At 40.3% G+C, this 144,179-nt stretch overlaps 7 protein-coding genes across 10 annotated transcripts; 4 read left to right on the top strand and 3 right to left on the bottom strand.

Annotated features, from left to right (window-relative positions):
- Window positions 1–8,051: 8,051 nt before the first annotated feature.
- Window positions 8,052–10,569, top strand: irx5b (iroquois homeobox 5b). The gene is made up of 3 exons (XM_072673662.1): window positions 8,052–8,309; window positions 9,154–9,562; window positions 10,019–10,569. The coding sequence occupies exons 1-3, from the start codon at window positions 8,052–8,054 to the stop codon at window positions 10,567–10,569; spliced, it is 1,218 nt and encodes a 405-aa protein (XP_072529763.1).
- Window positions 10,570–37,188: 26,619 nt separating this feature from the next.
- amfra (autocrine motility factor receptor a) lies at window positions 37,189–46,649 on the bottom strand. Its single transcript, XM_072670221.1, has 13 exons — window positions 45,568–46,649; window positions 45,389–45,481; window positions 45,008–45,172; window positions 44,646–44,798; window positions 44,504–44,544; window positions 44,239–44,371; window positions 43,484–43,617; window positions 43,245–43,355; window positions 42,089–42,279; window positions 41,810–41,913; window positions 41,598–41,732; window positions 40,418–40,608; window positions 37,189–39,695 (listed from the first exon to the last, which is right to left on the bottom strand). Exons 1-13 carry the CDS (start codon window positions 45,817–45,819, stop codon window positions 39,500–39,502), a joined length of 1,899 nt encoding a protein of 632 aa, XP_072526322.1. The 5' UTR covers window positions 45,820–46,649; the 3' UTR covers window positions 37,189–39,499.
- Window positions 46,650–48,028: 1,379 nt separating this feature from the next.
- On the bottom strand, window positions 48,029–63,985 carry nfatc3b (nuclear factor of activated T cells 3b). Of its 2 annotated transcripts, none has more exons than XM_072670200.1 (10): window positions 63,697–63,985; window positions 57,946–59,155; window positions 57,052–57,214; window positions 55,737–55,936; window positions 55,260–55,432; window positions 54,635–54,775; window positions 54,467–54,522; window positions 54,016–54,142; window positions 52,426–53,265; window positions 48,029–49,283 (listed from the first exon to the last, which is right to left on the bottom strand). In XM_072670200.1, exons 1-10 carry the CDS (start codon window positions 63,785–63,787, stop codon window positions 49,213–49,215), a joined length of 3,072 nt encoding a protein of 1,023 aa, XP_072526301.1. In that variant the 5' UTR covers window positions 63,788–63,985; the 3' UTR covers window positions 48,029–49,212. The 2 variants fall into 2 exon arrangements, with proteins under 2 accessions (XP_072526301.1, XP_072526310.1); XM_072670209.1 differs by having other exon boundaries at window positions 52,426–53,262.
- A 1,590-nt stretch (window positions 63,986–65,575) lies between these two features.
- dus2 (dihydrouridine synthase 2) lies at window positions 65,576–87,822 on the bottom strand. 2 transcript variants are annotated; one of them, XM_072673660.1, is made up of 16 exons: window positions 87,724–87,822; window positions 73,363–73,507; window positions 72,437–72,482; window positions 72,253–72,344; window positions 71,672–71,715; window positions 71,414–71,474; window positions 71,171–71,218; window positions 71,024–71,089; window positions 70,763–70,833; window positions 70,554–70,640; window positions 70,163–70,331; window positions 69,878–69,999; window positions 67,436–67,585; window positions 67,203–67,290; window positions 66,697–66,770; window positions 65,576–66,597 (listed from the first exon to the last, which is right to left on the bottom strand). In XM_072673660.1, the coding sequence occupies exons 2-16, from the start codon at window positions 73,486–73,488 to the stop codon at window positions 66,327–66,329; spliced, it is 1,515 nt and encodes a 504-aa protein (XP_072529761.1). In that variant the 5' UTR covers window positions 73,489–73,507; window positions 87,724–87,822; the 3' UTR covers window positions 65,576–66,326. The 2 variants fall into 2 exon arrangements, with proteins under 2 accessions (XP_072529761.1, XP_072529760.1); XM_072673659.1 differs by lacking the exon at window positions 87,724–87,822 and adding an exon at window positions 74,242–74,311.
- On the top strand, window positions 74,222–83,748 carry LOC140549634 (cadherin-related family member 3-like). Its single transcript, XM_072673384.1, has 13 exons — window positions 74,222–74,395; window positions 75,789–75,971; window positions 76,176–76,332; window positions 76,416–76,505; window positions 78,524–78,716; window positions 78,909–79,009; window positions 80,611–80,709; window positions 80,826–81,064; window positions 81,527–81,695; window positions 81,840–82,075; window positions 82,490–82,674; window positions 83,266–83,297; window positions 83,513–83,748. Exons 1-13 carry the CDS (start codon window positions 74,222–74,224, stop codon window positions 83,746–83,748), a joined length of 2,094 nt encoding a protein of 697 aa, XP_072529485.1.
- Window positions 87,823–88,061: 239 nt separating the features above from the next.
- LOC140546786 (cAMP-dependent protein kinase type II-beta regulatory subunit) lies at window positions 88,062–104,308 on the top strand. The gene is made up of 11 exons (XM_072670189.1): window positions 88,062–88,608; window positions 89,697–89,732; window positions 98,222–98,274; window positions 98,447–98,530; window positions 99,946–100,052; window positions 100,186–100,339; window positions 101,312–101,413; window positions 101,513–101,587; window positions 101,728–101,796; window positions 101,931–102,066; window positions 102,538–104,308. Exons 1-11 carry the CDS (start codon window positions 88,347–88,349, stop codon window positions 102,669–102,671), a joined length of 1,212 nt encoding a protein of 403 aa, XP_072526290.1. The 5' UTR covers window positions 88,062–88,346; the 3' UTR covers window positions 102,672–104,308.
- Window positions 104,309–104,681: 373 nt separating this feature from the next.
- hbp1 (HMG-box transcription factor 1) lies at window positions 104,682–112,978 on the top strand. Of its 2 annotated transcripts, XM_072670178.1 has the most exons (11): window positions 104,682–104,729; window positions 106,337–106,517; window positions 106,805–107,015; window positions 107,306–107,429; window positions 107,617–107,728; window positions 108,255–108,370; window positions 109,766–109,922; window positions 110,096–110,240; window positions 110,394–110,681; window positions 111,050–111,191; window positions 111,722–112,978. In XM_072670178.1, exons 1-11 carry the CDS (start codon window positions 104,715–104,717, stop codon window positions 111,737–111,739), a joined length of 1,509 nt encoding a protein of 502 aa, XP_072526279.1. In that variant the 5' UTR covers window positions 104,682–104,714; the 3' UTR covers window positions 111,740–112,978. The 2 variants fall into 2 exon arrangements, with proteins under 2 accessions (XP_072526279.1, XP_072526272.1); XM_072670171.1 differs by lacking the exon at window positions 104,682–104,729 and having other exon boundaries at window positions 106,305–106,517.
- The last annotated feature ends 31,201 nt before the right edge of the window (window positions 112,979–144,179 follow it).

The raw sequence follows: 144,179 nt of genomic DNA, 5'->3' as shown, positions 1-144,179 counted from the left end.
CTATAAACTTCTCAATCACGTTATGGTTTGGTGCTATCACCTTAGCGCGAGTGTAAAAGACGCTCTAATAGCCGGAACTACATTACCGGATCCTCCACCCTCTCCTCTCTTCTCACCAACACTCAACACAAAGAAGTTCTTCTCAAGGAATGAATGCATAATTAGTTTACAGCATCTGAAAAATACAGACAATCTCATATTCAGAGGATGAACGGTTTCATTTGCTGGAGAAGGAAATGTTTGATGAAACAGATCCAGAATAGAAAAAGACTGTCAGGCGAGCTTTGCACCGCATATGATCAGAGATAACATTTAGACGAAGAACAAAGACTGCAAATATGCATGAGAGTGGGGGTCTGCTGAAGAGTTAGAGAAACAAAGAGTTCTGAGGTGAAAAAAGAAGAAAGAAAACAGTCAGATTTGAGAAGTACGGCATAGAACCAGATGAATACTAATCACAGGAACGCAAGATTTAAAGGAATTTTCCATGAACCGTGGCTGAATCAGGTGTTAACTTCTCTACTGAGAAACAAAATCTTACAGCCATCTTTAGACACATGATATTTCCAGGCATCACAAGGCCACTTATTTACCTGCATTAATTTCATGTATTTTCTTTGTAAGTTGTGCACCACATTCTCCTTTTTAAGGTTTAATCATACAATATCAAGCCATCCAGCCTAGAATTCCAAACAAAAGCATGGCTAAGGAATATTTACATGTAGGTACACAAAAATGATATATATTTAGAATCCATACTGAACTGTTAAATCATACGGATGTTTAAATTGTTCCTTGTCCGAGTAAAGGTGTTTCTTGCATTGGTGGAAAACCTTTTATAGATGGTACTCATATAAAATGTAATGTAATACAAAAAGCATTTTAGCTAAAAGAGTACATCATAAAACTGTAGGATAATTTCTACATAACTTTAGCATAACTGACATATTCTATTTTCTAACAACTTCCAATAGGCGTATACAGATATTTAAGGTAAATAATTTGAATAAAAATGAACACATGGAAAGAAAGCAAAACTTTACTCACCGCTTCTAAGTTTGTGACCATGACAGTTGGGACAGCTCCCTCTTGGTCATGTTGCTCCAACACCTGAACCTCTTGGTTCCCTATGTTCTCTGGGTCTGATATGTTTTTTGGGTTCTCTTGGTTCTCTTGCTCGTATGCTGGCTCTTGGTCCCTCCCCACAGTCTCAAGGTCATTTTGTTTCTGTTCTTGTTCCTGATTATGTCCAACAAATCTGTCGTCTTCTCCCCCATGTCCAAGGACATTTGTGGTGCCATCTTGAACTCCTTCTGAGGTTGCTTGACCAGGAGAAGAATGCCGCATGCAGTCCAGAGCTTGTGTTGGGGTAGAGGGCTCCACAATTGGCGTTGCTTTTTGGTCTGTTTGAGAATATATGTGAGTATGTTCTCTTTATTTGTTTATTTAACATAAAAATAAGTAACTTATGGTTATTAGGTCATGAAGTTTGAACTTCCTGGGATGGAGGGGTCAACTCGCCTGAAAGTTGCTGAAGGTCTGAGGTTTCGATAGGGGCTGATGAGGACGGACAGTTGAGACACTCCTGTCAATGAAGAAAGTAGCTCATGTGTTTTTTTTTGTACATTTTCACAAAGTACAATTTTTGTTTTTCTTGTCTGTTAGAGGGTATATGTGTGTGACTACATTTGAAACTTTTGTGAACATTTGAAACTTTCACATAGAAATAGTTAAACGTCTGCCATTACCTTCTAACCTATTTTAAACTGGTTAGGTTATTATGTCAAGTTAAAGTTCTGGCCATGTAGCCGAGGGAGACGTTTATGTTACCACAACAGCTTCTCACTGATATAACCATAAATGCATAATCTCCTCTTACTGGGCCCTAATCTAAAACAGGCTGACAAGCACAAATTCCCTTTAGCCAAGAATAACATTTCACTCAATAGCAGCATGATTACTCTTCATTAGGCAGTAATGGGACAGTTTGACAAGTGGAGCTGCTCCTTTAGTCACCTGCTGATGTGCATGCATGGCCCAGTGGAGATGAGACCTCTCTGTAAGTGGCCATTAACCACAGTTCATCTGTCACACTTCAGTCCAGGCTCAACCTCCGCTGCACTTCATTTGGGCAGTGAAATCCCACAGGAGCTTATGCCATTTATAGTGCTGGTCATGTTCATTAATACCACAGCAGCAACAGGGGATATTTCTAATAGTGGGACAGTCACTAAGCACTTAAAAATTCGTGCTTATAGAAAAACAAAAAAAGGTTTTATGTAACAACCACCCACAGACAGAGAAAGGAATGGGCAAGTTGTGAAGGCGTTTATTTATTGATCCGTTCATTCAGATCGTTTCCATCTAATCTAATTAGAAAACTCACCAAAGATTAAACCAAATAAGGTCCTCTTGGAAGGCAGGGAAAACCTGAAACTGGACCTGGAGCATGAGTCCAGCATGAGTGGTACATTCAGCTCCCACCAACTAGACGTCACATTAAAATGTCACACAGTGCTTTGCTCATGTCACAGCTGTTCTCTCCTCCATTTCCACTGACATGTCATCTCTTTCATTAGAAAAGAATGTCTCAGGGAAAAAAAAGAAAAACGTTTGTCCATTGAAACTTACTCTAAACATCTACGTATGAAGGGTATTCGTTACACAAGGACTTGTAACAGGAGAGGAATTGTTTTGCTGGCCATAATGACTGTAAGTGTAATTCAAGCTTTTATAATTAATTAGGAATGCTGCCCGCCTGTGGCCACTGATCATCCCCCCCTTTAAACTATGGTTAATTAGGGTGTGAATGGATGCAAGCACTTAGGCTTTCTAAATGTTACTTGGGAAGGAGTTATTTGAGACTTGAGGTATTGCAATAACATGTAGTAGTGCTGCATCATCTTGGTCATACATATGAAATGCAACTCAAATCTGACGCATTGTCTACTTTTACTTGTGTTAGGTGTGTTGCTTGCAAGATTGGAAATATACATATTAAAGCTGTCACGCAAAAAACCTGTATCTTCATTTCTACCAATTTTCAGTTTTTGGAATATTATGAATGTGACAGTTGTTATTTACATTGTGATGAAATTCATGAATTGACCAATTGAAATGCTCCAAAATGACCTGGACTAAAATCATACTATACTGACCTCCACTGAAAGTTAATCAGTTTTTTTCAATCTCCTGTTAAGTTGCCATTTTGGAGATTTCTTGCGTGACAGCAACAACATGCACTTTTTGAGATAGTTTGATCAAATCTACAAAATAGTCATCCTTTACCTTAGCTATTTCAGATGATGTAAACTTACAGTTTCATGACGAATGATCAAAAGAAATGCTCGAAAATGACTTTACATTATTTCTACACTGACTTTCATTGAAGATTTTTGCAGAAACTTCCCATTTTAAAGTTTTGAAAGTTTTTGCCTTAGCATGATTAAATTCAGGGGTACAAATCTATGACAGGCAATGACATCATCTTGTTCTCACACCTAAAATATAACTCTTAAATTTGAGTTTCAATTGAGTACCAGCAGAAACCAGTTGCTGTTCTGAGCACTGGCTTTTAATATACAGCTAATTTAAATGTAAGGCCTTTCAAACATGACTTCCTAACACTGTACAAGTGTCTGCAATGGCCTGTTACGAAGCACACAGGCCTTCATAAATGCTTATTTCTCATCCCTTATCATTGATTGAACTGAGGGTTTAGAAACTCAAAAAAGCCCAACAATTTCCACTCCACAGCTGCTTCAGACACTTTACTTAATCCATGCTGATTAGTCGGGGCAGCTTTTTTAGAGTTCATTTCCATCTAGCGACATGCGATACCAACAACAGTTCGGACTATACTAAGGAGTGCAAAGCCACAAGATCCACCTGGGGTCAAAACACACCACGGGAAAATCTCTCTTTGAGCACAGGGACTCCGTTAGCAGACAACACTCTGGCTTTTCTTGGCTCTTCATTTCACTGCCTTAAAGGGGGCACAGCATAGAAGGGTCTCTAGCCAGGAAATACCAAGCAGGATTTAGGAGACTTGAGCAAATATAAACAAACAGGAAGTAAACTGGCTGATGCAAATCTCTAATCTTTGCCTACAGTTAATGCTCGGTTAAGATGGGGATTCCTTGAAGGCCTCAAAGAGAAAACAGCATAAACCCATTACCTGTTATTTAAAGAATCCCGTTGATCCTCATCAGTACCAGTTTAATAGTTTTAAAAGTAAGGAACAAATGTCTCGGAGGTCATTAGTGATTCGTTGACTTAACAGACGTGTCTCCGAACAGCTTCGTAATCTTTAACTAAATGAAAAACACATGTTCAGACAAGAGAGGCGTCATTTTACTGACAGAATGCTCACAGTTGTACTGTGTGACGTATGTTTAATCCCAGCCATGCTGTACTTTATGAGCAATGCAGCTTCGCCGAAGCTTCTAATGAGGTTACAACAGCCTGCATCATTTCATCTTTGAACTAGAAGCCATGCATCAGTGCGTGCTCTGAGAAGAGAGACGGAAGGGTGTTCTTGAGCGCTGTGCATTTCCCCATTATTCAAGCTTCATTATATTCAATCAATATTCATTTAGCCACTGGGGTTATTGACTCATTCTCAAATAAAAGTATACTCTACAGCAGCTAAGCACGTTATGAATCATTTGTCTTGTCACAGAGAGGAGACTACCATTCCACGGAGTGCTAACAGTTTGATGCCACCCTGCGGTTATGGCTGTAAATTATGTGTTTTATGAGTCTTCAGAAAGATCAATGCTACCTGCGGCCTGTCAGTGATAAATCAATCGTGGTTAATGTGTTTGGAAATAAGCTGGGCTTTTTTTCTGTTTGCTTGTTTTTGTTATTGTTGTTGCTGCTGTTCGTTTCATTGCTTGGTTTGTTTGGGAGGAGAGTTTTTAACACATTCATTAATTAGGGATTCTCTAAACCTTTAGGAGAGCTGGGCAATAACACTGTGATACACAATATGCTTTTTGAGGATATTGTAAGTGCTTAAGAAACCCTGATCAACTGCATGTAATTAGACTGGTTAAAGTCTGGTTAAAGTGCAGCAGATGTTGAATGATCACTGTACTTACTATGGGAGAGTATCTGAATTTTTAATAATGTGTTGTTACTTATGTATTTAGTCTGTGATTAAATGCATCCGGATAAATATTGTATATCATGAAAAATGTCTTTATGGTATTTTACCATATCGCTCAGCCCTACCCTATAGTATATTATAGTGTATATATATATATATATATATATATATATATATATATATATATATATATATATATATATATATATATATATTACTTGTGTAACTTAACACAACTAGAGGGCGCTATCCTGTTAAAATAAGTTCTTATTACACAGTGTAATTACAAATATGTATTTGCACATTTTTCACATAATTTGAGTTGTCCTGTAGCCTTGTCTTGAAATTATATCATGAATGGACCAATAGAAATAATCCAAAATTACTTAAAAATGAATTGAAATGTTTTTACCCTGACTTCCTTTGAAAGTTAAGTTTTTTTTTTCTTCTATTTCCTATAAATTTACCATTTTGGAGATTCTATGTATTTGTGTGACATTGGACACTAAAATGAGAAGATCCACATGTCAGCATGGGTTGGCCTCTCATTGGATGACTTACCTTCTAGAAATGAACTATTCACAACCATATCAAAACTATATCATTAATTATCTCCATTATTTAACTTAAAGTGTGAAGTTACCTCGTCCTGGTCAGCACAGACATGCTCTTGCTGGTGTGAGAAACTGGTCTCTAAAAAAAAATAATAATAAAAAAATTTTAAACATGCAAGCATTGAAAGACTGATATCAATATCAGTTAATTAATATGATTAGCAAGAAGCCAAGTATCAGAAACCTGACAGAAATGGTTTTCTTCTCTACAAGATCTGCTCTGAGTGATTAAGCCTCACGACATTGGTCTTGCTCCAGTTTACTGCAAGTGTGTCCCAGCTCTCACTGACAGTGTGTGACCTTACTCTGCTCTCAGCATGGCTGCTAAGCACTGGCACCTATTCATAGAAGTCACTAATTAGATTAGTTGCCGCCAAGCAGCTACACTTAAATAGCTCCGGAGTGCAGGAGAGAACCAAAACCCTCCACAGATGGCTAGTACGTTCACAGCATACTGAACACCAAACAGAAACAAACACACACTCCGTTTCACTCCAAAATATGCACTAGCATACCAATAGCACCACAACAGGGTCTGTGAACAGTGCTGAGTATCTGTGAGGGCGCGAGGGTCACATTCAGTGTGGTGAAGGAGTTTGGAGCCTCTTTTGGTAAACCGCTGTAGGCTGGTTCCATGAGAACAGGCTCAGCCAGGCTGAATGAGCAGTGCTGATGTGTGGGCCTACCTGAAAGCGGGTGTGTTCCCTCAGCTTCAGCTCCAGTAGCGCTACACACCTCCCGAGCCTCTTCCTCCACTGTCTTCTGGCCTCGCTGCTTCTCCTCGTCTTCTGTCCAAACCACCTCCACCTCCAGCCCCGTCGTGGAGGAAGCCATGCTCACCACACACACACACACACACACACACACACACAGACTCTCTCGCGCGCCTGTCCTGCTTCAGCTCTCTCCACAGCAGGACCAACTCTCCTGCGTCCTCTGCTGCTCCGGCCGATCTCCTTAATCACACACGCGCTGACACGGTCAGGAAGAGCCCCCCTGTCTACAGTAGCCTCGGTGAGAGCGAGGGGCTTTCTGCGCTCTAATTCTAATAAATACACGGTGTTTTAACGTCGTTCTGTTTTATAGCCCGTTAGAACCAAGAGAGGCAATAAAAAACATTAAAATGCTGAAATAATAATAATAGTGTAATAACATATAGATATATATACAGGACAAATATAAAAAATGACGAATGACACAGTTAATGTTAAAATTACACTTGGCTCCAAAAGACAAGAACAATAAGTTCAAAGAAATTAGCTGAGAGAATATGACAAACCTAACAAGCATAATAATAATAATAATAATAATAATAATAATAATAATAACAATACGATTATGATAACAATAGGTTTATCATAATTATTAGTAGTCAGATTATTGTTTTGTTACTGTTTCCTCGACGTTTTAAAATGAATAATATAAACACACACATACATATGTATATATATATATATATATATGTGTGTGTGTGTGTGAGAAAAATAATAAAACAAACGTGTAAATTTGTACTTTCAACTTGGCTTACTGATGGCCTGTTTAGAAGAGTGAGCGTGTGAACTGTGTGTGTGTGTATGAGAGTGAGAGTGAGAGAGAGAGAGAGAGAGAACTGAGTTTGTGTGTGAGAGACAGAGTGAGAGAGAGAGAGGTGTGTGTGAGAGACAAAAAGTGTGTGTGCGTGAGAGAGAGAGAGAGAGAGAGAGAGAGAGAGAGAGAGAGAGAGAGAGAGAACTGGGTTTGTGTGTGTGTAAGAGAGAGAGAAGGAGAGACAGAGAGTGTGTGTGTGTGTGTGTGTGAGAGAGAGAGAGAGAGAGAGAGAGAGAGAGAGAGAGAGAGAGCGAGAGAGAGAGAGAGAGAGAAACAGAGAGTGAGAGAGAGAGAGAGAGAGAGAGAAACAGAGAGTGAGAGAGAGAGGTGTATGTGAGAGACAGAAAGTGTGTGTGAGAGAAAGAGAGAGAACTGGGTTTGTGTGTGTGTGAGAGTGAGTGAGAGAGAGAGAGAGAGAGAGAGAGAGAGAGAGAGAATGAATGTGCAAGGAATCATTGAGGAAACTCTTTGCTTCCTCCTGGTCGCTCTCTCTCTCTCTCTCTCTCTCTCTCTCTCTCTCTCTCTTTTCCCTCTCTCTCTCCTCGGGACGATGATGAGTGTAGAACGGAGCGCGAAGCGGACCTGAAGGAAACCCAGAGAGGAGCCGAGCCCCTCTCGCGCGCTGATCGATCGCTCTCCGTTTCCGCACCAGATCTGCGCGCGTGGAGCTCCGTGCCGAACGAAAGCTGATGTGAGCGTGCTGCGTCCAAGCGGACCTGAGGGAGAACATTCTTCCAGCAATGGCGTACCCTCAGGGCTTTCTGTACCAGCCCGCCGCCCCCCTTGCCCTCTACTCGTGCCACCCGCCGTACGGAGCGCGCGCCGAGGAGCTCAGCAGGTCCTCCTCGTCCTCTTCATCATCTTCTTCTTCCTCTTCCTCCTCGTGCTCCTCTGGATCCGCCTTCGCTCCGTACGCGGGCTCAGCAGCGTTCACGAGCCCTGCGCCCTTCAGCGCGCTCCAGTACGGAGCCGAACCGGCATCTCTCTCCGCGTTCGTGGTGAGTCCTCACAGCTCCATCAGCGAGAGGGACTGAGATCCTCTTCAGCATGCTTCACTCCTTTACTCACGCAGGACCTGCAGTCCAGTCCTAACTGCTGTGCACTTTATCAGAACGTGTAGACCATCAGGGCAGAGGAGCAGTTCAGTGTTCAGGAGAAGCGGGGTAATGGTGGTCAGTTGCGCTCAGGGCGCGTTCAAACCCCCTCCCGCTACTCTCAACTTGCTTCAACACTTCTACAGAGCTGCTGTATGTAAACAGGACCGTCAGCTCGTTTATTTTATAGGCCTGAGTGAAATAACAGCGGAGCTGAGTGTCATCTCAGAGCCCTTATTAAATGAGATTCCACCAGACTGCCTTATAAACAGACTAATGCGCAGACACGCACTTTATTAAAGCCAAACGCGGAGCAGACTGATGTAATAACACTGAGGTACAGCTGCAGTTCACTGAGAACTGATGAACTGGTGATTTATGTTTAAGAGTTTATGTTATCTGCAATGAGTTTTCTGATATTTGCTAAAAAGGAAAGAGAAAAGAAGGAAACAGGGTGTAAATAAAGAAAATACAGGACTGAACATACTAGAAAAATGAAATAAAAAAGAAATAAGAGAAATATTACAGTATTATAAAGAATAAAGAAAAAAATTACAAAGAAAAAAATGATGGACATAAACAAAGACAGAAGGAAAGAAAGTAATTAAGGCAAAGAGAGAAAATGCTGTGTTGGTGTGTGTGTGTGTGTGTGTGTGTGTCTCGGTTGCAGAGCAGTTTTACAGTCTTGCTGTGTGTGATTTGTGGTTGTGTGTTTACTGAATGTCTTCTGTACCGTGTGTGACCTCAGGGCTCTCCGTATGACCCCGGTCCAGGTGTGGGGGGCTCCATGGGTTTCCCCCCGTACGGCGGCGCTCTGGGCCCCTTCTCTGCCCTGGACCCCGCTTACCGCAAGAACGCCACGCGGGACGCCACTGCCACCCTGAAGGCCTGGCTGAGCGAGCACAGGAAGAACCCGTACCCCACCAAGGGGGAGAAGATCATGCTGGCCATCATCACCAAGATGACCCTCACGCAGGTGTCCACCTGGTTCGCCAACGCCAGGAGGAGGCTGAAGAAGGAGAACAAGATGACGTGGTGCTCCCGGAACAGGAGCGAGGACGAGGAGGAGGAGGAGAACATTGACCTGGAGAAACACGAGGATGACGAGGAGCCCATTAAAGCCACTGAGACGACCCCCGAATCCAGCAAGGACTTCAGTGAGCGACGATTAACATTATTATTAATGTGTTATTATTATATTACAAATGTAATATATACTATTGTTAGGTAACACTATATTCATATTAATAATAACAGTATTAACGACGACAACAACAATAATGATAATAATAATAATAATAATAATAATAATATTATTATTAACAACAATAATAACTAATAATAATGATAATAATAATTAATAGTTAATAGTTAATAATAGTTAGCTTTATTATTAAAGCTATATTTGTGGGGGTCAACCTTTTAAAATAAAAATGTGTACGACACTTATTTATTACGAATAGTGCTGTCGTCATTGTTATTATCATTATTATTATTATTATTATTATTATTATTATTATTATTATTATTATTATTGTTATTATTATTATTATTTTTTTTTTTTTTTACTATTTGACAAAGCGCATTTATGTATGCCTCTCTTTCTCTTTCAGGTGGTCTTCCCGTCAGCCCCGTGTCCATCACGTGTGAGAGTCTCACTGACAGCCCCTCTGCTGAAGCGGACCGTATTACAGAGCCTGCGAAACAACGATCCGCGTGCCCGTCCCCGCTGCCCACCGCCCCCTCCCCTGAGCCTCCGGCTCCCACACAGCCCCCCGGACGCGGAGAGCCAGTGCAGCCCCAAAACCCGCCCCCTAAACCTAAACTGTGGTCTCTGGCCGAGATGGCCACGTCGGACAAGGGGAGCAGCGAGCGCGCGCAGCCGTGTGTCCGCGCGCCCAGCCCCGCTCCCTTATCGCCTCCCCGCGCGCACCACTGCCCCTTCCCCCGAGTGCAACACCTGTACTGCGCCCCCGCGGCCTTTTACCCCGCCTTCACGAACTACAGCGCGCTGAGCCACCTGAGCGCGAGCCCAACACCCAGCCAGCCCCGCGCGCACGGATTAAGAGCAGGGGCATTGCTGAGGGAGAGCGCGCTCAGAGCCCCCACGACCACGGACACGCGCAGAGAATCGGCCTTCGAGCACAGGAGGGGCGTTAAATAGCCCCAGTCCGCTGCTGTATCCCCTCTACGAGAGGAACCGGGCTTCTCTTCACACCAGACTATAAAGCGAAAGGGGGGCTGTGCTGGGGACGAGCAACAGCAGGAGGGGCTGGTGCAGCCTGCTCCTGTGACTGCACGACTGTGTGCACGAGGCCTTTTTGTATTCAGAGGGGAATTTTATGAGATTATAGGAAGTTATAATGTTGCTTCTTCGCTAATCAGTGAGCAGTCAGTGTAAATGAGGAGCTGTGCAAGAGGCCAAAGTGAACTGACTGGTGTACAAACTCCACATTCAAGCCGTTGGACTGTTGGATATTCACATGTTGAATGCCTGCCATTCACAGAATCTATTCTTTAGTATAAGAACAGAAAATGTCCCCGTTTACCTTATTGAGTCTGTCAGATCATTTTATATTCCAGCATTTTTCAACCTAGTATCTATTCTCAGCATCTGTGCACTGATGTGTGTTTTCAGCCTATGAGTATTGTGTTTTTTTATTAATAATAGGTGCACAGGTGAAATTATTGTTTACAGTAATCTACTGTATGCTACAGATGAGGCAGACAGAGATTAGGTTGAACAATGCCGGAGCATGCCTTTATTTTCTGCCAACACCTACAGTGAAATGACAGGTTAATTAAGTCTTTATTTCATTTAACTAATTGATAAAACCTCAGATTATTTGTGTGGCCAATAAATACACTAGATACACTGTTTGGTTTGACCCGACCGGTTGGAGTGACAACAAATCCCACAATAAACAGTAACTTTGCTGTTTCTCAAAATCTCAGTGTAGTTAAACGGTTAGTGTAAACACAGCCAATCAGAGCGGCATGATGTGGAATGAGCTGTTTTACAGAAATGGACTGAATCAGAACTGTTTACGAGAGTGATGATAGGAATCAGACGTCCCAAACGTTAAAACATTGAGACATTGTTTAATGAAGGTTTTGCTATTGTTTGTAAGCCTAGTTTTGGCCGGTGTGTCTGGTTAATACAGACGTGGTACTGTAAGGTACAGCAGAACCCAAGGAAAACATATCTTTTTAATTTTTTTCCAAAACTGTTCTTTGAATTGCGTCAGGTGGTTACAAGTGAATCATATTTGTGTTTATTTGTGTGCAACCACCTCACACACATCTAAAACCCGAATCTTGCGCTCAGGCATTGAGGTTCCTACCTGGTTCCTATCTGAGTGCTCCTCAGTGACTGAACTATACAGAGACTTTGAAAACTGTGGAATTCCCTGTGAAAGAAGCTGCTTTCTTGTAAGCAGCAATTATAATTGACTACACTCCCTAAAATAAAGGTGCTTCAAATGGTTCTGCAGGTGATGCCGCAGGAGAACCACTTTTGGTTCCATAAAGATGTGTCGGTGTGAAAAATCTCTAAATAGATACAGAACTTTTAGACATCAAGTGAAGTTTTTTAGACCTTCTTTACCCTAGTTCTTTACCCTCAATCTCATTAAAAACATGTGGTTCGTCTATGGCATCTCTCAGAGAACCCTTTGAAGCGTAGTTTTAAGAGTGTAGGAGATGTTTTGGATTCTGGATTACTAAAACTCCTTGTAGATCTGACCTTTGGTCCAATATAGCCTGCCGTCCTGAACCCAGACTATATTCACCCTTACTGTGTCTGGATCTTCAGCCATTCTCCATATTCAAGCTCGCTAAGGATTAGGTTCTCATCACCTTCTTCAAAGACTGGTGCTCTGTATATTCCTGATTTGCTTTTTGAAGTGCGGTATGTGTACCCTCAAAGAAGGCCTTAGATACCTTGCACATGCTGTCCATAATTTCATGCCTAAAAGCAGCGGGAGTTTTAATACTGGGAGCGCACATTTATAATGGAGAGATTACAGCACACAGTGGACGGGATATTAAATTTATGCTTCATAAAGCATCTCCTTGCGAAGTGTGTGTTGCAGTATTCCGTCAATGCAGCAATAGTGAGGGGCTAAAAATGTTCAAAGACCATTTTAAAAGGGATTAAACGTGTAAATTCAAAATTTAGTAAACTCTATGCAAGAAAGATGGGATTAGCTCAGATTCCCTATTAGCACTGGAACTGCAGGGTCCAACAGCAACAAACATCAGAGAATCGTCTCAGGCCTGGTGGCTTACAGAAGTAATGCTGCTTTTCTGCTCACAAAGCCATGAAAAGAAGCAGCATTGACTTAGAAAAGAGACGTAATCCCTTCGGTAAAATCAAAGTTAGAGTGTGGTATACACACACGGCGAGGAGCTGTTTTTCAGTTAAATGGTTTCAAAAGTGTGTAATGGAGGAAACCCAAGCCTATATGCTCGTACTTGTATATCACACTCCAAATTCTCGAAACCTTTTTTTTGCTTCAAAGGAGACCTCCAAGACCAGTTCAGTCAAAATCTCTGCATTCCAGAAACGTCACTGCAACAGTCAAGAGTGTTTCATTGTATGTAACAACTGTCTGATTATTAATATTCAACTGCTTACAATTCCTTCATTTTCAAATGAGCATAATAACTTGGAATAATTGGAGACCGCTGACAGATATTTACCAGAATATTATATATAAATGAAGTTATTAAACAACTGACTTTTGGGAGGAGGAACATGCCTGAAGCTAATCTAACATTTCTTAAATTCCTAAATCTGTACTTTCTATGTTCATAAGGAAGTTTTCACCAACCCTCTACCACCCCGTCACCTCCCTTCAACTCCCTTCAAGTCCAGCTTCATTTATCAGAGGGGGGTCAGGCCTTCTAGCTCAAAGCAGAAGCCTGAACTCCAGCCCAAAGTTCCCAGAGTTCTCCACCCTTCTCTTATAACTCCACCCACAATATCAAACCTGCAAAGTCTATATTTCACAGAGTATAGATTTCTAGTGATGTATCATATCCATTACCATCAGGTCAGACTGTACGAGGTGTTAAATGAACGGCTGCAGTGTCATGTCTAAAACGGCTTTTATACATTTAGACTTTTTTTCTGAATGTCTCATAAAGATGATGTCATGAAGGTGTAGAAGATCCGATGACCGAACAGCAAGACCAGACAGAGGACAAAGCACTCATAACACCTCAGTGAGAGAACTGTAGGCAGTGTAGTACCGTCATTTATCCATTTATCCGTCTCGTTCACCTCTACGGTTTATTTTCCGTAAAGGAAAGTCAATGTGATGTTGACCAATTATGAGGCATTTTACATTTTACAACAGAGAAAATATGCGGTTAATGGAAACGGCTCTTCCAGCCAGTGAAAAATAAAAAGGAGAGTGGACAGGGAAAGGCAGAGTGACTGTGTGAGAAAAGCACACACTGTCCATCTCTCTTTTTCTCTCTCTCTCCTCTCATCACCTCCTCCTTCTAATCAATACGGCCAGGTCAGAGCACAACATGCACGCTTTTGCTCGTACCAAAAGAGTGTGTAAGGCTTTTAAAAGCATTGATTCTTCGCCGATCGATGGAGACTAAGGAGAGTTTTCCTGCATAGTGAGAAGGCACTAACGGCCAGATGACGGGCAGGGGGGCTGCTTTGCAAAGGTGTTGTTTATATTAACGCTTTGGATTCATCAGCTGGAGGTCAAGGCGAAAGGGAAGAGGCTTTCTGTGATTCCTCTAAAATCGATCTCCCTTTGATCTAATCTGCTACTAAAAGTGTAGTGAACGATTAGAAGTTTGTACAGCTTGCTATATATTATCTTTTAAAAGCCTGACATCCAGTCAGCTGACGCGTCGGGGCCTTCGGGGCCTTCATTCCTGTCGTTATTTAAAAGATTTTTTTTTTCAACTGCACTAATAACAAGCCCTCCCGTGTACGCTCCGTAATCAGCCACACCGCATCAAACGCATCGCGCCTCCTCCAGGCATTAGCAAATAGATTTCATTTAAGGCCCAAAATGTCCAGAGACACTGATGGCTCAATTTACTCAATAATAGATGGGAGGCAGTCTGTAAAATAATATTGACTTAAATGCCGCAGCACAGCGCGCGCGGCCCAGACAGGCGTTGAGAGAAGGAGGTGTTTTAAACAGGCAGCTGGGCGAGCGCCTCAGGGCTCCTCTCTAATTGAAAGGATCATTAGAAGCAGGAGTTGCTTCAGTCTCCCTCAGCAGTGCTGCTCTTCAGCGCACGAAATATGCTGTGCGCCGCCAAGCCACTCCAACTAAATATGAGGCGGCCGTTGTCACACGCCACGTTCGATAAGGCCGTGTGGTGCAGGCATAATGCTGCAGCCAAGGATGATTGGCTAATTAAGAGCTGCCATCTTAGGACTGTCTTTTGGAGCCTTGGTGCCAGATCTTGTTATTTTTTGTTGTTTTTTTTAAGTCCTTTGCAGAAAAACAAAAATAAATGCTTGGACTAAATGAACAGCTTCACTAGGAGGTAGGACATAATCAGGCTCACTTCCACAATGCGAGGGGAAAATAAAAATGATAAACGTGTCCAGAAGATCTGTCACATCAGCCTGAAGATCTGTCAGCCGAGCATCATGGAGATTAGTGCTTACACTAAGATGTATATGAAGAATAATAGAGGCCTAATCACCGTGCTACAGCTCGGCCTGTCACTGGCTCGTATTGTCTTTTTGTTTTCTGCTGAAGCAGAGGAACGTAATTCTAACATTCCCTTCTCCGATCCGACATGGGCTCTAATTCCACAGTTACTGTGTTACTGCCTTGTTGGAATATATGAGAAATTTCCTAGGGATGACGATGTGTTGTGCAATGACATAGTAGAATGTCATTTAATCGCTTAGGCACTTGGTTAGGGTCAAGGATAAAGAATGTACACGAGACACTGGATCCAGATCTTCTTGAACTAGAAGAGGAAGCGGTGCTGAGAGGCTTAATTGTTGCGTATCACAGAGTGCTCCTAATCTTCAGTGTACTGCACCCTCTGAAAACAATTGACAAAGAGCACCTCTGTATTCACTAGGGCAGCCTTGAGTTATCATATTAAAAATACATTTATTCTAAGTCAATTTTCAGGATTGTTTGGCAGCACTGGAAACAATAACATCACAGAGGACTGCCTATTCCTGCCAACACCCTGGGGTGGCACTATATTTCTTTTTGATGTGATTAAAAGACAATGATGAATATGTTTTGTTTCGCACTTGAATAATGTCTAGGAAACCTGGAGCACGGCAAATAGCGCATTTGTGAGTGGATCCCCTCATCTGAAATGGAAAGGCACAAATAAACAGAATTACAGTTTTTTTTCTACTTTGTGTATTTTACAGTAAGATTACTGTAAATCCTATATGGGGACATCCAATTTATTTATATTCATCTTGTTTCTAAGACGAAGGCAACCAAAGGTACAATATATGTCCAAATGTTTGTGGACACCCCTTCTAATGAATGCATTCAGCTACTTTTAGTGGCACCCATTGCTGACACAGATGTGCAAATACACACACACACACACTTTTTGCAATAGATTAGGATAAAACCTACTGGCACCATGCTCAATACCATGCGTCGGTTAGAGGGGTGTAAAGCACGGCCAGATTTGAGCTGTGGAACAGTGGAACTGTGTTCTCTGGAATGATGGTGCTCCATCTAATACTTCTGGCATGGTGATCCTCCAACATCCTTTAATTGCAATCAAATCCTCACAGCAATGCTCCAAAAGCTAGTAGAAAGCCTTTCTGAGACAGTAGAGACAGTTACTCCAACAAAAGCAGGATTAACTCTTTCCTATTACCCTTGATTTCAGAAGAAACAATGAATGAGCAGGTGTCCCAATACTTTTGTCCACATAGTGCATCACCACAATGTCTGAAATGTATTGCATAATAAACGATGGTCTTTATTTCCGGCGCGTGTGCTAAATACATGAATCACTGGATGGTCTTCCCTCTGCCTGCACGTCCCTGCATACGCCGGGTGTTCGTGTGTACTGTGCAGAGGTGACAAGGAGAGCCTACTTAGCAAACAAACCTGGCAAGAACCCACAATGAATAAATAATCAAAAGCTATTGTAAGCAGTCAGAGTGATGTTGCCACACTAGTGACAGCTTTGCCATTTACTTTGAAAATGCTTCCTACATAAAAAGCGAGGAAGTGCAGAAGGAAGGCATGTCACCTCTACCCCAGTGAACTTGGATGGAAAGCAGGCATGTGGCACCCTCAAAGGCTGGTTTTGCCTGAGGAGCTCGAGTGGGACCCACTTCTTCTACAGAAACCTGAACAAAGGAAGCAGAAAGTCAAGGTTCAGTCACACAAAAAAAGTCTGTGAGTGTATATGTGTGTGTGCCATGCTTTATTCGATACGCACTGAAGACTATAATAGATGACATGATTCGGAGACACGCTTAAAATTGTAAGGGGTTTTTCAAATGCAGAGTAGTCCACCAGGGCAGTTTCTCAAATGCATAATATAGCAAGAATATGCTGGGTAAATATTGTCACTGTCAGAAGAAAACCTCAGAACGGCATTTTATCACATTTTTTCTTCACACATTCCTAAAAATATGGGTGCTACAAAGGGTTCTTTGAGCAATGCCATAGAAGAACCATTTCGGTTCCATAAAGAACCATTTTTGTAAAAGAGCTGTGGATTAGGAACCTTTCACTCTGCAAAGAACATTTACGTTGGCTTCTTTATACCTTTAAAGGGTTCTTCACATTTATCTCTTTAACAAAAAAGGTTCTAACAAAAAATGGAACTAAAAGTGGTCGTCAAAGAACCTTCGCTTTGTAGGACCTTTATTTTTAAGTGTGCACTATTTGAAGACCAGCTGCCTTTTATGTTGTGTGAATATTTTAAATGCTGCACATTTCTATTAGTCTGGTTTGTTAAGCTTAATCTTAAAAGGTAGGTTTGTTTGCTGTTTTGGAGATATATGGGGGTCATATAAAGTCATACGACACTGACCATATCTAAAAACACCCAAAAAACATGAATTCAATCCAATCTAATAAAGACAGAACTCACATTTCTATTGCATTCAATTTTAGTCCTTGGTTTAAAAAAAAGGATGGCCTCATGTTACCAAACGACAACTGTAACTGAAATAATTGAAATGCTGGTTGGTGTGGCGCAACAGATAACACCACTACCGGCCAGTGAGCTACCACACCACATTGGAGAGACTGGGGTTCGATTTCTGGTCTGTGTGGCTGTGCTGCGCTGCACCAATAAGAGTTCTTGGGCAAGACTCCTAACGCTACATTAGCCCACCTCTGTAATACCAGTTACCTTGTAAGTCGCTCTGGATAAGAGCGTCAGCTAAATGCAGCAGATATAAATAAATTGGAAAAAAAAATTTCATTCATATGAAAATGTTCATTTCAGATCATTGATCATTTCATATCATATCACAGATCATTTCAGCACTTTAATGGGATATAAAAATGGATATATTGTGTGAGTTGCTTTCAAAAGCATGGTAGGCCAATGAGACAGTTCCAGAAATTCATCATAAAACAAGAAAATACTACATAACAATCTATCTCTTTGCTGTCACACAAAAAAGCTCTTCACAGGAGAAGAACTTTCAATGGTCAAAAGTCAAAGTACAAATATTTGATTCCCAGTCATTTTGAAGCATTTCTATTGATCCATTCATCATGAAATTTTGCAACACAATAAAGAACACCGCCCAAATTTAAATGATGCCAAAAAGCTAAAAACACAACTTGGAGCTTGAAATTGATTTTTCATTTCATGTAATAGTTTCTTTCTCCTTTATTATTATCAAATGATGCCAGTGAGGGAATGTTCCTCCATCAACAGTGGATGTGGTGCCTGCTGGCTGTTAGCACTACCTGCCTCATGTCTGTGTTGTAGCTCCTGCTGAGGAGAGCCTGAGGTCCTCCAGCTGTCAGGATCAGCACTCTGGCACCCAACCCTTCCTCTTCACTTCCTCTCTGACTCCTTATTGTCCCTTTAATCCTCCTGAACTACACTGTCTACACCCCTGTGGCCGGCTTCACCTCCTCCAGCAATCATCAGACATGCCTGAAAAACACATACACTCACACTCAACAAACACACAACACACACACCTGATAAACCCCTGAGAACTCCTGCCACTCAGGTGGTTAAATATAAGCATACACAACCACTCTCTCCAAGTACACTGTCGTGCCAGCTTGTGCACGCACTCTGAAAACACACACACATGCCATAACACCCTCTCTCTCACACACACACACACACCTCCATGCCTCCTGCCATGCCACCCCATGCCTCCATCCAGCTCTCTCCAGGTGTCTCATAGTGGCATATGTTCTCTTTTCACTGTTTCTCCAACAACACAAACTAACCCCAATACACACACACACAAACACACCCAAACAAATATTAACATAATCACAAATCAGATGCCAATAATGATAAGCAATAACCATACAAAAATAATAAGTGGTGTGAAAAACAAGAGATACTGTCCATTCAAACATGATTAATGTAGCAGGTCTGAACATTTTGTTGGAAAAAATGAAAAATCCTGTCGTCACTGTTACGCCAAAACCTTGTATCTCCTTTTTTTCCACTTTTTGACATAATGTGAATCTGACTGATCTGATTTTTTATATTGTGTAAAAGGGTCAAATGATGAATGGGCCAATAGAAATGCTCCAAAACTACATGGACTTTCTTTTACCAATTTAATTTATTTATATATTTCTATTGAAAGTTAAGGTTCCTTCTCCTTCTCCAGTAAAGTTACTTTTGGAAGTACAAGGTTTTGTACAAGTACATGGCAGCAAGCTGGGGTGCTGCCAGGGATTTTGGGCCCCATAAAATACTCAATTAACACATCTTAGGGTCTCATGTCAGTCACAGGCCCTTAGAGTAGTCCTGATGTCCCCCCATGATATTCTGGACTCATTGAACTACCATGCATTTGAAAAAAAAAAAAAAAATCACATATTTGGTCACATATGATACACAGCACAGCTGTTTTTTTATGCACAGCTATAAATATCAACTGATAATTCACTTTTATCTAAAGAGTCTTGAGGGGAAATTGGGAGTTTTACTTCAAAGGATTAAGCTACATGCATTTCCAACATGAGGATAAAGCCCCGGCAGACTTATTTAGTCCTTGTTGTAAAAAAAAAAAAAAAAAAAAATCCACACATATGCAGCACCTTTCTAGAAGAAGAAGAGTAAAGAAACAGTAATGTGCACAAATATCAGTAGCATTTCTGGAGCATTATTGATTTATACATCATGAAATGTTCACACAGCTGCTGTAGCATCTTCCGCTGGTCAGGTCACCAGAACTTGGCCAAGGAAGCATCAGTTTTGCAGCCTTTTACTTTCGCTCTCTTTTTCCTCCCAGCCATCGGGTTTAAAGCATTCAAAGTGACAGAGCGAGAGTGTGGGTGTTACCCTGTAACAGCTCCCTTGACTCCTCATATTTACATCTAAAAAGTGAATCCTTAATAAGGAATATCAAAGAAGTGCGGATCAAAAGGATTTTAATAATGTACTACCTGCACCGGGGATGGGAGTCTTCATGTCATCAGGCTCATAAATTCCCAATGAAGAGAGGTAGACATCTATCAGCACACATTCGCCGCAACAGTGTAAAAATTCTCATATGCTTTGATATAAGCAGGAAGTATTTTAGGAAATCAAGCATTTTTAGCTGTACCCATACAGCCAGTGACACTCACTTGTGGCGTCTTTGAAGAACAGACTTTTGGGAAATAAAGGTAGGTCATGGTTTATGTTCGTTCCTCCAGTAAATTCTACCCCTCGGAGTCTTTTCAGTCGGAAGCGTTATGTTGAGCATTGCGTTGATGTGTCTCCAAACTCCTGCTAGCTGGTGTGTTTGCAGGTACAGACACTGAGCCATCCGTCTCTACTGAAGATCACACAGAGCCATGGGCGTCAGAGGGGTAGCATGCTGTGGCGCTGATACCTCCGTCCCTGCAGATCTCACACGTTCATCGTCGGGAAAGTAACATGGCGGTTTTACAGAAGGCCTCATAGATGTAGGAACATCAACAGAAAAACAGAGGTCAAGAGAGGCAGACAGAGAGGTTCACGAGGAGATGCTGATCTGAAATTCCAAAGTGTGAGATGCCAATCAGACATGGCTGAAAATCATGATTACTAGGATATGAATGCTTCATGGAAGCAAAATTATCTGCCAGTAGTGGGAGATTCTTGATAAGATTGCGTAAAATTACCAAAAATATCTTAAAATAAGATAATAAGAATAATCTTTGGAAGTGCTTGGTAAGATAAGTGATCTCTTGGGAAGACAATACACTTAACTCAATTAAACGGCCCATATCGCAGGAAAACTGGAGCGTTTACTAAGTAAAGTAAAGTACATTATTAAACATTGCTAAAAAGCATTTTTGTTACTCAGCATTTATAAATAAAGAATAAAAATAAAAATACTACTACTACCACTACTACTACTAATAATAATAATAATAATAGCCCTTTTTGTCACAAAAAAACAATGCATTTACATACTGTCATTTGGCCATTCAGCATACTCCACCCATTCACTAGAGGGAGTGTTTCGGTCCAAATAAGAGAACGTTCAGGTCATCCAACCAAAACCAGAAGGGATAACAGGAGGTTTGGAAAATGTTCATGTAAAATTGGACTGTTTTTGCTATATGGCGCCACACATATGTCATGAGCGGCCTTCGTAGAAAACTGAAATGCAAAATAAATGTAGGATAAATTATGCAAGAGGTAGTATTTTTTTGCTCCTGGGCTCCCCCTACAGTTCTGGAGCGTAATTTAGTTTTACACCTCTGCTGTAGCTAGAAATCACGCTTTGAGAGACCCATCATTGACAGCTCTACACGTGCATTTGTTGATAAGCTGAGAGACACAGAACCAGCGTCTGAAGTGTAACAAACTTGTGGACTGACGCTATAGAGTAATATGACCTGCCGCTCCAACAAAGCTACACAGTGCAGTTAGCAGCATTCCAGACTGCCATTCTCCCCATTTCAAATCAGTGGAGCATCAAAAGGATTTTAAAAGCTGCTATTTTAATAACTTGGTTACAACTGCTACATAATGCTGCTTTAAGAGGATTTAGCCTCTGTAGTATTGTTCAAAATATGACAACCTATATAAAGATTAGGCCTACCTGTTACTCCTGCCTGTCTCCACTGTGTGTGAGCAAATACACAGACACTGCATTATTTAGTGTATAATGAAAATGTGCACCAAGTTAATTGAAAATAAATCACACGTTAATGTTTAATCACCATTGTAAGAAGTGTCATCTAGAGCGGAAACACAACCAATATTGTCCCTCTCTGGGCTCAATTAGTATTGTCTGATGGGCTGATCTGTCCAAAGGTTCAGATGCAAATAGACCAGAGCAGACGAGCCCAGACTGGGCACAGGTGTTACTTAGCATGGGGTCTGTCATGCACATCAAAAGGACACCCCTGACACTCCACATAACTTACAGATCCTTATGCTGCCACCAGAAAGGGAGAACAAAAGAACAGGCTTGAAAGAGAAATCAATAAGCATATGGCAATTAATAAAACATTTTCCAACCGAATCAACTACAAAGGCTTTTTCTTTGTTCTTCGACTTTTCTGAAAGCCACGGGCTGTAGAATGGGAGACGGGACCGGAAGGATCAATTCGACGTTGGTTAAAAATGTCACTTTTCTGTTCAATCAAATTCCTTTTCATGACTATCAAAAGAAAGGTCCGCAAGGGGCAATGCTGTGGGTTTGGTAGACCGTCACTTACAACATTTAAATGCTACCAAGACCATAAGAGACCATTTGAATAGCAATGATGAGTGAGTAGCAATGATGTCGAGAGACTAAAGCCACAAATGGTGGTCACAAATATTTCAATCCACTGTGCAATAACTAACTAACTAACTAACTAACTAACTAACTGCTCCATGAAGCCTTCTTTGAGTGACCGTCCATGCAAAGGTCCCTGCAACCTCATCAACCACATGTGTTCACTCTCTCCCTTATAAACACACGCATACTCTCATGCCTGTCTCTTATCCAGCATGAGTCTCTGCTGTGGGGAAAGAGCTTAGGATAAAGCTAATCATGCATATAATTGAGTTTTGACTCTCGTGTCCATGGGGGCCTGACCCATGGTTATCAGGATGACTGGGCCATCACCTGTGTGATTAATGCATGTAAATGAACGCAGCCCGTAATTATTGGGGACCTTCATTCCTTCCATCCTGAGATGTTGAATTTGGACTCTTGATGGACAGACGCTCCTCCCTGATAAACATCAGAGCTGGGAGCAAGAGGAAGGCCTAGAGATGTATTCATAGGAGGTTACCCAAGCTCACTCTAAGCTGAGGGAAAGTACCCGAGGAAGTACTAGAACAATAGGTGTGTATCGGGCAACAGCTGGAAAACGTCAAGGCCAAGTAACACTCAAAAGGGGGGAAATCAATGCGGCGTGTGTTTGGGTTTTGGACAAGGGCACACTGTCGCAGCTTTCATATTCGAGCAAAGGCTTCACAAGCAGTTTAATTATGAATCACAAGCTTGGGCCATACAGGAGCACGACAGCTTCAGCAGCACAGCAGCCTGAGTACCTCCTGCATAATTTAGCACTTAAACAATGCATGGCTTGAGCCTCCCCTCAACCAAAGTCTGCAGTGTCAGATGGGTTATGGGGTTACAGCGAGGTTCTCGTGACTGCTTTCAATGATTATATTTCCTTTCCGTTCTTCAATGGGATAATGATGTCTAAGATGTACAGCAGGGGTTCAAAACTGCTTTTACAGAGAGCCCTTTTAGTGGCTGCACACACACACACACACACACACACACACACACACACACACACACACACACACACATATATGAAAGGACAGACATGTAAACAAATGACCAAGAATGTGGATGGCATGTACAATATCATTTTACTAGCAACCGTCCCCAATGTCATGGTGTCCAAATACAAGGTGTGTTATGAACTATAATATCAGTCATTTAAAATGACCTAAACATATTTGGTTATCATGACAACAATTCTGTGCATTGGCCACAATCATACATTTAAATTTCAGAGTTATCAGGCCGCCTAAAAACATACTAATGTGGCAAGTAATTAAAAACACTGTTGCTGCTGTTTAAGGAATAACCTTTGACTTGCATGCTTTGCAGCTATAGCCGACCAGTATTTTTGACTATTTTGCCCCTGATCCAATTCAAGTCTCTTAATGCTAAGTATTGGCCAATACTGATCTGATCTTTGTGACTGTAGAAATATTACAGCCTCACAGTTTAGATATGATGTGATGCTGATTAATACTGGAGTATTCTGCTATTTGTAGAAGCAGAATGTTTTATAATGAGACATTCAGGACTGATTGATTTAGTTCAGTACTAAACTTTTCATAAACTGACTGTTTTATAGTGTGTTTAATATCTTATATTGTAGTCTGACTCACCTTCCTGACCAATCAATTCCTAGTTCCTTTAAAACACTGCAGTCAAGTCACTGTGTGTGTGTCTGGAGTGGTACACACTCTGGACTGATATCTGTTGTTTGTCGACTACTTATGTGAAAAAACTGTTTTATAGTAGGTGAATCTGCTATGATTGGGGTTCTATAGTTTGTGTGTGTATTAGCATTAGCATTAGCCTCCACTCAGTTCTGAACACACTCTTCAGTGCTTGTTTTCAAAAACAAAAGAAAGGCGTGCGGTTCACTGATAGTTATAAACCATAACGCTATGTTATATTGTTCCACTGTAAAATAGCTCCATGCTGCAGACATCAGGCATATCTTGTGGGTTTAGTTCTGGTATGCAGTGGTCGGTACTTACCAAAAGTGCTCCAAAAAGGTCAACCGGTGAACCGGCGAAAGGGTCATTGACACCTAAGGCTCACTGATGCGATTCATGGAGGCCTCAGCTCACAACTTACAGGACTTAAAGGATCTGCTGCTAAAGTCTTGGCCCCAGATACCACAGGATACCTTCAGAAGTCTTGTGGAGTCCATTCCTCGAATGGTCAGATCTGTTGTGGCAGCACAAGGGGGACCTACTCGACATTAGGCAGGCGGTGGAAATGTTACAACTGATCAGTTTAGGAATCATTTCACACACCATTCGAGGTGTGCTGAAAACGTCTTAAGCATGCTCAGATGTTTGAAGGCTATAAACTTGGACATATGGAAAGCTTCATAAGTAGCTTGTTAATTTGTCAAGCGTGGTGGGCTTTAAAGGCACTGCACAGTGTTACAATAATAGCCAAGCATGCACATTAATTAACACAAATGAAAAGGCTATATGCCCACAACACTGCTTCATCATAATGGGTGTTCTGGCTAAAAACTCAGCTAAGATAAATTTTATCATTAGTTCTTCTCCCAGGGCAGGACGAAAGCAAATTGTACATGATAACATAAATTAGATTTGAACTGCAGCCCACCCAACACCTCTCTGCGGCCCACAGTTTGGGAATCGCTGATGTAGACTGACACTACTGAAGGGGGAGCTACTTTAGCTCTCTATTGAAATCTTTTTGCATACATAAATAAAACATGTCTCTAATCAACCCAAGATTTAGACTTGAACATATGGCAAACACAAAACACCCAGTACAAAAAAAAAGAGAAAAAAAAAAAGGTTGTGACTGATTGCCACACCGTGAACAAACCAAAACCGAATCCTCGATTACACTGAACAAGCTCTGAAATCTTTCATCGCCTCATAATTGCCGGCAGCATAGCCGCATCCTTTATGAGATGTAAATCCTGCCACCCTCTTGTCATGGAGAGAGTTAAAGGAGCAGCACAATCTGTTTGTTGTCCTGTTCCCGTCTGGCGAGCTTGACATTTCCCCCTTCTGCTTTTGTCCCCCGCGCTCTCGGAGGGCCCAGCTCCCCTGGCCCTGCTCAGGGCCTGTATTAACTATGCATCTCTCCCAGCACTCCCCAGCTAATCTCATCAGAGCACAGGATGCTGGAAATGTATGTAAATCTACATCTGTTGTGTCCTCAGCAGGGAGAGGCTGCTGGAGCACCCACTGAGTACAATCTCCCTGCCCACTGCCAGCAAGCAAGCAGAGACCGTGACCTCGCTCGGTGTGTAAACATGCATGCGTCCACACACACATACACACTCCTACCCACCTCTGTCTCTTGTGCCCCTTTCCCCAATTAATTAGTCAACATCTTTGGTAACCCAGTGGAGTTCTCTGACACAAATCACAAAGCAGTTGGATACTTCTTTCTCTCACACACACGAGGACGCCAGGAGATCGAGGGCGAGAAGAAACACCAAGTATCTTTAGCTTTTCCACACAAGATTCTTTGCAATCGTCACTTTATACTGGTATTAACACCATATTACCAGCAGTACAACTAGTGTTGAGCATCATATTGTCAATACTAGTACACAGGTACTGGTGTAAAACTGGGATTTTGAACTTTAGCAGTGTTGATAGATATAACCATGATGACAGTCTAATTCATGTCATTGTAATATCTTTAGATAATCAGAAGAAACACCCTCACGTCTTCAGTAATGCCGATTTATGCTATGCCCCTATGGGATTCTTTTAGAATGGTAGTGGTAAAATACTAATAAACACATGAGCATTTTTGGCTGTTCTAGATTTGAAGGTTGTAAAAGACATCAGCATTAATTTTACCTTTGGTGTGGCAGTTTTACAGTGACTCGAGTCAAGAGGCTTTTATTGTTGTTCCAGTACAAGTACATAGTGACGCAAACTCTTTCAGTAAAGAGAAGATGTGTCTTACAGATCCCACTATTTTCTATTGAACAGCTGACAGAAACCCACTTGGCTAGGCTACAGCCTGTATTCTCAGTCAGTGTCATATCCAGAAGGCCCAGGTTGGCAGTTTCCACACAAAAACATAATGAATAATGTGAATAAACCAACAGAAAAGCTCACATGGTTTTATTTACCACTACCAAGGTACCATGGAAAAATCCTGATAATTTTTCCCTAACCCTTTCGTTTAGAACCAGAACTTAACAATAGGAGTGATACTGCAAAACTGTAGAATTAAGCATGATTTTATAAAAAGAAAACGACCCAAAAAAATAAGCACTACGCTATATTGACAAAAGTATTGGGACACTTGCTCATTCATTGTTACTTCTGATATCAAAGCATTTAAAAAAATAATAAAAGTTTGTCCTGCTCTAGCAACTGTTTCTACTGTTTAGGAAAGGTTAACTACTACATTTTGGAACATTGCTATGGGTATTTGACTGCATTCAATGACAAGAGCATTAGTGAGGTAACCTCATCCCCAATTTCCCCCGACTCATCCCAAAAATATTGAATGGAACACTCTAATTTTACCGAACACAGTTCCACTTCTCCACAGCTCAATGCTGGAGGGCTTTCTACCTCTCTGGCCCAAGCCTGGTATTGGGCATGGTGCCAGTAGGTTCATGTTTGTCTGCTCCAGAGAGTCCTAATCTATTGTCAATACTGTTCTACAGAGACTAGAGAAGCTGTGTATATGTGCATTTGCACATCTGGGTCAGCAACTTAAAGGAGTTGAATGCATTCATTAGGGGGTGTCTACAAACATTTGGACATTTTTAGGTGTTTATGTTTTGCTGATCTCTTGTCCTGATTTTGTGAAAATGGCAGTCAAAAAAAAGTATTTGAATTGATAGAGTATTTTGACTTCCCTGAAGCCTGAGGGTTCTACACTGGTGTAAAGCTCCCTTTGGTGTCATTTTAAGGACCAAAAACAGAACAAAGCAGTCTATCCAAAACAAGCAAGTGTTTTAGAGCCCAGGAATCTGGAAGAATGAGTCCATACATTTTATTAACGTGAACTGATATCATAACACAGAATCTTATCAGCATTTTCCAGCACTGCCTACAACGAACGAATCATTTGCTTTTGTTGACATCTCAGACCCAGGAGCTGCAAAATGGCCAGCGAATTGATCTTTCTGTGTTTTCAAATGCGACCTGTCTGTCACTTCCAAGTAAACTGAACTCATCAAACTTATTGTAGCCATCGTCCCACACCGTTAACCAAACACTCAACCCAGATTAAACCATTAGAGCACATTTTACACTTCAGAGAGGAGAGTCGGGGATTACCTCTCTATCGACTTCATTCTGCTCTCGAACATGAAATAATGATTTTCTGCCAGTCTAATTACAAAGCCAACATCTGATCTCTGCAGCATCCGATGGGGATTAGCTCCAGCACAGGCATTAGAGCTCATTACCAGCTTGAGTGCAGAATTATTACATCTTGTAATTGGATGGGGTTTGGACGTGGTTTCTCAAATAATGTTGTGACTGCAAGCTTGGACAGAGAGTTTATCGGTCAGTACATGAGATAGAGGGAGAAGTCAAGAGGAGGAGGAGGATTTCATTAACATTTGACCTACAGAGAAATAAATTGCGGGAGCCACTGCCTGCTGCTGTGCTGGAGGGAAGAAAATGATTAAGATAACAGATGCAATCACAGACAGATTCAGTCTTCAGTAAAAGGGAGTTAACTAGGAGTGTTAGGACTCATTCACTGAACACATCAGTTTGAATTCCCAACCATTTAGCCACATCAGCTCTCAACTCCTTGTCTGTCCAGTCAGTCTCTCATATTGATTCTCAACTTGGATCAAATCGACCTCATGACATTCTCATGACTTCCTATCAAAGTTATATTTTGTGTTTATTTTCAGAATCTACTGGCACACAAAAGGGTGGAAAAATAATTAAGCCAGCAGGAAGATGCCTTTCTTATTGTCTTACGCACCTACCTAACTGACCAAAATCTTTTTAATGTGACCCTTTATCCAACATTCATATGAACAGTTCACAATCCTAAACTGGCACACATGCGCAATAGACAAGATGGGACAACCGTATTCCCCATTTGTGTTGGAATTTGGCCTCCGCCTTTAACCCATGCGTGCAGTAAACACAGTAAATACATACACACTAGTGATCAAGCACACACAGTGACCGTGAGCACACAGGAGCACACCTGGAGCGGCGGGCAGCCACAGAGCTGAGAGGTTGAAGGGCCATGCTCAAGGGCCCAACAGTGGCAGCTTAGTAATGCTTCGGCCATTTCTTTAGAAATTTCCTTAAACACGGAGCGGTTGTGATGTGTGCCTTCTAATTTAGTTCATCACACCAAACATCACACCAAACATTTATGAAGCCTGTTACCTCGCTATCCCGCCACTGAAAACCTCCCTCACTGCAGTCTTTTACTTTCCCTTCTCCTCAGCACATATTTATGACAAACGTTGAGCTGGACTGAAATGAATTTTGCATGAAATCCGATCTGACAACATAGAATATTTAGAACATCAATTACATATGTAAATATATTTCACATATATTTACAAATATTACATAATTACATACATATTTTTTTATTCAGTCTAAACATCAGAATGTGGTGAAACATCTTCCCAGTACTTTGAAAACTGCTTAGTCTTCACTGCTCAGGCGAAATAGTCCATATATGAAAACTTAAACAGCCCCAGTTTTCAATTCACTATTTTATTCTGTGGAATTTTGTGGATTATCATGCATATATAATTTAGAGACTTCAGCAGTTCAACCCGCCCATTTACACTGGAGTGATATGGAGCCTAAAATGTTTTTAAAGAAAGTATTGGCTGCCCTGTATTGGGGCAATCAGAAGAGAGTTAATTTACATAAATCAGTAGTTTTATTCTAAGTGCTAAAGAAAGGTTGTGTGATGTAATGAATGGTAAAAAAATAATTTACACATTTAACCTTAATACAATAAAAAGAAGGTTTGCTAGATCACCCCTTGTCTTCTGTCTGACAGATGAACAGACATGTTACTGACCTAAGCTTCAGCTTGTCCTGATGAGCCTATCCATTATAAGAACTGCACTGACGTCTGGACTCACTACTAGTTGCGGGTGCTAGTGAAATGACAGAGCGATTAAAAATGACTATAAAAAGTAATATTGCTCCGGCCTACTCAGGGACTACTTTCACCCTTGCTTCTATAGGCTAGCATACAGCTAGCCCACACGAGGCGGCACTATAACAGCAGATCATATGTTGATATTTCACTCCACTTACACTCAGTTTGTGTCACAGTGTGATGCTAAAGTAAGGCTTTCAGCTGAAACATGCAGGTTTTATGGTATAGAATGGCAACTTTCTCGTGTACACAGCAAATTTACCAGCGCTAGACTGTTGGCTTCAGTACTGCAGCGCTAGTTAGAGTCTGTTCCAAGACGTTAGTGTTCAGTCACCTTATGCTCGTAGCTTATGCTCCAGTAAGGAGAGAGAAATCAGGGAGATGGAGGGGAAAATGTGATTTAGTGAGATGAGAGAGAGAGAGAGAGAGAGAGAGAGAGAGAGAGAGAGAGAGAGACTTGGGCTGGTTGAAGTGGTGTGTGTTGGTATTGATTTCCTCTGTGTAAAAGCCCTCCTGGGAGCCGTTTTAAGAGTCGTCGAGCGCAGCCCGAATATCTCTAATCGACGGGACAGAAGCAGCTCACGCCACATAAACATGAATTTTTCAGCAGTCTGTCTGTTTTAAACTGGGGGAAATCATGATGGTGGATTACAATGAAGTTAAACACACTGAATCACGCTTTTCCACACTGGAGCATCAGAATAAATCTGCTGTAATTCTGAATCAGACCTCATCAAGCTCATTAACAGGACTAACTGCAGGACTAACTTATTAGGATTTTAAAACCTTACACATTGGTTCCAAATGGTTTCTTGAACGATGCCATAGAAGAACCACTTTTAGGTTCACAAACAACCATGATTGGAATCAAGACAGACATGTGAGTGTGAAGAACCAAACAGTCTAAAGACTCTTCACTTGATATGAAACTTTACCAATCTATAGGTCATCTAAACTTCACACATCTGTCTAACAAATAGTTCTTTATGGAATCAAAAGGGGTTCTTTTTTAAGCTCGCTTCATGACATCACATTTACAGGTTAAGAGTTTTCCATAATCAATGATGAAACTCAGACTTTTGCTTCTTGTATTACATCTGCTGGTTTTTTGATGATGTCACTGTGCACCAGTGGGTGTGTTTAACCTCTGCCTCCCAACATCCCCACCCCGGGGACGTTGTATAGTTTGGGGGGGCGGGCGATTGTAAGGGCCTGTGACTGACAGGGGTCTTGAATTGTTAAAGTTGTTGGGTTCAGTGTAATAAGTTTTCATGGGACTCAAAATCCCTGGCAGCGCCCCTGTCCTCACCTATCACTGAGTACAAACATTCAGCTGGCTCAGAGAGAATATTAGGGAAACAAAATTATATTATATAATTATATTATATTATATAATTACAATACACATTAAAAGTCCTGGTTTATGTTGACCTAAAAAATCAAAGCATTCAATAAAATAATAAAACCATGAATGAACAAGCAGACTAAGAGGACCACAGCTTATGTCCTGGGACAGGTCAGCCTCACCCTGTCTTCTCTGTTGCCCTGTTGCCTATATTGTAATTTACTGTAGCTTGTCTTTTTCAAGCACAGAAAGCTGGATAACATGACTATTGATTAAACAATTAAACTACTCTCCTGATCTTCAAGGGAAACGGATAAAACCATTATCTCCAACATGCAGATGAGAGTAAAACACTTAACCTTGCAGAAATCTATCTTTCGTCCTTGGCCAGCCCCTATTTGCACTAAAGGTGGACAGTCTACAATTTGGATTTTAAATGATTATTACAAAAACGGCCGCACCTAGAGGTAACGCTGGATTATTAGAGCTGCATTACGCAAAAGAAAGACGAGATGAGGCGTGTGCTGATAAAGGTATGGGATTTCCACAGTGATTTTATCAAGCTTGTTTGCCTTTGTGCTTCACCACCACCCAAAGTCATATTTGCCGTGACACATTTCAGCACTTTAAACCTTTTAACGTGTCGCTGTGGATGTGTAAGTAATAGGAAATCGATGGATGTGGCAGATATAATACATGCATATGAAAAACAGTGACTAAATGATATAGATTTCCAATGCATCCAGATGATGTCCACTTTCATTTGAATTGCAAATGCTAGTGACTGCACATCAGTCCTTTCAACAGTATGTCCATATTGATTGGCTTAAACAAGCAACAAGATTGTTAACTTGATTTTTCACCCCTCCCTTAAATTTACAGATTGAAAGTCCAGATGTCACAGATGTATACAGTATGTACTCACCATCAGGCCCTCAATTTCATACTAAGTAGTTAGGAAAAAAGAAAAAACTAGCATTGAGCACCAGCCTCACCAGAGTCAACAGAGACTAGAGAACTGTATAATATATATAGTATAATTCTTATATTCCAAAACACTTTATAAGTTTATAAATATAAGTATATAAGTATATATAAAGTATAGTAAAGTATATAAAGTATAAGTTTTTTTACTGTATATTGTATTCAAATCATGAATGCTTTTCCAGTATAATTAGCAAATCCATAATTATGCTTCATATTTACTCTGTATTGGCAGCCCTCCACAGAACTACTGTGGAGATTATCTACTGTGTATTCATTTTCTTAATCAGCCATAACATTAGTACCAAGTGACAAGTGAGTCGAAACAACACTGATTATCTACTGTGGCATCTGTTAAGGAATGGGATATATATAAGGCAGCAAGTGAACAGTCAGCTCTTGAAGGTGATGTGTAAGAAGTGGGAAAATTGGCAAGTATAAGGACAAGGACCAAATTGTGAGGTCTACTTGACTGGGGTAAGAACATCACCAAAACATCAGGTAGGTCTTGTGAGGTTATGGGGACATGCAGTGGTCAGTACCATCCAAAAGTACTCCAAGAAAGGACAACCGATGAACCGGCGACAGGGTCATGGGCAACTATGGCACATTGATGTGATCCATGGAGGCCTCACCTCACAACTTACAGGCCTTAAAGAATCTGTTGCTAACATCTTGGTGCCAGATACCACAGGAGACCTTCAGAGGTCTTGTGGAGTCCATGCCAAATGTTCAGATTGGTTGTGGTGGCACAAGTGGAAACTACACAATATTAGGCAGGTGGAGTAAACACAGAACGATTCAGAATAGTTGAAATACGTATGTGTGTACAATACACTGCTAAGCATTAGGGTTCTTACCCGTTCCTGGATCGGATATGAGGCTTTAAGAGAAAACCGTGCAACAGAACCTGTGAATAAATTATGCTATGTAAAGGCTCTTTAAACTCTTAAGGAGTTACTCTTAGTTACACATCTCATGTCCCAAAATGAACTAACTATTACTGCAGCTAACTATTACAGCTAAAAGGCACCTTTATTTTGAAAGGTGTACATATACAGAACACAGCCAGTGTGCGTTTGCCTGATTGTGCTCAGTTAGATATCTGAACAGAAAATGCCAAACTGGATGCATGTCTGAATGAACTGACCAGTACATTACAATATACCCCAAATTTCATTCATAATGCAAATGATAAAAACTATTACATGACATACCTATAAATGTAAGGATACAACAATAAAATGAACTTTGGCCTCATTCTACACACACAAATGTCGCCATGGACGTTTGCCATCCTTAGACTGGATAAGGAGGGCGGTGTGACTTCCTCTGCCTGTGTTTACACCCTCTGTCTCAGAAAATCCATCCCCAGCACTTTTACATCAGTTCACCCCCACACCACCGCTCTACTCTGTTCATTTGGGTGGTCAGCAGCAGAGATCACTATATATGGATCTGTATTGCCCTCTATTGGCCTTCCTCAGTAAACACAGCACAGGCTGGAGAGTTCGGCCTACACGATATACTGTCTGATGAAGCTTAGGACCTGGTTCATCATTTTCATCACTTCCATCTATGATACAGAAGTGAAAATACAAATGGTTTTACTTTCCAATAGTGTGTTTGCGGTTATTTCCTTTAGTTTGTAGAAGTTATTTTTGAGAGGCCTGAAGTTCAACAGATGTTTACTGTTGCTGGTTTCTTGAATGCGAAGTGACAGAACCCATAGTGCTCACCCTATTGTATGGGAAAATGGCCTATTTATTCCTATCTATTCATTTTTAAATTGACACTTCTTTTGCACAATATTAGAGTTTAATGAATAGCATTTCCATATATGTTTGTTCCAGGTAGATATTACAGCACCTTTTATACAGATGTCCCCACCACCAGCACTACCACTACCCATTTTGAGGCACAGCAAGATATTTATTTATTTATTTATTTAATCTTGTCAGTGATATCTTAATCATGTGAACAGGCACTGAGGGTCAATAACATACAAACAGTTCTTGGAAAAAAAAATCAGTGTCCCGTTAGAAGGAAAAAAAATGGGTCATAATGTCTGATCTTATGTATGATCTTAGCTATGAAGAATCCCTTCACCCCACACCCCCGAAAGCAATCATGCAGCTAGATTAGACCATTTCTTCTTTAAGCCTATCAGGAGAAAGACCTGTACAAACAGCATGCCTTAAAAACGGTGCTAAAGATTAATCCTAAGCATGCACATATGGTTAAGATGAGACAGTATGCTCTAGAGAACAGGATTAAGCTTGTGTTCAAGCTTGTGTAACTGACTAATCCAAACACAGTAGAATATAAACAGATAAAACAGACTAAGTGGACTGGATATTTTTCTTGGAACTGTTTTTTTAGGACATATCATGTGGGCAAATATCCTGAGGTGTTTTGATTATTTTAAATGGCCTATATACATTTATCATTACTACATAGCTATGCACACACATCCAGGGTGTTTTAAACCCATATTTTAACAGGTTGCATTCAGGCAGCACTCTTCACAACTAAAGCTGTTGTGCAGTAAACTGCACCTACCACAGAGGAGATGGATGGCAAATCTGTAATATTCCTTGGATCACATCCCTTGTTTTGGAGAGTTTTTGTGTGTTTTGTGGTCGGTCTATCGGTCTATCCAACCATATCTCTCCAGCTCTCGCCCTTCCTCACCTCTTGCTAATGGTTGTCCAGGTGTTGCTGCTGATTGCAGCGGTGACTGGCTGACCTCATGTGGGGGACTGACTTAAATGCATGCTGGAAAGTTGTGTCTTTGTCGTACATCCTTCCTTCAAATGCTTGCAGTGGCGTAGTTGGGTCTTGTCCATGTGTGTTGGAATACATAACCTTTGGGGATTGCAGGCCCTGATATAGAGGTAACCAGAGGCCACCAGCTAACCTACAAAGTCCTGGATTGGTTTTGTTTTGAGTAAATCATATTTATTATTATTATTATTATTATTATTATTATTATTATTGTTGTTGTTGTATATGTTTGGCACATACTATACTATATATATTAAATGTGTTGCAGTGTAGTCCTGTGACTGGCCACCAGGGGATGCTCTCACATGTAAAGAGGGGTGGGAATGCGTTGACAACCTGAAAGTAAAGCTGTCTACACTTCATCTTTCTGTGTGTTTCATTTTGTCCCCCCTCAAACAATAAATCCATGCTGGTTCATACAGTTAGTGTGTGGTGTCTGGTCTGCCCTGTCCCTCCTTTCTTTTTATGGTCTGATTCTTGATGGGGGGTCATAACACAAAATGCTCCACTAGAGTAAACCTAATCTTCATGTAGGTACCATGTGAAATCTTGGACAGTTAGGTCAGTTACTAAAGTCAACTTAGTGAGTTATCTGGTGAAATTATATAATTGCCTTGGCATGTAATTGTTGAAACAAGCAAAAATATGATGTATTAAACCACATTAGTAATATTCAGTCTAAATATTCTCAGAACTGGAGTGTACTGACAAGACTTTCAAACGCAAACTGCTTTGTGTTGGAAGAACACTGGATTCAGTAGCGGTCTGGTACAAAATCAACATCTGCATGTGCAAACAGCCGTTGTTCTGTAGAGTTCACAGCATAGCAGTAGTCCAGCTGATAACTTTATTTACTTAACATTTTATCCAGCATATCAACTGCCTCATTTAGAGGCCTTATCAAGCCTGTTCAGAAATAAATGTAATTCCACACTGGAACCACCAGGTGTCTAAGTGGTAATCTGTGAATATGCAGTTTAAATTGCATTTTTTGGGCTTAAAGAGAAGAACCTTTTGAAGCCACACAGAGGAGCTTTAAGAGCGCTGGCCACTTAGTATGCAGCTAAACTAGATCTGTGTGAGTTTAGAAATGGTATTTGGAGGAAGAAGCCACCCTGGAGACTCTTCCATCAATGTGAGCTGTTTTCCCCCATAACTTATGATGACATTTGTAACATTTTAATCCTTGCATTTTGTTAAGGAGTCAACTTTATTACAATAAGCTACAGCTACAGCTGGACTACAATAACCAACAGATAGGTAAAAAGGCAAAGGTATTTGTCTTTGTGGCAGTGAACACACACTAGGAGCTGAACTAGGGGCACTGAGCACACACACACACACACACACCCAGAGCAGTGGGCAGCCAACTCCAGCGCCCTGGGAGCAGAAAGGGTCAAGGACCTTGCTTAACGGCCCAACATTGGCAGCTTGCTGAGCGCGGGTGTCGAACAGACAACCCTGTCATCAATAGCCTGGAGCTCTAACTGCTGAGCCACCACTGCCCCAGTGGTAAACAGTAAAAACTAAAATTTTAAATTTAAATAAAATCTAATAAATTTAAATAAATCTAAATTATTGCACCATTCATTACTCCAAACCATCTCCTCAACACCCTATTACCCTAAAAGATGATTGAGTACATAAGTGCCTTGCATCACAGTAGACAAGAAATCACACTGTGCTGCCAAAAAACTTCCCAATAAGAAATATGCTATAAAAAATGAACATAAAATAGGGAAAATTCTTACATGCAAAGTTGATGAAGCTGGACGCAGAATTAGCACCATTTCTGCTAGGCAGAAATATGTGATACTAGCTGCAGCAATCAATGCTAACTAGCCAACACAGGTGGTGACTGATAAACTCAATCGATACTGACTGAATTAAAAGTTTTTATAGATTCAAATTACACTATTAAGAAGCTTAATTCTGTAGTGGGCAGCACCACATATCAGGGTAAAATGCTAACACTATCAGGCCCCTCAGACACAGGAGTTTGATGCATGCTCTAGCCATAAGCCGTTGCTATATGAAGAAGAACCTGTAGTTTATATGCTTAGCATAAGTAGATGATTTTGATCTTTTTTTTTTTTTATCTTGACCAATGAACCTTTAACTGGAGTATTTAGCCCGATGTCTATATGGGCTTCATGCTTATGTTTGTGTTTGGACTATACACACACACTTACAAAGGGGGTGGCTCAGCGGTTAGAGCGCCGGGTTATCGATAACAGGGTTGTGGGTTCGATTCCCATTCCCGGGGCTTGGCAAGCTGCCACTGTTGGGGCCTTGAGCAAGGTCCTTTACCCTCTCTGCTCCCCAGGCGCTGGAGTTGGCTAGTTCACTAGTGTGTGAGTGTGTGTTCACTACCACAGATGGGTTAAATGTGGAGGACACATTTCGCTGTACAGTGACAAATACATGCACCTTTATCTTTAAATGCAAAGGACCAAGCATTTAAAAAAAAAAAAAACATGTTCATGCACTAGCATATGATATGACCGTGTCAGTTCAGAGACAGTGTCATTTCATCCTGGAACTTCATGTGATCTCCATGTTATTCAGGTCTAACAAGTTTATGGATATGATTAAGAGCTGTTGATGTGGGACAGTGAATGGCTTGTGGAGACTAAATGAGACACAACAAAGGATTTGATTAAAAGCATCTATTGTGGCTCTGAAGTTTATTTTGTACAGGGTCAATTTCACATTTATTATACAGTCTTCATTACAAAATTATTTACACAATTCAAACAATCCTTGATCCACTGCTGAATTTAGGCACAATGAAAAAATCCATGTATACAAAAAAAGCATTCAGGTAGTCCATTTAGACCTGAAACAGACAGCTAGACGTGAATCACATTTTCGTTAATTTCGTGATAAAAAGTGAATCATCTCAATCAGTTAATGAAATACTGATCAAAGGTGCAGCTGTGCAACCACAGCATATAGCTCCAGAAGAAGTGACCTGGGGTCCAAGAATAAGCTGCATGATCTTGTTAGAAACACTTATCACAACCTCCAACCTCAGGTACCGACCACCTGTAGCACAGTCTTTGGGAATACTTCAAGAAATGTAAGACAGATACGTCACAAACAGTGATTTTTTTCCATGCATAGAAGAGAGGCAGCAAGAAGAAAATGACAAAGAACACAAAATGCTTAGTAGTTGTGAAATGAGAAAAACAAACAAAAACATCTGATAGAACAGGTTCACAGTGTAAAACAGTAGTGACCGCACATCACTACATCGACAAGACCAGTTTAAAAATCTCTCACTCTTGACAGAGATCGACAAAAGCGCCATAGTCAGCGTTTCTCGTTAGGTGTAGCTGGTTAATGGCTTGCTACTAGCATCCTGCACCACAAAGTAAATATGATCTTCACTCTAAAAGTCAGTTTAAAACCAGTCATTTTATTTCATAGTATTATAAAGATACTGGGGAGTTCCTACCTTGAGCTGTACTGCACAACATTAACCTGTAGAACTCCCCACATCGCGACTGTCGACATGCAACTTGACTAGAGAAAACCATCAGTCTGATGCGATTTAAGATTCGGTATTGCTTACGTTTATTATTAAGTTAAAATAATTGCTCTCAAACAAGCAAAAACAAAAGCATTATTGTGACACGTTGGGTTAGAAATTTGTATCTGTAGCAATTTTTAAACAAAATCCTAAAATAAAAACATACTTAAAGCATCACGGTTTGCATCTTAACTCACGCCGCCTCCAGCTGTGTGCATTTCATCAAATTTTCTTTTTAAACATAAATATACCACAAACAGCACTAACATGGGGCACAGCAACATTCCACCCCATCACTTGTCTACAGTATTAAGAATAGCTAAAGGAAACACAACCAAATGCAAATATGAACGCCAAAATACATTTAGGTAGTGTAACAATCGATTAGAGAAAGTAAAGCCAAAGCTGTTTGCAGAGGATTCCAAAGAAACACTGAGCAAGGCTTTAACTGCCAGTTTGCCATCTTCAGAACTCCATAAACGTCCGCCTCCATTAACGATCTCTGATTGCTTTAAACAGACACACCAAAGCCTACAGCTTTATAAATGTGCTGGGAGTTACTGTGAAGCCAAAACTATTAAGCAAATTATGTTTACATTTCTAGCCCAGAATTACTTTAAGGTTTCCACTGGGTTCTAGAAGTCCACAAGCTTTGATGTAAATAAATTTTTTTTTTTTAAAAATCACCACAATGGTGTGGATATTATATATTTTTTTCTAATTTGTACGTGGATTTGAAGGAAGCTAATCCCTGGCAGCAGCCCATGCCTATTAAAGCCCCTTTATGTTTGCAAGTGACATTTAGATTAAAATTTAAAACTGAATTTCATAAACATCTGATTCTAAACAAAACCGCATATGTTTTTAACAGGAAAAAATTGGATCATTTATTGGAACATTCTTCAACTAAAACAAATACAAAGTAATGCTTGCATTGCTATGGTCCCAAAAGGACCTACACCAAACGATGCTCGTGCTGCCTCCATTTCAGCTCACTTTAGACGCTAAGCGGACTCTGAAGAACCACCAGACTTTGGATTCTGTCCCAAGGTTCACCAAGTTCCTTTATGAACTACAGTGACACGCCCATGATCCTTTAGACAGATTATGGACTGAATGTTTGAACAGGTAAAAACGACACATGCATAGACTTTTCTGCAGAGCACAGCCAAGCTGGTGTCACATTTGAACATTGTGCAACAGATAAGGGTTAAGACTGAGTAGACACTGAGACTTATCTGAGACACAGCCGAGCTGCTAGAGCTTACCCGCCGGGCTCGGCTGGATCACGGCACAGGCAAGTGTCATGCACGATTTTACTTGTCTTGAGATGAGAGTGACTAGGAGATACTTTCCCAATCATCACAAAAAACAGCCATGGGAAGGTTGAGAGAGGCGGAGCTGGATGTGCACATATGGGTTGTCCCACTTCAGAGCAGCGTGTCTGGCTGCCTCTGCATTCGCCGCTCGGCTGCAGCTGCTAGCATCCTGCGGCGCACAGTCACAAAGTCCGAGATGAAGCCTTCATCCTCCAGGGAGGGCAAGATGTCATCACACTCTGTGTCTTCAGCAGCAGTTGAGGGAAAAGCAGCTCCTCCTTCTCCAGAGCTTTTGTTTAGATAGCGTCTGAAAAAGAAAAAGCAGGCTAGAGTTAAAAAAATAAAATAAACAAACCCTGCAATTATAGTATCATAGAGTCATCACGTACTACACTACATGACTAAATGTTTGTGGACACCCCTTCTAATGAATGCATTTAGCCACTTAAAGATGCACCCACTGCTGACGCAAAAGAAAACACACAGCTGGTGTAGTCCCTCTAGAGAAGTACTAGCAATTGAATAGGACTCTTTGGAGCAGATAAAAAACAAACCTACTGGCACCATGCCTAATGCCAGGTCTGGGTTAGAGAGGTATAAAGCCACCCAGCATGGAGCTGTGGAGAGGTGTTATTTTAGAATACTTTTAGGATGAGCTGGTGAGAAGGTGGGTTGGTGATCATCGAGCATCCTGACTTTAAAAATTATTTGTCGCAATCAAATCCTCACAGCACAGCTTAAACTTTAGTAAACTGAAAACAAGGAATTACCAGGTGTCCCAATAGTTTTGCCCATATTGTATAAGATAAAATTCATTCTTCTTGAATGCAAGATGCTGTTTAAGTAATATCCACAGTCAACACTATTCAGATTTTTACACACAAATTCCCTACCTCACTAGCTACCCAACATACTAGTACTATAGCAGTTAGTCAATAACTACTATTACATTTAATAGATTATTCAATTCAACAGATGTATAATTAGCTTAGAGAGTAGGGAAGAAGGCTGTAAAGACTAGCAAAAGACCTGCGTGCTCTCTGCAGCAGCTCCTCCTTCCTCTGCAGTAGCATCCTCTGCCTCTCATCTGCAGACTTAGAGAAGCGACTGCCCCGCACCTCAAAGTCTTCCGTCTCTGCAGCCGGGATCTCCGGACCACCGCTGGCCCCTGCGGACTCCTCTGGGGCTGGGTTTAACTGTATGGGTGTGCGCTCCACAGGCTACGAGCAACAGTGTAATAAACAGATAAATAAAAAAAAACTCTTTCAATGATCCGAATAATAACCTTGCAACTTGACTTACTTTTTATTTTATTAATGCATTTGAAAAATGAGTTTGATCATCATCTTGCTTGTCACTGATACTATTTGAAGCTGGGGGAACATGAAAGCTGTCTGTGGTATGGGGACTGGATCACAACACATGCTAGTGCTTGCAGTGCCTTGGAATAGCCTGGCAGTGTTATATCTTGGTATCACTCCAAATTCAAAGTATACTGGTGGAAAAGCTGTATGTGTTACACTGTGCCAAGGATGATTATATTCACCTGGTATCTCGCACCTCAACTAAGCTGAGGCACTGGTTTGGGGGGCTGCTCGATCAGCAATAATAAAAGCCAATAGACGCTTTCTCTTCTTGTTTTTGCTTTTACTTTTAACAATAAAGCTTTGCAAACTAGCAAACAAGGACAATAAATTCGTAAAGCTGTATCAATAGTCTTATCATAAATTAAGAAATATGCCACCTAAAGTCCAGCTAATCAAACACCATGTTTTTTTTTTTTTATATTAAGCATATTTTAAAGTAGTTTGCTGCTATGGCTTTGTCCACCATATTTGATATTTGTTGGGTTTGAAAAGAGAATTGCATCAGGTTGCAATGATTTCTGGGAAGGCTCTGCTGCTGACGTTGACACATGCTCATTTGATACCTCCCCCCCAAAGTAGCTCACAGAACCAACTTTACTTCAGCTAATTAAAGTAAAAGTAATTGAACAGTGCTTAGGGTGGCACTGGGGCTTACTTGAGGGCAAACAGAGAGGCTATAAGGATATATAGGATACGTTGCTTTGGTTAGATTAAACCAGGGTATAGCTGCAGGTATACTAAGGTTGTCTACTAAGGTTATACTTGCTACTGTAGTTTCTAAGTAAGAGGAAAAGCAAAAGTCTCATGTTGTAAACTATGCTGCAAGGGGGTGTGAAGGTTACCTGAGCAGGGAAGGGCACCTGGATTCTGCCCTCTAGAATGTTATCTGTGGTGACTTCCACAGAGCGAGTGAGCTGCAGATCCTGCAGGACCAGATGGTAAGGAACCTGGGGAAACATCTCCTGGATCTGATGCGCCTACGAAACAAATAAGAACCAGCTTAATAGGCTGAACAGTATCACAACAGGGATTACCACTATTCGCGTGTGCTCACCATGGTGTTGAGCTGAGAGTTGTTGGCCTGTGCAATGCCCAGGATGCTGGTTGTATGCATGACCTCCACAGAAAAGCTCGGGAGCCAGCTAGCAATTCGGGAGCCTAGAAGACATCAAAAACACCTTGTTAACCAGTTGGACATCAAGAACATGGCCATTACCAAAACACTGATAATTAGTCTTTCTTTAACACTCATTACTGCTAGAATTAATGAACATGCATGAAGACGCTGTGCATGTATGAGAGCACAGTGGATGTGTGCAACAACTACTCTTACCATCAAAGTGAAAGAAGTGGTTATGCTGGTTAAGGTGAGGTCTGGCATCAGCCCCAGGCCCTGCAGCCATGTTGTCATCCATTTGTGCTCTCTGGCCCTCCTCTCTCTCTCTTCCAGCCTCATTGATATTCAGTGACATACGACACGTCGGACAGGAGGTGTCCTGCTCCAGCCATGAACGCAGACATGAACTGGACACACAGGGACAAGAAGATTTATATAGAGAAACAAGTACATATAAGCAGTAAGACGAAAACACACAAGCATACCAAATGTTTCTGAATACACATTCTTTTAGTTGGATAGTTATACGCATTTAAATCATTTCATTAGGTATATCATAAGGGCTGCAAATAACAACCATTTCCATAATTCATATTAGTCTAATAATAACTACATATTTCTAATTAAGAACAGATGTATCGTCCTTTGAATCTACCAAGTAACTCAAAGTCAGGATGTTGGATGATCACCATCCTCCTCGTCTGAAAAGTATTGGATGCAACACCACCATTCCAGAGAATACAGTTCCACTGTAACTCAGCAAGGGCTGCAGCTTAAAGCAGCTGAATGCATTCATTAGAAGGGTGTCCACAAACAGTTGGACACCTTTTATATTTTACCTTTAAGGATCATATATATATATATATATATATATATATATATATATATATATATATATATATATATATATATATATATATATATATATATATAAAAAATCATACATACATATATACACACACACAAAAAGCTAAAGGAAACAGCTTGTGTGATAAGAAAAACCATGTAACAAATTATTAGCCAGATATTACTGAGCCTAAAGAAGTTCCTCACATGAGAATTAGCCACAGCTTTTCTAAAAACACATGAATACTCTTATGTTAACTTATGTAAAAAAAAAACCCTGCATTGCTTTCTCCGTCATTAGTATTTTCCCTCTTTCAGTCCGACTGTGAGATGAAAACACCTTTTCATATGTGAAGATAAGGTATAAATAACTAACCATTATCAGACTTAATAAAAAAATTTAATGTGAAAAATATGCACAAATTCTGAGTGAGCAAACACTTTTTCCATAGCACTGTACATGTATGTGTATCTTTACAAAAGTAAACACCATGTTTAAACAACTGCAGTACTGCATATGGCTTACTTGTGGAAGAGGTGTCCACAGGGCAGTTTCCGTGCTGAGGTCATTGAATCCCAGCAGATTGCACAGTCATCGTTATTGGCAACCAGCTCATCTGGGGTTGCCACTGCAAACCTATACAAGGATGAATAGGTAAACGCACACATCTCAGTTTAAGGGCTAAACATATAGCATTCAAGTCCGTGGCTTTCCGAACTGAACAAATGGCAGAGGTTACATCATCCACACTGACTGTCTCTAACCTGGACTCCATGTTGTCAATGACGCGCAAGTAGTTCTTGTGGCGGCGGATTCTCCTCTGCACCTCATGGAAGAGATAGCGCAGCTGCATGAAGATCACCAGACTGGCCATAGAGAGCCAGATATTCCCAAAGAGCTGAGACATGTGGAAAATAAACAGTGGTCACATGTCACTTTTCAATGGACTGAAACAGCCAGAAAAAGTGGAAAGAAAATAAATAAAACCAGAAGGACGAGCACGCTCTTAGTTCCCGTTAAGGTGGGGGTTTATAATCAAGCTAAAATAAAAACGCTACCATGCATGAAAACAAGACCTAGATAATTCTAAACTATGTATGAAGTTATCCAATCCAGGCCTTTAGCTCGGAGAAGCATATGAGTCCAATCTATCCAATTACATCAGTCTCCACATCTTCAAGCAAGCACAGGGGTGAAGTTGTGGCACTCAGGAGCAGTCTGTCTCAAATCATGTTCTAACACTGAGCTGAACGGTCATGATTCAACAGTCAAATTCATGCAAGTACTCAAATTTAAAGCAAAACCTTATTCCTGGTCAACACAAGCTGTGGCTGGACTCCATAATGCATTACAAGGTCATTATATAACAGTTTCACACATGGTGTTGCATTTTATTCGATTATTAGTGCTTTAGTCTTGGTCCAAAAGCTACACACTTCACACTATGAGCACGATTCAATCAAATGCTCAGCGTTCCATATAAATGAACTGCTCTAATGTCACAGAATACACCACTCACCAGCATGTGGATGTGATGCATCAGGTCAAGGCAGAGAAGAGCAAGCTCCATAACAAAATCAGTGTAGTAGACATAGGAGCCTTTGCTCTCCCAGGTCCCTTCATGATTTAGGTCCCACAAGTGAATGGAGTACCTACATAAAGAGAGTACCAGTGCCTGAGTGAAGTATTTCTCTGAGCGCTTAACAGCTCAGGTTTCTTGGCATATAAATGAAGCAGTGTCAACGGTACACTCGTAACTGATACTGCACTGACAAAATGCTTACCTTATGATGACATGTCCAGTGCGCACTGTAACAAGTAAACACTGCAAAATAGAAAAGTATTCGGTTATTCCATGCATGAAAAAAAAACTATCCATTTACTCGCTAGTGTTACAAAGTGCCTCATAAACCAAGAAGTCCTTACCTCAGCCGCCATAAATGCAACTGTATGCATGCCATGAAAATGTCCGACCAGGCCACAGAGTGCAGCTAATCCGCCACAGCACAGCAGCATGGACACTAGCAAGGCCAGTACTCGCACATGACTGCTCATGGGGGTTGTTGGGGAGAATGACAGCTAAGAAATAGACAGAATGATGGTGTGACTTTGTTTTGTAAAGCCAAAACAAACACAGTGCAAAAATGGCAAATGAACTCCTACTGAGCTATATGTTCATACGTAAAGCACTGCTTCAACATCACTGAGGAACATGGTCTCAATTCAATACAAAGAAAAATCTAAGTTTCAACCAAGCATCATTTCAAAGTGCCTCTAGAGTTACTCACATATTCAAAACGATCCTTACAGAGTTGAACCATGAGATGAAGGAAGATGAGTACTGCGAACCACAAACACCACAGCACTACCTCCTCCACTGTCTGCACATTCAGCACCCCAAAGATGAAGATGAATTTATAAAAGATAAAGTTCCAGAACTTGTCCTTCAAGTGCTGTTGGGACACACAGACACACAGATGTTCACAACAGAGCAAAAGTTATCCAAAATTGACAGCACAAAAGTGACTGTTGGAACATCCTTGTGTAGCTATAAGCAAGCTGCTTAGTGAATGAAACACCTTAGGCCTAATGCAAATGCATCAACAAAGATTAGGTAGACTGCCCCCCCCCCAAATCTTCACAAGCCCCATGCAAGCTTTTGCGCTCACCTGTTTCTCACTGACCCGCAAAGGACCAAAAACAATACACTGGATCACCTTGGCGATTAACATGAGGACACAGCAGGCTGTATTCACCATGACCTGAAGAAATGGGACAATTCAGTAGGTGTTTATTTTGTAGTCTTCACTGGCACGAAAATAAGGCAATGAAAGACCAGCACACTCACCCAAACAAATAAGCTGTCCGAGATGAGGTACAGCAACACACTAGCGGCAACATTTTCAGTGCTGTCTGCTTGGTCAGCTTTATGGTCATCGATGGGTTCAGTCCGAGCGTCCTCCGCCACTGGAGCTGAAGGCTCGGTCTGCGTTACAGCGGTGTAGGCACTGAGGATCGACCCGGCCAGCAGGACGGTGCTGAGCGCAGTGTAGGTCTGCAAACTAGGCCAGGGGAACCTCTCTAAAAACAACAGGGGCATGGCGGGACCGTCCAGTGTGCAGTTCCTCAAATAACAAGTCGGTTCAACAGACAAGCTTCTTTATTTACTTTACAAAGGTGATGAAACGGAGTACGAGGCTGGGAGCTGGGAGCTCTTCTCTCCTGCAGATAAAGCCAACCGAGCTTGAGGATTAGGGTCACGGCACACGGAATCCTACACAGCTGGACAGATGGCTAGCTAGATATCTTCATCAAATAGAAAGGACACTTAGTACATAATTAAAACATATTTACAGATTCATGTTCGTGCTGTCACGACTCCAGCGGGGTATGTATTGCTAAGGCAGAGACCTGGCCAGCCCGATAGCTAGCTAGCTAGCTACGTGTTGACTACTGCTAGCTAGATGGTTTGGCTAGTGCTAGCTACGTGTGAACGACAACGGACTCCGTGAAGACGGCTACATGTATTTTTCTGCTCTTGTCAGTTTTAAATCCCATCACTCCAGGCCTCGGACCGGGGAAACGTTTCGACAGCAGAGGTTTAGTAGTAGACAGTCAGGGCTGCTGGTCGTCAGGTGAGCTGGTTAGCTACTACCAGGCTAGGAGCGTACACGGGCTAACCGCTACCGTTGAACGGCTCGGCTCGCCTCGCTGATGTCAGTGTTTTTAAGCGGATTAGGACGAACTCGGACGGTCGGGTGGAGAAGTCGTTGGGGACACTTTCGCTCACAAATTCACGGCCAGAACCTGGAGTAGGGTCTGCTTTCAGGAATCTCCGGAGCCGCTGTTCTCGTCTCTGTGTCTGCTGCTGTCTTCCAGTTGTTTCTCGGAGTTTCTCTCTCACCCTTTCCGGCGCTGCTGACGCAATGGAACCCTCTTCCGCTGCTTACGAAAGAACATGGCGCGTGTCACTTAACTAGCGTACGACGGCTGGAGGCTGTGTTTGTATACACATATATATATATATAAAAATATAATATAAAAAAAAATATATATATATAATATTTAAAAAAAATATATATAATATTTAAAAAAAAAAAAAAAAAAAAAAAAAAATATATATATATATATATATATATATATATATATATATATATTAAATAATATATATTATATATATCACAAACTCCTCCCAGTACAACTGCAGTAAGGACGTTTTCAGTTGAATAATCAACTGCAAAACACCGCCACCAACACCAAATGTTGCTCCTCCATAAAAAAATAGAATTCCTGCATTCTGATGACTTTTATGCATTGCTGCTTTTATGTAAGACTATTGACTTCAAATGCAAATAAACATTTATTACTTTAAACAGTGAACAGAAAAATCCTAGTACTTCTGTCTAAACTGACAGTCGGGGCGTGTTCCCAGTGTTGTGAGGGGCGTGGCCTCGTCTGTCTGATGGACAGGAGTGGACAGAACAGTGAAGTTATTCTGCAGTGAAATGTGAAGTGAGAGCTTCGTCAAAATCTCCCTCAGTTTAAAGTGAAAACATGGAGTACAACATATACATATATTTATGTATATATATATATATATATATATATATATATATATATATATATATATATATATACATAAATATATGCAGTTTAAATTAAATTGTGTGGTGTTTTTGTTTTATATCCCATCACTCCAGGCCTCAAACCGGGGAAATGTACTGTAGAGATTATGATGAGCTGTGTAAGGTAGTTGACAAGTGTTATTACCTACCATAAATACAAATAAGCATAGTTGTGGGCATCTTCATTTTAAACTAATATGAATTTAGAAAAAATAAAAAAAACATTAAATTGTTTTCTTTACAGCATATGAAAAACAGTGGGATCCAATAACTGACTCTGCCAAGCAAGAATTTCTAGTTTTTAGTTTTGAAAGTATAAAAGGTAATTGCATTGGCAGTATGCTTGGGATCATAGTCTTTACATGTTCTAAGGTTATGAGGCGCATTCCTGAACTTGAGCGGTCTGAAGATGTTTCCATGTGCCATCACTAGTTCATAAGCATTAAAGATGAGTGAGACGGTCTCTGTGGCAGCCACACAGATCCAGGTCACAAATACCTCCACCACCATGGGAGCAGATGAGGTGGTATGCTTTAGACTTTGGTCATCCTGTTTTTGTGGTCAGTGGGTTGAATCTTGCAGTGTAGCCTATTTATTACTGTTCATTAAGTGATTTGTTTAAACACAGCAGTAATCACAAATACCTGTGAAGCCCTATATCTCAAACACCACAGTTCTTTGAAATGCTTTAAAATGCCCTTTATTAAAATGAAAAAAAGAAGAGAAAGAAGAATTTGCAAAATATGTCTCTGGAAGGCACTGTATGCCAATTAATGCATTTCTAATCCATTTCTGCATGGTGGTATGCGGGTGACAGCATATACACACAGTGTTTTTAGGACATAATCTTTCACCAGTAAAAATACATAAAATAAAATAAAGCTGTAACATAATGTATAATAATAATAATAATAATATAATAATACATCTGGATCTCAGACAAGGTGAGGTTTAAAAAAAATAGAGACCTGGAGAATATGGCAATATATTCTCCAGGGAATATGGGAATATATTAAAAATGTTGCTATTACAAATATAAATCACAAATGTGCTGTCTTTAAGTGTCGTCTTAGTCAAATATTGTAGCATTTTAATGCTTGCTTTGACTTTATTTTGGTATTAACAAAATCCTAAAACAGATATTAAACAATCTGAGAAGGTGATTATGTTTAATATAGTTGAAAAACAATATTTACTTCAAAGCTTTCTACAAAGGCCAGGAAAATTTCAGTGCATAGTACAAGGTCACATACCTTAAATGTTCCTTACAAACTCATAAATAGAAATATGGAATCTGAAAAAGTATCAGATAACAAGTGTCTATCAGTTAACAAGTTGTCTAACAGAAACTGTTACAAATGAATATATATTCTCAGCAAACCACAAATAAACCATGCCAAATTACAAACAATTCCAGAGACGGGATAAACAATCACACCTAGGTTACACTCAACAGTGTAAGACGTCCTATACAGCTATACCAGAATATTGCAATGAATAAAAACGATTTTGCATAGAGTCATAAACACCCTTCACAGACACTTCTGTGAAGAGCTGAACATTATACACCGAACGTCACATTCAAGGCACCTCAGCAAAAGGCACATCTAGTCTCAGGTCTCAGCTGGAACATTCACATTTCTTAAGTCCAGTTCAAAGGACAATTAAAAAGACAGTACATAGCATTCCTAACAAAGCTAGAACCCATACTATACAGCACTGCTGATAAACACATTAGTTTATAGCTAATACAAAAGTTAGAATCATTTCTATTTATGAAGCCCTTTTAAAAGGTAGACAGAGAACGCGAAACAGTATGTACAGTACAGTTTGATCGTATCAGAGATTTTGATTCAGTGACAGAGCTGCTACGGCAAGCTATAAGCATCCCCTGCAGGATCTGGACTCTGGAACAAGTCTCGGACAATGATCTCGCTCACTGAAAAGATGAGGGGGGAAAAAGACAGTTGTTAGAAGCAAACTTTTTATTCCATTTTCATGATTGTCATGATGACAAAAGTAAAGTTCATGAGATAAAAGTATATAAACACGGCACACCACTTTCAGGAACTATTGCTCACTCTTTCCTAAAATCTACACTTTAACTATTTTCGTATTGATTTTAAAATTCACAACATGGCTTTTTGACAGACTCTCTACAAAATGCTTCTGCTTTATTAACCAGAAAGGTCCCTTGGGTCCTTTGGTTGTTCTCGTTTAACAGTTCCTCAAACCAGGACAAAAATGTTTGATAATGCTTTCAGCTCCAAATCACTGGAACATCTCTAAACACAATGCAAAACATGTATTTATTCAGTATGTAGTGTTTATGTTCAATTTTAGTTGAACATATATATTATTACTCTGTAAATCTAGTTTTATTTGACATAATACTTGAATCTTAATTTGATAATTAAAGTATTCTTACTTTTCTATGATTTATTTTATTTGATCTTACTATCCATCTTTTGTGTTTTGTTAGTACAGTTTTGTTATATTTTGTTATACTATTATAATAGAATAATAATAGAAAAGTGCTATATAAAAACAGTTTGACTAACTGGGCCTGCAAATGCGGATTTAAAAACAGGCCAACATCTGCAACCTTTTTTATGGTGCTTATTTTAAAATGCTCTTAATGGCAGTCACTAAACCAAAGTCTATGGCAGCTAGGAATTTTTAGTATTTACACGCTCAGTTGAAATCTGAAAATTTAAGACTGAGCTTAAACTATGTGTGGAAAACTGGCACATAGAGTTTTGATGTTCTTTTTTTTCTATTTATTTATTTTTGTAGTATTGTAGGACCATCTGAGGGCAGTGTTGTGCCTGCAGTTGGACCCAGCTGGTTATCTCTGTAGGTCTTCCTGTAGTTCTGTGTAAGCACAAGCCTGTATATTACCATACAATCACGACTTATATATGTAGTGTAAAAACACAACCACGTTAATGTTTTTTTTTTTTAACTGCAATACAGTCATATTTACACAGTCTCCTCATTTCAATAGCTCAACTCACAAAAGTCTATTTTTAACATGAAACAAACACCTACACAGAATGGGCAAGTGTGTGTATATCTGTCTGTCCAATATCAGATTATTTTCCATCAACACGTTACTGACGTTTGTTCAACTGAAAACCTTCTCTAAAAATAAAGCATTTCAATTATATCATGAAAATTATAATACATTAATTAGTATGGTAAATACACTTCCAGCAATAGCCAGTGTGCATCTTCAGCACGGTTTGTTGCAGAGAAAAGACAACACACATGCAGGGTTACACTCCTGGCAATGAAAGGCACTATGATGAGGAACAACAGTACTCAGTCATCAGGGGGGCATAGCAGTCCACTGCACCTGTCCTCTCCAACACACAAAAGTGGAGCTGAGACATGGTGGCGAAAGGCCAGGTTGGGTGGGTGTATGCGCTCTTTCGCGAACACAAAAGCAGGGTAGGGAGTACGAGAACACATTTAAGAAAATAGTGGATACCCCAGTCCAAATGTAGTCATTTTAATCCAAGGTCACATTTCAGACGAACTGATGCCACTCCGATCTAACTTAGGTCTGAATATCTTTCACAGTAAATGTGCCGTTTCATTAAAGCACACAACTTAGGAAGGCAACAATATAAACAAAAGGTCAAACCCCCTGAATGCCATTTGTTTGTCAGACGATCCAGTAGGATGCCAAGATCCTCTGCTATGTAAGGATTTCATTTAATGCTAAGTGCAGGAACGTCTTGTATGAACCATGCATGTCTATCACTACAGTGGCTTAACAGCTGTGCACTGGTAACTACAGAAGATTAAGCTCCACAGTATATTTAGCTCGCTCACTGACTCTGATGCAATGCTACGTACAAGCCCGTATCCTCTTTCCCACCCTGCTGCAGGACTACAGACTATAATTAGGCCCAAAGCAAACAGGTTTCCAAAAACTGGGGGGTGGTAACTCCTGGTCTTTGCTTGAGCGTAAACAAAAGTCACAAGCATATGGCTTGTGTTTTTGACTGCATACAGTGAGTTAGCAATTGTGGTCTTAATGAGCTGTCACAATAAATGCATCTGCACCAGGGGTGATACGATAAAAATACACTCCTGTATATACCTGTATATACCTATATGCCTAACGGGCTCTACACATGCTAGGACCGTGACGTGTTTGCTTTAGATCTTATACTGGCAGTCCGGCTTCCGGCTTGTTCAACTTAACCCGGTGCTGCACAGACTGACTGCCTGACTGGCTTGATCCGGTGCATGCCGACTAGTTTTCTCGCCCGACCTGCATCGGAGCCATTGGCGTTATAGTAAATATGAGCTCCCGACTTGGAAGTTGCACATGAACACCCCCTCAAGTCGTAGTTTCTAGTGGGAAATTCTGAGATTACGAGTTAAGGTGACCTTCAAGCTCTTGACATGGCAGAGAGGACAGATTCATGTCTGTTAATGGTTGTTATATGGTTGCTATATGTCCTTCTATCCATAACAAATGGACTACTTTAATAGTTATCATTAGCCGTCATTTTTCATGTTGCTCTCACAACAGAACACTTGTGCTTGACGTGCTCGTAATTCCGACCTCACAAGTGGGAAGCAGGCTCTTCCAACTAGCAAGTGCACACAACATTAATATCCTCATTGGCTAGAAGCTCTGCGAAGACTAAAACATTACTTAAACTATTAAAATGTTCAACTCTCTGGTTATAATTATACATTTTATATATAAGCAGCTACAACATTAAACCAACATTACACTGATCAGCCATAACATTAGAATCACCAACTTGTTTCTTCATTTCTTGGTATCTGTTATACCGGCGAATAACACCGGAACCTGATCTGTCGGTATACAAGAACCCAGAAGACATGCCACAATATATGTGACCATTTGAGGCACCTCTGAAGGTGTCCCGTAGTATCTGTCAGCAAGATATTAACAGCAGGTCCTGTAAGCTTTAAGGTGGGTCCTCACCCACCTCAAAAAAACCCAGTCTGCCATATGGTGGGTAGTGGTGTTACCCAATTCTCTTAACAGGTCACCATTTGTTACTATAAATAAAGTTCATAAAGACTCTTACCGTCATCAAGAGTTATATCCTGTAGCCCAATGGACTGGAAAGTAAGCTCCTTCTCCTCAGGTTCCTGTTTAATGTTAGGCACCTCTCCATCCTTGTGATCTTGTGAACCTCCAGGACCTGAAGAGGTCTTGGGTCCACCTTCCCCTGATGCCAGAACGGAGAGTGTTTTGGTAGTTTTTGGATCTATAAGGGTTAAGGTGGAGGTAGAAGGCACTATGGTAGAAGCTAAAGGCTGCTGGGTGACCGGCGACTCCAGAGAGACAGATGACTTCGGCAGCCCTGGCAGGTCCACAGGGTCATTGCTAGACCTATGGTGATTGGGGCTACTTAGGTCAGGCTGGCTTGAACCTGAGGTAGGGCTTAGGTAACCTTCGTTATTTCTCGGAGAAGAAAACTGATTCACAGGACCAGCACCTCCAGAAGAGGTGTGTTGTCCAATGCTCAGTAGAGATGCTGCATGCTCAGACATTAGAGGTGACAATTTGCCTCCACTGACGACGTCTCCATGAAGATTGGGCTGCCCGTTGTAGGATATGTTCTGTTGAGGTCCCTGGTATGAGGGCTTGGAGAAATCCAAAGACGGTGAGTGGAATATGGAGTGAAGCCCAGGTCCAGTACTGTTACCATCTGGAGGGTAATGCCGGTTGAGATATGAGGAACCCAGTGGAGAGTAGCTAAGCTGGGTTGAAGATGGAACACAAACTGGGCCTCCAGAGTAGAGCCACTGCTCCAGAGGGTGGACCTGGTCGGAGGGCAGTTGGGCCTCAGTGCTGATGAACTGTGCCGGGTCAATGACAGCATCATCTCCAACACTGTCAAATTCCCGCTTTACTTGCACTGCTTGAAAGGGCAAAGTTCAGTTAGTCATCTTGCCCTTCTAAGTACAGTTTTTTTACCAAGTAGTACCATTTTAATTCTAAAGGTCCAAATGGCTTCTGTTATGAGTGTATTTTTAATAGACCAGATTTGTAAAATACATCAGCATTTATTATGATGAGGAAGAGGAAATTGTGGAACGATAACACTTTTGCTAAATAATAAATGTGGATTACCAGAGCTTACAGTTTCCACAAAATCTGCCACTACCACCCTCTTTTCATGTTAGCCAATAATAAGCCACACTGTTAAGCAACAAACTCTGCACTGACAAACCTGATGATAAATGTCTTGTTAAGAATCCAATGCAGATTTAATGTTTGAATATTTTTTTCATAATGTTGTCCAAACATGCACATTCTTACAGACGAGTTTTGGTGATCCTACACTCACACAGGCTATTCAACCTATTCAATTAATAACTCATAAATTCTCATTTGTTTGGGTTGAGCATCATAACAAACATCACAACGGCCACCATTTCCTGACAGTGTTCAGTATATAAACCCTTTGAGTATGTGGTATGGTAAAATTAAATGTATTCAGTCAACAGCCATGCTAAAAGCTATATCTGCAGCAATATGTGTTAACCAAGCCCTCTGTTGAAAACCACAAAACTACAAAGCTGACTATGAAACCGACAGCAAGTCAACCATATGCTCTCACAAGCTAAATAGGAAACCTTACTGGCTGTATCATTTAGGGGCTCTTTACCTGAGACGTAGGTGAAGCGCTGAGTAGGGCTCCGCTTTCTCTTGCCATTGCTGATGTAAAACTGTACCTGGGTGGAGGATGCCAAGATCCTCTTATGATAAGGAGGGATCTTTACCACAATGCTCATCTACAAAGATCAATAGCCATAATTAAAAATCCATAAACACTCCAATTCTTATCATCATATCTAAAAACAAAAAGTCATTACACACTATATGGACAAAAGTATTGGGAAACCTGCTTACTCAATGTTTTTTTTTTTTTTTTTAAAGTTTATCCTGCTTTTGTTGGAGTAATCTATGTCAGTAATTGGTGCAACCTAAAGTAACAGAATGTATTCATTAAAAGTAGTGTCTAAAAACATTTGGACATATAGTGTAGATAGATTGTATACACTGTATTTACTGAAAGATGAAAAGAAATCAAGGAACAAATTAAAATAGAGCCTTACATCTTTACTCTTTTCACAAACTGTTTTTGCATCCACCTCCCACTGAGTTTTGCCATCTGGAATAGGGCAAAAGCTTTAGTTTGAAACCAGCACTTGAATGAAGCAGAAATTTAAGATGCGAGTTTAAGATGTAACAGTTTAAGAAGACAATGTGTGGATGCCTCTTACCAGGGCCTTTTTCTAGGAAGATGACCTTTGACTCTGGAGTGATGTTTGGGCCTGTGATCAGCATCTCCTGTCCCCCAGTCACAGAGCCACATGTAGGGGTGAAGTGCTCTATCTGAGGGAGCTCCTGGGCTGACCGCTGGGCTGAAGCATGAAGGAAGTCAGCAACAAGTGAGTGGAAGATTACACCCACCTTCCTTACACAAGGATTGTATTATTTACATTATTACTCGTGCTATTACATAGATGTTATTTTGGACTGGGGAAGCCTTACATGTATTGTTGCTGTCACACAAAACTCTGCACCTTAATTTTTGACATAAAGTAAATCTGACAGTTGTTCTTTACATACATAATACAGTACATAATTCATGATGAACTGAGCAATAAAAATGCTCCAAATTTAATAAAATATTCTTACACTGACTTAAAGAAGTTGACATTTTGGAGACCCAGTTTTTTGTGTGACACTGACGATATAGTGACTGATAATCATCTCAATATTCGCCCAATGATGCAATATGCAAATTACAGCTAAGATCTTTAATTATCTTCAATGAGAATTCTGCCCAACATCAGATGTGCCAGAAGTCTTGGGGGATTTCCTAGGGTGTTTTGGTATACTCACAGCACTCTATCGGTACAGAGGCCGCCTGCAATGACAGCATTTTTCCATTGGCCTGAGGAATATGCACACGAAACACAATTCGCACACGCGTGTTCTTGCGCCCGATGTCTGTCTCTCCCTTCCGCAGCTCGATGTCAGAGTTTCTGAGCTTCAGGATGCCGGCACAGTCAATGCTTCAAGGCAAAAATAATATCAGTGGCCAAACATTGAATGGAGAATGATCATACTGGCCTAAGAAATAGCACAGGCTGCACACAGAGACAGTACCTCATATGGACAAGTGGTATTTTGAAGCATTTTATTTTAGGTCTGTCATAAATATGGCATATTTTCCATTCGTACATGCCATGCTATTGATCTAAGGGGGAAAAACTAGAGAAATATCTCTCCTCACTATAAATCACTTATACCAAACATCCTATTTTAGATCTTTGCAAGGCAGGCTCAATGTAAATCATTATAGTGTATGACATGTACCTGGCAGACATGCTATTTTCAGTGAGCAGGGGAATTTCGAGAATTTTGGTGCTGCCAATCAGCATCTCCTGGCTTGGAGTGGCGACCGTTTTGCCGGTAATCCTATGCACCTGATAGAATGCGTGAGGCCGCACGTGACGATCATCTGCCGTTCCTATGAACATCTGTACGTTGACTGATTTCTCACTGTAACCAATAAGCTGTGAACATAAAGGAGGAAAATAACAGAAAACATGATTCATTTTGACCATGCGAGTGCTAAAACAAATCAAAATGAGGTTAATAATCAACATTAAAACTGCCCAAATTAGAGTTGCTCTGATGCCTGAAGCTGTGGGATAGTGTTACGAATGAGCATTTGAGGGGAAAACAAACAAAAAAAAAAGCAGCTTATCTAAGGCCTCATCTGTTCCACTACTGGTAAGAATTGGTTCTTAGGTAACAAGAGTAAATAAACTGGACAACAAATGCAATATTAGCACTTCTTAGGAACAGGTTAAAAATAGCTGAACTAGAGTACACCAGAGAGTGTATGTGTGTGTGTGGTTCAGTGACTCATTATGTAGCGCCCGAGCATTGCTCAAAGGTGTGAATAAGCACAATAGGAAAAAGTAAGACAAAGCAAACGTCTATAATTGGGAACTTGCATACAGAAACTCTTCCCCACCAGTGTAACGAACTAACGCAGATCTGATATTTCTGGTGGTATTGTAAGAGGAAGTCACAGTCAACTATCTGACAGTGATAAAATGAATGCTCTTGACTGTAATTAAATTCAAGTTCCATCTTGCATGCTATGCACTAAAGTTTACTCTTCTGTGAAACTGCATCAAGTTTGTGAAAAGGTTTTCCTTTCTCTTGTAACATTTATGTACATACAATACATTTATTAAACACCCTGAAGATACATTACTCACACACTAGCAATCAAAAATATTTTGGTTTCAACGTCACCACTACACACTCAACTCAGCACACTGTAAGAGTTTTCACCATTAAACCATTTGCAGACCATTTCTTTGACCTAAAGGCAGACGTTAGTTGCCAATAGCAGCACTACTAATCTAGTGCCCTATACTGGAATACGGCCTCTTTCCACATGGCGAAGTAGGACAAGCAAGAATCATATTTGCATATATTTGCAAATATTTACGTACAGTGCTCTGCACAGTGTTTGGTCACAGGAAATAAAGACAGCCTCTGAAAGATGAATTAGTGCATTATCTGGTGTGAGGGTAGCCACTTCATGCCCTCAGGTTATGTGGAGTGAGGTTTTTGTTTTTTTTGTGGGATGTGGGGGGGGGAAGAGATATACCTTTACAACAGGATGCCTTCCACAGGCTGATTTTATTGCTCCTCGACTGCCCTCCGTTTCATAATGCGCTCTGTGGTGGGACTTGGGCTGTATTTCCAACTTTAGCTCACACTGCCCAAACTGACTAGGCAGAGGGCTGTCCAGCGGGGGTAAAGATGTGGACCTAAAAGACAGACAAACAGAAGACGACTGAGCTGCAAAACCTCATTCTTGATGTTTACCACAATGCTGCATTGCTGTTATTTGTTTGTAGGTTTTTCTAAACATTTGAAATGCTATTCTTTGTATTTTGTGATAACTCCATGATCGACCAATAGAAACCAATAGAAAAAAAAGTTTGTTTTATAAAATAATTTTCCTTCTAATGTTTTCAAATGATCGATTTAACAAGAATATCAGGAATAACAGGAATTACATTTTTACCCAGTTAAGACCATCCAATAAATTGGTCTATTCATTCCTCATAATGCTAAAGGTCAGTTTCCCAGAGCAGGACTGAACCTAGTCATGGACTATGCCTTCCATTCTGAAAGCTGTTTAGTCCAGGAGTTGGCTCAGTCCCAGTGGATTCAGCCCTAATTGTAATCGTAAAATAAATCGAACATGTAAAACCTAACTCCAATTCTGGTCTTAACCCTAAAATTATTAATAATCTACCAGACAGTTTGTTAACAATAAAAACTAAAAGGTTGTACTGCCCAATAAGATCTTCTGTCCTACATAAATTAGTTCATCCCAATTTAACACATTAACAATTCCCATATTTTCACATGCTCTCAGCTTTGTTTAGATGCATCCAGGATGTTAAATTAGGGCTGGGACTAAACTCTGCTGGGTGAATAGATTACCAGTTAAGCGGTTAATACAAGAATTTAAAAAGCTTTTGTCCTCTACCTGAATAAAGGAGTTTGTGTTTGTTTAGGTTTTCCCCATGCAAAGGCTGGAGGAACGGATAAGAAGTGTTCCATTATGTCCTCTTTCTTCAGGGTGGGCAGCGACACTTCTATGCTGGAATCCAGAGACGGAGATATAAGGCTGTGGTCTTCTAACCCTGAATCCCCCTGCCCAGGAAGCAGGCATGTAGGCTCCTGAGTGTGGTAAGTCCTTCTGGTTTTTGTGGGGATGTCCATCTCAGATGCTTGGAAGCAGGCGACCATCGCTGATGGGCTGCCCAACCAGCTATCTTCAGTGACGCTGCCCCGTGGAGAGTGAGACGGACTCGGGCAGGGAGAGAGATGAGGCGAGGATGACCCCGGCACGGCCTCGGCACTGGAATACGGCCTCTTTCCACATGGCGAAGTAGGACGAGAGGAAGGCCTGGAGGACGAGGTGGAACGTGGCTGTGGGCTCAGCCAGGTTTCTTCAGTAACGCTGGCACGTGGTGACTGGTAGGGTGACTGGTGTGGCGATAGTGAACGGGCGTAGAGACGCTGCTGTAGCTGCTGCTGCTGTTGTTGCTGCTGCTGTTGCTGCTGCTGCTGTTGCTGCTGCTGCTGTTGCTGGTATCTAAACCAAGACTCTTCACTGTACGCACAGCTTGGTGAGCCGAAGGGTGACACCATTGGAGATACCTGTGGGGATGCCTGAGGTGACGTGAGGGGAGAAGGCAGAGGAGAACCCAGAGGTGACATGAGTGGCGAACCCAAGCGGACACGGGCTGCCGCTTCATTCAGCTCCGCCTCCACATCATCATAAATGTGGGAGAAAGACTCGCAGGAGGAGGCATCTGAGAGCCAGCTGCGGGACGACAGGCTGCTGCAGGGACTCGGGCACAGCGCATCCCTGTAGGATGCGTCCAGAGGCAGATACAGCTGATCGCGGGACACCACAGGTGCAGAAGCTCCTTGCTGCTCCAGACCCACCCCATCCTGGACAGCACTCAGGGGGTCATGCTGGCAGCTGGCTGGGATGGAGGTGATCTGGATGCTAGGACAATCGAACACACGGCTGGGGGAATCCACAGCGCTGTAGCTGGAACTGGGAGCAGCACAGCTAGAGGGAAGGGGGCCAGTCTGTGAACCTGGAGGCTGCTGGACAAAAGGCTGCCCCTGGAACGCAGGCAGGGGGTAGCAAGAGGCCCCATTATCTGCTCTCACACCTACAGCTAAAAAGAAAAAAAGAGGCATAAATAGAACCATTCCATGCTTTTAAAATTAGTGCATCTGTTATGGGGTACAGGCTACATTGACAATTCATTTACATAACGCTATGGAGAGGATTTCAGTAAGGCAGTCTTAAAATAAGCAATTTACTTCATAATTTACTTCACAATTTACTTCTGCTGCATCTATAGCATCTAGTCAATTACTTGGTGAGATAATCTTACCATGTTTTAATAAGGTAACTTATTTATAACACATTTTTAATGCAAACCAACGTTTTAACAGGTTTTATTTTCATTCACCAAGTTCAAGGCAACTGATGTAATGTAAATGTAAAAAGGGTATGCTACAGATGCTGTGTTACTTTAAGGTTAGGTGTAACACATAATGTAATGTAACACGTAATGTTCTAAACATAAATAGCAGGTCAAATGGGCATTCTATCAAGAGCGTCGCTCATTAAGTCAATCGAGACAACCAAGCAAACTCAATACTGTCAACAGTGCAACAGCAGCACTATAAATAACCACACAACCAAACACAGGATGCTGGGCGAGAAGACAGAAAAACTTCATGATCAGACTGATATGCTGTAGAGGAAGGAGTAGTGAGAAAATACTCAGATCAGATCTGTTACACCAAGGAGAATCTACTTTAGAAACAGAAGTAATACTATTTATGTATAGTTATTTTTTATATGTGATTATAGATAGATAGTAATATCTTTTTTTAAACAGTGACATTTTTTGTCATTTGGCCTCTGCATCATGTTAAGTCCACTGAGCTGATGTACAATCAGGATGTAACTGAGCATACAATTCAAAGAGGTTTAACAAAAACATTGCATTAACTATTAACCATTTTCACATAATCCGTCCATTTTCACTTGCTCAAACTAACAATTTTAAAATATAAATATTATTTTTAATAATACTTAAATGTAGCGTAACATTTAAAAAAACGTATTAATAGTTTTTAAAATTAATAATATAATTAATTAATTAAATATATCCAAATACTTTCCCATTCTGAGTACTGTGATTTTTACTCAAAATATGCTTCACTATTTAATTAAAATTAAAAGACTAATTACACTCTTTGTAATAATTGCACAAAGAGTTTTTTATTACACGATTCACTAATAAAAGCATATTGTTACCATGATAACAAAATGTATCACGATACAATAAAATATTGTTATATTGCCCAGCTCTACTTAGTAGTTAATCCTCTGCAGCCAATGACTGCCTGAAGTCTGAAACCCATGGACATTACCAAATGCTGAGTCTTGTCCTTTGAGATGCTTTGCTAGGCCTTTTCTGCAGCCGCCCTCAGGTGCTGCTTGTTTGTAGGACTTCATGCCTTCAGATTTGTCTTCAGTAGGTGAAAAGCTGCTTAATTGCACTGAGGTCAGGTGACTGACTCAGCCTTTCAAGAAAATTCAATTTCTCTGCCTTAAGAAGCTATCGAGTGTCTTTACATTTGTACTGTTAAGCACCATCCTATAATTTCTGCTGCATTTCCTGATCTAAACAGATGACTGATTAATTACAGCAAAAGGTAAAGCTCTATACACTTCAGAATTCATCCTGCTACCTACTTTCTATAAGCAGTCACATCATGAGAAAACACCAGTGACTCAGTTCCACTGGCAGCCATACATGACCAAGCTGTAACAGTGCCTCCATCATGTTTAATAGATAATGTGATATGCTTCAGATCATGAACTCTTGCCTTCCTTCTGCATACTAACCAAGCTAACCTTTTGTTTTACCTCTCCGGTCTAAATTATGTTCCAGGCTCCAGGCTTTTTAAAGAGTTTTCTATCAGTCTAATATGACCTTTACGTTCTGAAGTGTTGTCAGTGGTTTGCATCTTGCAGTAAACCCTCACAAAGGCCTCTCTCAATTGTAGACTTTAACAATGATACGCCTACCTCCCAGAGTGTTTCAGAATTGACTAGATGTTTGGAAGGAGCTTTTCTTCACCAAAGAAAGAACTGCGGTCATCCATAGTTTTCTGTGGTCTTTAGAGCCTTTTGGTGTTGCTGAGCTCACCAGTGCATTCATTCTTTTTGAGAATGTACCAAATTGTTTCCGCTAGCTCTCTTAAAAGTTTATTTAAAGCCTCCTTCACTTGCATAGACATCTCCTTGGGGCGAATACTGAGAGGTGAACAGCTAATAAAGGCGAATTAAAATTAACTCCAGGCATTTTATCTCATTATTTTGTCATAAAACAATTTGAGAAGAGGCCACACCTGGACATGAAACTGCTTATTAGGCAATTGTCTGATTACTTTTTTAGCTTGTTAAAATAGAGGGATTATGTGGAAATGACTGTAATTCCTAAATGGTTAATGCAATATGAAATATAATACAATAACCCCTTTAATAAAACCTGTAATCTTACACTTCACTACTGATTGCTTCATTTCAATCCACAGGTGTCACTGTCCAAAAATGTATGGACCTGCCTATGCATGTAAGGTTTGGGAACCCCTGATCTAATTATAAGTGGCATAAGTTAAAGATTATCTTTTATCTTTTGCCATTTCAAAAAACAAACATTTGGACACCCTGCATGGTCAGTACCAGGAATTTTTGCTAACTTGCAGAAGGCCTCTAGTTCTGTGAGACTCATGAGCCATCTTGCACGCACTGCACTTTTGAGGTCTATCCACAGATCTTTGATGTTGTTTGCAGATGGTGTGAAGTTTGCTTCCAGAGTCATCTGGCTTTTAATTGAATCCATTCTTCCCTCCACCAGTAAAATGTTCCCAGTGTTCCTATTATACACCCATACTCGAGTGTGCTCAATCTTCCTGAGGGTCTTTTGCAGTCAGGTCCAACAGGGGTTTTGATTTGCCTTTCTAACAATTCTACGAGACATTCTCTCTCAATGTTTTCTTGGTCATTCCAGACATCAACTTGATCTTGGCCTGTTAACTGTGATTTCCTAAATGGTGGTGTCCACCATTGTCCACTAGACAGCTGCTTAGAGCAACAAGGTTTGAGGAGACAGGGCATCTATAAAGCTTTGAAATTTGCATCACCTGACCTTTCCTAATGATGACCGTGAATAAGCCAAAGCCCTAACAAGCTCATTAAGGTCTGAGAGCTTGGGAAAAGTTATTCCAAAGCTCAAATCTTTTGGGGTGCTAAAACATTTGCATGCTGCTGCTTTTCTTTTTTCACTCCACAATTGTATGAAACAAAAATTCTACAATAATCTTGACTGAAATGTTGGCTACTGGAATTCAGTAGGAGTTTGTCGTCTAGTCACTGTATTAGATCATACGGTTTTGACCAGGGGTGCCTAAACATACATACCATAGCCTTACAATGTACAGATGTGCACTGCACAACTGCCAGATTATGTTAAAAGTCAAAAACAGCAGCAAAAATGGACATGTTTTACAATAACTGCATTACTATCACTCTGATAGGCTGATAATGTTATTTATAACAGGATACGATATTTTATTGTATCCTGATAAATTTTGTTGTTGATACACAATATGCTTTTCTTAGAGCAGCATATTTTCAATACAAATCAAGGTATTAAATATGGGAGTATTTGAATATGGGTGTTTTTATTTTTAAGAATATGTCTCTACTGGTGCGTTTTGCCTGTGATCACATGTATTACGATATATATTGTGTATCGTGAGACTGTCTGTAAATATCATGATATAATATTTTCACCATATCGCCCACCTCTAGTGTCTGGTTTCTAACAGAGCTGGCATCAATACAGACAACCTGAATCGGAAGTACAAGTGGGCTACAAACTACAAAGCTGATTGTGAACTTGTTTGTGTACTGAGGTACAGTAAGGGTGTTGTGATTGGTCCAAAATCATTCAAAAGCGTTTATGCGTTTCTTAGGGCTGATAAAAAATATCTTTCACCTTTTTTTTTCATTCTGTAATTAAATACAATCACTTAAAATCAAATAATAAAAAGTCAGGTGAATTACAATAGAGTTTCTACTATTGGTAGGCAGTGTGTATTTCAGTAGGTCAGGAAGTCACGTTTATTCAGTACTCTGATGGTACAGCATTTTAAATAGGATAAAGGTTTCTGAAGAAATGAAATCTGACACTTTGTGTGTGTGTGTGTGTGTGTGTGTGTGTGTGTGTGTGTGTGTGTGTAATGTAATGTATGAGCCGTGGTCTCTTAAACATACACAGATGAGCAGCTATACTGGCACATAAACAGACTTCTCACGCCTTAAGACTCTGTTAGGCAGGTAACTCAAGCCCAGAGGCAAGCCTGACCAAAAGGACAAGAGCCGAGGGACATCCCTGGAGAGCCAGCCTCGGGTGTGGGATCATGTCAGGCTATCTGGTTAACAGAGAAACGCTATTTCTCCTCAGTCTCCCTCAGTCGTATGAGTCGTATGAACTCTTGGCAGGCAGGAACAAAGGAAGTCAGAAAAGTGCAGCGGCAGCAGCAGCGTTTGCAGAAAACTGCTCAGTGCGGTGTTCAGCGTGGAGCCAGACTGATAGCTAGCTAGGACTTTTACAACTATTTCACTGACCTGTGTGGCCTAACGACGTCAGCTGAGTGTCCTCCCCAAACATAAGTCTGAAATCGAGCTCCTCGCTGCCGCCGTAGTTTGCGGTGGTCATCGCATGTAGGGAGGTCAGACTCACGCAAGAAGGCTCTCTTCAAAACCAGCACCAAAACAAACCGCCTAATCGACTCTCCGTCGCATAGTTTGCTCGACGTCAACTTTTTTTCTTTTTTCTTCTTTCTAAAGTGCAGTTCAGGACTACAGGGCAGACATGGTGCCAGCGTGAAAACCCGGAACACACTCCTCCTCCTCCTCCTCCTCCCCAGCGCCTCCTCTGAGGGAGCTCAACCGCATCTGCTGGAGCCTTTCGCTTTCACACACACACACCTCCGCTGCTGTTGCTGCTGTTGCTGCAGCAGCTGTCGTCCATTTGGTCAGTCGATGTAGAAAATCTCACGCTTGCTTTCGGGAGCAGCACACTTTTCACCGTGACGTGAGCAAAACTTCAGCGACACACAACACACTTGTCGTTGAGCGCGCGACTCCAGACGTGACGTCAGCGCGCTTGACAGACAGCGCTCGGAAGGAAACGCGCGACCTCTAGCAACTTTCCTTATCGACAAGAAGACGTGGAGGCAAAGGCTGTTTCATTATGACTGTAGCATCACTTTAGTGTAGGGTGTGTTTATAGAAGAACTGCATTTTCCCTCCTCAGTTATAAATGATGGGGGGGGGGGGGGGGGGGTATGGTAACACTAGCTGATTTGACTAATTATTATAGTCCACTATTGTTATTATTAGTCATTTAGGAACAGGATTCACCCCCTTTACATCCCTGTATGATTAGTGTCAATATTTTATTTTACACACAGTGTCTATTATACAGCAGCATGCACCACAGGTAAAAAGTGAGAAGATAAGCTGATCTCATTTTGTATTATTTTTGTTTTGTAAAATGTTTGAAAACCAGAAAGGCCAATCAAAAGCCCATCAGGTAGATTTAAGAGACTCTAGAGTGATGGTGCACTGTTCTACTGTGCACAGCTTTGAGCATGGAAGAGTAAGCAGAAAAAAAAGAAACATCTAAAACATGAAGCATTTTGGAAACAGTTGTGGTCCACACTTTGCAAACATCACACTGTCTGCCTTTTTAGAAACCAGGTCATCTATTACTTGATTAGCTGTTCAAATGAACTAAGACTTTGACCGAGGGTGCACAAACACAGCCCTTAAAAACGTATTATTTAGGCTTAGAGGTGCTCAGTGGTCTAATGCAACACTTTGGCCCATGGCTTGCGAGTTCAAATCCCAAGCCATGACGCTTTGCCATCGGTGGCCGGAGTCCAAGAGAGCACAACTGGCTGTCCCTATCGCTCTTAAGCGATGCTGGCCGGCACATCCCTAATGGTAGGGAGAGCAACGAATGGGTGGGTTAATTGGCAGCACCAAATTAAGAGAAAAAGGGGGAAAACGATTGACCCAAAAAAAAAAAAGAAGAAGAAGAAGAAGAAGAAAGAAACATACAATTCCACTACCGTTTGTCGTCACCTCGACAACTTAATATCTAGAAATATTTCAGGCCGAAAACTAACCCAAAACCAATAACCAGGGGTGCTCAATCCTGCTCCTGGAGGATGTACCACCATGCAATGCTTAGCTCCAACACACCTACCTCTAATATTCAAATGCCCTTGAAAGCCTTTATTATCTGCTTCAGGTGCATTAGAGAAGGGTTGATGCTAAAGTCTGAAGATCATTTGGTCAAGGAACAGGTAACCCTGATAACGTAGGAACGCATCCAGATCTTTTGCTAATCATTTAAACAATATGGGGCTCTCAAAATAGTGTGACCTGAAAATAATGGATTTCTGGAAAAAAAAATCTTAAAGCTTGATCAGCATGCTGCTTAAAGTAAAATGTTTTAATTAAAATAACATTAAACACACCCCTCACACTGAGCATAAAACAGCAAGTCAGCTCAGAATTGCACTTAAAAGAAACTGTGCAACCTCTGAGCAAAATGTCTTCTAAGTCACACTTTGGCATTCATTACATTTTTTGGCTTTCACAACATACACACAGTGGCGGAGTAATCCAGTTAGCTGACTGCCCCCTTTTGGTCAAAGGAATAGCAGCTATATTGGTTAGAAGTGGGTTGTTTCCTATGGCCTGGTCCTGGCTGTACATTTAAGACTCTTTCCTGCTCTGACTTAATGATCCAACTCATCAGCCATTTACAAAAAACCTCCCCATAGATGTTCCTTGGTGTCAAAACAGGAAAAAAAAAAAAACAATTGTAGTACTCCAGAACCAGACGTGAGAACAAGTAGGATTATCATATAACGCCAGAGGAACCAGAATCTGATTAAAATGTAAGGCATTCCTGCCCTCTTCAGAATGTAAGGTATGCTCAAAATACTTAGTCTCTCTCTCATGTGTACATTCATTACATTCATACAAGCATACAAAAAGGATTCCCTATTAAAAGGAGGAGAAGTAGTTCAGGGACAACATGCAAGTCTTCAACCGAAATATGTCTGTGTGGTGTTCAGATATAATGTACTGCATCACTTGTGAATGGAATGCAGACACTTAGCAGCAGGTGTGGCCCTCAAAGCGAGTCCATGAGGTGAACAGTGGTTGTCTCGTCATGGTCACGGTTCAGTCTGACCACGGGAGCCATTCACCACAGTCTTCTCGTCATTTGACTCCTGTTCCTCTTTTTGCGATGGCTCAGTGATCCGTCTCTTCCTGTTTGTTGAATCTGTGATGCCACTGTCCTCTGAAATGTCGCTTCTTCTCTGCCCTCGCTTTCTTTTGTTCACCAGTCCAGAGTTTTCTTCTCCGATGCGGCCCTCGGGTAACCCAAGCGTACGCAGACATACAATAGCAGCAGCCTGTTCCGCAAACTTCTTTGATTTCTCCCTGAAAAGAAAACAAGAAGAAAAAAAAACCTTTTATACACAAAATAACCAGATTCTTATTGTGCTGCAAGCAAACCTTTGTCTGTCAAACAACACTCACCACAAGGTGGACCGATACTTCTTATTTGCCACCATTACAGTGGACTGAAAGGCTCTGTCTTGGGCACGTTGCTCCTGAGAACAGGAAAAAGTGGAGTTTGAAGCACCCAAAATGAATGTATACAGGTGTCCTGATCTATATTTTTAACAGTTCATATTTGTATTTCACAAGTAATTACTTATTCTGTGCACATCCAGAGTCACGTTAAAAATAAGTAAAATAAGTGGGTTATAGAACTCGGGGAACAATAAATGCTTCCATTGCTTTACTTTACTCTCCCTTTCCTTGAAACTAAAGCAATGGGATTTTTAGCTTAATTCCAGTCAGTAGGGCTTCATTACACATTCATTACATTCCTGCTGTGCACTTAAAAAAATAAAGCTACTAAAAAGGATTCCGTGATGCCATAGAGGAACCACTTATGGTTCCATAAGGAACCATTATTGTAAGAGAGATTTAAAACAACAAAAAAAATGGTTCTTTATGGAACCAAAAAAGGTTCTCACCGTTTCATACACTGGCTGCTCCAGCTTCTCCTTCCGACTCCATTCAAGCAAATACATCTTTGGAGTGATCTGAGGGGGATACTCCCTCCTGTCCCACACACACACACAGACACACACAGACACTCAGTTTAAAATTAATTGTGATTGTGAACCTAATTCAGACACACACACTATGTAGAACTGTGATTAAAACTGCAACAGTTTCCTTAATAAAGAAAGAATCTGAGACAAACCTTTCGAACTTCACAGCCATGGTGATGACATCGCCTTCCAGCACAGGCTTATCTGAAAGACTGCTGCTGCTGCTGCCCTGAAGGTCCTTTTTTCGGGCCTCCAGATCAGCCTGGGTCTGCTTATAGAAATCAGTCATTCCAAACACCTCACTGCAAAACACGAGGACACTATTTTTACTGTGGCAGGTGCACATTTTACAATAAAATGTTTTGGATTAAAACAAATCCAACAAAGCTAGACAGATTAACTGTCCAGGCCCCACTGGTGGAACCCAGCTGTTACTTGCCTGCTGAAATGGGCCTCAGTTTGGAAGCTCATTAAGGCACTCACACATTGCCCTCAGCAGGTGAGCACCTACATGCCTCTGACATTTATGTCAATAGCAACTACTGTTGGTGTTCTAGATGTCCAAACATTCGTGGAGACTCCTTTTAATGAATACATCCATCTACTTTAAGTTGCACCCATTGCTGACACAAATGCACACACAAACCTTGTCTATTGCTTGTAGAGACATATTGCCATCAAGCACTAGCCTTTTACCATCTCATTTCTCCATCGCCTACTCCCTCTAAAACAAACTGGACTACCTCAACTGACTACCCAACTGAATCTTAACACGCATCAAAAGGGAAAGCACCGCCTATTTTTTTTAACCAGTATAACTAGGACAAAATAGGACTCTCCAGAGCAGATAAACATTAAACTACTAACCTCACTGATGCTTGTCGCTGAATGCAATCAAACTTTTACAGCAATGCTCCAAAATTTAGTAGAAAGCCTTCCCTGGACAGTACAGACAACTACTCCAACAAAAGCAGGATATTTCTTTTTTTGGAAGAAACATTGAATGAGCAGGTGTCCCAATACTTTTGTCCAAACAGTGTAACTACCAACAGACTACCCCAGCTCTGTCCAAATGTACAGTGTGTGTGGATGGCATTCAGTGTCAGACTAAATGCTGCGGTGGCTCTATAATCTATTAATTGCGTAACACAAATTAGGACCATAGAAAATATATGTGGTCACTTTTCATAGATCAAGTAAAGCTTTTAGATTCCAGACAGCAGGATTTCAAAACACCACATACAGCAAACACTGCATTCTACATCATATTTTGTGCTATGATTGCATGTTTCATGCCTGGGGTTCAATTACCTTCAGCCTCTCTTTAACCCTTAGAGGTCTCCGTTATTGCCAGTGATAACAAAAGCATGGTGTAATCCAATGTTAATTACATCCTTACTCGTAGCTCACTGGAACAACTGGAGAAATTCTGGGCAATAGTTTAGATGCAAAACTTATGAATGCTACAGTTATGCTCATAAGCAAGTGCAAATATTGTTCATTTAAACATTGTGTTTATTGTGTTCGTTTGTTGACACTGACGGAAAGTGGGAAATTTATGTAGACCTAATTTGGTCAGTGCAGCAGTAAATGGACTGTAAATATAATTCTAGAGATTTTATCAACGTCTTTCAGTCTATGACTTTCTTTACATCCTAATGCTACACACATAATGTAATTATCGTTATTCAGCATTTACAATGCAACTTGGCCAAGTTATTTTTAGAGAGAACCCAGAAGTTTCCTAGTAATTTCTTGGGCATTGTTGAATAATAAAATTTTGGATACATGGAGGAGACATACCGCGAACCTCAAACACTGTTGCAGACCCTGGAAATAATATCCAGCAAAACCAAAACATGGCTGTAAAACATGTCAATGCCAAAACCCCAAAACTGTTTTGTTACAGACTTACATTGTTGCACCCCAAATTTAACCCCAGCTAATTTGCAAAAGCTCTAACCCAAACTAGTTTTGCTAGTTATGGGAATACGGGTTTCTAAGCGAACCAGGCCTCGTAACCGCCGCTTTTCCCGTGCCTGTGTCCACAGAAAGGAAACACAAACTTATGATGAGCATATTTTTTTGCCTCGTTTCTCTTGTGCATTCCCTCAAAACCAAACCAGACTACCTCAGCTAACTACCACATTGAATCTAAAGCACCAACTTTTTTTTTTTTTTTTTTTCGGTAACTCAAGAAAACTCAAGAAAGCCAAACCAGGGGAAGTGAAGCAAGTGACGGCAAGGCTAAAAGCTAACCCTCCTTAAAAGAAAAATCTGCTCATTTTTTTCTGAGACAAAATAATAGGGTTGTAACAGGCTTGTTAAACATCTGGGCATTTTTCGCCCAAAGCAAAGTCACATACTATCGACTTATATTTTAAAGAACATCTTAAAATATACAATCAATGAATTTCTTGGCACTATTCAGCTGAAATATATACATTTCAATGCTCCGATCTGTTGAGCTTTAATTAAATAATAAAGCAATGAGAAGTTTTTTTTAACAGTTAAACACTGTGGCATATTCCTTTCTTTCATTCAAGCTACAGTTTCAGCCATAAAACCTTTGAATCATTCTGTAAATGCTGTACCAGATTTCTGCATTGGTCTGTGCAGCATGGAGCTGTTTGCCCATTGGGGATTCCACCCTGTCCTTCAGCATCTGGCACACGCAGTATTTGGTGTTGAATGTGTTGTTGTCATAGCGAACAGCCTGCAGAACCACAAAGACAAAACAGACTGTTTTACATACTGTTCAATGTATTGTTGCGCAACCATGAGCAGCTGCAGTGGCCAAATCATGAAGAGAGAAGACAAAGAACCTTCAACTGTAAACAATGTTTATTAAGCAAGTTTCTGACAAGCACAACACTCACATATTTGATGTACTCCTCTATAGCTTCATCCACCGACAGCACCCCCTGGCTGCGGAAAACTGAAGGGTTCCACATAGCAGCCCTAGCTAACATGACTGAGGATGCTCCGGTTGCCTCTCGGAACTTCTCAATGTCCTCATAGGTCTTTACATGATCCAGAGAGCCACCACTGCAGGCATCAAAGAGAGAGGAAATGCAAAGAGCTATTTAATCATATCTAAACAGATATTAATCAGTAATCAGATATGATGCTGATCTAAATCAGTAAAAAGCCTGATTTTTACTGAAGGAGACACAGCGATGGACATTCCTACTGGACAAATATGGAACTCTGGCTTAAGTTATCAAGTTTTTTGAGACTAATAATACTACAATAACAGCTTGTACTAACTTAGCTATGACGGGTATGGAGACACTTTCCGCTACAGCTTGGATGTAGTCACAGTGGACCGGGTGTCGTGGTCTCTCCTCCTTCATCCTGAAAAGCAGAGACACAGTGACTGACCAACTGTCAAAACACCTTCCAGCATCCCCATACTTACAAACAGCGATGACTACACTGAAAATCATCAATGTAAAGAAATAGAAAAGCTGGTCTACCTGCCATGGACAGCTATTGCTGCCACCCCTGTTTTCTCAATTCTCTTCACCAAACTCAGCGTCTCTTCCAGCTAAAGAAACCAGTTTAAATGTTGATGTTTTTTGTACAGATTACTATAAATGAAATAGTTAACTAACATTTGTAATTAGTCAAGAAACATGTAGGTTTATACATACTTGTACATTTATTAAGCTATGAAAAAATAACTGAGTTAGTACTACTTCTTTTCTATTTAATCAATTTAACCTGGAGACACTTACAGTGGGCAGGATACGAATTTTACAGGTCACAGGTTTTGAAACTCCTCTCACAAGAGTGGTCAGAATCTGCACAAAACAACAAAGTGCATGTTGGACTAATACGTATGTGTTGCAAAGTACATTTGGTGTCAAAGATTGGGTACTCACAGCCTCAATTTTGTCCGGATCAGAAAGGAGAGCAGATCCCATTCCACCCTGCACACAAGAGAAAATACAAGCAATACAAACACGGGTCACACTTATTTGTAATAATTTATTTCCAAGATGCATAAAATTTGTAGGTTTTATGAATCACAATCAGATTTTAAAACTTTTCAATAAGGACAGTGAAAATGCTCTGCTGTCTAAAGTTTAGTACTAGCCAAATGATTTATTTAAAATACAGCTCACCTTGGTGGAGTACTCTTTTGGACATCCCATATTGACATCAATTGCTGCCACATCATTCTCACTGTTTAGGAATACAACATTAATGGCTCAATTCATTAGTCAGATATAAAATAATGTGATATCTTATACATCTTGAGAAAATTATCTTTATGATTAATATACTGAAAGCAAACTTTAATGAATAACAAACTGTACTGAGAACACACACTAACACAGCAGTTAAAATACTGGCCTACATAGGTCTTAATTTCAACTCACACAAGCTGGGCCACTGCCAGGGCTCTCTCTGGATCTGCAGTTCCCTAAACACAAAATAACCAAATGTCTCAAAGCTTTTTAAAAAAAGATAATCAGTTTGTCACAAGGAAGAGTATCAAATATTTATAATACACTGATCAGTCAGAACATCAGCCAAACACACACTGCCCAATAATGAGTAGGCCCCTCTTGTGCCACAGATCTGACCATTCGAGGCATGGACTTCACAAGACCTTTGAAGGTGTCCTGTGGTATCTGGCACCAAGATGTGAGCAACAAATCATTTAAATCCTGGAACTTGAAAAATAAACATCCCACAGACCTTCATTCTGTTTAGGAAATGCTCTGACCCAGTCATCTTTCCATCACAATTTGACCCTTTTGAAAGTGGCCGTGAACCTTGCCTATTTTTAGTCTTTCATCAAAACGTTACCTTCTGACTGTTCACTTGCTTCCCTGAGAGATGCCACTGTAGATGAAGATAATCAATGTCTTTCACTACACCTGTCAGTGGTACTAATGTTACGGCAGATCAGTGTATTGTGAAAGCAACAGGATTCTTGGCCTGTGCTAGTACTTACCATCTGAAACACAACCCTGTCCTTTTCTTTACTGCAGGTCCGGAACATCACCCTCTCATCTGGAGCAATGAAGTCCACTGTCTCCAAAACATCTACAGCACAGTATACAGAACCAAGCACAGTTTAAAGAGAAATATTCATTTTAATAATGCACTGAACATGTGATGCAGGAGGACACACTTACCATTCACTACCCTTTCACACTGAGCCATTTTGATGTCAATCAGTTCCTTCAACGAAACAAGACCAAATCAATGTCATTAAAAATACAACAGATTGATGCGACACACTAACTTCAAGAACTGACTGATCACTTGCTGCCTAATATATCCGCCACTTGACAGGTGCCATTGGAACCAGATCAATGTTTTAATATTATGGCTGATCTGTATATTTACATGACATGGATAGTATTCATAACTTTTGACTAAGAATGTCCAAACAATTGACTATTCTGAACTTTTGATTTTCTATGGGGGTAATGGACTTTACTCATTGTTTCTCTGAGCACTTATACCACTGCAGTACAAGTACAGTACCTCCATAACTCTGTACTTTAGTTTGGCTAGCTCACACTGTAAGCTATTCACATGCTTCAGAAAAACACTGTACTACAGCCACCAAGAGGGAGTTAAACATTATATGAGTAAATTCTGTGGCAAATGGGGTGAACCTTGAGGAATATCTGTCCATTTCAGAGTAGACCCTCCTATTAGAATATAAGACTACCAAAAGTATGTTTTACTGGAATCTGTTTAATTACTTCTGTGTTACATTTTAGCCCACTTCAGTTTGTGCCCCACTCTCCCCTATGCAAAGAAATGTCTACAAAAGTAGAGTGAAAGCATATCGCTGCTGTCCAGTGAAAACCATGTCCATCTCCATTTTTGTCTGTTTTTAGTTTGATTCATTCTGGAGGAACAGACCAATAGAAATGCTCTTAATTGACTTCTTGAATAAAAAAAAAAATTATATCAACTTTCATTTAGTTAGGATTTTTTTCCCCTCTTTTGTAAAATTGCCATTTTGGAGATACATGTTTTTTTTATCGGACAGCGACGATATACAGCACATTAACTGTTGATAGTTTACCAGTTTGTCAGCCCTCACCTCACAATAGACAATATTGGCACCATAGTCCAGTGCCAGCAGCCTCATGGGAAGGGTTCCCACCCGCACCATTGGCGCTAGAATGATCTGATTGCTGAAACTCAGCTTTCCCAGCGAGTTAGCCATGATGTTGCCTTCTTCACCCCTGAGGACGAAAACACACTCAGTTATTTACAGTAGGTATTACTGCTATCACTGTTTTCCTGTTTGCAAATCACTCTGTACCTGTTGATGAGCATATTACTACTGGACCCCTACTCAGCACTACTCCATCAGGGGTTTGATCCAGCACAGCTGATTTGAGCCAGCTCATTGTCAAAAACACCAGTTGAAGGTCCACTCCACTACAAATGACTAAACTAGGCTATGCAATGATAATCAAATCCCCTCTCTGGCATGTAAAACACAGAACCCTCAACAGAATAGATTTTACATCACATCACATAATAATCCACGTTTGAAGTGTGTCTTTAAAAAAAGAGTGGGGGGGGGGAGAGGGGGTCTTCTCTTTCTATCAGACTATGCTGTAAAATTACTGATCAAGGTACGAGGCCAAAAATACTGATTTTCCATAAACATGAAATGCCAGCAGAAACAACCATGAACGTGGTGTGCTAATACATACAAGCTTATAAACATATACATATACAGCACAGTTTACATAGTTTGTAACTCTAACAAGCGTGGTCTCTCTCTCTCTCTCTCTCTCGAGCATCTAGCAGTTAATGAAAATCAGCTAACGTTATCTCCATTAGTCAACATAAATAAACATGTTTCCTAGATGAATTCAGACACTCAGCCATGTTGTCAGTCATGAAACGCTAGTACTAACTTCAGAGGTCTTTTTAAATTACTAAACATGATCCTGGTTGAACTTACCGGCATCAAAATAAGCCCCTGTACAGCTGCAGGAAAAACGCGTGTCTACTCTAGGTTCCTGGTTTCGTCATCAGCCAGCGACAAAGCTTGCGTGGACAACTCTCAATCGGCGGCTGACTTCCAGCCACATAGTGCACACTACATACGTCACGAGGCACGTTCAAAACCGCACTACCTCTTCTTTAGGGAGAATTCGGGACTAAACCGAGTGTCTATGCAGTTCAGACTTCATTATTTCAGCTGCTGTTTATTAATAAGGTTTATGATATGCGTTACATTTTTACGTAAAAGCGTTTTTTTGTTTTTTGGCATTATTCAATATTTACATTATATAAAAATCTCAGTAATAGAAATTCTTTAACAAGACGTAGACCAAAATTTCTTTTTTTGGAAGATTTTTGTTTTTTGTTGTGCATAATAAGTAAAACAGACCGAACTGTAAAAAAAAAAGATTTGTTCCAAAACACATTAAACTCCACTTTTAAATGAATTTCCATTTTCCAAGACGTACACTCTTGTGAGTGGGCTTTACAAAGACCTGTACAAGAAACGTCAGCGCTACATGCTTTCCATTAGAAGAATATTTGATGTTGATGTTTGTCTCTTCAAACCTAATGATATCCATATTTAATGGATATGCAGCATTGTGGGACTCAATATCCACACTCCTTTTTCTTTATTTACAAAAAAAAAAGTATTTACACTAGGCCAGTTAAACTGCTGGTGATCACCTGAAGTCATTTTTAGGTTTTCTCTTTTTACAGTGTAGTACATAATGCACTACATCAAGAAAGCGATTTGGCCAAGAAGCCATTCTAGTTCACATGGAGGAATAGATTCAACTTGTTAATCTGGCGATGTAGAGCTGTTACCTAACAGTGTCAACCTCAGTCTCACCAAGTTACTTTGGTAGTCCTTGAAGATATAATTGAGGCTCCATACAAGAACTACAATGATTCATGAAATATAAGCTAATTTAATTGAATTGACTACAAATCTACAATCGACCTCTATTCCTAGAGATTAAACCGAGTAATTAATTACAATCAATCAATTACATTTTTACAGTGTAGTTTGTTATCAAGACAAATGATTCCAATAAAGTCTGGCAGACTGCATGTTCTGACATGTTTGATGGGTTTTGACCATAAAGGCCAATGAGGTCTCTACCAACAGAGACTTAGCAACAAAGTGAGGCAGAGCCATAACTTTACTGAGATCACAGAACAGAGAAGAAGTGAACAGAGAATGTGAACATACCAGCTGTGTGTTCTGCCGTATGTTTAAAGACATTCACAAGCAGTGTGGAGATGTTGGCTATGGATATCTTCCTGCATTCAATTATTGTCCTGGGGATGTGGGTGATTTCTGGTAAGACTCTATAATATAGAGTAATATAGGAATATATGTATACATTATATTTATTTAATTATTTCTTTGACTAAATTGCCTTTCAGTTAAGCCATCGGTATGTTTAACTGCTGCATCACTGGTCAGGCCTATGCCAAGTAAGGTTTTTGGTTTCAGACCCAGTCTTTTGTGTGAAGCTGGAAGGACTGCCTGCAACAGTGAGTCTGAGAGAGAACAGCCCAGCAGGAACAGAAGTCTACTGTTTTGAGATTGATCTCTCCACAGGAGCAAGCATAGCGTCCGGGTTCCCTCTGATACTCAACTCTAATCCCCTTACTCGTGATTTTATGGTGTCCATGGTGAACTCAACTCATGCCAAGGTGCTATTAATTCAGTCAATCATTTGGGGATGGGGGTAGTTTCAGCTTTAGAACAGCCAGGAGGATTCATTAGATTCTTACATTAGATCTATGGGAAACTATTCTAGGTTTAATCAGAGAATTTAGTGCTATATGATCTCACAAATATACTGTCTTGGCCGCCCTGAGGCCAAACACTGTAACATTAGATTCAATGTTTTCCAGGTAACTGTGACAGGTTCCCCAAGCCTTGACTTCGAGAGTCCATTGAATCACTATGTTCTCCAGCTTCTCGTGGTGGACAGCAGTGAGGGATTTGATCTACAGACAATGACTGTTATTCTGACAGATGTGGACGAGCCCCCGGTTTTCTTGGATGAAAGTATGATATTTGTTTTTGTTCATTGGTGTGTTAGTAATCTAGTTATGAATAAATGTCACTATAGTTTGCGCTCTCTGTTTCAGACTCGTTCCTGTACATAGTGGAGAAGTCCCCTCCAGGCCAGATCTATCAGCCAATTGTCTTTGACCCTGAAAACAAGCCCTTAACTGTATGTAAATATAGACTTTAGCTCTGTTTTAATTTACATCGATATTAAAAATTGATGCCCGTGTAAATACATTGCTCTCTCTCACTCTCTCTCTCTTTAGTGCTCTTTATCTGGCTCTACAATGAACAATGTTTCTTAACACAGTTACATCCAGATGTATAGGTTTCATGTATGTAGCAGTAATTCCATGTGTAATTTCTTACAGTTCACTCTGAACCCTCTAACTGTAGGATTCAGTATTGAGCACAGGAAGGGGGTCCTTTTTACTATCAAAGAGTTTGACCATCTAACCGATCCCAGGAGGTAAGAACATATTTGAACATAATGCACTCCAAAAGACAGTACCAATTAAGACATCTACATAGGGGTTTTCCCTCATGTGTAGCCTATGTTTTACTCATTTTAGAGACAAAAACATGTGTATGAAGGTGACATTCCAAAAAAAGATAATACTTTTTAATAATTTCCATTTTTATATTTATTAAGCTTACAACATTTACAATTTTTTCAGCCTTTAAGCATAAGCCCTGTAGATCAGAATGTCTTTATGCTTATGAAAAACATGCATTCGGTGAGGTGAGGTACATTAAATGGACAAAAGCTCTGGGACCCCTGTTCATTCTTTGTTTCTTCCGAAATCAGAGATTGCTTTTGTTGATTTGATTGCATTCAGCAACAAGAGTGTTAATGAGGTCAGGATGTTAAATGATCCCCAACACCCCAGCTCATCCCAAAAATATTGTAAAGGTGCACGTATTTGTCACTGTACAGTGTACACTGCACAGCAAAATGTGTCCTCCGCATTTAACCCACCTGTGGTAGTGAACACACACACACACTAGTAAACTAGGGGCAGTGAGAGTGGTGGGCAGCCAACTCCAGCGCCCAGGGAGCAGAGAAGGTAAAGGGCCTTGCTCAAGGGCCCAACAGTGGCAGCTTGCCAAGCCCAGGTATCGAACTTACAACCCTGTTATCGATAGCCTGACGCTCTAACCGGTGAGCTGGATGGAGCACTACTGTCATTTTAGACAACACAGTTCCACTGCTCCACAGCTCAATGCTGGGTGCTTTATACCCCTCTAGCCCACACCTGGCATTAGGCATGATGGCTAATAGGCATGGTGTGTTTACCTGCTATTAGCAAAACATCTCTACAGGGACTAGACAAGTTCTGTTTCAGCAATGATTGAAACCTACAGAAGCAGAATATATATATTAGAAGGGGTGTCCACAAACATTTGGACATATAGAGTATGTCTAAACCTTTTCACTGGTATTTTTTTTTTCTCCAATGAGTAGATATTCCTTTAACATCTCTGTAAGTGATGGGAACAACACCTCTTCCAAACCTTTCTTCATCAACATAGTGAACCTCAATGATGACAAGCCACAATTCTTAAAGTAAGTTACTAATATTTTATTGTTATTTTTCTGTCTATTATCTAAATAGATTTGACCTCATTGGTGGATTCATAAAGCATTATGACAGATCCTATATACAACACTGTGATTCTGTACTTGCTGTAATTGGCATGTCACACTTTACATTCAGATCAGCATTAGATTCTTTGGACTGTGGGAAGTGGGCTGTGACACTTGTCTTTACTGTCCCTGCAGCATAATGATTTTGTTTTACAGCACCATTACATCTTTTATTGTCCCGGAAGAGCTGAGCCCTGGCCATATACTGGCCAATATCAGTGCTTTTGTACCAAATGACTCTCTTTATAGTGGCTTTGTCTTCTACACCATCAGTGCCAACAACTACCTTGTTATACATCAATGTAAGATGCATTCTCTCACTAATCATTATCATTATTTCATCTCTTACCCAAGGAAAAGTATGCAAGCAATACCCCATTACATGATGACAAGCATGTATTACAAAATATTATAAATAAAGATGCCACAACAGTTTCTTTGAGCGATTCTACAGAAGAGCATTTTGTAGCACTTTTATTATTAAGAGTGTGTTATGCTCATGAGTGTGAGATAATCCTATTCACCTTTATTTGTGTGTAGACACTGGATTAGTCTCCATTGCAAGCAGGATGGACCGGGACTCTGCACCATTGAGAAATAACCCAACTATCACAGTGACTGTAATGGCCAGTTTTAGCCCCCCTGGACCCCCTCTGTCCAACTCCATCAACATAACTGTTACTGTTAATGACATAAATGACAACCCGCCCATTTGTTTTGCTGACAACCAGAGGTGAGTAAATTAGCATCCTCAAAACTCCATACATAAGACCCACAGTTGAAAATTTACATCATATTGCGTAGCTATACAGTTCACCTTATAGCAGAGACTGATGACAGAAGTTGCCTTAAATCTTTGAACTAATATCATGCCTGGAAGTTAAACATCCTGTTAACCTCTTTTTGCAATTCTTTCTGGGAACAGGAGAGAAGTACCTGAGACTGAGGTGAAGGGAGCTGTTATGGCGACCATCACATGCACTGATAATGATGTAGTCCCTTCATTCACACAGTTCATTTTTACTGGTCTCTCCTGTCTGGGTTGCAGCCAACTGTTTGCCCTAATATCCAATCAGATTATAGTAAGTTATGTTTGATGTACACACACACATACACACACATTTGATTTGTCTCCTCGGAACTCACCAGAAGCTCCGAACAAGCCTTGCTGTTTTGGAGATTCTGCAACACAGTCATCTGGCCATAACAATCTGGCCCTTGTAAAAGTTGCTCTGGTCCTTACACCAGCACCCAACAGGCTGACTATGAAAACAGACAGTTAACATCTATCATACTGTACTATCCAGACCCTGACATACATACATTTATTGTCTATTATTAGCAGTTCTATTCCCACGTGAAGTTCCATACCTGATCAAAGTTCTATTCCAACAGCTGAATGGTAGTTTGGACTTCGAAGATCCTGGCAATCTCTACTCTGGCAGTGAATATAGCTTGTTGATTACAGCAGAAGATAAAATTGACAAAAATCTAAAAGGTATGCTATTCTAAGGTAAGCTTTTCCAACAGTTTACTTACGTAATACTTACAAAATAGGCCAAAAAATGATTTGATGTGGAGTGATGCCACTGCAGAATTAAATTCAAATTTAATTCAAATTTATTTATATGATGCTTTTCACAACTAATATTGTCACAAAGCAGCTTACAGAGATCCGTCTCCAAGCCTCTTGGAGTCCAAGCCTCAAGGTGACAGTGGCAAGGACAAACTCCCTGACACTGAGAGGAAGAACCCTTGAGAGGAACCAAGACTCAAAAGTGGAACTCATCCTCTTCTAGTTGACACTGGATAGCACAACAGATAACAGAATAATAAGAATAACTGGACAGATATAGTGTGTTAATGAAGAGCTATGGCTAATGTGACATCAGGCCATGAGTTAGGAGAATGGGAGTGAGTGTAGAACACATGCTCAGTGTTAATGTGAACGTTTAAGCAGATTAAACCATCACATTGCACAGTTATACAGTATCTAGAGTGGTGTGAAATAAACAAATCCAAGGATCCAGAGGACAGTGGAGAGCTGGGTTGGGCAGCACCAGCACAAAACAGTAAAAACATGGGAACTACATGGGAAAGTGAGAAAACAGAAAGAAAATAAAAACACAGGAATTAGGAGGAACCTGGCAAATACTGGCAAATTAACACAGCAGGAGAGCTTGGACCAAGGGGTAGGCAGGCAGCAGCACCCAAACACAAATAGACTTGCACCAGCATCAAGAATCACTTTTGGTTCGCTAAAGAATATTTTCTAGGATGATTTTGTAAATGAGATGTGTGAGATGGGTAGAGCCTTTTAAAAGGCTAGGGCACCTCTGGCTAAGAACATTTATATTATGCAGAGGTAAAATTCTTTTGTTAGCCTTATACCTCAGCATAATATAAATATTCTAAGCCAGAGGTGTCCTAGTACTGGTGGTCTACTGTCCTAGACAGTTTAGTTCCAACAGACTCAGATCTAATATCCAGACACTCCTAAAAGCCTTCAGTATTCTGATAGCAGACCAGCAGGGCCAGATGTTACTGTCTTTTTCTATACCAATACGATATTTGTATACAAATTAGCTTGAATGTATTTTTTTCTGTCACTGTTTAATTTCATGTAGGAAATGCCTTTGTTTATGTGACTGTGACTCCAGTGAATGAGTTTGCACCTGTGTTCAATCCTGTGACTTATTCCTATACTATTTCTGAACTTCTTGGAAGTAAGTACCATTTGTCTTTCTAGTTCAGTTCAAACTTCTGTACATCAGTGAATTAAACTTAAAAAAACATTATGTCTTAATTCATCTATGTATATCTAACTTATCTTGATGTCCAGGTGGTGCTGTGATTGGCTCTGTCAATGCTACCGACAGAGACTTGCCTCCAACACCCTTGCTATACTCCATTGTTTCTGGAGGAGGTACGGGAGGACTAAAGAATATCTTCCATTTGGATCCTAAACTGGGCAAGGTATCCCTGCTCACCCGACCCGACTATGAGGACACAAAAACACACACTCTGACCATCAGAGTGGTGGATGGAGATCGCATCAGGCCCAGGTCTGCCACAGCCACAGTAAGTGTTACATCAGAGGTAATGCTGGCAGGTAATGCTAAAATGGGATTGTTTAAGACAATTCAGACAGGGTCCCTGAGTGGCGCAACCATTTCCAAGCCAGTGGTTCTCAAACCAGTCCCCCCCAACAGGCCAGATTTTTGCTCTAGCTTAACACATAAGGACACAGTGAAAACGTGGACAGTATGGGGGCCCTGAAAAACCAGCTTGAGAACCAACAGTCTAAGCGCTGGCTCCATCATTAGGAGATCCTAATACCATCCGGTGATACCAAAGCCATCTACTGCCGGGAGTCTAAGAGAGCAAAACTGATAATGATCTACACCAACGCTCTGCACAATGCTAGCTAATGTAACAGAATTTTCAGTGTTCTTACTATGTACAGTGTGTTGAGCTGCCCAGTGTTGTTGTGTCAGTGGCTTTTTCAAAAATATGTTTTATGCTTTTGTTTTCCTGTTTCAGGTCATTATTAATATCACAGACGCAAATGATGAACCTCCATTGTGTGGACCCAATAAGACAAACCTGGTCATTCCGGTAGACCTGCGTATTGGAGCTACTGTGCAAAGCTTCAGCCTCTCCTGCACAGACAGAGACTCTCCACCCTCTTCATTCATCTACACTATCTCAGGTACAGGTCAACAGTGAAGATGCTATCAGCAAAGTGATGTGATGAACCTCTGATGTACTGGTGTAAATTACATGTGGCTTCTGGGTTTGTGTGTTTGTTTGGATCTCTATGGTAATTATCTCGCTTCAATCCATCCATTAGGAGCTAGCAATGTGAACAACCATTTTGGCTTTACACCAAGGGCAGGCTCAAATGTGAGCCGTCTGATCCTGAGGGAACCGTTTGACTACAGCAGTGGGATGGACACACAGTGGAGCTACACCCTCACTGCTTTGATTTCTGATGCCAACCTGGGGTCAGCCCCAGCCCAGACTGGCACTGTCATTATTAACGTGCGAGTTGTTGACCCAGACCTGACCACTGTCATCACCACAACCACTGTAGGTTTGAATAGATTCACAGCAAGCTTTTACAGTTAAGGAGAACATAATTTCGAGCTAGACCTACAGCTATTGCTTTTGGTTCCACAGTTTTAAAACGGAGCCACTGTTCCAGATTATAGAGCACTATATAGAGAGATATTGAGCCCTATTATAGAGAGCGGAATTCAATACAGTAGTGAATGTTTTCGGACACCTCATTATGTGTGTGTAACTTCACTGCTGATTGGGTAACCGTCAGTGACCGTCAGTCTTCCTCAGTGAAGCTGTAGGTAAATAGAGCACAGTTTGAGACACCGCTCATGTTTGTAAATTGGTAAGGAACCTTCACATCAAGTAAAGGTTCCTAAGACCTTTCCTAAGGCATTACAGAACATGATCTACACCTTTACATTTCTCTGTGTTCATTTGCAGCCTAGAATCACATACATTAATGTGGAGAAGAACTCCTTTAATACTGATGATTGGTACGTGTGGTTTGTCATCGCTCTGGGAGGTTTCCTTCTTCTGGCCATGTTGGCTTATCTGCTACATAGGTGCTGGACGTACCTCTCTACTAAAAAGTGCTACTGCTGTGAAACCCCACACAAGGAGGAACTGTGAGTACACAGACCAAAGTCTCTGAAGTTGCTTTATTTAGTTTATTAGGTGAGGATTGTATCCCACTGCTGTCCATTTCTTAAACACTGTGTGAACATTTTATAAGATCATGAGAACAGAAGTGGCCTAAAACTACTTAAAAAGGTTGAGAACAATCTACCATCTCATATAAAGTTAACATATAGGACATATATCATATACCATATAGAAGATGCTTTGATTATGAGAATGATACACTAAATATTAAATTTCCACACCAAAAAACGTATGTCTTACTTAAGTGATGATCTAAATACAAGACTACAGTTAATGTCATTTATGAATACTAACCTACTGTTTCCTATTCCTCACCACATCTAAAGCACTGAATACAATGGTAAGTGCACCAAATCAAAAATACTAAGCCTTATAATCTATATAAGCTGGTAAACAATATTATTATTATGTTCTATTTAACAGATCCATGTAAGCAAGAGATATTAATGGTGAGTCCAGTTGATTTTCATTCACATATCTTCAGTATGTGCATTTCGGGTTATTTGATAGCCTATTATTCTGTTTCTCCTTTCATAGGAGGTGACAAACATCAGTGCTGTGTTCGACGGAGAGGGGGTAGATCCTGGTATGGTGGCTTTTGTCATTTTTAAATGGTATATTTTTGCAGTCTATTTACCTGAGACTGCCCTTGAATGGTCATGCTGATGACGTCTTTAAGCATCTGTCTGACATTTACAGCGCCATACTGACAAACTGACAACAAACACAACAAATTAGTACATTAGTGTTCATTTCTAGCCACATTTTATAGTCTCCTCTGTTTTTCTGTGTCCCTTCAAGTCACAAAAAGGGTGTACGAGTACAACAGCAAATCTGGTGCTCGGCGCTGGAAGGACGCCATCATTGTGTCTGAGCCTGCACTGATTCAGCCAGAGAGCAGCACTCTGGTCATCTCTGGCAAGGCGGCTAATGCTGAGTCATCGCCACGCTCTATCCAATCAGGGTGCAGCACTCAAACAAGCTCTGTCCAATCACAAACAAGCATGCAGGGCCTCTGTGGTTCTGGTCAGATGTGAAAGTAGAGAGAGCTACGAGGGATCAGTTCATTAGAGCAGCCACGCCAGGTCACAAAGCTCAAGCCTTTGCGTCAGACCAGGAAATGTCAGATGTCAGATGGAAATGATCACTTAAAAATATATTAATAAAAATACACTAAATCCAAATATCTTTTTAAAAAGGCTTTCATATAGTCATCTCTCAGATGTCATTTTGCCATATATTATGTTATATATGTTATATTATATGTTATATATTATATATTATGACATAATGTGAATCTGTCAGTTTCTCTTTATTTTAATAAAAAGGTTTTTGCTTTTTTTGTAAAATTACCATTTTGGAGATACAAGATTGTTGTGCGGCAAGGAAAATAAAAAGCTTTCTTCACAAAAACAAATATTGCAGTGCTTCTCCGAAATCATGTCCATATTTTTTTTTAAATCCAACACTATTAAATGCACATTAATTTCTAACAGTAAACTTTCCACTGCTTCTTTAACATCCTGTTAGTTACCATGATTGACTGCTACTGCTGGTATCTTCTCTATTTCCTCATAAGAAGGGTTTGTTTGTCAGCACTTGGATTGACCACGCTTGAAGCCCAAAGTATCCAAGATCATCAGTCTAAAACTTATTGGGAGGTGAAACCACTTTGCCATAGTCTGAAAGAAGACAAAAACTGTGACCATCAGCTTGGAGGAAATAGTCCACCAACCAAGGAACAGGCCTGCCATGACCTTGTATACTGCTGGAACACATGTCATTGTCACTCCCAACACTGAACATGCTGAGTTTTGCCACATCATTTATGTCAACGTGATCTTTTAATTGCAATGCTGCCAGGGATACCTATTGAGGAATATGGAGACTAGACATTCAAGAAAAAATAGTTTGGAACAATTCAACTGGTGCAGATAATAATTCCACTTTTGGGATGCACAATGAAAATGCATGAAAGCTTTGAAAATATTGTGGAAAGGCTTCTTGGGAGCTTCCAACATCCGTTCTGGTCATGCTCGTTCTAAACAGCAGATGGCAGTCCAGACGTTTGTGTTCATGTTCAGTCTTTCAACTTTCTAGGTCACCCTTGTAAAAATGTCCCTATAATTATCAAATCTGGAGCAATACTATCAGCCCATTTTTACACCGTGAGGACCCTAATGATGATAAAATAGTAGGTCACAATATATGAGCAGAATGACCACTGCCAAGGTTATGAAAGCTCAGCTGTCACAGAGATTCAGCATCACTCTCTCACCCATTCTTGCTGAGTCAGGAAGTCTGCATCAGCTGAAATAACGCATGTTTTCATTACTGCGTTCATCACACAAACAGAACTGCTCATGCATGAACTTCATGTCAGGAGTCCCAATATTTTGTACTACTGTGACTATATGACAGTGATACATTCTGCATAGGGCTAAAAGCATGACGTAATTAAGAATGTCTTTAATATGATAAACATAATGTTGTATATAATCTTGTGGCACAATTAGGAAAAAATAAAGTAGCTTGAGTATAACTGTGTTTCACAGCCTCACTGATGTTTAACTTAATTGCAATCTTTAGTTATCATTCATTAAATAAAGTTTTGTTGTGTGCATGTGTGAGTGAAACATTGTAGAAATATTAGCCACTATCTCCAGCTGTGAAATAGCAGCTTATAATGCGCTGTGTGAGGATGCTCTGGCTGCAGGGTGACTGCTGACAGATGTAGGACAGTGCAAGAAAGAGAGAAAGACCCTAAATTGCTATGTAGCCCATAATCCCCCAGGTACTAAACTGCCTTATAGTCCACATTCCTCCAGGTTTTAAACTGATATATAGTCCATAATCATCCAGGTACTAAACTGCTATAAAGTCCATATTCCCCCAGGTACTAAACTGCTATATATTCCATAATTATCCATGTATCCATGTATGAAACTGCTATATAGTCCATAATCATCCAGGTACTAAACTGCCATTTAGCTCATATTTCTTCAGGTTCTATACAGCTCATATTCATCCAGGCACTAAGCTGTTATATTGCTTATGTTCATCCAGGCACTAAGCTGTTATATTGCTCATATTCATCCAAGCACTAAGGTGTTATATAACTCATATTCATTCGGGTACTAAGCTGTTATGTAGCTCATATTTATCCAAGCACTAAGGTGTTATATAACTCATATTCATCTGGGTACTAAGCTGTTATGTAGCTCATATTCATCCAAGCACTAAGGTGTTATATAATTCATATTCATCCAGGTACTAAGCTGTTATGTAGCTCATATTCATCCAAGCACTAAGCTGTTATATAACTCATATTCATCCAGGTACTAAGCTGTTATATAACTCATATTCATCCAGGCACTAAGCTGTTATATAACTCATATTCATCCAGGTACTAAGCTGTTATGTAGCTCATATTCATCCAGGCACTAAGCTGTTATATAACTCATATTCACCCAGGCACTAAGCTGTTATATTGCTTATATTCATCCAGGTACTAAGCTGCTATATAACTCATATTCATCCAGGTACTAAGCTGTTATATAATTCATATTCATCCAGGTACTAAGCTGTTATATAACTCATATTCATCCAGATACTAAGCTGTTATATAGCTTATATTCATCCAGGTACTAAGCTGTTATATAACTCATATTCATCCAGGTACTAAGCTGTTATATAACTCATATTCATCCAGGTACTAAGCTGTTATATAGCTTATATTCATCCAGGTACTAAGCTGTTATATAGCTCATATTCATCCAGGTACTAAGCTGTTATATAACTCATATTCATCCAGGTACTAAGCTGTTTTATAGCTCATATTCATCCAAGTACTAAGCTGTTATATAACTCATATTCATCCAGGTACTAAGCTGTTATGTAGCTCATATTCATCCAGGCACTAAGCTGTTATATAACTCATATTCACCCAGGCACTAAGCTGTTATATTGCTTATATTCATCCAGGTACTAAGCTGCTATATAACTCATATTCATCCAGGTACTAAGCTGTTATATAATTCATATTCATCCAGGTACTAAGCTGTTATATAACTCATATTCATCCAGATACTAAGCTGTTATATAGCTTATATTCATCCAGGTACTAAGCTGTTATATAACTCATATTCATCCAGGTACTAAGCTGTTATATAACTCATATTCATCCAGGTACTAAGCTGTTATATAGCTTATATTCATCCAGGTACTAAGCTGTTATATAGCTCATATTCATCCAGGTACTAAGCTGTTATATAACTCATATTCATCCAGGTACTAAGCTGTTTTATAGCTCATATTCATCCAAGTACTAAGCTGTTATATAACTCATATTCATCCAGGTACTAAGCTGTTATATAGCTCATATTCATCCAGGTACTAAGCTGTTTTATAGCTCATATTCATCCAGGTACTAAGCTGTTTTATAGCTCATATTCATCCAGGTACTAAGCTGTTTTATAGCTCATATTCATCCAGGTACTAAGCTGTTTTATAGCTCATATTCATCCAGGCACTAAGCTGTTATATTGTCCATTTTCCTCCAGGTACTAAACAGAGGTTGAGATCTAAAACAGCTATGTAGTCCATATTCTTCCAGGCTCTGAACTGCTAAATAGTTCATACTCCTCCAGGCCTTTAACCTCTATATCATTCATATACTACACTGCTACATATCCCATAATCCTACATGTACTAAATTGATACATGGTCCATATTCCTCCAGGTTCTTAACTGCTATATACCCTATATGCCCTAAGGTACTTAACATCCGTACAGTCCATATTCCTCCAGGCCCTTAACCGTTATACAGTCCATATTCCTCCAGGTCCAGCAAGTGTGTTCACATTTGTACATTTTCAGGTATCCCAAGCCTTAAGCTTTTTTTTCTCTCTGAAGGACGCTGCTTCACATGACGGGTCCGTGTAAAAACCATGCATGTAGCTACATCAATAGCTCCAGCCGTTGTACCATATCATAATTAAACGAATTCATACGTTTTAAGAGCTGAATTGGATTCGCCACGTTAGTTGCCAGCCAGAGCTCCTCTTCTTCTGCTGCTGCTGCTGCTGCTGCTGCTGCATACGCAATCCATGGATGGTGGTTGCCATGGTTTCTCAGGTCACATGCGTGGGTTTGCTGTGCGTTATTCTTTTTTTCACCCACCCGTATACCGCCGAGTCCCGCCTCCTGCGCTACGATTGGTTCGGAGTTAACACTAACACCCAATCACAGCGGGCGATCGCTTTGAGGGCTAGAAGATGCTATCCAATCGTCGTGGAGCAGGCGGGGCTTATCGGAATACGGGCGGAAAACAAAATAAACAATTAAATAAATAAACAACGCGTTTCCTGTAGCCAGCAGCAAAAAGATGCGAGCTGTTGAATTTTCTGCCATTTTCATGCCTCCAAATTAGGGGACGCTGTCAGTACGAATGGGAATCTCTGCCATGGAGTTGTGAGAGAGCCACTGCCAGTCTTTTTTTTCTATTTTTTTCCGCTGTATTACGAGTTCACCCAACGCAGGTTACCGTTCATTTCAGCTGACGTTGCCAAGACGGTTTTGATCCCCGGTACTACTGCAGTTTTGCACCGCTTTCTCCGGAGCCCTGGTATCAGGAATGAGTATAGAAATCCCCGAGGGGTTGACGGAGCTTTTACAGAGCTTTACCGTGGAGGTGCTGAGGAATCAACCCCGGGATCTGTTGGAGTTCGCCTTGCAGTATTTCACCCAGCTGAAGGAGAACGAGAGCAGGGGGGCCGCGTTTGGCAATGAGCAAAACTCGGCCGTGCGAGCAGGGAAAGCCGTCAACTTTATCGAGGAGGCCATGCAGATTGATTCGGAGAACGAAGAGGATGAGGATGACGATGAGGAATTCGTAGGTAACAGATTGGGCTTGCTGAAACATTCATTTTAGTCTACCATTCATACCCAGTGTCATGTCGAAAGACCACATGTGATTTGGAAACGTGCTGTGCATGATGGCTATAAGGTGATGTGCTAGGTAATGGTGTAACGGTAGCAGTTCACAATGCAGACCGGGATGCCACGGGAACACGAGCAGGCTAGCCCGCACGAACGGCCTCGGTCAGGCCATGGTGGGCGACTACCGATTTAATAATGATATCCTGACACCAGTGAAAAGCGTGAAGAGTGCCTCTGATTCCCGGTTTGGTGATCGAGGGCGTAAATATGATGAGTGGCAAATGCAGAGCTCACTATGCTCACTCTGCAGAGGTGGTGGGGGAAGGGGAGGGGTGGGAAGAGGAGAGGAGAGGAGGGGGTGAAGGCTACTACAGGCAGCAGCAGCAGCAGCAGCAGCATCCTCCTCCACCTCCTCCTCTAACATGCTGAACGATGCTGATCTCGCCCTGCATCTGTTCTGATGCCTCAAAAGAGCTTTGGCCTTTAACGAATAAAGAGCTCGTATTCATGAATCGTGAGATGGATGAGCTCTTTCTGTGTGACTCAAACGCGCTGCTCTTCCTGGCCTGCTCTTTAGCACAGCCCTGTCTCGTCCTGTGCTCATCCTCCTCTCATTTGGCAGAGCCCTAGACCTGTCCTCAAGTAGCTCGAATAGCAAACGCTTGCCAATTCATATGATTCATTTCGGCTACGTTGTTCATGTTAGCCAGAGGAGGAGCTCAGCAGAGGTTCAGTCTCTCCAGGACAAAGGTAGCTGAATAGCATGGTGGCTAAACCTCCTCATGCAATTTTCATGAGGGTACATTGTGTCAGACCTGGGTGCTTTTGATTGCCAGGGAGGACGCTTTATTATTTCTCTGAATTTGAATGGCAATAAGAGCAGGACCAACTTCAAAGCACTCTGAATCCAGGTTAAAATATGAATACCACAAAATATAGCCCAGGCTAAATAACCTGGCTCTGTGTTTCTGTGTTGGTTTATGATATTTCTGTTGCTGCTAGTATGTCTCTAATTGCTATGGACACTCTTGCCCTCTCTTCACAGCCCCAGTGATAAACAGATTCATAAGACGAGCTTCTGGTAAGTAATGCAGGCATTTTCTGCTTAAACACTACCATTTACATACTTACTCTTAAGCATGAACCGTAGCATATATTAGAAATGCACACACACACTGTCTTCTGCAGATCACATGAAAATCTCAGGTGTTTTTGCAGCATTTTTAATAAATTCTATAAAGTGTTTGGTTAATAATGTGGAGCTCTTCTAACGCCGTGAGACACAGGCCATCTGTATCTGTTCAAGAATACGTATAAGTGGACGTGTAATTCATGAGCCTGTTGTCAGATACGTTTTCTGAAAGGAAAAAGTGTTTACTGATCTGGCTGACACGTTAAGAAGTGTTGTTTAATCAAGCCTTGATTTGTGCAGTCTGTGAGAATAGCACAGCGGATTCTCGAGTTCAAACCTCAGGGCTGATATAATCTCACATCACTGCAGCCTGAATGGGCTGCATAGTAAGTGCTTCATCTTCAGCTGCAGGATGAGATGGAGGAGATTGACTTTTATTACACACAGCAAAGGAATGAAATAAACCAGCAGGGGAAGCTTGTGTTTAAAAGATTTTCCCCTCCGAGTCATCTGTTATACACAAAGAGGGCAGTCCTGTGTCAGACTCTTGTTAAGAAAAAAAACTTTCTCCATTAGAGCAAGTTTAAAGAAAAATATGGAGAGAAATGTTCCAGGCTTAAACTATGTTCCGGCCTGGGCAAATTACATATTTTCTTGCTTCTTGAAGTGAAAAGAATAAAATGTGAACAAATGTGCAAATATTAATGCAGTTCTATGTTATATATGTTGTGGCTTGAAGAAATAGAAAAATTAGAAAATCTATATATCTATAAAATGACTTATTTTATTATTAAACACAGGCTCTGTAGAAAATCAAATATAAAACACAGCAACTTCTAATACACAGTTGCTCTGTCTTTTATAGCATAAAAAAACAATGTGACCTGTGCAAAATCACAGCACTCTAAGCTTTGCACTGGCTAAGATGTTTTTTGACAGTTGTAATTGTAATTAGGAACTATCAACTGAACGAGATGAGAATCTGGAAGACCAAGAAAACTCTGAGAATTGCTTGTATGATATTTCAAAGATGGTTGTATATTTGAAACAGGCACATCTAAACCCCCTATGACTGCCAAGAACCTGAGTCAAGAGGGTGGTGCACGTTCAAGTTTGCTGTTTTGTTGCATAAACATAGTCATCATGAAGAAGAGTCATAAAAGGAAACCTTACCTGTGACCTCAGTTAATGTTTGAGGTATGCTACAAAGCATTTAGAGAAGCCATGGTGCAAGTGCTGTGGACTGATGAACTCAAAGTAGAACTCTTTGGCCAAAATCTGCCAAGGAACTGGACTTCATGACAAGAACATCTTGCCAACTGTGAAGCAAAATTGCAAGTTGTGATTTCTTTGTTGTTTTAAGTTTGATAATGTTTGAATGACAGAAGCTGTGTTTCTCAGTTTCTGAAAATTGCTCCTGTTCATTTCACAACATTTCAATTGGGTTGAGTTCTGGACTGGGCCATTGCAACACCTTTTTCAGCCATTCTGCTGTAGATTTGCTGCTGTGCTTGGGATCATGGTCCTGTTGCCCAATTTCAGCCAAGCCTTAGCTGTTGGATAGATAGCTTCACATTTAACACACACACATTAGTGATCAAACACACAGTGACAGTGAGCACACATGCTCAGAGCCATGGACAGCAATTGCTGCGGCGCCCAGGGAGCAAGGAGGGTGAAGGGCCTTGCTTAAGGTGATATGCAGAGGAGTGCATGGTTGATTCTGTGACTGCAAGGTGCACAGGTCCTGTGGCTGCTAAACAAGCCTAAAACATCATCCCTACACAACCGTGCTTGGTATGAGGTGTTTGTGCTGATATGCAGTGTTTGGTTTTTGCTGATGTCTTTCCTCCTTGGCTTTGCATTAACACAAACCTGAATGTTCCAGACCTGCAAACTGCCAAAACTTTTTTTTCTGCTTTTATAGAGGTGCTCACACTTACTAATGATCAATTACTCAGGGGCATTTCATTAACAGCACCTGGCTGCTATTTACTCTCTTAACTCATATGGAAGCAGTAAGGACGTACTTATAAATACTTAAGAATGTGTTTTCTACAAACTGCTTCTGCATTTTGGCTTCATTTTTGAGTGGTAAAAATACTATATCATGATATTTAAAGACCTTGTTTTGCAATACACAATATTTATCACAATGCATGTAATCACAGACTCATTAGTAGCATCAGATTCTTATAAACTACTATTCAGTATACTCTCTCATACTGAATACATTGATTTTTATTTCAACATCAGCTGCTCTTACATCTAATTAAACCAGTCTAATTACACTGGTATTAATGAAACCTGCAGCTGGTCAGTGTTTATCAAGCACTAACAGTATCCTCCATATGCTTAGAAAAGCATATTATCACAATAACAAATTTTATCACAATACGATAAAATATCGTCATATTGCCCAGCTCTAATATGTATGTTAAAAGAGCTGACACAAAAAGTAAATAACATTGATTATGTCATTACAACAGCACCTGTGGAGGTATTGGATGTATTAGGCAGCAAGTGAACAGTTCTTGAATTTGTGAAAAATGGGCAAGCATATGAATCTTGAAAAGGAACAAACTGACATGGCTACAGGACTGGGTCAGTGCATCTCCAAAATAACAGGTCTTGTGTGTTTCTTCCTGGTATGCAGTGGTTAGTTGGTAGTTTTAATGTTATGGCTTATAACATCACAGAAAAGGATCCAAAAGCTTCAGCTTGTATTTCTTGAAGTAGGTCCTGGTAATTTTTAAGATACTGTATGTTTTGGCTCATTGTCATGTGAGGCCAGCCACCTTTCAGCTTCAGTTTTTTTTTACATTTGCTGACAGAATGAGCTGATGCTTGGTGAAATTAATTTTTCTTCTACCTGTCCAATGTTTCCTGTGCCTCTGGTTGCCAAAGAGTATAGGCCTAATAGGTCCACCCTCATGCTTAACTGTTGGCAAGAGGATCTTTTGATTCAATAATGCTCTGTTTGTTCTCCAAACATATGTTTGGTAATTGTAGTCTTAGACTTCAGTTTTACTTCATCGGTCCAGAGCACTTCAGCACTTTCCAAAATGCCTCTAGTTTGTCTAGATGCTGTATTTTAACCCTTTAAACATTGACTTTTGTAATTTGCAGGTATGTTTTTCTTCCAATTACTCTGCCATGACTTTTGTATGACCATGATGGCACAGTAGAACGGTGCACCACCACTCCTGTATCCTGCTGGGAATTTTTAGAGAGTTTACTTGGTCTTCCAAATCTTGCCTTGACATCCACAGTTCCCCATAATTGACATTTCTTAATGACATTTCAACAGAGGAAATTGTGAGTTGGAAGCAGTTTAATGTCTTCTTATAAACCCTCTCCTGATTTGTAGGCATCACAAAGCTTTAGCTGTTTAGGTTCTCAGCCAGTTGCTTAGAGGAGCTTAATTTAATTAATTAATTTTTTATGTTGCTACAAGATTTGAAAGTGTCAGAAATTTAGTTTCACCCTGGGATTGTTATCAGACCTGCTAACCAGTTAAAGCCTAGCAAAATAATTAAGTAATGAGAGTTTACAGTTGGAAAGTTTGTTCTGTTTATCCTGTTTGGACCAACTGTGTTTAAAGTTAATAAATAACTTATACTTTTAACAAAAAAAAATTGCAGCTCTTTATAAATTGAACAAATGAAACCTCAACAAAAGTGACAACCTCAACAAAACTCCCCCTTGAATCCTCCACCACTCTTCTAACTGTGTTTGTCCTAGCCAAAATACTCTTACTCTCCCCAGTACTGTTCTGCTAAACACTTCTGTTCTCATAAAAAGCAATCTGCCCTAAAATATCAATCAGAATGTGACATAATAGCACCGCAGTGACTCCCAGACAGGCTATGGAAATGAGAGAGAATATTTCATGCCTTTTCAGGCTTGTTGGGCATTCAATGAGTCGTGACCTACAGTGTCTTTTAATTTATAAGGCTTGCTACAATTTTGCCACAACTTTCATGCAGTGCTGTAGTTAGGAAAAGATACTGACCTGTGGTCCACAAGGCTTTCAATCTAATGCCAAATATACAGTTCTTAACAGGTAAATTGAAGCAGGAACTGGATATATTCTTTAAAACATCAATTCCTGGGAATACGGTTCAAGGAAAACTTCCATAGAACCTTTACATTAAGTGTATTCAAGCCAGCCCTAAAGGAACCAAATACACGTAGATCTATTCAAAACATACTGAGATTTGTTTCAGTATGTTGTAAATATACTAGCAAATATATGTACTTATTTAAAATTTGGTCACACTTTATAATCACACTTTTTTAATAAAAACATTATTATGAATTAGGCTTTTTAAAATTAAACATCTGTTTAGTTTAATTTAATATTTTCTTAAATACTTGTGTTGAAATGGACTTTTGTACAGTTTTACCCAAAAGTTAGTTTGGGTTGGTTTTTACCCAAAACATAAAACTGAATATATCCCACATATCATTCTGTTTTGAGTTGGATGAACATTTGTGATTATTTTACAGATCTTTGAGTTGAATCGATCTACAATACTTGAGTTTAGCCTGTTGCCGTTAGCAAATGGACAGTGATTGGCCCATGCAAACGTAAAAGTCTGGTTCTGCTAGTTCAATAATATATAGTTGTTTTAAGTTTGGCATATAACTATATTTTAAGTAAAACTCACAGCATTCCCATTGGATCCATATTTAAACATATGGACATTTGATCTTCATTTAAACAATATTAAGATATGGAGGTAATAAACTAAAAAACATAAAACTAAAATGTCTTTAAAATTATTTGTAAAATGATTTTATTAATAGAAATATTATTAGACGCCCTGTGCCCCAATAGTTGATATTTGCCCCCTTGGCTAAAATCCTTTCACTTAGATGTTTCCTATAATGACCTACCAATCTCTGATATCAATTGGTAGAAAGTTGAAAGTCCTGGTAGAAAGTCCTCCATGCAGAATTCTTTAGTTTCAGATTTAGTTTTTTGACAGATGATCTCACATTTTCCTCAAGCGTCCTCTGATACAATAAAGAATTCTTAGTGATTCTTATGTTGGAGAGCTCTCTAGACCCTACTGCAGAAAAGTATCCCCAAACCCTGTCATTTTCACGTCCATACTTCACAGTTATTTTGCTACAATGTTGTCTGGTTCATATCAAACAAATCTTCTTTTACTGTGTCTAAACAATTCAACTTTGGATTAATTTGTCCAAAGCACATTGTTCAAGGTGTCTTAGTCTTGGTCTATTTTTTTTTACATCAAGGGTTTCCCCCTTTTACCTCTAACCTGTAGACCTGTAGATAGTTATGACATTTTAGGATTATTGGAGACTTCTTTAATGCATTTTGTGGTCTGCTGTTGGACGGAACTTGCTAGGACGGCCTAACCTGGTCATGTCGGCACTTGTTGATTGTAAATTATTGTTCCGGACTGTTAAATAGCTGATTTCTAAGTGTCTTTTAAAATCCCTTCCCATACTCATCTGCATCTGCAAGTGTCTTCCTGAAGGCCCCATAAAGCTATTTAGATATCACCATGGATATAAGATTCACCTTACAAATCAAGAGCAAGTCCACTATGAGCTATTTAATGATCCGTTACAAAACTACCTGTAGCAGTCTTCTCTGTGTGTATGGAGGTGGCATTATTGATGCATTGGTCATTGCATGCACTGCACTCTTTTCCTACACGATAGATGTTGCTGTCAGGTCACAGACTCGAGCTCGCCTCCGACAGAGAGCAGACGAGAGAGCAGAACAGCGCAAATGGCTAGAATACACGCAAGTAAACACTATGAGCAAGATCGAGGACCGCAACAAGTATCAAGGTCATGTCCATATATTGTACGATACGTCGATAACGTAATTATCAAGACAGCCCTATCCAGGATGGGAAACTGGATTGGCTGCCTTAATGTAAATATTTAAAGTATGTTTTTAGTGCACTTCTAATACACACAGTGTAAACTGGTAATGTAGTTGTAAAAGGTATTATAAATGTTTTTTTTTTGTGTGTTTCACTTCAACTTTGTGAAACATGGACTTCAATACATAAGCTGAAGTATGTTTAAAGTCTATGTAAGCATACTTAAAATAGTTCAATTTTAGCACAGTTAACACTTATGTGGACACACTTATGTATTCTTTAGTGCTCTGTGGCATCAAAAAGTTTAGAATACTTGAGTCTACGTCTGGAGTGTTTTCATCTTGATGAGTTTCACAGCTGCACAAACTGTTACAAGTTTAGTATTTTTTCAGGACTGCAGGACTGGTAAACTATTCAGTATCTTTTAGTCTTTTCAGTCCTTAATCTAAAAAAGTCTAAGTTCAGCTTTGTCTAGCCTTTCCAGCAGTAATTCACATGTGAATTTAATAGAATACTAGCCCTAACTGAGCTATGAACCCAGCCCTTAGTAATAGACAGTAGTAGACAGTATGTTGTTTGTGGTAGTATTTCTATGTTTTGAGTAATGTGGTAGTACAATTTGTATCAGCGTCAAAATTCTGATTTAGCTCGGCAAGGCTGAGGCTTTTTTAAATAAGAGCCACTCAATAAAAGGTCCTTTGTGGGATGACAAAAAGTGGTTCTTTAGTGACTTTACTCCAAAGAAGCTTTTTATTGAGACCTATATTTTTAAGAGAAAGAGGCAGCAAACAGTGCATTATTTTTATGATTGATTGTCTAGGCATGTAAATGAATTCACGGCCACGCTGAGCACCTGTGCTGAGAGTGTCTGTACCGGAATTCTAACATGAGCCAATGATCAGTGCACACAAGATGTGGATCTCTCATTGAAGTGACCTCTGAAGTGAAACAGGCTGCAGCGGGATGAATACTGTAGAAGTGAGGTTTGGCTGTGGTGCACACACTCAGGCCCGGCCGTGGGAGGGGTATCGATCCAGACAGTGGATGCTCCTGTCATCCTCTGTGCTGTTATTAATAGTAGGAACACCGGGGGCGTGTGGCAGAGCAGTGCAAATGGGCCTCTCATCTTAACACTGTGAGCTTAATAGAAGAAAAGAGGGAGACAAAAGACAGTGAAAAAATAGAGGGGTACAGATATGAATAAAGGGATCAACGACAAGAGCATTAGTGAGGCCAGGATGTTGGATGATCACCATCCCAACTCATTCCAAAATTATTGGAAGGAGCACCATCATTCCAGAGAACACAGTTCCTCTGCTCCACAGCTCAGTGCTGGGAGGGGCTTGATACCCCTCTAGCCCACACCAGACATTAGGCATGGTGGCAGTAGGTACATGTTTATCTGCTCCAGAGAGCCCTATTCTATTACCAGTACTTCTCTACAGGGACTAGACAAGCTGTATATGTGTGTATACATATCTGTGTTAGCAATGGGTGAAACCTACAGTAGCTGAATGCATTAGAAGGGGTGTCCACATACATTTGGACTAGGGCAGGGCAAGTAATTGAAACATTCAGAAATTCTGTGCAAATTAGTCCCCACCGTGTTCATGTACTGTCCCCTTAAAAACATCCAGTCTGCAACATGGAGGAGAAGTCAAACACTGAGGCAACTGAGCCACTAGTGCAGCTTACATAATAGTTCATTAATCGTAATTGAGGTAATTAACCTAAAATTTAACTAATTTGGACATATAAGCCCGTTTACACCTATTAACATGCGTCTCAGGTGATCTGATCACAAATGATTGCCAAATTGCATAGCCGTTCTCACTTGGCATTGTAGTGTGCTCAGCTAACCCGTGCAGACGGTGGATGACGTGGTCTCACAGGTATTACGTGTTTTCTAGCTGGGGCAGTGTTGCCGTTGAAGTGGGCGGAGCTTTTCTTTCTAAGAGGTATCAAGACGCCTTAGGGTTCACACTACAAGAATAATGTGGTCATATGTGTCTCTGATCACCCCTGAATGTGTTTTAAGTGATCTTTCTCGAGACGCATTGTCCCCTGTTCACACCTGTACTTTGTGCTGGCCACTTATGATCGGATCACTTTTAATGAATGCATTCAGCTACTTTAAGTTGCACCCATTGCTGACACAGACGCACAGATGCAGACACACCCAGTTTGTCTGGTAGCTGTAGAGAAGTATATGTAATAGGACTTTCTGGGGCAGATAAAAATGAACTTATTGGCACCATGCATGGTGTTAGACATGGGCTAGAGGGGCATAAATCCTCCAGCATTGAGTTGTGGAGCAGTGTTCTCTAGAATGATGGTTGGGGCTCCATCCAATACTTTTGGATTTAATACTTTTTGTAGTGTGCTCAGCTAACCCCTGCAGACGGTGGATGATGTGGTCTCACAGGTATTACGCGTTTTCTTGCTGGGGCAGTGATGCCGCTGAAGTGGACACATTTTACTGCCAAAATGTATGTCTGCTTTCCCACCACATAGCTTCTTGTGACTGTGCAGCTAGCCATATTAATGTGTTTCTTTTTGGGTTTACAGTGTGTGCAGAGGCATTTAACCCTGATGATGATGATGAGGACAAGGAGCCCAGGGTGAGAGATTATTAATGATTTGACATGCTAAAAAATCAAAGATTTTGTAGGTTCAAAGACAACTATGAACCTAAAACTTTTTAAGGGCATTCTTATTGTTTTAGCTTGGTGTTTTCTGTTTCTGTCATTATATCTTTTCCCTCATCACCCAATGGCTTTGGTTTCTTTGCAGGTGACTCACCCAAAAACAGATGAACAGAGGCAGAGACTACAAGAGGCCTGCAAAGACATTCTTCTTTTCAAGAATCTTGACCAGGTATAGACATAGTGCTACATCTTATTCACATTAGTAGCTTATTATTTTGTTGCATATCATCATTTTCAAACTCTCTAAATGTGCATTTACCAGGAGAAAAGTGAAACATTTTTATTGATTACCTAGATGTCTAATTACTAATAATACACAATCTAACTAAACTAATAGACTAGCACACAAACCGTTATAATGTTCATGCCTTTTATTGAGCATATTGAGTAAACATCCACAGTGCAGACTAGAAAACGTAAGCAAACCTTTGAATTCAATAATCTATATATCCCTGTTTAGCAGCAATCCAAAACACAAATCTTCTCTTTTGCTCATCATTTAGTTGATTCACTTGTGTGCTTTGGGACGTCATTTTGTTGCATTACCCGCGTCTTCAGCTTGAGATCAGTCCTTACATTCTCCTGTGAAATCCTTTGACACATTTTTTAATCATGGATTGATGTACATCCAGGTCTTTAGTCTAGGTGTTTACCCGGTTTTTTTGAAAGTTGTTTGCATTGAGGCATGTGTGACACTAACCCATCTTTCCTTAGAAGAACAGATTTGTCAGTAGCCAGGACTTGTGTACCTTTTTTAGTGGGTAAAGCACCTATTTAACCCATTCATCCAATCTCATATTCATTATGAAAAAACATATTTTGCCAATTAGCTCTTTGAGAACTGAACACAGAGGTTCACTTACTTTTTCTAGCCTGCATTGTGGATGTTTACACAATGTGCTCAAAAGAATACATAAACAGTACCACTGTTTGTATGTTATTAGTATAGTTAGATTGTGTTTGTTTAATTGTGACTTATAGACAAACACAATCTTTGATGACAACCTTTTAACAAGCTTTTTCTTGCACTCGAAACTTTGGAAAACATAAAAAAAATATTTTAAACCTAAACCTCTTATAATGTGTCACTTTTTTACATAATTTGGTCTATTGTTCAGCAATGACACAGAAAATGATGCAAACTGTCTAGTTAAAGGAACGATACGTCACAGGCTACATGTCTGGAACCAGCTGTAGTTCTGTAGATTTGTTTCTATAGAAGAGGTTAATGTACATTTGCTAACAGATATTATTCTTATTGTTAAGTAATTATTAAGTATTATTTGTTAGTCTATTCATCCTGAAATGTTTACACAATGCAGCTGATGTAACAAATTAATAAGGCTTGAATATGACCGCAATTAAATGTGCTTGTGCCACCAAGAATGTTACAGTAGTTACCACTTTGTGTTGGGTAGTTAAATGCTTTTACTAAAAGTAGACAAAGGACTCCTGAAGAGGAATGTTAATAATACTGTACATTAATTAATTTGGTGCTATACTGCATATATAAAAAAACTGTTTCTTGATACTTAGAAAAGGTAGAGGCACATTGTGTGAGTGTCGGCTTTCTCATTTTTGCAGGAGCAAATGTCCCAAGTACTGGATGCCATGTTTGAGAAGACCGTTACTTCTGGTGAACACATCATCGATCAAGATGATGATGGAGACAACTTTTATGTCATTGAGAGGTGCAAACAGAATGATTTCTGTTTCATGAATAAGAAATGTATTCAAACGTTGCATTCACATATTCAGCATTTTATCTATTTTTCTGTTCTTCACAAACTAAAAACAGAATCTGCTCATGCTTCATTCTTGCAGGGGGACTTTTGACATCCTTGTGAAGTCAGATGGCACCACCAAAACGGTTGGCTCCTATGATAACCGTGGGAGTTTCGGGGAACTTGCCCTGATGTATAACACCCCGCGCGCAGCCACCATTGTTGCTACCTCACCTGGAGCCCTGTGGTGCCTAGTGAGTGAAACTACGATCTATAATTATTAAGAAAATCCAAACTAAAGACCTAGCATTACAATAGCTGATGGACTAGAGCCATTATTGTGCATAATAGGTCATTTAGAAATCTGTGGGTAGGAATTGATGAGTGAAATTCTTCTAGTTGTTTTGCTCTGTTAGCTTTACATTACAGCTCCCTCTACTGTTTAAATTAAATGCTAACATACTCCCACACAAAAGAGACTGCTGGAATGATTTGTTGGCCTAATTTTCCAGAAGGTAGTGTTTAGCGTGTGGTTCCGTCTTGCAGATTAATACTAATAAACATTCTTGTTGCACTATATGTCCAAATGTTTGTGGACACCCCTTTCAATGAATGCATTCAGCTACTTTAAGTTGCACCCATTGCTGACACAGACGCACAGATGCAGACACACCCAGTTTGTCTGATAGCTGTAGAGAAGTATATGTAATAGGACTTTCTGGAACAGATAAAAATGAACCTATTGGCACCATGCCTAGTGTTAGACATGGGCTAGAGTGGTATAAATCCCCCAGCATTGAGCTGTGGAGCAGTGGAACTGTGCTCTCTAGAATGATGGCTGGGCTCCATCCAATACTTTTGGGATGAGTTGAGGAGTTGGGGATGAGATTGGGGTGATGATCATCCAACATCCTGACCTCATCCTGATCGCTAAATGCAATCAAATCCTCACAACAAAGTTCCAAAATCGAGTAGAAAGGTATTCCTCGACAATAGAGACAGTTACTCCAACAAAAGCAGGATGAACTCTTAGTGTGTATTTATTTCCATATGACTTCTGTGAATGTTGCCTAATGGCTATAATTAATGAGAATACAGCAATAAAAGAAAACAAATGCTAATACATGTGAGAAACCAGACCAGTTTAATTAGAAGATATCATTTTATATAAGATAATACTGTGTTTATCACTTTGATGACTTTTAAATTAATGTTGTCTGTTGCAGGACCGGTTGACGTTTCGAAGGATCATTGTAAAAAACAATGCAAAAAAGAGAAAAATGTATGAGGCTTTCATCGAGACCCTTCCACTGCTAACATCCCTGGAGGTCTGAACTACTGCTCCTACTTCTGTGCCTCTTTTTACGCAGAATTGTATTAACAGCAACAACTAGGGAACACTTTTAACCACTTTTAGCTTTTTTCAGGTCTCAGAAAGAATGAAGGTGGTGGATGTCTTGTCATCTAAAGTGTACGGTGAAGGAGAGCAAATCATTGCACAGGTTAGCCTTTTGTTGTAGGGTTTCTCTTATTCTATGGCGACTGGCTTACTAAGTCAAGTAGCATTGAACTTTTGTAGAATATTGTTGTAGAATATATTGTTAACCAAAATACTGTGCATTATACTGTTTATTCTTAATAGGGTGACCTAGCAGACTGTTTCTACATTGTAGAATCAGGTGAGGTTAGAATCACCATGAAGAGGAACCGGGTAAGTACTATTAGCCGGATAAACTTGCCTGGTATTTTATGTTCTGCTAGATTACACTCCTCAGCCCATTAGCCATTAACAGATGAAGAGGAGATTCTTGTGTACTAAAAAAATATTGTGATCATTTCTGGCAGTTGAAAACAGATTCTGAAGAAGAGGAAGTGGACATTGCCACATGCACTAGGGGGCAGTATTTTGGAGAGTTAGCTCTTGTCACCAACAAGCCAAGGGCAGCTTCGGCATATGCTGTGGAGAATGTCAAGTGCTTAGGTACTACTTCTTAAAATTATACAAAAAATAGATAAATGCGTATTTGTATCAGATATATAATGTATATACAATTTGAATTGATGGATGATACTTGAATGTTGACATTTTTGTAGCATATTGTATATAGTTGCTGCCCATCAAATACCTTGTGTCTACATTTTTGTTCGTTTTCCCTTTATAACATAATGTGAATCTGGTTGTCCTTCACGTTATGCCAAAACCGATGAGTGGACCACCAGAAATGCTCCAAAATTACTTAAAACAAAAACAGTTTACTTTGACTTCTATTGAAAGCAAATAGGTTTGTTTCCTTCTTCTGTAACTTTTTTATAGATATAAGGTTTTTGCGTATAAGGGACAATATGGAACATCTGTATGGTTGTATGACAATAAGTGTATCACTCCTTTCATGGAACGAGTGCACATCTTACTGCCTGTTGCATTGACTTTTTTGTGGGCTATCTTTCACAGTAATGGATGTCCAGGCATTTGAGAGGTTATTGGGACCCTGCATGGATATCATGAAACGCAACATCGCTAACTATGAAGAGCAGTTGGTCACCCTCTTCGGGAGTCAAACAGAAATAGAGGAGCCAAGTGCATGAAATTAAACAAAAAAAAAACTGAAATGCAACATAATGAAAAAGTTGAAATAATGGTGAGTACAGGCCTTTTTACAGGCCGTTGTTCAGATGCCATATGATCATAACTTTTGAAGTTCTTGAGTTCTTGTTTTGCATTCACAGAAGTGAAGCTCTGGTGTGTCAGTGATAGTGATTTTTACAAATGACAAGCCAAACATGTAGGAGATTCTTAACAGGTTACACAAGGTTTATAAAAAGAGTTTGTTTAGTTTTTTGTTTTTTTTCCCCATGAGTACAGTGTTTTATCATTCTGGGAATATGCTGTATTTATCCAGTTACTGGGTAATTTCAGTTTCTTTTATGTGTTGTTTTGTTTACTTGTATTGGGATGGAATTATTTTTACAGTGACCTTTATGTTCTCTCAGACAGCAGAACTTTGCTAAAACCATTTTTCACATATTTTGAAATCAGTCCAAAAGTTTTATTTCTGTGCACTTCTGTGTCAATGTTTGTGTTTTGAACATATCTCATTCGTTATGCCTCCAACATACCTTAGAAGAATGAGCAAATCACAAAGAAATTTGGAAGGGCCCTGTGTTTGAGCATACGAGGGCGACAGAAACCAAAACTTAATAATTTGTGTTAATAAAAGCTAGCAGTGTGACACTGATATGAACATGTGATGGCTTTATTATATGAGGTAAAAGGGAAATGGAAGCGTGTGTGTATGCTGATAATGCACTTTGATGCTAGCCATGTGGGGAAAATGCACACAGCTGAACATGATTATATTGTATACAGTATTTTAAAATTTAGTTTAGAGCTCATTCTCATAAATGTATTTTTTTCTTTATACTTTTAAAGGGTAGCTTATTTATTTTACACCTTGATACTTCAGATTTGACATTTGTCGATCTCAGTGTTTCACTGTAGAATTAGACATATTTGACATTTGTGAAATAGCCTTCTTTTAGCTTTTTTAGCTCTTTTCTTTTCTACAAACCAGAGTGTGTTTGTTTTTGGTAAACCTAATAATAATTATCACAATTAAATGCACATTAACGCATATTGCTTTATCTATTCAATTATGCTTTTTTGCCCCTAAAAATGATATATTTTGCTTCTGATCTGCAATATGCCTCACCACGTTCAGTCCTCTTTTGCTTTTATGTTTAACTATCCCTTTCTCTGTATTTATATCAGTGTGTTTTACTCCACTGGCAAGTTAACCATTTTAGGACTTTTTCTTCTGATGACATTTGATAAGATTATTTATTTATTACTGTCTACCTCCACACACAAACATCACACCATTACTCCACGCGGGGGCCTTTAGCCTCCCCCCCTCCTAGTAGCTGGCCTCTACTGAGCGCTTTTAGTGTAGGCTGTTTGTGTAGGTCCATCATTTTATAAAACTTAGCTTGTACACCTGTTAGAGACTTTCAATTGCGATTAATGTTGACCTGTGTTTTATATATTTACCATCAGTTTCTGTGTCTGAATCACCTCCTCTAAAAGTAGCTCTTTGTGTTGCCAGTGCTCTCTATTCCATGAAATTCAGATTTTAAGGTCTACAGACTCTCAATGCCAGAGTATCCAGTACTATTGTCAGTGATATTTGACTTTCCATCAAAATAAAATACACTTTTGTATTAAATTTGGTTTGGTTGTTCATTCATTTAATGCAGTGGATCAGGCAGTAGCAGAGGAAAATGTCATCTGAACCGAAAATAGCTCTTCAAAGAAGAAAGAGAAACAGAGTCGGAGTTCTTGCTGAGTGTTCAATCTGAAAGCAAAACAAAAGCTCAGTCCAGTAACAAAGGAGAAGACAGTGGTGGAAATATGAAGGCATAACCAATGAATGACACGTTTATGGTAACGGGCAAGAGGAACCGACCAATGAAGTTAACAATAACAAAGCAAGGTCCGCCTTCTGCAGTGCGCAGGGAACCGACCAATCACGCCTCGAGTCCGTATAATTGACGTTCGGCTCGACCAATGAGCGAGGAGATCTAAAAGTAATCAGTCCTGCCTCGGAGAATGCTAGCTAGAGATACTCGGTAATGGCGACAGGCTTGGTAAGTAAAAAGTTAGCCAAAGATTACAGATGATTGAAACGTTGGTTTCAGTCGCTTGAGGTTTAAATGAGCGCGGCTGTGAGCTGATTTCCGAGCCGTAGCGATTAAAAAGACTGTCATTCATTCTTTCGTTTGGAAATGGCACTTTACTGGAGGCGAGGTTTTTTTTTCCTAGTGACGTTTGTTGTTTTGCTTGTGGCTTTAGTAAGTTGTTAGCTCCTGAAGTAGGCGACCATAGCTCCGCTGCTAACCAGCTATGCCCAGCCACAGCTGCCAGCTGGCTGTTTGTCCGAAAGCGAGCCGTGTGATATGGATACAACCGAAAATAGTTTTTCGCTTCATTCATTGCTCAGTACTCGGAAGGGCTTCGAGCGCCATGTCTCAACTTGTTGACATTCTTTTGTTTACATGTCCGCGGAGCTTCGCCTCTGTACGAAGTTTTGGCCTTTTGACAATAACGCGAACAATAGGTTTATCCGGACTGACATCTCCTCTCTGATCGGTGCCCGTCAGCGGACTGTTCACTTTCACAACAAAGACTTAAAAGAACGAAGAAAAAAGAAATAGCGTTGAAAACAGGCTCCCTTTGTTAAGATACTTTAACTTTTCGAAGTACGCCATTCATTTCGTTCATTCAACCCCATCTATGAATGAAAATGTGTGAAAACGGACAAGTGGATCCGCTCTTTATAGCAGCCAACACACCGATCTGTGAGCAGTGTGTTAACATCTGATGTTTTTCTTCCTGTGTGTGTTTGATTTGAAACCGATCGCAAGTTCACACTTAAAACCCTCGATTTTCGATTTTTTTTTCGATTTCTTATTTATTCTCGTCGAATGAGTCTTGATCGGAGTGTCAGTGGTTTGGACTCCGTTTCTGATCTGATAATATCACACGGTTATTGATCCTGTGTTACGCAGTTCTGAATGAATGAGCTCAGCAGCGCATGCGCGAGGTCTTTAAAGTTTATAAACAAGGCTTGCATGCAAGAGGGTCACATGACAGCCCTTTATGAAACGGTGTCTGAGAGTCCGCAGACAAAGAGCAGCGAATGAGACTGGCCGAAGCTATAAGAGTCGCTTTAGGAAACTGTCGTTTAGACTCAGTTTGGTTACTTTTTGTTTTTAGGGGAGCCGTGGGACTAGCACAGTTGTTTATTGCAAGCACAGAGCGACTGTGTTGCAGCCGTGTTTTTAGAGCAGGGCAGATGTTGCACAATAGCCAGCATGGCAGATGTTGTTGAGTCTTACGATTTTCAAAAGTATTTTCCCAATAAAAAGCTAATGATTTTTTAAAAGGAACTATTGCTTTATTGTAGTTTTCAACATTTATTCATATATATATATATATATATATATATATATATATATATATATATATATATATGTGTGTGTGTGTGTGTATGTGTGTGTATATGTGTATTACCAGGCCAAATGTTCATTATTTTCACATATACATATACATATATATATACACACATATACATACACACACACACACACACACACACACACACACATATATATATGTGTGTGTATGTGTGTGTATATGTGTGTGTGTGTGTGTATTACCAGGCCAAATGTTCATTATTTTCATCTGTTTAAAGCCTGGCCAGGTGACATGGCATAATATGGTGTGGGAAGTGAAGACTCAGTCAGTGCCCCAAAGAGTGCAGGAATCCCAGACAGACTGTTCAGGCATGGACGAAGCCTTTGATTTGCTGAAGTGTAATGAGGACCTGCCTTCCTCACCAGGTTGCCCCTCAAGTGACAGCCACATGGAATATGGTAATTGCATATTAAATATATTTCTATATACAGATTTTTATTTTTTATAGTTTATATATTGCTGTTTTTCACATTTTTACATAAATTGAATCTGGCTGTTGTTTCATGATATATGGACCAATAGAAATGATCCAACATGTCTAAGAACACAATATGTTTACATTAAGTACTATTGAAAGTTGAGAAGACTTTCCTATTTTGGACATATGAAGATTTTGCATGGCATTGGAAGTATATGTATAATTATTTTTGTTTTTTTGTGTGGTCCTACTCTTTCTGTATTACAGATGATCTCCCAGAGCTGCAGGAGGTGCAGGATGACCAGTCATCCACAGAGGTTTTCCAGGTGACTCCAGATGTGTCACATGCGGAAAGGCCTGGGCAGAGCAGGAGCCTGCAGTCAGAGAGCAGCTCCTCACACACTAACTGGCTGACAGAGTTAGCCAACATTGCCACCAGCCCTCAGAGTCCCTTGTTACAGAATGTGCCTCACACCCGGTCAGTAAGAGTAACAGTATAGGTTCTGCATTGTATGTGTAATACATTCAATAGAAAACATCTAAAGACATATCTAAGATGTTAATTTTTAGTTTGGTCATTGCAGAAATGCATCACCCCATTCTTTTTCAGGTGTTTATTCCCTTATATGATTTTTCATTACTTGTTCGGTAGATAATGGAAGTGTCCCAATGGTAATATGCTTCCAGTAGTCAGTCCCACTGCTCCTACCGTGTTTTTAAAGGTGTATATTTCATATTCTGAAGTTGTTCATTTACTGTGTCTCACAGGTCCTCTCCTGTGCACATCTTTGCCAGCAGTAACAGTTTACATTCCTACGCTAGGCCTCCTTTGGCCTCCAGCAGTGCTCCCAGCCCTGCTCGCAGCCACATGAGAGAGCGCCGCCGTGTGCGGGTACAGTATTTAGTATGAAGATGTCAGCACGTTCACTGAATTGCATAATGTAGTTGTATGCATCTTTTGTGCCTTACCATTTCTGCATGTTACACCTATGATATTTATATCCAGTATGAACATTACATTACAGTGGTATATATATGTTGAAATTTGTCATCTCTGTTGCTGTTTGAACCCATTTTAGGCCAGCAGTGAGTCTGAATCAGGGATATTCTGCCTGTCCTCATTGTCGGATGATGATGACATGGGTTGGTCTCATTCTGGGCCTTCCACTGTCTGGCACTGCTTTCTGAAAGGTAAAAGAGACTCATGGAAACTTGTCCTGACTTTTGATAAGACATTTAAGATTAAGAGTCAGAGTCACTGAGCTCTCAAAAAAGCATTAAGCTGTTGTAACAGACACAGATAAGGTGTTCCTGTCAGCTATCTGGGAAAACACAGCTGACTTCTGTGTTAGCTGCCCACCAGCCATTTTATGAATGAGCAGTTGAGGGTGCAGAAGTGCAGTAGCACCCTCTGCTGTTACATATGCACCACTACAACAGAAAAAGAGCAAAACAAGTTAAGCGCATGGGTTACGGGAGGGGCGCAAGTACAGTAGTCATTTGAGATGTGTGGTCTCCACCCAAAGCTTGTTTGGCATAATGTGCATGCAAAGTCTGGTTTAAAGGGTGTTCAGTTTTATCCTGCAGTGAATTGAAAAGAGCACACTGTAGAGGACTGATTTATTTTCATTTGACAACAAAATATGTGAGCAATAAAAGCCCTTGTCTATAAATACAGTGTATGATTGAAAGTGTTTTTCATGCCTTGCTTCTCTAGGCACACGCCTGCGCTTCCACAAAGGGCCAAATGTGGAGTGGCAGGATGTAGAGGACCTAGCTGAGTCAGAGGATGAGTCTGATGATGAAGGAGGCATGCACTTCAGTCCAATTAAGGTAATATAGCACTTTATACATATTATCCAGTGACAAATTGGGAGCTAATAATAAACCATCCCCTTTTAACAACAATCAGGTTTATCTTTACCTAATAAGCCATGCTTATTTAAAAAAAAATACATACTCTGTCTGACTCACTAGCTACATTTCCATCTAAACAAACATGTTAACACTGCAAAACGTTTGCCATTGTAGGTCATTGAAACCGAAATTGTCCATTATAATTAAAGGTTCCCTAGAATGATAAACTATATTTAGTTAAATAATGAGTTTGGAAGTGACATACCATGAACCTCAAACACTGTTGTGTCCTCCGGCAAAACCAAAAAAGGGGCTGGAAAATTTTCATAACAGTTACTTAAAAGTTTTGGTTGATTTAATTTACACATTAACCAAAACAATAAATACAAAACAATATGTAACAACATTCTTGTTACAGTGTTGAAAACAAAGCTGTGACATCCTTGTGATGTAAACCAGACATTTAGAGCAGAACAATAAAAGGAAAAAACAATTATTCTGGGGTAAAAACATAGGATTGTAAATAGGCATGTAAAACTGCATCTGGTTATTTTTCACCCCGAGTCACATATTTAGTATTCAGACACAAAAAAACAGCTTAAAATACTCTTTCTGTTCAATTTTAGCAAGTAAATGGTTTGTTGAAACAAAAAATGTTCTGAAAACCTGCCTTGGAAAAGCAAAAGAGTGTATTTACTTACAGCGGGCTGACTGCCCTGATCCTACCCAAATCGAACACAAACATAACAATTAAAAAGTGCATTAGTGTAATAAAAAAGGAGTAGACCTGTGTGGTTTGTGATGCAGAAAACAAACACAGAGGCGGAGATGAGTGTGTTTGGAAGGAATACTAACACTTTTCAGAGAGAGAGAGAAAGAGACTGCAGGATTACTAAATGAAAAGTTCCCAAGCAGCGCTGAGAGACAGGATATCACCTAGCAGCTCTGATGAAAAGTAAAGGAAATAAAATAAACAGGCTGTCCAGATCTGACATCAGGGAATCAGGGTAGCTAATAGTACAGAATTGTCATCATATTTGTAAACACACCTTTTTATATAAACTCAGTCAGAAGCAACAGAGCTCTTTAGGAGGAAATGTCATCATTGCTGTTGTAAAAAGTATTTTCGATGGAATTGCGCTATTGGTCAGCAAAATTTTTATTACTATTACACTTTTTTATTTTATTGCTTGTAAATTGCTCTTAAAATCAGTGGAAACTCACAGTTTAATTGTTTATTACCATATAAAGTATTTTTTCAGGTTAAATGGATAAATGTTTTACAGTGTAGCTACTGTTAGTAGACTGGGATGGTGCAGTTGTTTGTATGATTTGTTAGATGGTTTGTTGACGTTAAATAATTTTTTTCAGAGTTATGGATCCGAAGGCTTGAAACTTGTGGCCCTGGAGGAGACTGTGTCTTTTGGCCAGTCTGTTCTGAAACTAACCTTTGACCCTGGCTCTCCAGAGACTGGGCTTCTAACTGCTGAGTGCCAATTGGACCATCCGTTTTATGTGAAAAATAAAGGTAAACACACACACAAACTGTATACAGTATAAGACCTTGCATAAACACGCAACTTAGGTTTACATTGGCGACATTAATGGTTCTGAATGAATGTAGCAGATTTTTCTCTTTGAAATGCTCATATGAGTTCAGAAATGCTTTAATAAGCATGTGAGTGTGTTTATTCCTTATAGGATGGTCCTCCTTTTACCCGAGCCTTACCGTTGTGCAGCACGGTATCCCCTGTTATGAAATGCAGGTTGGGGATTTGTGTCTGCCGCCAGGACACCGTGATGCCATCAACTGTGACGACTCGACTGTTTTTGACACCTTCAGGAGGTACAAAAACACACAAAACACAGTATTAGGAACACAAGGTTATTGAACCAAATGGGACCTGTGATAACAGTAGTTCTAGCAAAGTAGGTTTAACAATGTGAAGTTTTCCAATTCCAGTTTTTTAGAGTGTGCCGTGTGTCTTTCTCCCTGCAGTTACGACTTTACCCCTCTGGACTCGTCTGCTGTGTATGTGCTGAGCAGTATGGCACGTCAGAGAAGAGCCTCACAGTCCAGCGGAGGCACAGTGAGCCCAGACTGTGAGAAACTTGAGCGATCTGGCTCCTCCCATCACTCCCCTAGTAGCAAATCACAGCGCAGCCACTCCTCAGGCAGCGGTGGAGCCACACCCACAAAATGCAAGCGGCCAATGAATGCCTTCATGCTCTTTGCTAAGAAATATCGAGTGGAGTACACACAGATGTATCCTGGAAAGGATAACAGGTAAAAAAAAAAAAAAAAAAAAGTGTCAGTAGTTTCAAAGAACTTCAGTTAATTTGTCAGGTTAAGCTTGACAAAAATAAATGAACAACTTCATAATGAAATATCTCCAATCAGTCATAACCACACAGAATGCTTGATTGTTTAAAGGACATTTCCAGCTGCCTGTTTAAACCGAACATATAAATGCTAGGTTTCATTAGATTTACTGAATCCTTCAGTAGCATCTTGCATTATAAGATGAATAAAAAGAATATATCAGTGCAAAACTCTAGTATTGATATGTATATATGCATATACAGTATGTAGAGCAGCAACTTCTAATTACCATTCAAACTAAAAAAAAAAACTACTGGGAACTCTTTCTCCAGAGCCATTAGTGTAATTCTGGGTGATAAGTGGAAGAAGATGAAGAACGAGGAGAGGAAAATGTACACCATGGAGGCCAAAGCGCTGGCTGAGGAACAGAAACGCCTCAACCCTGACTGCTGGAAGCGCAAGAGAACCAACTCGGTAAAAATCACTATTCCACTGGCCTTGAATAAAAAATGAATAAAACTCAGTAGTTAATGGACAAAAGCAAACTTCTTTTATTCAGATTTAATGTAAATTATGGTGTGTTTTTGTACTATAATGTTTTTCTATAATTAGATTTGTGAAAATGTCAGCTATATCTTGCTTACAGGATCTCAATATATTATATTAAATATATCAAAATATATTTTATCATAACCCCTGTATTGTGATATTGGCAATACACAGCCCTAGAGACAACGTAAAGAACAGAGTCGTGTTCAAATAATGTCAAAAAATGGACATTGGGTTTTTCACAACAGCGACAACATATTACTCAGCTTGAGGCCTGGAAGGTCCCACAGTTTGGTAATTTCCCTGCTCAAATATACCTTATTCCAGTCCTTCGCTTAATTACCGGGTGTAGCTGATGTGTTAGAGCAGATTAATCGCCAAACTGGATTTGAGTAGCAGAGCTGACACTTTGCATAGATAACCATGTGTTTAATTAAGAACTTTTGTCCTCATAGGGCTCACAGCAGAACTAGCCTGAGGAACGTGGCAGACTCATGAAACTGGACAGAGAGAACCTGACACCACCTATCCGCCTTCTCCTGTAAGAGCAACGAGGCTTAAATGTGATGCTAAACACACTTTCTTATAATAAAATAAAATAAATAAATAAAAACAGGTATACAACTTCAAAAAAAAAACAATATAAATGTAATATAAACAATATAAAAACATATAATCTAGTAAACTAACAGTGCTTATATTTTTCTTATCTTTTCAAAATGTATGGAAATGCCTTATTCTTCCAAAGTAAGAAAACGCTCAGTTCTTCTTTCAGGTAATTTCATATTTCTAGGCTTGAAAGGTGAGACCCTGTGGTGCTATTTTAGTGAGCAGTATATATATGGAAAACAAAGTCTATTTTTAAATGTAAAAAAGGGGAATTTTAGATGTTGGCTAGCTTGTTTTCAGCTGTTCATAATAATTCTATTTGTATAACTCAATATTGCACATATTGACTTGATGTATTGCAAATGGACGAAAACTGTTGAATTTCATATTCGTCAGTGATCTGGGAAGGGTTGTATTCTGTAGACACCTATCCAGCCTAGACCATGTACTGTGTGTTTATATATGTGTGTGAGTGAGGGCGCGAGTGAGGGAGCGAGTGCTAGAGCGTGTGCGACTGCGAGAGCGACTGCGAGAGCGACTGCGAGAGCGACTGCGAGAGCGAAAGCGAGTGCGAGAGCGAGTGAGCGGATGTTTGTGCACCATCCAACCGGCCATATTAGAGTGTACGTATATCGGGCTTCTACACACACACATATGCATACACACACACTTGAATACACACACACACACACACACACACACACACACACACACACACACACACACACACATTTTTATACACACTAATACGTAAATACATGCAGACATACACACAGACACATTCTCTCACACACAGCACTTCAGGGCCATGCCTTCACTGTAAGTGTTTTTGTTTTTGCACTTTATATACATACATAACCTTGTACAACCAGTAAATGTATACAAGCTGAAATTTGTGTATAAAATTCTATCTTGCTAAGATATATTCTCTGACACAATCATGGCCAAACTGTATAGTTTTGCTGGGTTGCCATTGCATTGAAAAAAAAGAAAAAGGAAAAAAAGAAAGTAAACCATTGTTGATAATGTACAGGTTCACGTTCCCATCCAGTTCTTGCACAAAACTATTCTTGTATCATATTATAAATAAAAATTTAAACTTGCTCTCTGGTCACTTGCTTTGCCTGGTTGTCAATTATTTGTTACATTTACTGAACATGATTCTATTAAGTATAGCAACACACATATTCTCTGTAATATTGTTATTGTAAGAGCCTTAACCCTAGAACACTAACGTTAAAATTAGTAACACCATCACTAACGTTGGGTATATTTTACCTGGTATAAAATTCCAGATAAAATATAGTTTTCATCCATTTATTTTAAAAGTACAACACTGTATGACAAGTTTTGGAACCCTTCTTTAATTTTACAACATACAACATCGCATAAAATAAAAAATCCAAGGTACCATGGATGACTCTATAAAAAAACAGAAAGATTATTGGAAAAACGGGTAATCCTTAACAGGCAATGTCCTAACAAAAAAAAATAATGCTGCTGGGAACTTGGTCTTTGGACCCCCTCTGGGACAGAGAGACAAAAAATGGCATTTTTTGAGAAGGGAAAAAATGACCAAATTCTTTTGATTATATGGATTTTCTTGGAAAATACCATTAATTGATATTTATTCATTGCCATTATACTAATTAAGGATTATATGCAAATTCTGGGACAATTCTAACTTACCTGATGCCTTACATGCAGTCAGTACAGGCAGGGTAAAAATGGCGAGGGCACACTGGTCGATGGCAGACATGACACCTGTGTTGTGTCTTCCTGTCCGAGCCTGTGGGGCAGTCAGCACACCTCACTAAGGGACCTCCGCTTTCTGCTGCCACTGGTCCAACCTCTCTAGCAGTAGTGCCAGGTGTAGGGATGTTGCACACAGTGCAGATGAGGATTCTGAGCTGACGGGACAGATTTGAAGAGGGGAGTCTCTGCTCTGCCCATGGCTTGATAAGTGCCATTGCCAAAGCCTGCATATACTGCTTCCTCCTCATTAGTGTGTCACCTCTCCTTAAGACATTCTCCTTGCGAATGATCCATGGTTTATCACACCAGCGTTCATCATGCCATATAGCACACACAGTGGCCACCTCTTGGTTTTTGTTTTTTTCACTTGTTAGCATGCCATAGTAAAAATGCCTGATACAGGATGACAGCTGTGGATGAAATGGGGCAGAGAACGTGGCCGGCCTGAATGTTGTTTCCCTTGAAAAGTGCAAAGAGCGCCTGATTTAAACACACAAACACTAACATCGGGTAAATTCCACCCATAAAATATGTTACTCTCTATCACTAACGCTGGGTAAAAATCACCCAAACGCATGCCTCTTGAAGAAACCACAGATGGGAGGAGGGAATCAACCATACCATTAACGACATCAATGAGTGCCCTGAAGCTACCCAAAGTCCCATGCAACTCAAACAGCAGCAACACAATGAAAATCACATGACAAAAATTGTGTGTTAACGGCGTTAGTATTCTAGGGTTAAAGGACTAATTTCATGGAAAATCTTTTTTTCCTTTATATATATATATATATATATATATATATATATATATATATATATATTGTTTTAAAGCATATAATTTATTGATCGGCCCTACAGTCTGGGTATGAAAACTTAAGCTAAAAACTGGCTGAAAAACTTTTATATCACAAAATCTGCTTAGTCTAAAACCAGTTAAAGGGAAAGTGTCAGTAAGGCACAGCATTGAACAACCATTTAGAATAGATTTAATTTACATATTGTCACGTTCATGCAAAAACCTTGCATTTTCTTTCTTTTTTTTTCTTTATTTTTAATGTATATTTTTTTACATATATTGAATGTAGCAGTTCGTGTGGACCAATGAAATGCTCTAAAATTATTTACAATCAAATCTGTTTACACTGATTTCCATGTTTTTTTACTTCTGTAAAGATGCCATTTTAGAGATACAGTTTTTGTGTGTGTGTGACATTGATGATTCAGTCCTAAAGACAGAGTAAAAAAAAAAAGCAAGAACTGGCAAGACTGTTGTTACTAATATGAAACAAGTGACCCTAGAATATTGTTGACGGAAAAAATGTCTCTCCAAAATGGTTACTTTACAGGAGAAGGCAAAAATGGCCTTAACTTTGAATGATGGAAGTCAATGTACAATTAGAGTTTAATCCAAGTCATGAGCAGTACTACTGGTGTATTCATTCAGAATTATTTACACAGTGTACAGAGCAGTTACAGGGCTCACACCATGGACAAAAATGAGGATACATGCTTTTTACTGGGCAGCAGCTACTTCTACCTAAGAAGGTAATAAATTACAATTAAAGTACAGGATGTTCCCCATTAATCTAAAGGAGCTAGGTGCTCACTACTCCTCGGTTGGCTTACCTAATTTTTCTTATTCACAATAAGATGAATTGTGTGTGCTTAGCTGTATGTTGTATCTCCTGAGTGATGTCAGTATCTTTTGATCTGCTCAGCAGCATAAGGGTCAGGGCTGTCACTCTAATTGCTGTGGTGACCGTTTCCACAGAAACTTCAACACATCAAAACAAATATGCACATAGAGAATCTAATCAATGTTGGGCTCTGAGGAGCTGGAGGCCTTCTGTTAGGCTCACTGCGCTTTGAAGGCTTTAATTAAATCTTTACCCTGCAGTAGACCTCTCTCTCTGAAGAACAAAAGTCCACCAATTAAAAATGAAGTAAGTCATGGAGGGGGAATTATTCAACACAAAGGCTTTCATTTAACATCAGCAGGTCCCTTTTATTCATATGGTACAAAACCAGCCTTCAAACAATTGCATCCACATGTCTTAGATTTCACAAAGTGTACAGTCCTTTGTCCCTGTGGACACACACCACCCAGAACAGGTCTGAGGGGAGACCGCCATGGAATAACAAATGTTGCCTTTATGCCTGAAACCATTTAAGCTTCCGTTTTTCCTGTCCTGTCAGCAGGAAGAAAACTGTATCACCTGTATCGCCTGTATCACCTGATGTACAACCTGTAGACTGGTTTACTGAGCCAAACTTAGATTAGAATGAATTCAGTGCTTCTGCCTTCTCTGCTTTTTTTGTGCTTTAAGGGACTGGCTGGCAGAGGGCGCTAAAATAACACATTCTGCTGTGTTTGTCAGCATGAAGCTGGAGTTGGTATGAAGTTAGGATCATGCTGTTATTAAATGTGGATTCGAATTTAATGTGAATTCATATCACAAAACATTCAATTGAATTCTGAACTGAAACTGAACTTTTAGTTTTTAGACGCAAAAGCAGTCAAACACAGAGCACATCCTTGGTAAAGCAAGTTTATGAGTTCTATGGAATTGATTTCAGATAAGATTAAGGTGAGTTTATGCTGACGGTTTGGTTTCTGTGGTCTGAACCAATCCAAAAAATAAGGCATTGTACGTTTGTTCATTCAGCGTTCATCTTCACCTATTACATATCAAAACCAAAGAAGTCACATGGATTAAAAGTAACAACTGAAAGATACAGTATTCTGTCTGGTGGATAATTGTGTATAAAAATCCATTTATATAGTCTATATAAATATAGTATATATATATATATATATATATATATATATATATAGATATATAGTACATAGGTTATCCCCCACTTGCTTCCCCATTGACCTTGTCATTCAGTATTGCTTTTCAAATTCTGATTCTGATCCTTTCTATGGTAAGCTCTGGGGTAACCTCCCAATCGCATACTGATTAGTAATACTAACTAGTCTTTGAGTATGTAGTATGTAATGCAGATAAACGTGTCAGATATTGAGTATACTCAAATATCCCCAGTGCATACTCAGAACCAGTCGGTTTTTGGGTGTGGTTATGATGGACACTGTTATCCCACATTGCAAAGCAAAATGGAAAGGGAGGAGCAACTCATGTCTAGAAAAATGATGTGTTGGCGTGAACTGATGGCGTCAGGAGCACTTGCAATTGCTATGTTGGCATAGCAACGCTTCATCACTTCCTATTAGTCCAAAAAAGATTAGTCTGTTTATATTGTGTGTACTAATCTGCCAAACCTGCACTATTACGATTAGTATATAATCTATACCTTATAGTATAAGTGTGTAGTTCTTGAAAACTTGGACACAGCTCTAGAGTGGGTTTAAAAATCTAATTTCATATGTTTGATTGTAAATCGTCAACCATGGAATTCAGTTCAGATTTTATATTACTCTTCTACAAACCTTAAAATTTAGTTTCAGTAGGATTACTGGTTTAAATCCCTTGCCATCAGCGGCCAGAGTCAGAGAGAGCACAATTGGTCTTGCTCTCTCAGGGTGGGTTGATGGCACTTCCTCCCCACACCACTCCTAGTGTGATGTTGGTCAGCATGGTTGTCTGTTAGCTGTTGTAGCGGAGCTGGGGAGCCACGCTGTCCTCCAAGTGTGCGGGCTAACAAGCAATGCTGTATAAACAGTTTGACGGTGGCTGGCCGGTGTGCTAGTTTTTACCTTCCGTGTTGGGGGCATTGTCAGTGATAGGGAGAGTTAACATGAACAAGCATTGGGTGACTTAGCTTCCACATTTTGTAGAAAATGGGTTAAAATGAGAAATAACATGTATTAAAATGTGTTTCAATTCAGTTCAGTGTTACTCATCAACATTTTAGATCCAATACCAAGTAATAACAAGGCTTAGGTTTAGTGATGCTCTCCTAGTACACATCACAAGGGAAATTCGTTGTGAAAATTGTCTTATGTGACAGTGTATGAGAGGAAAGGCCGGGGAAGTTAGTTGCAATCCTAAACATTGTTTACTCTTTACAATTATTTTGTATTGTATTTTCTCTCAAATACACCCAGTTTTTCAATTTACTCAGATATTCAGTTTACTGATTACTGGCTTAGTGTCAGTATTTTCATGTAAAGATCCATTTTCATACAGAAACAAAAAATGTTAGCATCAGAACCTCCATATTCATATTGATCGACCCATCCCTACCTTTGATAAATTGGCCTTTGTCTGGGTAGGAAATCCTGTTAAACCCGGACAAGGATTAGCCAAAGCCATTCCCAATCTCAGTCCGGAGGACCCATGTCCCTGCGCAATTTAATGTTTTCCATGGTCTAACACACCTGATTGAACTTATCATCTAATTACCAAGGCCTTTATGACTTGAATGAAGCGTGTTAACAGGGAGGAAATATGAAAGTGGGCATCCAGGACTGACGTTCATGGGCAAACCATGGGACCAAAAACATTGCAATACTGCCATGTATTATGTGACCATTAGAGGTATAGGTAGCTAGCTTTTAAGGCACTTCACCATCATCTGAAAACAAAACAATACACAACACTACACTTACAATACCCTGCAAATTGCCTACGGTCTAAGAGTGGAGGCCTGAGGTCCATACCTTAAAAAACCCAGAAACAACAGAATCTGCTCATGAAATCTGAATGAACTGTGCAGAGTGGACTCTCCTCCATGTAGCACTTTTAAGCCAGACACTGAAACTCTGAACTCTGTTTATCCCCTAAAAAGAGGAGAATCTGATGGAAAATGCACTCTTAAAATAACCATGGCATTAAAGAACCTCTTTGGTTTCCCGAAGAACCTTTCAATGTATGTATTTCAAGAACCATTCTTGTAAATGAGCTGATTCACAACAATAATGCAAATGCTTTTAAATCAGTCCAAAGAGCTGTAAAATATAAAGCTTTAATTCCAGCTCTTTAAGGTCTTTAACAATAATATTAACAGGTTTGGTCTTACAGCCATTATTTACATAGTTCCTCCTTTTTTACAGGCTCAACTGACTGATAAGATGTTTCATGACCAGAATAGGTGTGACCTATTCTCTCATTATTTCATGACACTGAAGTGGTGTACAGAGGCAAAGGTACAGTAATTGCATCACTGTCCAAACACTTCTTGACCTGACTGTATGTCCAAGTCAGGAACCTTTTCAGTAGCCTTCATTTTTTAAGAACATGTGCCCATCTGCATGTGCTCATCATCATTCTCCTCATATTATGTGCTGTATAACCTCTAATAACAAACCCATGTGCATGCACACTCGCTAAGGAATGGCACACACTGAGCTCTGCAAGAAGTCATGCAAGTCCAACTGTTTTTCCTTCCTTCTTAACACACACACCCCAAGGTCTCTAAGTTCATGTGAATGAGCAGCTATAAGATGAATAACTTACATGGAGAAAGCATGATGTTTAAAAAAAGTCCTCTCAGTGCAGGTTTTGTCTGTGAACAACATAAAAAGTTACTTAACCCTTTCAACCCTAACAGCCTGTATGTGGGCACATACACTATATGTCCAAATGTTTGTGAACACCCCTTCTAATGAATGCATTCAGCTGCTTTGAGTTGCAACCATTGTTGATACAGATGCATCACACACACAGCTTGTCTAGTCCCTGTACATGAACCTATTGGCAACATGTCTAATGCCAGGCATGGACTGGAGGGGTATAAAGTCCCCCCATCCCCCCACCCCTCCACAGCATTGAGCTGTGGAACAGTGGAACTGTGTTGGATGGTGCTCCATCCAGTACTTTTAGGATAAATTGGGGAGTTGGGGATAAGGTAGGGTGATAATCATTCAACATTCTGACCCCACTAACATACTTGTTGCTAAATGCAATCAAACTCTCACAGCAATGCTCCAAAATCTAGTAGAAAGCCTTCAATGGACAGTAGAGACAGTTACGAGACAAACTCTTGTTTAGTACCATTGATTTTAAACAATGAATGGGCAGGTGTCCCAATACTTTTGTCCACATAGTGTACTTCAAAGTACATTTACAGTTACATAATAATTTCATAGTAGATTCTGAATAATTAGCTGATGCTAAAAATGAGTAGATACTGAATAATTAGGAATTATTGATTACTATAGATACTGAATAATTAGGAATTATTGATTACTATAGATATTGAATAATTAGTATGTACTGAAGTAATAGATTCTAAATAATTCATAAGTAGTAAATAATAGTATTTATTAAATAGTTGGTAGATACTGAATAGTCACTAGATACTGAATATTTAATAGATACTGACTAATTAGTATGTACTGAATAGTAGGTGTTACAAAGCTTAAAGCTAAGGCTGGGGTGCAATAATTAATATTAACAATATGCAACATTTCACAGTCAGATTAAGCCTTGTAACTCTCTTCTTATTTTTAACATCTCTCCTTTCCATTGTGTGACAGGTTCTGGACAAGTTGACTAATTCATTGACTAAGGCAATCCTTTTCCCATCCTCTGAAAACGTACCATTTTGGAGATTCAGTGTTTTGAGTAAAAGAACATAGGGCTACCTTAACACATTGGTCATAATGACCAGCCTTTAACACAACAATGTGGTGCCACAACATTGAGTTGAAGGGCTGTTAGGAAGTGTTTTCACCTTATCAGCACTTAGGCTATGCTCAGTAATTCTCCAAGCACTTAAGTTACTTTCATTCGACAGTCATTTCAGAGAGACGCAGCTAGCTTTCATTATGTATCTGGTCTTTTGAGAGGAGCAATTTAGGGAACAAATGAATAATGAAATGAACAATTAAGGATTGAAGAAGAGAGAGAGGGAGAGAGGGAAATGTCAGTGGGTGCACCCACCTAATCAGAGCCTGCATCTGCACCTAGACGACTTCGTTAGGAACAATTAGTCTGCAATAATGGAGAGGGAGACAGTGGACGGACTATGTGCCCTGCCTAGCAATGACCTAGCATGTAGTGTGTGTGCATGTGTGAGTATTGTTGCCATTAGCATGGTATTCATTTCATGTGTAAGATGGTGCTCATTTTTTATAGAGACAATGCAAAATATCAGAATTTTTGCCTTCGCTGTTTAGGTGCAGGGTCAGTCACAGTGAATGAGGGTTTGGTTTAATAATAACTGCATTTAGTGAAGATTTGTATTTTTAATACATTTTAAGTTATGCTTTCTTCTGCATCAGTCATGCTTGTGCTGATACGTTCTGCTGCACGAAAACTGAATATATTCCAAACTGTACATATTCCGAGATCCTTTTAAAATGTATCGCATACAACATGCAAGAAATTTTAATTAGTCATTTATATTTAATAGTTAAAAGTATTGGGACACCTGCTCATTCCTTGTTTCCTTCGAAACATCTTCTTATCTTGTCTCTACTGTCCAGGGAAGGCTTTCTACTAGATTTTGGAGCACTGCTGTGAAGATTTGATTGCATTTAGTGTTAGTGAGGTCAGGATGTTAGCTGATTAACACCCCACGTGACCTCATCCCTGACTCCCTAACTTATCCTAAGAGTACTGGACGGAGCACCATCATTCCAGAGAACACAGTTCCACATCTGGCATTAGACATGATGCCAATAGGTTCATGTTTATCTGCTCCAGAGAGTCCTACTGGCAGTACTTCATTTCAGGGACTAGACAAATTGTGTGTCATTTTGGAATAGCACAACCAATGTTATCCATTGTTTCTAACTTTTAGGAGATGTGGGTGGAGTAATGGGGTTTTGAGGAGATGGGGAGTAGAATAATGTGGCATTAAGGAGTGTCTCATAAAGTGACAGGAGGTCCGAGTAAACACATACAAGACTCTGGTCCAGAGAGCAGTTTTTCAACCAGGTATTCTCAGGCACCTAATACACATGTGCTGATGTCGCTGCAAAAAACAATAATTATAATAAAAAAGATTAAATTCCACATATAACAATTTTTTCATTGTTATCATAGTTTTGAAAAGAGACAGAAATTTGACTAATGAACCTTAATCTCTAGTGTGATGATCTCAGTCCTCAAAAGGCTTCAATTATAATCCTGAAAATGTTAGCACCAGTGCCCGGCCTAACAGTAAGCCTCTCATTCTCACTGTACACGCTATTATCAAGCCAGCACTATTACAGTCCAGCTCTACTGACATTTCAAAGATACAGCAGGGTCAGAAAAGACTGTCGGGGAGAGAGAGAGAGCGCGAGAGAGAGAGTCTAAATGTGTTTTGAACATAACCAATGGGGTCAAAGGTTAGAGTGGATAATGAGACTAAAAAAGAACAAAACCTTCAGCTGGGCCACTGCAGAAAGAAGATAAAACAACTCAAAAGGTTGATCTGTCTCTCTCCCTCTCTATCTCCCCTGACTCTTTTCTCATGCTCTTCCATCCTTTCCTCTCATTTTCTTTTCTCTCCATAATCCCCTTTTAGATTTTCTTCTACTCTGTCTCTGCATGGACCCAACTGTGTGCTGCTGAGGTATAAAGGCTTTCACCATCTGGGCATCTGTGTGTAAGGTTGAGAAACGTGATTTATCATCTGTGCACGTGTAAGGTTGGAAAAAAACGTATTGAAGAAGTATTCTGTGGGTGCTTTGGGACTTCAGACAATTGATCTGCTAAAAGAAACAATGATATGAGTCTTAACAGCTGTGAAAGACTAGAAAAGGCTTGGAAAATTGAAGATATTAAACTGCTATTAGGAGTAAATGACTTAAATGCCAGTTTGACAGCTTAATTGGATGTTTAATTTATCCCAGATTTACTCCCTATCACCTCTCATTTATCCTCTGAATGAAACGCATCCAAACCAACGAACCACAAAGTCCCCACATTTTCACTCATATTTTTCACTTAATAATAATAATAATAATAATAATAATAATAATCGTTGACAATTCACTCTGCAAGGTTGGGCTGTATTAAGCAAATGATTCCAGGTCACACAGGGCATTGTTCGAACCATAGAGTGCTACAATAATGTATTTCCCAGTTTAACCCAAAGTCAGGCAAAGTAAGCCCATGACAGTGGTAAACAAGATCTGTTTCAAGTGCACCCATTCTCATGGACATGGAGAAGATGCTGTACTGTGATATGACTACAATACAATTACTCTCCATTAGCTTTAAAAGTACCGGTGCCACAGGCCATGTGCACAGTCATTTATTACACCATGTCATTGGCTGCCTGTCGTTGTCAGAGAAGGCGAAACGTGATTTCATCAACTGCGAGTAAATATAGACAGTATACTGATGTCTTGTCATTGCTAATTGGCCAGTGAAAAAAAAAACTCATTATGCTGATAATGTTGACCTCACTCATGTGACTGTTTATCTCACCTTCCTGTTGTTGTGATAATTCAAACTGACAAGAAAATCTGCTAAGATTAGATCCGAAACAGGCCTGATGGACAAGTGATGGATAGGTGAATGACTAGGAGAGATAGCGCACACTGATCGAACACAGTGGTTGTCAAAAGGGCAAAGCCAAAAAAGAAAAAACACAGAAAAAGTGCAGTACAGGGATTTGGGGGGAAATGTAAAAGTTTAGTAACCAAATTGGTTCTATGTGTGCCATATATATAGTTTCTATGTCATCTGTCCGTCTTAGTCCAAAGTATATATGAGGTATACCCCAATATCGCACCACACCCATGCTAACCCCTGTCCACTGTTGAAAGCACCTACAATGAACACACGTCAGAATTGGACCTTAGAAATGAAAGAAGCTTGCTTGGTCCGGTGAGCACTGTTTTCTATTATCTCACATGGATTGCACTGTGCTATCAGGATGTACTCTGGGAAAAAGACAAGCCACTTTGGGCAAGGCAACATGACAATTTGTTTCATATCATGATAAACTTGTCTAAATGTATTGTTTTCGCCATACACACAATGCTTTTTTCAGGCATATTGAGGCTATTGTCAATGCCTAATATGTTTTAAATACATAAAATATAGGCTTATATATTAAATATAAATCACTGTACTAACTATAGGAAAGTATTTGAGTAGTTGTTTTTAAGAGTCTGTTGCTACTGATGCATTTTGTCTGCAATCATGTGTATTATGATTATGTATCGTGGAAATACAAATATTTTGATCATATCGTCCAGCCCTCCACTGGGCAATGTTCTGCTGGAAAACCGTGGGTCTTGACATTTATGTGGATGCTAATTTGACACATGCTACTTACCTAAACATCACTGCAGACTAGGTACACTCCACCCTGCCATGCTGCACACTTGGTTCTGAAGAGTTCAATGTGTTGTTTTGAATTCTAAAATCCCTACTTACAAACTACAGAACTTAAAGGATCCCTTCAGAGGGTTTAAAGAGTTCTAGCTGTAGTGGGTCTGAGCTGTTTCGGCAGCATGTTTGGCAAGTGGTTCTAATATTGTGGATTATATATCATATAGAATTTCCATAGAGAACTTGTTGTATAGATATAGAGCTTTACACATCTACCCCGAAACCCTAAATCTAGCCAGTCAGCCAAGTTTGATGTCCGAGCTTCTACAAAGCTAATGTAGCCAACAAGTAATGTGAGATTTCTATTAAATTTACTTAGAAGCTCCAGTTGAAAACTAAAGAAGGAACCCTTAGACTAACTAAGGGTTAATGTATACATTATATATGTTTTGCCAAATTTGCCATTTTCTTTCAAAGAAGCCTTTTAAGAAATATTCTATATAGCACCCAAAAAAGGTTAGCAGATTTTGCAAGTCATAGGACCTTTTTTTTTTTTTTTGCTAAGAGCTACGTTTTCCGCTTTTCCACACACCCTGACCGAGAACAGGATGCCGTCAACAATGTGTTTAACATTCAGCTGACAAAGCACAGAGACCAGCGACTGAATAAGAATTAAAACTCAATTGTTGAAGTGACTGTGCGTGCAGCCAATGAATCACTACTTACACAATGCTCCCTCATTCACACAAATCATCTGTTGCGGTAAACAAAAGGACGAGCTGGTAAAGGTAAGACTGGCCTAATTCAACTAGAATGTCATGGCTAAAATATGCTTCAGCCATCGCAGGTCAAAGGCAATTAGATTTCTCTCTTCTTCTTGTTTACTTTTGCCTTCCAGACACAACAGTGTAGCTTCCTGAAGCTCGGCCTCTTTGGAACACCGATCTTTGTGTTCATTCTCAACACAGAGACCTTGATTAATTACGCTCCTCTGGCCAATATTTATAACTTTCTACATCATTTCTTACTTCAGTGTATTTAGTCATTCTCGCTGGATGTCCTTGTCCCTTTGGCACAATATCTGTCACGCACAAATCAGCGCTGATGAGAAGCTGCATGTGCTAGTGTCATAATTTATGGCCTTGGCTAGTCTGTCATGGCGTTGCGATTGCGTGGCGAGGTTATTAATGTTGTGCAATGAACACATTCATCATTAGGCAGCCATCATGGAGGACGCTAGGGGTAGACTGCTTCTGAACTTCCGGAGCTAACAAGAACATGGGCAGGAGACAGCAGACTGGCAAAGGAAAGGAACACAAAAGACAGTAAGTGGGGTAAAAAGGAATTAAAGGGGAATTAAAGAAATTTAAGAAAAGGCTTAGAAGCATGTTCTGACAATTGTGTCTATAGGCTATAGTCGGATATGCTGACTCAGGGCCGGCAGTAAATGGAATCTTTTCCCTCTGACTTTGTATTGTAGTGTACTGACTAGTGTATTTTATGGAGGCTTTAGATGAAAGTATATACACCATAAAGAACTCAGCATCCATGAGGCCTTATAAACTTCACTGCTGAGACATCCTCCTAGAGCATGCTTCTAGGAATGCAGAGGCATTTTCTCACATTTTTATAAAGTGTGCTGGTTCTTGTATACTGCACATCATGTGGAATTATTTGGTTGTCTAAACAACAGAGGTTCTTAGGTTTTTTATTCTTAGAAAACAAACAAAAAACAGAGCTTTCCCTTATAGAGTTTTTATTGTCTGTTCTGCCCTGCCTAAGTCAGCGTTGATGTCATCCTTCTTGCCACTCCTCTAGAAACATGTGCGGCTGATATTATGTAGTGTTAATTGCTGCGTGACTGCTGCAAAGTGAGCCACATATCATCCCGTTTCACATAAACAGTTTCCATAAAGGCCATAAACACAGCAAGGCAAAGAGTTTATATACCCACGCCCGGGCTCACAGTTTATCTTGCGGACAGGCTGCATGGACGTCCGTATTTGCAGATTGATGGTGCACCCTCAGCATCATTTTATGGGCTCCGTCCAAGCTTGTTGGAGGAATGAATCACTGGGGCCTATGTGCAATCATTTCACACTGAGCCACTGCCACAGCACCACAGAGAACCCAAGCCTTTATCAACCATGCTGCGAGAAGGATGGTGGTGAGACCCCACTCGCGCTAGCCTTTTTCATCTGTGAATTCCATGATATCAAATTGTAAAATTCTGAGAAAATGAATTTTGCCCTTGCTATCTAAGGAAAGCTTTACAAGGAGAACAGAATATGCAGCCAGAAAGGATAAAATGTGTCTAGAGAGGAGAGCCCAAGAACGAACATAATTAGGGATCGTTAACTGCCCAACCCAAATATGTGGTACGTTAGTCCTGTCTCAGACTGGCCTGAGCTCATGTCAGCACGCACGTGCTGAGGGAGAAGACGGACGAATTCTACATCCTTGTTAGGTTATTTAAATGAGCAGTGCAGACAAACAGACATACTGCAGGGTAGCAGCGTGTGCGCGTTTGTGTGTCTGTATTGGGGGAGCTAGCCAGAGTAAACGTGAGCTCTGCTGTTGCCTCTGCTTCACTTCACAAACACTCCTGCCCTCCATGTTCGGAATACTAATGGCGCCCTGCCGCTCTGGAACAGCAAAGGGCAACGCGGTATTAATCATGGCCTAGCACCTTCCCCACCAAGGCCTGCACAGCACCACACAACCTCCAACCAGCAGTGGCTAGGGGTGAAAGCTTTTACCCGTCCTTGCCCAGCGATTAGGAGAAATACCTCATACCAACCTCAGAGGAAATGCCAGGCATGGGAGAACTATTTTTTCCCAGAACCAGCTTGTTCCTGAACAGAGAGAAAGGTTAAACGGAGGCTGGAACTGCTTAAGAAGTTCAGAGATAGATTTATTCTGTGGCTTGGGACTTCTAATGGGCATGAAGCACATCAAAAGGTTAACTGGGGACTAATACTTACTTACTTGTTAAAAGGTTCTAGGTTTAACCTGTAGTGTCAGCCTCAGATGCACAGTCCATTGACTTATCTGCTGTGTGTTCTACACTGAGATGGCCACAACAGCCGGAATTTTGTTACGTGGGTCTGTTTTTGCTGGGGCATCACTTTGTCAACTATGCAGGTCATAGAAAAGCAACGGTGTGGGTTGGTAGTTTGTTCTTGGCCATGTTGAGTGACAATTAATCTGACTACTTCATGAGTGGCTTCGTTTTTTCTTGGTGCACCACCTCTTACTTATTCTTAATCAGCATGATAAGCCATTTATTTCTTGTCTTTTTCAAACTGCATCCAATTTGTTGCAGAAATCCATCCTTATTTGCACAAACTGGTTGCTTGAGCCCTTCTATATAGTCTCAATTTTGAGGGTACCACGGTATCTCTCAAACATCTGATCTTTAACCGCCAACATCTGCGGCAGCGATCAATATGAATCTCTGCGTGTGTGGATGTGTGTGTGCACCAGTTTATTCTAGTCCCTTTGACCTTCTTTTTTGCCATTTAACTTGGGAGAAACAGGTGCACCACCTGCGAAGATTCAATTATAAAGTCATTTGGCTGCCAATGTGCTTGTGGCCTGTCACTGCCCAGCAGATCTGCAATGGGAAAACTCGACGGGTGAGCAGAGAGCTTAATAGACCTGTCCAACACACACTGACACATTTCTGCTCACACAATGACGTGGCAGGGCGCTCTAGCTATGAACTGTGCGTTATGTACAGTCCGTATCCTCTGTCTAAATGAGGGCTGAGTACTAAATCTCTTGATAATCCTTTGTGGGTGCGCAGTCTGGGTTAGAAGAATTCACTGTTACACATAAACCAACAGACGCTGTTTCTTCGACGTCTCTGTACACTTCAAAGGTAAACTAGTGTAGTGTGTGAGGAATGCTGCCGATGGAAAGAGAAAAAGCAGAGGAAGTGTGAAGCCTCAATCAGCCCCCGTCAGGCCTGACGTCAACGCACACAGACGGGAGGTGCTCTTCCATGCGAGGAGCCACAAAACTAGGTCATATTCAAATCTCCACAATCTGCAATTCACAGCCCAAAAATCTGGATTACTTTATGCTCCCTGTCTTTCTCTCTCCAAGTGTCGATGTTTCTTGCCTTCGTATCCAGCCTTCCTTGCTGCTACTGTATGTGTGTCATGCCTAAAAATACTCTCGCCTCCACTTCAAAGAGAAGACTCTCCAGCTTCCACCAGCGACGTTTACACTGGCAGGGACTGAATATCCAGCCTCACCGAAAAAGGCAGAAAAGGGAAATTGAGAAATCTCCAAGCCCTTAAATGTGAATGTCGTATATAATAGGAGAATTCAGTCCTGATTAGAGCATTCATTAATGACTGTGTGCCTGCGAGCAATCAGCACTTTACTGAAGAGATAATCACTCCAGGGACTGCACACCTCCCTTCCCCTCTCTGTCTCGCTCTCCCCTTTTCTCTCTCACTCCCACTCTCTCTTCACCTCTCTTTTCTACCTCTCCTTACCTCATCTTTTTTTGTATATCTCTCTACCACTTTGTCTTCCTCCACCTCTTTCTACACCATCTCTTTGTTTCTGACTCTCCTTCTGTTTACCTCTCTCTATCTCTCTACCTCTTTCTCTTCTTCTATTTACCTCTATTTCCCTTTTTCCTCTGTCTACCACTTTTCCACCCCTCTCCACCACTCTACTGCAGTACCTAGCTCTTTTTGTTTCTATTAGGGGTGACACAATTTTTCCACCTTGAGTATTTGCTGATACCAATACCATTAGACCCCAGACCAATTTAGCATGATTTTGTGATAGCTTGACATAACTTTAGTTGCCTAAAAATTCACACATGCCATGTTTAAGGCCTAGAATATTAACATTATTAAGCTGGAGTCATACATTTACACAATAATTTAGGGTAATGAATCGATATCTGATCCAGTTTTGGCCAGTATCAGACTGAGAATCGGATCAATGTACTCCTGGTTTCTATCTTACCTTACTTGGCCTCTTTTTACTTCCCAGTCTCAGTCTCAGTCTCTCTCTCTCTCTACCTCTCTTTCTATACCTTTTTGTACCGTTCTCTCTTTCTTCCTCTCTGTTTACCTCTCAACGTTTTAAAATTCAGGATACTATGTCAGGACAGAAAAGAGCCTGGCCGCTTGTCTTCTGTGGATTTTGAGGGATGGCAGGTCAGGCCAAGCCGTACTTGAAGCTGGAAGGGCTCTTGGTGCGGATCAGCTTTTGACCATTGCCATCAAGTACTCTGGTCCAGTCCAGGCCAGCGTCAGGGTTTTGAATCTGATGCGAGCAGCAGCTACAGGAAGCCAGTGAAGAGAACGCAGCAGTGGAGTGACATGGCTGAATTTAGAAATGTCGAAGACGACCCGTATCGCTGCAGAACAGAGTTGCAGTAGTCAAGTCCTAAAGTGACAAGAGACTGAGCGAGTACCTGGGTGGCCTCTCTAAAGAGGAAGGGTCAAATTTTCTCTTCTCTGTTTACTTCTCCACTTCTTAAGACTCACAATTCTCTTAACATTATCTCCTTCTCTCTCATGTTACTTCACCGTCTTCTCCCATCTTGTTTACCTCTCCACCTTTATCTCTCCCTCTTCCACTCTCCCTCTCTTCCTCTCCATGTACTGCTCCCCACCTTTCACGAGTCAAGATTCTATTTCTCTATTTCTCTTTCATTCTCTTCTTCCCTCTCCCTCTCTGTTTACTTCTCTCCACCTTTAACGCTCTCTACCACTCTCTCACTTTCTCACTTTACACCCTCCATCTCTTTCTCTCCATTTACTTCTCCACCTTCTCTCTCTCTCTCTCTCTCTCTCTCTCTCTCTCTCAAGTGAGTCATATGCAGGATTGAGGGCAGAGCACATGGCTAATTTTGTATATCTGCTTTGCCGCTCTCTCTCCCTCTTGCACCCTGCTGCACACCTTTGAGCACTATTATAAAGCACTGATCTAAGGCAGCAGTAGCAACACAGGATCAGTTTCCGAAATACAATGTCTGTACACCAGTGGAAAAATAAAGCTGATGATGGGAGCATTAAAGGGGAAGCAAACAAGTGCACATTGGTGCTCTAATCTATCAGAGCACTATTGAGCTGTTAGAATTCATGACAAATTTAAACCCGGAATCTGTCACGCATGGCTTCGTGTGCCAGCAGCACGCAGGGCAACACAGGTGTTAAAGACGGTGCGGTGGCGTTCGCAGTAGCGAGCTGCGAACACACCTCTCTGAAGCTGATCCTGAGATGCTGAGCTGCGGAGGCAGTGTGTGAGCGGGCAGATGGAGGTCAGTATGTGTGGCAGGTGGGGAGTCAGATGGCAGAGGAGAGGGGCAGGGAGAGAGACACTGCCAAGCCCTGCCCCTGCAGGGGGGTGCCCTCACTGCACCACACCGAGAAAGTAATGAGGACAGGTAGGCAGAACACACAGTAAAAGAGACTAAACTCTACGAGCTGACCGCTTCTGCTCCTTTCAGACTGTCAGTTACAGATTGGCCAGTAACTGTTCGAGCTGTCCACTTCTGCTGGTCATGTGAACAGACTGTCTCTTGTGTGAACTGTAGTCATCTGATCCATGACTAATTTAGCATAGTACTGCAAAGCACACTAGATTCTTGGTGTGAGTTTTCTGCAGATGCAATTTTACAAGTGAACAAACGTAGCACTGAAAATGCTTAGCCGTTAGCTCTATATTCATAATTACTCAGGCAGTGCCCCCCTAGAGTATTGTGTCTCCCGAGCTTTGCATTCCCATTTTCTCCTGTAACACTGTGTCCTAACAGCAAGTGACGCAATACAGACAAAAAAAAGACAATTGCTCAGCCGTGCCAAACCACTAGGGGCTCAAGTCTACTGCCAGCTTGACACTCCTTGTTACGTCATCAGAAAGGACAAAGTTGACAGAAACCTTTGAAGGAATTAAATGATTTAAATGTGTTTAATAAGTTGAACTGATGTTTTTATTTAATAACACATTTTCCCCTGAGACCCCACCTTTGGTTTAGGGTGCTGTGGGAACAGCATGTAGCATTTGACGTTTGGGCCAATGGAGACAGGGGAAGGATTGAGAAAAGGCAAGAAGAGAGCTTTAATTAACAAGAGCCATTTTATTAAAGCCACACATCACGCATGCAATAAGACTGCTGTGTTAGCTAAAGCTACACTGGACAGCACCAAAGAACAGTACAGAGCCATGCTTCCCCACTCTGTATCAAGATGTACTAAGGAAGAAAAACAAATCACCCAACTACTAAACATCCCTGGCCAGTAATCAAAATTACATGGGTATCACCAAACCCCCGAGCTCAGGGAACTAAACAGAGCAGAGTCTGATACAGTGTGATATGCATGGGTACAACTCTCCTACCTGCTTGTATTTAGACTGCTCCTGTAATACAGAGTTAGAATGTGCTTTCAATAAACTAAATTTACCAAACACACACATTTCCCAACACAAGAGGTAATCTCCTAAAGTTAAAGTCTAAAACTAAGCACATCTCTCACACAAAGAACTCCAAATCCTAGTGAAAACAAAGTTAGGGGACGTGTCTGTAAAATACCAAGCCTAAGGTAGCCCCAGCACAGGGGCTCTTTTCTTGCTTTTTATGTTTGGTTTTAAATACCAGCCGACACTAAAATGACAACCCATAGTGTGTGATTACAGTCCTCTTGAGCCAGCTTGGGTCCTGCTTTTAAAGGTTAGGCTCCTCCCCTAATTACTTAAGCCAGGACTTTCATTGGTCAGTGATCTTTTTGCAATGACATGAACATAAGTTAAAACACACAGATATTTAGGACATTTCCACACTGGTTGTTTTTTCCAGACCCAGGAGCACTTCCAGGAGCATATTTTTTTGTTCTCCTTGTATACAAAATCACGTTTGATCATATTTAATAATTAGGAAAAAAAAGCACTATGAATATGAATGATGATGTTTTTATTCAAGACAATTCCCGCTGCCTTCAGTCAAAAAGAATACCATAGAGGTTTGTCAAGGACTTTTATTCTTTTTTAGCAGTTTGGAAACAACACCTTACATTCTAATCAAATCATGTGTGGTGCTGCCATCTTGGAGTGTAATGCAGCATAGCTAACAGCAGTTTTATGGAATATGATGTGTGGTTTTAATAAAAACCCTGTTCTGTTAATCAACGCTTCTGTGCCACACTCCCTTCCCTGTCATTATTAGCCCAAGCTTCAAATGTCACATGTTGATCCCACAGTTCCCAGGACAAAAGGTGGGGTTGTAACAACACACAAAGGATTATTTCAGTTGTCATGGTTCTAAATGGAGCCACTGCCTTAAAATCTTACAGTGATTAAAATGGTATTTGAGTATTTATACATTGTTGCTGTCTTTACATGGTGTCTAAAATGTGAATGCACCACAATTAAACCTTTAGATGAAGGGGGGGGGGGACTTGTTGCGTTAATCTGCATTAGAAAATTGAGTCATTTATGTTACAGTTCCAACACTGATGATATGCAGGCTATTAATGCTTTTGACATTTTTAATACTGGAATTGGAAATGCATGTGTACTCAAATGAACTATTTGCGGGGTCCATATTCAAAAGGTGAAATCACTGTTCAGATAGTCGTCAGACGTGGTAATGAAAAGAATACACAGGCCAACTGCCAGTCTTATTTTAACAGGACTCAAATTTGACTGTTTTGCTCATGTTTGCGAGCAGGGCTGCCAACCGTCACACATTCGTTGTGAGACTCTCGCAATTACAATAAATTGATCAGTCTCGTGTCAGACTTCCCATTTCTCACTGCTCATTCCCCTCAAAATGTCAAGTACATTTTAATAGCCTACTGCTAAATTTGATGCTCCAAATGTAGCTGATTTTAGAACACTCTAGAGTGAGCGAGAGCACACATACTAGCTTGTCAGGGCATTCGCCCATGCGTGTGCTGTACATTAGTGCATACGTGTACCAGGGGTACCCATAGCAACAGTAAACAAATGAGGGATGTCTGAGAAATGACAAATCCCTCCTGCCATGCGTGATTTTAACACCATGCACTTGTGTGAGGTGTGATAGAAGGTGTGTTGCAAAACCTAGGCTGCAACTAAGGTAGAACAGGCATTGCTAGCAGTGCTACCACTCCACCAGGACTCATTTGTTTCAATTTTTTAAACTGTCTGAGCAGGCTGTACCGACTCACGGCTAACTCACATACGCAATGCAACATGTTTTAACTCTACATTTAAAACCATTCCATTCCATTATGAACAACTCCTGCACCATCCTGTTGGTTTGTACACCACGCTTGAAGGATTGTGGGTCACTGAAGGTCTTAAAGTATATACCACCAGCATCCTTCAGTGATGTAGCAGCCAGGAAATGCAGACTTTAGGACTCAAGGTGCATAGGCCCTGCCGTCTGCCCAGTTCTTTTAACATTTGGAACCTTGCAGATCCTGCCATACACGGATGGCAGGGGTGGAGCCAACTCCCTGGGCAACCGGACGGAAACAAATTTGTGGCAGCAGGGAGGAAGGAGGGAAAAGAAGAAACGACAGCATCTGAAAGCAGTAAATAAGGCATGTAAGTAGAGGTCTTTTAAAGACAGGTGAGAGGTGAAGGTGACATCGCATTAGTCTCCTGGTAGAACCTTCACTGAAGCTTTCAGACTTTAGGACTCAACTCTAGTGTGACGAACCCTGGTTTAAACTGGTATAGAAGTTTCACATTGAGACTTACACTCACATATCTCCATTACAAACATGGTTAATTTCTTCTATGGCATGGAATATCTACTACGACATATTTCCTTATACATACTATACATATCTCATACTGTACATACAGCAGACATAAATGTGAAGACCTAGCACAGGAAACAGCATACTAACATAATACTGTCAAGAGAGTTTCTTTACCTCTTAATCCTGGAAAGTAAATGTGCAGCTCAGTAAGCGTGAAGAGTGTGCATTATTTGAAATAACCAACAGATTAAAGCAAGCCGTTAAAATACTGATAAATCCTGCTTCTGTTAATGACAAGGCCCAAAAATAGCCCAATATAATTACATTTTGCGAACAAAAAGTGCAGAATATGAAGAGTATGTACACTTCCACCCTTTCTCCTCCCTCTCTAGATCAGAAAACTCAATTTCATGGCTAATAGGTTCATTACAACTGTCACGCTACAAGAGCCTGCACTGATAAAGGCTCACGAGAGCTGAAAGCCAAACCACCAAGGTAAAAGGTATTAATGAAGAGTGTGCATATACATAACCATACACACACACATACACAGGCTTGCACAGACACACATATTGAACACTCTTACAATAAGACATTTTGTGCTGAAGGGTAACCATGACAATGGACTATTTTAAGTTGCTGTGAGTTGCATACTGTCATGATTGTTTTTTTTTTCTTTTTGCAGATTCTCCACACCAAAACACTAGCTTGTGCCTCCACAAGCCTTTTACGATACATATCTCCTTACTTGAGTTTTACAATCTTATGTAAGCAAGATATTAGCAAGCTGAACCTATACCTGAGCCTTAGTTTCCAAATGACTGTTATACCTAGACAGATAAAGGTCATGCAGTTGAAATGGAATAAGATGAACTTTAGAAAGGTAGATAAGAACTATTTACGTAGGTATGTCTTCTACAGATGCAAGGATGATTATTAACAAAATGTTTGGAGAAGGAATTAGGATAGGATTAGAGTCAGGTGTAGGGTAAGGATTAGGATTATATTTCTGGATTGATGTTAAGGTTAGGTTTAAATAGGCATGGCTGGTTTAGAGTCATGGGAAAGTTAATAAGTACTTTGAGTTGAATGTATTGCACTTAGCCTGTTAACTCCTTGGACCATATATGTAAGCCCACACTTTTTTACTTAGAACTACTCTACTATCATAAATAAAATGTTTTTTTTATAGGCCCTGAAATAAAAACCTTTGGGACTCCACAAGATATGCTAAACCTAACAGTTACCAGTTGAGTAGTTAGTAGTTAAACTACACACACATGTTCAGGGAATAGAAATCCCTCAATGTGAAAATACAATGTGCAATACCCCCCCCCAACATGCAATTAAGTCATTTGCAATTACCTGTAAATAACATGTAAATAATATTGTTATTGCTTTTTTTAATTCTATGATTTATTTTGTGTATATAGTGGTAATTTATCTACATTTTTGTAACTGAGTGTCTTGCTATCCCTTTCTGCTGTGACACCAAGAGTTTTCCCACTGTGGGACCAATAAAGGATTATCTTATCTTATCTTATCTTATCTTATTTAGATTTAGATTTAGAATAAAATATCTGCACAAGGATTCATTACTGAATACTAAACCTAGAGTTAAAGAGGTGAAAGTGTCTTATCTCTGTTCTTTAAGCGATGCCATAGCAGGACCACTTTTAGTTCCATAAAAAGCATGTTTGTAATAGAGACGTGTGAGTGTCTTGTCTACAAACATGGTTATTTATGGGACCAAAAGTGGGTCTTTTTTGGCATTACTCAAAGTACCCTTTGAAGCAGCTATGATACCTCTTTGTCGGTCGCTCTAGATAAGAGTGTCTGCTAAATGCTGTGAATGTTCATTTATTGGCAAGTTAAGTGTCTGCAAAACATCTGCAGTGGACCATCTATATAAAACTTGTGTTTTTATTTACTGCAACATTTGGACAGTATTTGGTACAGTAAATTTCCTCTATTTTATATTTCTCTTTTATGTCCTTAATTTCTCCACAAAATTCACTTGTAATTCAAGTGTATAGCAGGACGTGCATTTTTAAATTCCCATTCTACAAACTCTGTTTATCCTTCCAAATTAGACTGTTGTTACTATGCCCTTAGTTCTGATGTGTGTATATATATTGTAAATGACCTCTGTTCTGATTGGCTGACTGCTTTACAAGTGAAATGAGAGACACCACATTCAAAAAGCAGGGATAAAATGTACAGAACAAAAAATTTAGACTGGAATCCTCAGGGACATCAGAAAAATAAACATCTTTTGGAAGCTTCAGAAGGCAGCAGCACTACATTTAATCTCAATCCCCAAGTCTTTCACTCCAATAGCTCTGCTACAGACTGTCTGCAGAATCAGCCCGGACTGCTATAGGCTGAATGAACAGTTAGATATAAATTCAAAATGGATGTCTCCATATACATGGACTGTTTGGAGTGCATTAAAAAATACAAGCAGATTGTTTGACTTATTTGATAAACATGAAAATATGCAAAAATTACAAATATGTAAATATGAAATAAATTGATTGTTATTCTCAAGAAATAGACAATAATTCTTGAAAATATTTTTTAGTTCATATAATTTACTTATTTATTGCACTGAAATGTTAAAGTTTTGTTTCATCAGCAATTCAGTTTTACTCATTTCTACTTATTTTGAAGGAATGGAAATGTGTGGTGATACATTTTTTAAAGCAGAACATTAAGCAGAATGTTAATTAAGAAAAATATATATTTTTTATTTTCTTAACATGATGTATTTCTGACTGAAACAGGGTGTGTGAGCAGAAAATGAATGTGGGTGCGAACCTGATTTTATCTATTATGATTAAACTAAATGGGAAAAGCACTGCGTTTTAAGAATACCTTCAACACCTCATCAGTTCCAGGAGTTGCGAGGACTGAACACTTTTGAAACTTGCATGAAGTAGTTACAGTTATCAAATCTTGTTGATGCATTCAGCAGGACCAGTCTGAGTGTTAAGTAATGCAAATCTTTTGTGACACACACCTGTTGATCTTTTCAGTGTGATGGAGTGAACAAGACATCAGCACTTCTCCACAGCAAGCACTGTCTGACCTGCAAGAGGCTACAAACTAGCACTTCAGGCTAACAATAGGCTTTAATAGGCTTCTTGTAGCCGAAGCTCTTTTATAACCAAAACTCTTTTTTTCTTGAAGTAAAGGTCTAAAGTAAAGGTTATGCCCCTCAGCTAATAAAGAGAAGAACAAAAAAGAAGAAGATGAAGAATTAGGAAATAAGGTCCTGCTGGGTGAAAATGAGGATAGGTTGGCTGGTGAGAAGGAAATGTGATAAAGTGACCTTTGAAATGATGGATAAGGGGTGTATGTATGTGTGCATTTGTATAAAGAAGAAAGGGTTCAACTAAGTCCATCTCTCAGCCCCCCTTTAAGAGAACACTGAGGTGCCAAATTCTGTTCACCTGCTAAAGACTTAAGGAGCTTTTACAGCTACCTTGTTTGGTCTGGACTTTTCAGTTTGATCAAAACCAAAATAGCAGGGATGAAAAATGCCCTGGACCACGGCATGGTCCACAATTTGATTGGTGGTGGATCAAACTGAACCATAATGCACTGTGCTTTCAACATCCCATGAGTGAGAGCAACCACGCATCACTTCCCTGTCGTCTGAAACGACCATGCCCCCTTTTGGATAAAAACAAACCCAATCATATATGCCAAATGTAATACAACAAAGTCACCATGCCTCAAAGAAGCTGCAGGGATTTTGCTCGTCCAACAATAAACAAACCCTAGTTTACTTTTTCCTCTTCCTTTCCCCAAAAGCCAAGGACAGCAAAAGGAGAGATCTATGGCTTCAAGCCATCCGCAAAGAGGATGAAAATTGGTAAACTGTGGGACCCAGCCAGTCAATACGTGTACATCTGTGGGAAAAACTTCATCACAGGTCAGTTAATGTTGGCCTATAGCAAATGGTTTAAGTAAGCTAGTGCTAGCTCACCAGCACTGGCTGCAGCCAGCAATTGTTAAATAAATCAATAAATGTAATAGTTACTTATTTTATACTTATTTTATTAACTAAATTGTAAACACCTGGACATTTGTATTTACCGCCAGTTTTGAACTGTTTTCAAAACTGTTTTCACACAAAAGGAGGCAGGGGCATTACACAAGGGCCAATTTACCCGAATGCGTTGCTCACATTCATTAAAGCAGCATTATGTGAGAATTGGTATTTCTTGCTCCTGGGCTCCCCCTACAGTCAGGAAGTAGAATTCAGACTTTGAGTTCGCCCATAAAGGACATGCTATCACATGCATTTTACAAGCTGAGGGATACACTGAGAAAAACATCATCTGCAGTGAGAGAAGCATGTGGGCTGACTCAGTAGAGTAATATTACATGACCTACAAGTTCCTGCGAGGTTATCCTGCCCACTTCTCTAAAATTGCAGAGCAGTGCACCCTGGGGTGCTAAACCCTGAATACCAACAATAGCAATGAGTAGCAACAAGGCCCTACTCTCTCTATTACAGGTCAGTAGATCATTTGAAAGTACCATGTAAACTTTGCTTTAAAAAATAGAAGAAGAAAAGGAAATGAGCTGCAGAAACACGGGGGGGGGGGGGGCGATTGTATCTGTCTGCGGGATACAGGTTCTTTAGTGAGCTCTCTAAGTTGTAATGTGAAAACAGAACTATCATGAACATAGGTTTGGACCTGGGTCCAGACCTCCAGGTGTGAAAACACCCTTCCAACCCAAAAAACAGAAAACAACATTCTCAATTTTTATACTAAGAGAGGAGAGAGAAGGGGCCTGCTCTCAGCTGGACCGCCAGGCACAACTAATTTAGTTGCTATTTACAGGGCTGAGTTTTGGGCCTTGGGTTCAGATAGGCAGCTTCCATCTGTGTGGAATACTAAAGCTCTGCTGCTGCCTCTGCTGCTCCGCTCCACCAGGCATCACACATTCTGACCATGCTCCCACGCCGCTCTGCTTGTTGTTGGGAAACGCTACAGGGCTGCCTGCCACTCACGTCCACAAACAGTGCAGGCTCCGAGGCGCCGTGTGCTCGCCTCTCTCTTCTTTTCGAATCACACCTTGACTATCCTTTATCTAAGAGAAGGTGAATCTGACGCACATTGTCACATCTTGTTCAACCTTCCCCAATAACACACCTTCAGTTTCCCTGATTCTGCAGAAAGACGTTGACCTTAACATGCTTCATGTTTGTGAAAGCTGGCCAGCTCAAGCGTCCTAATCCTAATGCCCACGAAATCCTCCCCGCGAAAGCATTAAATTCCAGGTGCTTCCGAAAATCTAATTTCCCCTTTGCTCCCTCACACCATGCATATGGCAATTTCAATTGCTCTCGCCAAGGAATATAATTACGTCCCGGTGTATGTTTATGCATGACTTGGCTTATTCTCTTTCTCTCTCTCTCTTTCTGTGTGGCAGATAGTTCTCATTGAATATTAACAAGAGTTCTTTGAAGGGAAGCCAAGGAGATGTCTTCGAGGATGCAGCCGGCATGGCTGGCTGAATGGGGCTGTGGACAAACGAGTCGCAATACTTTAAGTTATATAACACATGCTGTGTGGGCAGCACTAATACATCACTGTTTGCAGCACAGAGCTATAAAAATGTAACACTCTACTGAAAGGTAATGGCACCTAGACCACTACGAGGCAACAGCGTGCATGACGAAATGTGCTCCATCTGTCTGTATGGGATGTGCGAGAATCATGTTTCAGAGAGCTCTATTCTCAGCAGCATCGACCGCGGCCCAGAGTGTATGATCAGAAACATAAATCACCTGCGAGAAACAGAATACAATCCCAACTAGTACAAGCACAAACGCAGCCTCAGAGACTCATCCTTCAGGTCTGTCAGTGCTGCTGCCCAACGATGTCATAAGATGCCCATTCATGTTAACTGACGACCACTTAAGCTGGCCTCAAGCTCTTACTTCTCTGAGCTCATCTCATCTTTTTCAGTGTGAGAAAGCTACAAGGACCCACCCCCGCTCAGGACCCCCTTGGTTGATGTTCATGTGTCAGATGTTTGTAGTGATATTCCTGTGATTCCCCCCATGATTCCAAACAAAGATCTCCTCAGTCCCCAGAGCGGAAAAACAAGCAGACCTTCACGTGACTTTGCGGGAGATTACAGTGGCCCGACCACACGTGGCTTTCTGCGTCTGACAGGATGATTGATGAACCCACGTCTCATCAACTTCACTTTAGATACCACTTATAGCATAGTTTCTTTCAACTAGCTGCCTAATGCTCCCATGATCTCATGCTATGTAATGTTGTCGTTTCAGGAGAGCTGGGGATTAAAAGGGCCAAACATGCTAAAGGGCCAGAGCAAACAACTTTGGAGAAAAATCAAGGCCAGCAGAAAAAAACAGTGGAGAAAACAGTACTGTACTACTATTGGCCATCATTATTCCTGCAGTATTTGCGTAGGCCAACTGCATATTGAATCCGGGACAGTGTCTTTGGTCCTGGAGTGATGACTTCAGTGCTTTTTTTTTTGCAGGCATGACAGTGCAGTTGGCCCAGGAAGACGTGGCTGTGGGGGAGGAAGGGGGGGGGGGTGCCGATGACCTTGTGAGCATGCCCCCTGCAGCAGGCGCTGCAGCGCTAGGAGCAGCCGGACCTTTCCCACGCCTTCCCCTGCTCCCTCACACCCCAACACAAACACAGCTTACTGAAGCAGGACGTGCAGCATTTCTTGAAAACCAGTCTCTATGTGTCCCACAAAGGGTTACGATGGAGTTGCTCCAGTTTAAGGATAAATCTGCTCTAATTTAGCAGATATGGGAGGTGAAAACTTGTAAGCAGTGTTTCGTGTTAAGGTTCCAAGAAAGGATTACAACTCTTGTTCTGTGATTTCCTTTTTGGCTTGTTTCCCCCTCCAGCTTTGAACCTTTTTCAATTCCCAGTCATATTATCACTCATGTTTGGCTTTCTGCTGAGAGAAAGCGGGAGCACTACTAAATGTCAGAATGAACAACAGGAACAACAGATGAGTGCTGAATGAATAACGTATCAGAAAGAGAGATAGAGAGACATCCTACAAGTCACCTAAGCAGAACAATTGCTTTTTCCATAGGCGCTATTATACCTAAAGTGTGTCTTAATGACTCCTTTTTTTAGCGTTTAAGAAACAGGCAGTGAGTTTGCCATTTAAAACTCACTTACTTCCACTAAGTAAAGAGAACTGAATAGATACCCTTTTAGTGGACATTTTCAGCGCAGGCCAATGTTTCCCTAGCCCCACTCTCCAACGTTTAAAATGTCATTCCTCTCTTGTCTCAGCCCCCCCTCACTCCAGGGCTGGCTCTTTCAGATAGTACAGTCAGATTTACAGCGGGTATTAAGTGCCTGCTGATTAAAACACAGTCAGGCTCTTCACTAATACAAAAGGCAGGCAGCTCTATTAGCGGGCGGCTAATCTACAGGGGATCGCGCGGGCCCAGGCTTCAGAGCACAGGAGAGCCACTGCAGGGGAGAGATAAAAGGCCCGCTGCTGGTCTCCCTGCCTCGCTCTGTAGCTGACTCATCACAGTCCCACTGATAAAACATGCACATGAACTTCTACAGTTCTTCTCACATTCTGCAACCAGACTCCAGCAGGCTGCGGGTCTGACAAAATCAAAAGCAAGGTCGAACAAATTCTAGACTGCACCAGAATCTTTAACTAGTTTCCTGGGAATGTTCAAACCTGAACAGTGTCCAGGGTGGCCATGGATGGACCAAAGACTTACAACAGGAAGAAAGAAACTGCCTTGCTTTCAGAAAGGATTGACTGGAAGTAAAAATGTCAAGAAACGCCTGGAAAGAGACCTTACAAGTAGTTCCTCTTAAAATATTAACAAGAAAGTACTTTTGCATGATGTGATCGAAAAAATTATTTCCTTCACTTGCTATTCAGATCTTTACAAGGAGGCTGGGAACTACGTTCTTAGCTGTATGTGTGCTGATGAGCAGTTATAATGTTCAGGATGTGCAAAACTGTTCCCGTGCTCTGCGGGCATCAACTTGGCACCTTTATGTTAAAGAGTGTTCTCACACATGCGGTGAAAGCTGCCAAAAAAGATTTTTTGGAGCAATGCCATTGAAGGAACAGTTTTCTAAAGAATCTTTTAATGGATGGTTTGTAAAGAAACGTTCATTTTTGTAAATCCATTCATTTCTTCCTGGTCACATTTACCATGGGTCTACAGCCTCTCTGGAATCATTGGGCATCAGGGAGAGTATCTTGTGGACAGGGCACCAGTCAATCACAGGAAAGCACACACACTCATTCACTCACTCTCTCACACCTAGGCCCAATTTAGCATTGTCAGTTCACCTACCATGTGAGGTTTTGTGGGAGGTGGGAATAAACCAGAGCACTTAGAGGAAACCCACACGGACATGGAGAAAACACACCAAACTCCTCGCAGGCAGTGAGCAGAGCCAGGATCGAACCAACAACTCCAGGCATTTTGAGCTGCGTGGCACACACACTACCTGCTGTGCCATGCTATTGCCTAATCTGTGTATGTAAAACCACTGAAGTGTTCAACTGTTTAACCATACATAAGGGCAAAGTATCAATGACGTACTTCATGTGACTAGTATTTGGATTGTATCTGGCCACATGCATTTATCCTTGGTAGTCAAATGCATCAGACTGAATTAGATAATTGTTATAAGTGCTGTGGAAATCTTTACGGGTGTTTTTCAGTTGTACTGGGAGGGGTTTTGGTTGTACTGGGAGGGGTTTTGGTTGCAGAATTCGAGACAAGTGTATTTACACTGCTATAACATGTGGCTCAAATGCGTCTCAGACCACCTCCTGAAGTGATCTGAGTGATCAGATTTGTATCTGGTTTAAATGCATCTTGGGTTTGTTTACACTTGCATTTGTATGTGGCTTGGCCTTGTCCAGATAAAGTGACCAGGTGTAAACGGGTCATTTATGAACTGTATTTTTATGTGCACAGCCAGGCAGACCTACAGTGTAAGAAAGAGTTACAGTCTCTACTAATCTACTAATAATTGGGAAATATTGCTTTCTAGGCTTTGCTATATAATACATATTCTGTTAAAATACAGAGAAGAACCACACTGGGTAGCTTTTAGTTGAGTGGTTTCAGCTGAGTTTCTTAAAAAAACAATTCACTGAAAGGTTCTTTAGGGAACTAAAAGTGGATCTTCAGTGACATTGCATCAAAGAGCCCTGTTTGGCACATGTGTAGAATATATGTTGGTTGTATATATTGTGTAACTCGAAAACAGTTTAGTTTAGGGTTTAACAAAAACATCCATTCATTCACTTACTGCATACTTGATTGAGCATATCCAGTCAGATTATTGCTGCTGTCCCCTAGCTCTCTCTCTCTCTCTCTCTCTCTCTCTCTCTCTCTCTCTCTCTCTCTAACACTCATTGCGGAACAGCAAAGGCAAGAAAAATGACTCAGAATAACAGAATATCAGTCAGGAGTGTCTGGGGACTGCAGGAAAAATCCAGCTGAAATATTAATGTGAGAATGAAATATTGAGTCTCTCTTTAGTGAAAAGTTTGGGAGAGTGCATTGGCTTTTCTATAGAAGAATGTTTGCCACTTAATAATACACCACCTGCACTCCACAGGGGTCCTGAGAGACTGTGAAAGCTGGTTCCTATATACGGCTAAAACACACGTGTATAGTCCACCAAATGCAACAACACACACGCACTGACATATTTACATCAGTAGACTCCACAACGAAAAGAATGAGCGACCTAATCTGATGAGAAACAATATAACTGCTTGCTATAACTACAAAAAAAATCTTGAAAAGCAAATTCATCTTAACCCTTTTACAAGTACAGTCCTACTATAAAAGTTAATGCTAGTGATTCATCACATCTGTCCACTGATTAGCCTTCCCACAACATACAGTGCATCTTTAAAATGCAGGAATTTACCACTACCTTTTTCCCCTCATTCCACCTTAAATAGGGCAGAAGTTATAGAATGCTACAGAACTAGAACAGCAATTGTTCTACGGTTAAATCTATAATCCATACAGTATCAAATAAATCAGTAAATGTAATAGAAACTAATATTTTTAAAATAATGCAACATATGTTATAAGATATTTTAACTCGTTTTATGTAAATGCATTCTAATAATATAATATAATATATATAATATATACATATATATTAAATAATATTATGTTGTATTTTTTAACATATATTAAAATATCTAGAAATAAGTTAGGAATAATCTTATATACCTCAAACTCATATATTGACAGTAGATACATTGTCTATATTGAGTTAGGATTATTTAACTAGTGGTAATATCATTGCTTGCTGTGTACAAGGATACTTCTCTGTAAAGCATCAGATTAGCAGCAGCGCTGGTTCTGCTCATGGTGAGATCTTTTCACGCCTACTTTAAGGCACGGAACTCCTGTTGGAGAGAGCCAAGAGTGGGTGGAAGAACGTGGGTTTACAGCTAGCAGAGCTTTAAATCAAACTCTGAACGCTTACACTTACACACACGCGCGCACACACTGTGCTGTAACTGTCTCTTTAGCTGGGAATACACCCCCCTCTGCCACCCCCACCCCCCCTTACCCTGGCTTTTATCTCACCTGG

Source organism: Salminus brasiliensis, chromosome 2 (assembly GCF_030463535.1).
Source record: "Salminus brasiliensis chromosome 2, fSalBra1.hap2, whole genome shotgun sequence".
NCBI lineage: Eukaryota > Metazoa > Chordata > Actinopteri > Characiformes > Bryconidae > Salminus > Salminus brasiliensis.
The sequence above is the reverse complement of the archived record's forward strand: the minus strand, read 5'-3'. Positions and strand labels throughout refer to the sequence as shown.

What these genes read in the sequence shown, in the direction of transcription:
- irx5b (XM_072673662.1), top strand. Translation starts at nt 8,052, where the DNA reads ATGGCGTACCCTCAGGGCTTTCTGTACCAGCCCGCCGCCCCCCTTGCC. An exon ending in CATCTCTCTCCGCGTTCGTG is followed by an intron (nt 8,310 to 9,153) that starts GTGAGTCCTCAC and finishes GTGTGACCTCAG; the next exon opens with GGCTCTCCGTATGACCCCGG. An exon ending in CGAATCCAGCAAGGACTTCA is followed by an intron (nt 9,563 to 10,018) that starts GTGAGCGACGAT and finishes TTTCTCTTTCAG; the next exon opens with GTGGTCTTCCCGTCAGCCCC.
- amfra (XM_072670221.1), bottom strand. Translation starts at nt 45,819, where the DNA reads ATGCCCCTGTTGTTTTTAGAGAGGTTCCCCTGGCCTAGTTTGCAGACC. An exon ending in GTAAGGATCGTTTTGAATAT is followed by an intron (nt 44,799 to 45,007) that starts GTGAGTAACTCT and finishes TCTATTTCTTAG; the next exon opens with CTGTCATTCTCCCCAACAAC. An exon ending in TTGCATTTATGGCGGCTGAG is followed by an intron (nt 44,545 to 44,645) that starts GTAAGGACTTCT and finishes TCTATTTTGCAG; the next exon opens with TGTTTACTTGTTACAGTGCG.
- nfatc3b (XM_072670200.1), bottom strand. Translation starts at nt 63,787, where the DNA reads ATGACCACCGCAAACTACGGCGGCAGCGAGGAGCTCGATTTCAGACTT. An exon ending in CTTCCTAGAAAAAGGCCCTG is followed by an intron (nt 54,523 to 54,634) that starts GTAAGAGGCATC and finishes GCCCTATTCCAG; the next exon opens with ATGGCAAAACTCAGTGGGAG. An exon ending in GGATATAACTCTTGATGACG is followed by an intron (nt 49,284 to 52,425) that starts GTAAGAGTCTTT and finishes TCATCTTTTCAG; the next exon opens with TGAGCGAGATCATTGTCCGA.
- dus2 (XM_072673660.1), bottom strand. Translation starts at nt 73,488, where the DNA reads ATGGCTAACTCGCTGGGAAAGCTGAGTTTCAGCAATCAGATCATTCTA. An exon ending in TCCATACCCGTCATAGCTAA is followed by an intron (nt 70,332 to 70,553) that starts GTTAGTACAAGC and finishes TGATGCCTGCAG; the next exon opens with TGGTGGCTCTCTGGATCATG. An exon ending in TAGAGGAGTACATCAAATAT is followed by an intron (nt 70,000 to 70,162) that starts GTGAGTGTTGTG and finishes GTGGTTCTGCAG; the next exon opens with GCTGTTCGCTATGACAACAA.
- LOC140549634 (XM_072673384.1), top strand. Translation starts at nt 74,222, where the DNA reads ATGATCCTGGTTGAACTTACCGGCATCAAAATAAGCCCCTGTACAGCT. An exon ending in ACCCCACACAAGGAGGAACT is followed by an intron (nt 82,675 to 83,265) that starts GTGAGTACACAG and finishes GACAAACATCAG; the next exon opens with TGCTGTGTTCGACGGAGAGG. An exon ending in CGGAGAGGGGGTAGATCCTG is followed by an intron (nt 83,298 to 83,512) that starts GTATGGTGGCTT and finishes TGTCCCTTCAAG; the next exon opens with TCACAAAAAGGGTGTACGAG.
- LOC140546786 (XM_072670189.1), top strand. Translation starts at nt 88,347, where the DNA reads ATGAGTATAGAAATCCCCGAGGGGTTGACGGAGCTTTTACAGAGCTTT. An exon ending in ATGAGGACAAGGAGCCCAGG is followed by an intron (nt 98,275 to 98,446) that starts GTGAGAGATTAT and finishes GTTTCTTTGCAG; the next exon opens with GTGACTCACCCAAAAACAGA. An exon ending in CACTGCTAACATCCCTGGAG is followed by an intron (nt 101,414 to 101,512) that starts GTCTGAACTACT and finishes AGCTTTTTTCAG; the next exon opens with GTCTCAGAAAGAATGAAGGT.
- hbp1 (XM_072670171.1), top strand. Translation starts at nt 106,310, where the DNA reads ATGTTCATTATTTTCATCTGTTTAAAGCCTGGCCAGGTGACATGGCAT. An exon ending in GAGAGCGCCGCCGTGTGCGG is followed by an intron (nt 107,430 to 107,616) that starts GTACAGTATTTA and finishes AACCCATTTTAG; the next exon opens with GCCAGCAGTGAGTCTGAATC. An exon ending in GTTTTTGACACCTTCAGGAG is followed by an intron (nt 110,241 to 110,393) that starts GTACAAAAACAC and finishes TTCTCCCTGCAG; the next exon opens with TTACGACTTTACCCCTCTGG.